Source organism: Sturnus vulgaris, chromosome 4 (genome assembly GCF_052056855.1).
Source record: "Sturnus vulgaris isolate bStuVul1 chromosome 4, bStuVul1.hap1, whole genome shotgun sequence".
Lineage (NCBI taxonomy): Eukaryota > Metazoa > Chordata > Aves > Passeriformes > Sturnidae > Sturnus > Sturnus vulgaris.
This window is the reverse complement of record NC_142246.1, coordinates 12857441-12970516: the sequence shown is the minus strand read 5'-3', so window position 1 is coordinate 12970516 and position 113076 is coordinate 12857441. Positions and strand designations below refer to the sequence as shown.

The window sequence follows — 113076 nt, the reverse complement described above, 5'->3', positions numbered from 1 at the left end:
TCTGACAAACCAGGAGAAATCCAACATACACAAACCAGAGAAGCATGATTTGAATGGAGCCCAAATGGGGACTCAGAATCTGTTGTTTATTTTTTCACATTTTAGGAGTTCATGGCATGCTGTTACAGTTCCAAGTGACACTCTTCTCAAGAGAGGAGTGTCAGAGTGGTCTTTAATGAAGAGTAGACATTTATTCTGGCTTTTACTTCAAATTTGAACAAAAGTCTATTTCTTGATCTGAGGGTCGTATTTCCACCTTTGGCTCTCACTTTGTTTTTTTCTTCACATACTGTATTTTACTTTTTTTTTTTTGAGAGAGAGAAACTCTGATTTTGAGTTTGAACATAAATTTCCTTTTTTATGTACACAAAAGAGACACTTTGAGCTAGAAAGGCAGGAGAGGCCAGTAAATGCTGGTAGCCTTTGAACCTCTGTCCAGTTAGTCTTTATGCAGTATGGCATGATAGTGAATATTAAAATTGTGGACTTTACAATTGCTATGCCTCAGTTTTCTCATCTCTAATCAAGGTTTGTTGATAAGGGTAAAATTATCCATGTACTTAAATTATAGGTAAATCAAGCATCTAATATATGTATAATTTCTCAGCCTGAAGACTTCTTGAATTTAAAAGGTACTTGAAGGTCCTCTCTAGGTTCATTTCTATCAGAGGGAGAAGTCTCTCCTCAATTCTACATCGATATACATAAAATCAAAATATTGCTGCTGGCAAGCTGCTGGCTGAACAGCACAGTGCTGGATGGTAGCTGAGACACCAGGGACCTCAGCTGCTGTGCTGCACAGAGTAGAAATGAGCATTTGCAAATTCCAGAGCAGTTTAGGAATGGCAATAGAAGGCTCTGAACCTCTGAAGGCAAGAAAGCTGCCTGTGGGCAGAGAGGGATGGAAAGGGGAGATGGGTAATTGAGAACCAAGTGAGAAAGATTAAAGAGCTGTGAGAGTCTTCATGAGCAGAGGGCACTGGGCAGCCAAGAGAGCCATCATCTCAGCTTCTTGCTTATCACAGAATGAGATAGGTAGGAAAAGACCCTTAAGACCTTTGGGGGAAAGGACAGCTGGGTAATACTATATTAGAAAGGTCAGGAATTCAGTGGATAGGGCTCTTCCCAAGCATGTGTGATATATTGGTGCCCAGCTCCACAGAAGGATGCAGATGAGGATATAAAAGCAGTATTAAATGTAGCTGGACTAGACAGAGAGAAGACTAAAAACACAAACAGCAGGAAAGAAAAGATAATGATAAATAACTCTCCAATTGAGCAAGGTAGATAATCACAAGAGAGTAAACCATTAATAGGCTAGTATTAGAGTGGAAAAGATCTTTGCTTTCTTTCTGTGAACTGCTCCAGCTTGTCATCTATATAGTCAAAAAACTTCTAATATGAGAAGTTTTAATAATTATCTAACTCCAACATTCAGACTATTTCTAAACCTTTATCACAGGCTACATTTACAGACTGTACCAATAACTGGCTTTATCTACAGTGTAGTGAAGCTGCAAACATTACCTAAGGTCATGGAATGCATGTTGCATTTGAAATTTATCAAAGAGTCGTCAAACACAGTCAAATGTATAGGAACTGGTAACTCTAATCTTCAGTCCCCTTTTGGCCAAACCTAATTGAGCTGAAGTTTGTTGATAGAGAATTATATTTTTGTGGTCTGTCTAATAAATAAATGAACAGACAGTTATGTCTTTTAGATTGCTAAATTATTTGGAAAGTAATTTAAGTATCAACTTGGAATATACATCCTGATCCTTCATCTCCTACATTTTAAAGAGCTTTGTAATTTAAACATATGATTGAATCAATTACTTCTAGAATAATTGTGTGAGTTGCCTGGAACTAACTCCTCAAACTACAGACTCGATGATGGATATGGTGGCTAAAAAAGAGTTCTAAAATTTTCACTTTACCTTGGCAAAGTTCAAGATTAAAAAAATATCACCAGGAGACTATTTGTTTTAGGCATATCATGTATGATAGAAAAAAAAACCACAAGGTATAATAGGCAGAATATGTTTGGAAGAACGAAATCTAGGAATAGAAAACAAATTAACTATTTCTTGCAAATGTGGGAAGTTCCTATAACAGTGAGTTTTACATATGCATTAGCCAAAAATCCAATAGCTCAAAGTCCAGTGGGGAATGGCAGATAGCCTGAAATATTCTGTGGCTGCTAATGTTTTCCTCAAAACTGGATTTGATTTCTACACTTTATCAGAAATAGTTAGGATTTGCACGTGTTATCTTCATGCTGACCATTGACCAGAGATTTGGACTGGAACTACAGGAGGCAGTTGTCAGTGACAACGTCTCCATTGGTTTTATTAGTCTGACTGCTTTTTTGGTCTTTGTAGACAGGAAAAGACTTAAAATAAAGTGAAGAGTGCCAACTAGAGAGCACTTTTGGTAGTATAATTTATTTCCTTAATGGAATTTGGATAATTTATGTTGTCAAAGGCTATGTCTATTAAAATTGTTTTGTCATACAATCATGAAATAATTTAAATTGGAAGGCACCTCTGGGCTTCACCTAGGCCAGATTTCTGGAGTAGCAGTGTGGAAGCAACTTCAGTACTAAAACAGTTTTCTCAGAAGCTTCTCTAGGTACCTCTTTAAATCATCCATCATCTTTCATATATACAACCAGACTTTCCCTTTCTGCTTCAAAGAAGAGTTTGTTCATGTCCTTTCTCACCTCCCCTGACTTCATTATGTGGAAGACAGTAATTAAATTTACTCCTAAGCCTCTGCCTCCGCAGACTGAACTCCTTCAGACTCTGTTCTGCGTTGGATGTTCCAACACCCCGAGCAGCTCCTGAGCTCCCACCCATCTGCACCTCTCTCCCTCGTCCCAGGGGACCCAGAGCCTGGCCGGGTACTGCAGAGGCAGCACTGCCAATGCCAAATCATCCATTATCACATCCCTTTGACTTACTGCTGAGGCTGCCATTAGTCTTTCTCCTGTAATCACTTTTTAAGACCAACACTTGCTCATATAGAAATCTCTTTGAATACTAAAGAATTAAACTAACATATTATTGAAAATATCTCAGAGATATAATTTATCTTCGAGAATCTAGTTTGCGAATTTCTCTAGATTGTGTGAGTTTAAATATCTGTATTTATATCTCAGAGCAGCTAAATCCCTACCCTAGACTAATGTTGAAATATAAGAGGTATTATGAAAGAAACCAGGATTATCTTATCATGTTTCTAAAGAAATCACAAACCATTTCTCACAGGGCTTTTTTGCATATTTTTGCTTTGTTTGGAATCAGAGAACTTTTGAAAATACTGAATACAAGGCAGAATCTTATGCTGGTTTTTCTTCTTTAAATTGAACATAATTCATATGATTTCTTTTTTTCAAGAGCAATATTCATAAGAAAACGCTCAAGGAAATTGTTCCATTTTTCCCAACAACCACAAAAGTGTGACCGTTTCTGTCAGAGTGGGGTTGAGTTCTTCCCCTTCCAGGAAGAATTGAGCAGAGGAATGCAGCTGAACAGCTTTACTTAATTAGTCAGTTTATCTGAATTAAGGATGGTCTAACACTCTCAGAACAAACAATATAAAAGAGGGTTGGCAATGTTGAAAAGGAAAAACTGAAGACTTGTTGGAAAAATGAGTAAGAGAATAAATTTCAGCCTGAATTAAGACCTGAGTAAGTACAACAATATATCTTTAAAAAAACCCTTATTTTTTACCCATATATTTGTGTATTTTACAAACTGGGATGTTAAACTGGGGCATTCTGACTAGTTAAGATAAGAGTGTATGTGTGCCAGGGGGAGGTGGGTGGTCTGTGCCATCTTCATTTTGTGCCCTCTTCACCTGTGTGTAAATATAAAATAAATAAATAAATAAATAAATAGATATATGTTGCATAGATTGTGAGCTGTTTAAAGCTTGTATGACCAGATTCCTTATGAGTTGACTAAATACTGTCTTCTTAAAATCACTTGGATTAATCCATATATATATATATATTTTGTCTCTAATTTTATTGGGTTAATTTATTGGATTTGTACATTTTTTTAACATATCTAGTACAATTATCTTGGCACATTCCACTCCTTTTTCCTATTTGTATGTCCACCTTCATATCTGTTAATCCATTATTCCGTTCAGATAACTCAGGATGTAGCTTCTATGTAAAAAAAAGAAGCATTGTTAAGTGATGGTAAACATTTTTTTTTCTATTTTATTTCTAAAATACCTTAAAACTATGAAAAGTTTATGTTCTTTGACTTGCCTACAGAACTCAGATAACTTCCAGCAAGGATCTTTTCCTTTGGATATCTTTCTAATTACTGTCACTGCTGAATAACTGATATTACAGTGGTTTGAATTAACCATAAGAACCCCAGGACTGCCATCCTTTGAGACAGATAATTAACCACAATTTATTCTTGAATAAAACTTAACATTTGCCATAAAATCCCAGAGGCATATTTGTATTTCACAAAATCGTAGTTCATCACATGATGCACAGTGGAGCATATTTATTAGCATGGTCTACTCCAGTACTGCTACCTCTCACATTAGCGTGTATTTAGTAGGATCAGAGAGGACTTTTAGAAAGGAATTTCTCATGCAAGAATAAACTCTGCTTTAGTGGTAGATATGCTTCCTAAGAAGAAGGAAAAACAACAAACAATGTAAATACTAATAGGAGCAGAAACATCTGTCAAACTGATATTGAGTTACAAAAAAATGAATGTAGCTTGTCCTTTTCATATTTTCAAGTGTTTGTGCATAGTTAATACAGTTGTTGAAATAGAAATCAAGTTAATTTTAAAGGCCAGATCTTCTATTGTTCAAAGTTCAAAGTATAAAGTGAAAATAAGTTTGGGCTTTTACTTATCTTCCAGGGTTTCTAGTTATCTTCTTCTCCTTGGTCTGTGCTCCAGGATTAAGTATGGCTTGTTCTGGTTCAGCCCAAGGTTCAGACATACGTAGAAAAAGATACCCTGTAGAAAATAAGAATATGTGGCTAGACTGAAAATATATTTGACTGAATATTGAAGTCCATGAAATTTCTTCATCAAAGTTTTTTTTCTCTGGATGAAGATCTTGTTCTTTTCCATAGAGAGTTCATTCTGGTACAGAAGTCATCAAGTACATGAGCACGCTGTCTCTCGAGATCAGAGATTAATCACTGGATTAAATACCTGATACTTTTTCAGCTGTGGCTTGTGTCCTTCCAGGATATATCTAAGCTCAGTTTAACTTAATTAATGTGTGTTTAGCAGCCCCTGATCGTTACCCTACTAGCTCATTTTCACCCTATTGTCTTGTCTATAGAAAAACTCCTTAAGACTTATTTCAGTGCAGTCTGTATACAGCCTATTTTTTCTAATCTTCAGCTACTTCTGCAGTGCCTGGAGGAGCACAGGGGTGAGACTCCTGCACCCACACAGTGAGCTGGTACAAACCCCAGCCCAGTGGGACTCAGTGGAGAGGTCTCAGGTCTGGTTCTGTCCCGTGCCCTGCCCCATGTGCAGCTCTGTGGACACGGGGCTGCTGCGCCTAAGGCTGCTTTTTGTCTCTGAGCCAGCTTGGAGACTCTCCACTCTAATCCCCTGTAAATCCGGCTCCAGGATGGAATGATGATCACTTGGTGGCTGCAGATTAACAGGATTATATGGCAGTTTATTTGGCATATTAGGTTAAATTCAACACAGGACTTGGATGGAATTAGAACATTCAAAACTGACTTTATAAAGACAAGACAAATTTTATTTTAAACTCAGCTGTGTGAACTGGATAGCCCTAAACACAGTACACAACTCTGTACTTGCCTGCTGTTTCTGTAGTAGCCATAGTGCTCAGTTTAGGGTGAGGTGATAGAAATAGTACCAAGTAGGAATCTGCTCTGAGCACACTGAAAAGCTCTCTAACCAGGTGCATTTACTGCATGTCTCAATGCAGCAGCTAAGAACAGACCTGACAAAAAGAGGCAGCCATGGACATGAGCTGGAGGAGCAGCTTCAGTAACCTCTTCACTGCAGTGACTTTCAAAGGCTTGCTCACCCCAGGACACAGGCTGTCGGCTGCTCTTGAGTGGCTGAAGGGATTAAGACTGTGTCACTCTGCAAAAGTCACACCAAAAGCAGTCTGTCTTTAACTCTGTGTGCTAAGAGTAGCTCCTCCAAGGCTCTGTACTGCAGTGCCATCAACAGTTATGCCACAGCTCCAAGCTTTCCTTTGGTTATACCTTTTCCCCTAATGAACCTCCGCTGCTGCACACTTGGTACGGTTTTTTCCAGGACAGGTTGTGGCAGTGCCTTTCCAAACCTCCACTAGTCTGAGCCTGATCTATAGGAACTAGAGGAACGGGACTGAATCTCCTTATGCTGAGTTTGAGACTGAAGCAAAGTTTCCCACTTGCTGGTGCTGTTACAGAGGATTACAGTGGCATTGCTAGAAACATTAACGCCCTGATTTTTTAGGGGAAAAACAAACAGGTGTTAGTCTGTTCCCACAAAGAATGGCAGCTGGTATTGTCCTCACAGCAGGTTTCTGAGCTGTAAATCTCAGAAGCTATATGTATGCCCTGATTAGAAGAGACAAGCTCAGCAGCACACTCTGTGACTCACTGTCCATGTTTGTCTTTATAATGTTTGCATGGTCCTGAGATGAAATCTCAGCAAACTCCTCATGGCTGAGCCACAGTCTTGAAAACTAGCACAGCTGTTCAGTACTTTCTGAAATACCTCACTGATGCTTTAGAATGATCCTGTACTATGCTAGTCAGGAAGTTCCAGCAGAATAAGATGGAAGTGTATTACATGACTGACTAACTGGGATTTGCCCTTTCTTCTTTTGTTTGTTTTTTCTCATATTATATTCTTCACCTCAAGTGCAGTGAACTCCCTATGAAGAAGCTCTTTATCTGCTGGATAGTGAAACAGAATGCCAAACCCGGGGTTTGTAGTCACTACTGTGTAAATATTTAATAGCAGTGATAATGGTTCTTTGGGAATAAAGGGTGTATCACCCATAATTGTTACTGGCATTGCTATTATGGTCTCCTGGATCCAAGCCAGGAGGTCTGGCAGATGCAGGAGGGAGCACACTTAGACCCTTAAGTGAGGCACTAATGTAAATACAACAGTGTGTCCTCTGTCAGTGCCTATTCAAGCACTGTGTGGTCCCTTTGACTGGATGGTGCTGAGTCTGAGGAAGTTGCTGTGATTATTGTGAACCCAAGGTTGAATTCTAATAAAGTCCAGGCAGAGAAAGATACTGGTTTGAAAAGAGTTCTGAGTAAAACAACTAGATTCTGGAGACAGCTTTGAATTTACTAAATTTATTAGTATCCATGTACTAAAGCTGAAAAATGCAGAATTTCTTAGATGTGTCAATTCTTTAAATATTCAGCTTGTGTGTTCTTCAGAATGCTCTGTAAGGTAAGATCGAATGAAAAACAGCAAGTACAGAACTGAGTATTTCAATAAATAATAATTCTGTACTAATGTATTAATGCCTTATTTAAAATGCCTGTTCTGTTTTTCTTAGCTCAAGGCCTCTTAAGACTGGTGTTAGTGTCTTTCTAAGGCTTTTGATGCAGTGAAACAGACTGACATGAAAACAAATTAAATTAAGCAAAAAAATGCTTTTCTCTGAGGAATTACCTCACCGATTTTTCTTCTTTCAACTTTATTATACTACAATTAATGGCTTAATATTAAGGCAAGAGATTATCTTATCTGCTGTGCATTTCTTCTCCCACCAGCTGACTTTGTTCCTTACATAATATGCAGTTTATTCCCTCCTGAGGAAGTTAAAGCTAAGTGCAGGGAGGGAATGTGCAGGACATAGCAAGAGCTCTGTTGGGGAGCAGAGAGGTGTGTCTGCTGATGCGTTTGGTTACTGCACACAGGAGGGACAGAGTGAGCCCTGAGCAGTCTCTACCCCATTGGGAGGGCAGTCCCGCCTCCCCCGCCCCCATCAGCCATGCACTGACTGAAATTCCACTTGTGGGCAGAGGGGTTGGCTGTCCAAAGAGCCTTTCTGCTCCCTGGGAGGGAAGGAAGAGGATCTTCTCTTTGTCATCCCTTCTCTTGAGTGCCAGCACAGCAGAGGATGCCCAGCAACCCCCCGTCTCTTTACTGATTCACAAAAGGTTTGTTTTTATGGGGAATCTTCTGACTGAGAGGAGTCTGTGCATGTAATGTCACAGCCTTTATCTTCTGGAGGAACTGTTCTGTAACTATGGCATCCCTTGGAGGCAAAAAAAATTATTTTGTGCTTTCTTTAATTGATGTAAGTATAGATTAATCATATACTAACTTAGCAAGTGGCTTTATTAAAAATAATTTCTGTCTTCAGGCAGTAGAGCTCATTATAAAAAATAGTAAAAAGCTCATTATAAAAAGGAAATAAAAATTCATGGGCAGTTTCAGCTTCATGACACAAAATCTGAGTTGTAAACTTGGGGTCTGACATAAGTATTCTAACCAATATAGAAGGGAACAAACTTGCAACAATAAGATCCAAAGAAAAGGTATGGTGGTTTCTCAGAGTGTGTAGTAATTTATGTGGAAACTCATAGCAGATAGAGGGGGACTCTTATATCCTTGTTTGTTGGTATTTAAGAGGGATGAACAAATTTTTATGTTAATAGGATTTTTTTCATTCAATCTTATGGGATCTACTCTGAGTCAGTTTGAGTTTGAGATAAATACAGTTTGATAACTGTGAAGGATATTTTCCTTGCACCATATCCTTCTTCACAAAATAAATTAAGACATTCCTTACTCAGCCAAGGGTCGTAATTCTGTTTTACATATGTTACTTATGTTGAGGCAAGGATTTACACTCATCTCCTGAAAACACTGAGAAGTACTGCAGGCTTAAGTTGAGGTTATGATCCTGTATCTCTTTTTATCCATTATCTTTTTGAGTCCAAAGGTAGAAGAAAGTCATTCATAGAAAGCACCCTTTGCTTAGGCACACAGTGTGAAAGGCAATCAAAGATCACAGACTGCCTCAAGTCAGTCAGGCATATCAGAGGAACAAACCCATCTCTTTATAATAACCTTCATCATTAACTGATTTGGAATAAATGGAGAAGAATATATATACCAGTACCCAACACCTGTAAAATACTTTCCTCCTGCAAGCACTTTTTGGATCATCTGTCCTCAGAGGTAGGTGACAATAACTGGGAATACCATAGACTTTCTTACCTGCTTGCTTTGAATTTTGTTTCTGTGTTTCTGTTCTTATGGTTCTACTGCTCTATGGTCTAATTGGTTGTCCCCAGTCTTTTGGAATGCAAGATAATGGCTTAATTACCAAAATTCTTTACTTGGAAATTCCATTTCCACTAAGTCATAGAGTTCAAAACTCTAAGGCTGATAAATTCAAGTTAGGCAGGTCAAGAACCTGGTTTGACAGCGGGTACTTCCCTCTTGTGCTGGTAGACTCTCCTAGTGAGTGTATTTCATGCTAATCATAAGAGGATGAATCAAAATGAATGCAAAATGTGTATAAAATCCAAATCCTTTAGTCTCAAATACCTGTGATGGTTGGTCTGACCCACTCAGTCCCACTGTCAGGGAACTGGAGAGCCAGCTGATGACAGGGTCTGCAGCCCTGTTTGCTCCTGAAGCAACCTGATACCTCCCAGGCTCCTAGTCCAGACAAGATTGATTCTCTCCCTATAAACCCCTAGTTCTAGTCTCACTAACCTCATATTTCTCATTCTTCCCTTACTCTGCTCTTCATGTGAGGAAGGGTTTTGTTCCTCTGCCTGAAGGTGAGATTTGCTCTTTGTTGCTCAGTCACAGTGCTGAGGGGGCAGGGGTAGAAGAGGAGGAAGCTAATGGCTGTATGGAGAAAACAAAAATTGGAAAAAATCTGCCTCTCAGTTCTCATAATCTGGAGTATGTATAGTGGTGGTGTAGTGGGTTAATTTTGTTCTGTTTTGTTTTCCAAAACAAAATATTCTAAATAGCACTATGCTAAAAAGTGGAGTGGCCCTCCCTATCCATTGCCACATCCTAAACACCTGCTTATCTCTGTTCTTCAGGGATGTGTTTCCCAGTGAGTCCCATGTTATAGAAACAAAAAGTCAAATTATAGGTACTTTAGTTTTTACATATGTATAGGTACAGCAAATCACTGAAGATTAATTTACAGTCCTTCTTCAAAGTAAAAAAAGGGGCTGATAAGAAATAGAAATTAACTATTTATTTCTGCCGCTAGTCTATAACCCAAACTGCTTAAAGGCAGTTAATCTCTATTTCTGGATTTCCAGTCAGACAAAACTAGTCCATGAATGAGAAGGAAGAAAATGGACAAGTAAGGGAACAAGGGGTTTTCCCTCTTTTCTCCACTGCACTGAAACAGAGGATCCTACCAAGGGATGTGGCTCTCTCATGGCTTTGTTTTAGCAGATAGAAGTTGTTCCTCATTCCTAAACTGTGTGTTACAGTGGAGGGGGAAATTAAGCTTTTGGCTCTTACTAGAATTTTACTGGGAAGAAATTTTATGAACAAACATCACAGACAATGGGTAGAAGGAAAAGTAGTAGAGATTTGTTTAGAAAGGGAGTTGTCAAATCGGCTTTCTCTAATTGCAAAAGGGTTTTGAGGTGTGCCACAAAGTTTGGGGAAGATGTTTGTTACTGTTCCATTACTTTATTACTACTTCTTAGTTTACAAATTGGCAAGAATCTTTTGTGGTCATACAACAATGATACATTCTAATTTAAGTTTAAAAGGAAGTACAAATAAGTAGTATTGGAAGCTACCAGATTTCCAGCCAAAAAAAACCCCTTTAGATTCTGCAATAGGAAGCTGTTCCAGTACAAATCTTGATTGCAAACTTTTTTTAAAAGGATTTTAAAAAAACCTATTTGAGCTCTTGAGCAAGTGAAGTAGATAGAATGCAATCATAACACAGAGCCAGGAAAATTTGAAAGGAGTGTATCAGCTCTTAGATTTGGACAAAGAGCTTGGAGTCATTCTCCACTGCTACAGAAACTGAGTTATTTAATTTCATGCAAAAAAAACCTAGCAGTAACTTTGAAGAAAGAAACTGTAGTTAAAAATGTTTTGTCTGCCAAGCTGTCAGTATTTCAAGGCAGTACCTGCAAACATGAAAGAACATGTAGAGAAGAGGGCAACCTGAAAGTCACAGCCAGATTCCTCCCTCCTTGGATTTTTGAAAAAAAAGTTAAACCACATGTGATCTAAGGCTGTGAGATCTTCTCAGTCTCCACAGTTGCTTGCAGTTGTCATGTTATCATGTAGATATTAATTGCTTTCATATCTACAGGATCCCTCACTTTGTGGGAATTTGGGTAGAAGAATTTGTATCAGTAGTTTAGATCATTTCAGCTTAGAGGCAACAGTGAATTAGGATAGGTTTGGATGGTCAGTGTTCAAATGCAGTTGGTATCTTCTCCATGTTTGCTTTCACCTGAAGCTTACCACAACAAAAGTGTATCCAAGTTATCCAAGGAGTAAGATCCAAGTAACATCTCATGTAATCTGCTGCCTCTAAAATCTGTGGTCAGTCAGAGGCTGACAAACAAGACACAAACAAGTCTTGATTTGGCCAGAGAAGGCTGTGGCTTCCGTGTAACAAAGTGTACAGGCATGAGTCAGAGCAAAGATGTACCTGTAAATGTGGTGCAATCTAACCTCTGATTTGAGAGATTATCTTGTCCTTGACATATCCTACCCACAAAGGATACTAGACCTTCACCAGCTGATGTAGGTCAGGACAGAAGTCACTAAATGAGGCCTGAGTGCCATAGAACCTGATATGGTACACAGTCTTTGGCTCTTTTATCTGTTGTGGATTTTCAGGTAAAGAATCAGCATACAGTAATGTCCCCATAAAGAGATAAGGAACAGCACAGCATGTATTCATTCCAGCAGGAACTAAATTACTTACACACAGAGAAAGGAGTTGAAGAGTTAAAGCTAGGGTTTCAAACAAAATTGAAGCTGCGATAATTGCAGACAGCAGGATATTGGGGCAGTGCTTTGTGCCTGGAGGGAAACAAATATTAATCAAAATGATCAAGAGACAAATCAAGCCACAAGGATAGGGAGGGCATGAGGCAAAACTGAGCCTCAGATAACACCATGTTATGGTGTTGCAGAAATAGGAGGAAAGGCAAGATGGGGAGAGCAGCTGAAGGAGTTTCGTGGATCAATTTCTTGCTTCAGCTAAATCATTTGAGGGGTAGACAGGAAATGATAGTAACAGAAGAAGAGGAGAATGAATGGAGAAGATCACAAAAATTTTCCACATTTCTGTTTCAAGAGAAATGCAAAATCTCTTATATGTGAAGATTACAGCATTTACCATACCTTGCTGCCCTGAGGAGTGTTGAGAGCATATCAAACTACAGCTGACACCAGCATTTAACCATTTCAAGCAGCTAGATATATTCAGGGTGTTCCATGAAAATAACATATATGTTTGTAATGTATGAGCTCACGTGTCCACCCTATGCAGCTTTGATGGCAGGTCTTGTAGAGAGAAACTTTACTGTGGTATGTCATCCTTTTCCTTCCTTTGAGACAGTTAGAATTCATACAGGAGCAAGAGAGACTACATGAAATGTTTGCCTACCTTATTCTGGCACACCAGCTGTGTCTCACAGGCTGCATAGAAGCTGCAAACCTCTTTTGCAACAGCAATTACACAATTCAGTTTTTTAGTGTTGCTGCTTCCCTGGGTTATGTTTTTTGCAGTCTAATGAAACAATCAGGCAAGTTTAGAGCTGTTAATTAACTTCATGTGAATTGATTTTCTGAAGAAGGTGAAATATCAAACAGAGTCTGAGCTAACTAGGGAAACACTGTCATGAGTTTCGGTTTATACAAATTCATGGTGTTTCCCTCTTCCGTGGTGATTCTTCTCTCAACATCTGTTAAAATCTTGAGTACAAAGTTGGAAGAACTGAAATCAGTGACATTATTATCATGTTTGCTTGCAGATTATTAGCTTGCTCTCACACAGCTGATAAAACAGTAATGGTTCTATTTAAATGTCATATCATTTGTTGATAATCAGTTATTAAACTACTGGTGGTTATTTGCTCTCACAACTTCTGCAGAACACCATATGATGCCTATTAAACTGTTTTGTCTGAAGCTTAAATACCACACAGAAGATTCTTTCAGGGACAGGATTAATTATGTTGTCTTCATCTCACTAATTGATACATGACGTATTACGGAACATCAACAAACTGTTTTAGAATTAACCATCTATGGAGCAGACCTCACAATTGCATTTCAGACAGTTTTATGTTCACAGTTTAGCTGTCAGGAGAGTGGGGAAAAGAAGAAGAGAAAATATGCCTAAGACCAGAGGAGGATTTTACTCTGCCTACTGCTAAAAGCTCTCAACAGTTCCTATATGACACTTTCTGGTTTTACTGCTACAGTTACCTGCCTGGCTGACCTCTTGTTTTTGACCAGACCTTTGACTATTCACTAATCGAGAATCCACTCTATTTTATAAAATAAATGAAAGGAAAATGTTAATGAGTTTGCCTATTTCCCTTGTGCCCCTCCATAGTGAGATTTGTGTCATGGTATTGCAGCTGTTTGTGGGGCTCCAGAGCACACTCAACACTCATGACGTGCACAAATCTTTGCTGTGCAATGTCAGTGAACAAAAACTACTCTGAAAGCCTGATGTGCACACTCTCCTCTTGGAGAGGGATTGGGCAGGGGGAAAACGGGAGCAGGCATGCCACACACTGATGGTATATAACACCCTGATGGATTGTATTCCTCAGCCACAAAAGCAGGCAAGTACAAGATTCTCTATATTTTTGCTTATAACAATATTTCTTTTTCCTGGACTTTAGAAATAGACCGTCAGAAACCTGTGCCCCTTTCCTCCAAAAACACTACAAACCTGTTGTATCACAACTGAAGTAAAAAGAGCATAAGGAGTCATCAAATAAGATGGGAGTGAAGGGGAGAGAACTTTAATTAAACCTTTTCTGTAAAGGAAATAAACTGAGCAAGGAATTTTTTTCAGAAATGGTGAGAGGATTAAAAATATGCAGAAAAAAGAAATTAATTAAATATTGTCCCAAAGGCAAACTAATAACTCAGAGTAGTCTGACAGAAGTCCAGTCTTCAAGATGCGATCAACTGCCTCTACTCTTCACTTCTTATTGCCAGCTTCCTGCTCTAAGACAGTATTTACATTGAGGGCTCTAGCAACAATAGACTGCCTCTGAAGGCTGTAGTACTCCATTTTGTTGATACTTCTCCTTTGCAATTTCTGATGCCCTGTTTTGCCCTGTTCTGGAGTATCTGGCTCCAGCTCACATTTGTCTCTGCTCTGAGTGAGCTCTTGTACCAGTTCCTGGCATTACTGCAGCAGCTCAGGGAAAAAAGTGAAGAATTTTACCAAAACAGACATTTCCTGTCAGAAGGAATTCCTTTTTAAAATAAACATGCCACAACACTCCTGGCAGAGGAGAAACCTAAGACTGAGGTTGCCTGTTACAGCATTAGATAAAGGGAGTTTCCTTGGGCACATTGGGAAGATTATGGTGCGACCACAGTTGTGTATTTGTTTGAATTTCAGTAAACCAAGACATGTTCTGGCTTGTAAGGCAGAGTAGTCTTGGAATACATGAACTGGATGTCTTATAAAGTTCAGGAAAATGAGAACTATTTTAGTGACTAATATAGATACAGCCTGTGAGGTATAATTGCTTAATGTAGCAGAATAGGAGTGTGCCCAGGGAACCCAGGTGATAATGTAGGAATACGCAGGTAAAAATGCACAACTTCACTTAGGAAAGGTATGGCTCAAGAATTAAGGAAATTCCAGATGAGTAATCAGAAAAGAAGTTAAAATTGACAACCTGATGTATGAACCCTGTCAAACTCTTTGCCACAGGAAGCTGGAACAAACAATATAAGTAAATTGGGCAAGAGACACAGAAGAATGGAAAGTGGATCCAAATACATAGTCTAATTTAGGAAGTTGTTAAGAAATCTATTACCAGAATCTGGACTCTTAAACTTTCTTGGTTTCTCATTGCTTGGAAAGCTAGTCCTAGCCATTATAAGATTTAAGTACAGGGCTGGTCCAAAGGCAGCACTGGCAAGTTTTATGGAAGTGAAGATTCTTTGTGTAATTGTCTATACCTTGCAGAGGTTCTGCAAGGAAAGGACAACTCGGAGAAAAGGACACATATTCCTTGTAAGTTAACATACCTAGTCCAACATCCATAATTTCTGTCCTTCTCTGCATCTGCTGTGAGAGTAAAGGCCCATTACACAATCTACTGCTGGCCACAGTCTGAAACAGTATCAAACTAAGGACTCATTTATTAAGTTTCATTTTATTGTTTTGCTTGTTTTTTCTGCTTTAGAGAACTCAACTATTAGCTTTCTAAGACTATTCACAATGGTTTCAAGATCTTTAAAAGAAAAAAACTACATGTGAGTCCATTTCTGTGTATTTATTAAGGGTTTTTCTACACTAATATGCACGTAAAACAATTCATTCTATCTGCCACTAAATTCACAAAGTGGCTTTCTACAGCTCTTTCTAATCAGTCTTAGATTTGAGTGTCCCTAGTACACTTTTATGCAAACTTTCTCTTCACATTTGCCCTCCTTTTCAAAATAACTCAATGATAGGTTGAGCAATACAATTCTCAGGTAGCCATGCTATTGTGTGTTGTTCTTTCATTTAATGGAATTAATTTGACACAGAAATCGCTCAATTCAGCAGTAAAACCAAGATCCAGTTTATCATGGTGCTTTAGCACTTGCATAACTTGTTTGTGTGCTTAGCATTTACTTGCATCTATACTGGTCTGGAACAGTGAATGACCTTTCAAGTAACAAGGCCACAGGAAGTACTAAAAACCCTGGTTTTCATTACAACCTTAAACGGGAGGTAAGGTACAGCTACCAGTAATTTCAATAATGGCTTGTGGAATAAGATGACTGCTTTGAATATTCTTCTCAATAGCTTAGTGTGCGCTACCTATAGATTTGTGTTTCTGTTCTCAGGTTAATGTTTTATTAATGGACAACATAGGTTTTAACATGATAGTAATGCCCCTTGAACCAACAGCAAAGTGGAATGTAATAGCATAGTGTTGTTACAGGACTTTTTTGCTATACATGGCATGAGTCATGTACTTGGACATAATTCAGTCACTATCACACCCTGTTCATATAATTGGCAATAAAACTAGGAACAATCTCACTGTTAGTGACTTGCCTTATGTTGGTGTTCTTGCTTTCACATTCTAGTTTACACCATGAAATTGCAGTAGCTTGTTCAATTTTCAAACCTTTAATAACAAAAGTGGGCAGAGGTCAACTCCAACTGTACTTTAAAGCCGGTACTAAGGACTGAAGAGACCAAAAGGTGCTACAACGGGAAATGCTTGAGTACAAGGGAAGCAGAAAAGCTGGAATATAGTAGCTGTCAGTAGCAACTGAAAAACAGGATATTGGACTATATAGGATGTCACATGAATTTATAACTTGGGAATTTCATGTTGCCTAAGAGGCTGTGCATACATCTGTCTGGATACTTGTGCAGTTCCAGAGTAGGCTATTACATAATCACAGAATCATTCAGTTTGGAAAAGACCTAAGAGTGATAAGGTTCCTTCTGAGCTTCCTTTTCTCCAGGCTAAACAGCCCCTCTTCCCACAGCTGCTCCCCATAAGAGGAGCTCCTGCCCCTTCATCAGCTCCTTTGCCCTTCTCTGAACTTGCTCCAGCACCTCAATGTCCTTCCTGAACTGAGGGGCCTGGAACTGAACATAGGATTCCATGTGAAGCCTCACCAGTGCTGAGTACAGGAGGATGATCCCTGCTCTAGCCCTGTTCTTTCTCTCCATAGGAAAGTCTGGAAAATAAATGATGGTTTTCTCTCAGTGTCCTTTTATTTCATAAAATGAGAAAAAGGATATCTTATTCACTCAAAATTACAGTGACAATTTAATTTCTAACATCTTCCTAGGATATGCTGTTCTGCTTACATAATTATTTCTGTGAATGATTTGGCAACCTAAATAATTAGGAGGTTAAAAAGTATTACCATCCTAAGCAAAGCTAGACAATGAATTTTACTGCAGAAAAATTGTTTTACAATTCGACAGCAACTGAAGCGAAGGTGATCTTTTTTGGAGAATTCCTTTTGCTCTCACTAGTGCTCACCAGTTGAGAGAATCCTGCTTTTGATAAATAAAGATACTGCTCTAAACTTCTGCAATATCTTCCACCTGTCTAGACATCACAGTTCAAATGACTGGCTTTTAGAGCAGAAAAACATGGAACAGAAACACCACTCAAAGCATTTTTAATTGTCAAAGAGGAAACACACCTTAGATCTATTAAGAATTTACTGTTAACTGTGAGCCTGTTTCTATAATGGAGATTTTAAGAGTCTTGCTATTAGTCCAGATCTACTTATTACAGAGAAAGAGAGAATAACAGTGCATCAGCAATGTTACCCCACACTGTTCAGATCCTGCTCCTCTCCCTTCCTTTACACTCATCCATCCTCTGCTCCTCCCAAGGATGATGGTTTCACCCTGGTGGGGGGTGGGTTATGACAACTGACCTGCACCTCCAAGTCCCCAGCTTCTGAATTTATGATATAATTGTGTCTTTTATGCAAGTTTGATACTATTTCTTTGACAATTTCTTTCTTTGACTTCCAGTCACCTGGTAGCAGTGATCAGGCTCATCCAGAAGCCCGACCCGTCCTGGTGATGAGGCAGGTCTAGGGTTCAGGTTGAACTCTAAGTCACCAAATCAGGGGCAGACACAGCCCTGTCATCAACAGGCAAGTCCACAGTGGCAAGGCAGGTGTGAGGTAGTCAGCCCATAGTCGGGGTAAAGGTCTGGAGCAGTTTTTCCTGGACTGGGAACAATGGCTGAGAACCACAGTGTGCTCTGCAGAGGGAAGTGCAGGGGAGTCCCCGCTGTGCCAGGAGGCTTTCCTCACGGCTGGCTGCCATCAGCTGCTGAAAATGGTAATAACTAACAGACTTTGATCCCAATATCTTTTGAAATGCAAAGCAGGCACTTCAGCCACCAGCCTTTCCAGTGTTTCATAAGCCTTGGCAATCTAATGGAGTTTCGTATCTTTACGTTCATGTAATTGAAACTTACTGAGGGTGACGAAGCATTTTTTGTACCATTTTTTAATCTGCAACAAAAGACATTTAAATGCCTCTGGAAATCAGAGCTAAATCTTGAGAGAGGAGGGATGACCTACCTTACTACCTTTTTCTTTTATTCCATGGTTCCTCAAAGTGGGAGAAAAACACCTATGTCCAAAACATGCAGAATTTTACCATATTTACATATCAAGATTTAATAACACGAATTAAGGTAGTGATACATTGAAGCCTGTTTTTGTATTACATTACCTACACCTACTTTTAGAGAAGAATACTTGGATAATATCTCTTAACCTTCAAGAGAATAAATGGTGAACCACAGCTTGCCAGGTTTCATGAATCTGAGAAGGGGAGAATAATTTGTTACACAAATATCTCTGATTATTTTTAGTCCCTAGATGAAGAAAAATGAAACTTCAAACCTAAAACTACAGCTAGACAAACAAAAAGGGTTTTGTAGCTTGAAGTAAAGCTGGGATTGGGGTTATTTAAAATAGCTGGACTGGTTGGATAGGGCAAAATTTGGCAAAGTTTATTTTCCTAGCTTGATTTCCAGGACTGACTTCCACAAGAAAGTAACATGAGTATATATTTCTACCCTGGGCTTGCTCTGCATCCTTTTTAGGCACATTCAGCCTTGTGAGGAATGTGTGTACTCCAGGCTCAAGCAGTGCTTGCTGCTCTCAGGGGACTGGAGCCTTGCAACTCGAGATTTGAGCGAGCTAGTGACTGGCTGAGGTTGCAGTGCATGCAAAGGCATTTTGATTCTTCCCTCTCCACAGAGATCAAGAGTGATGTGTAAGGCTAGAAGTCGCTACATTAATGAGGATGATCCTTGAATCAGAACGTAGAGCTTGGACTGTAGCAATTCAAGTGATTTTTCAAAAAGATCACCAGTTCTCTGCAGATTTCAAGAGAAGTAGTAAACAATTCCTGAGTGTAATAACGTTGTCCAAATGTATTGGCCTCAAGAATTTTGAAATATTTGTTGATGTTCAACCAAAACATAGATGCTGAGTACTCTGCCTTCAGCTTTGACTCCAAATTTCCCATCCTAGGAGGGCTTCATTTTGTGGCATCATCCTTATTTATAACACAATTATTCTAAAAATGTTTCCTTTCCCCCTGGAGTGAACCTGTACAAAGCTGCAGCTCTGGTCTTACCTCAGGACATGAACTCACAACATAAAAGCCTCCACTTGTCAATATTTAATTCAACATTTACTAAATGGTACATAGATGCTAGGCTGATTTCACTGGAAATAGCTTTGCAAAGATTTAACTAGCTTTACTTCACATGGAGAGTAATGTTGGAAATAACCCTAACATAATAAAAACATTAAACTCATGGCTCATAAGATTTTTCCTAAATGATGACATACCAGACTTGCATACATAAGAAAAAATGGTTAAGACAACACTAATGGCCAACACAGCAAAGGGTAATTATTAACCACCTTTTCTTGCAAAATAGCTGGAAAATACTCTGCTGTAGCTGATCCAATGAACTGTCATATAAAATCAGCAAAAACTATTTTAAAATATTCAGTACTCCTGTTCCCCCCAGATCTGTTTGATCTCCTTGTACAGAAGTGTAAGTACTCGGAACTTTGAGGGTTTTAAGATGAAAAGACTACTAAATAAAAATGGTCAGTGCCCTGGCTTTTCTCTTAAAACTGTGGTTTTAGCAGTGCAGGAAGCAGTGCATTTTCATCAAGGACATAGCCATAAAAAGCCACCAAATTCCAGTTTTGGTGGTTTGACTCATGTATTTATGTATATGGTTAATTTTCCTGTGGAATTAGCTTAAAACTAAACTGTAGGCTGCTCCTTTGCTAGATCAGAACGTTCTTGTAGACCTAAAATCTGAGCCTGCATTTCCAAAGAGACCTATCTGCATACAAACCAACTACACCTTTATGTGTGAATGAGCATTCACATACATAGTTACACACACTGCACACTCTCTGGTTATCACATTTTGTCTAGCATTTGTGTTTCCAACTTCCTAACAATGAAAAAAGCACTGTAAACATTAAAATTCCACAGTTTGAATAGTCACTTTGTAAGCTTTTAACATAGGCTTGCTTGTAATATTCTAATTTTTCTGTTTTGTTTATGATTTCTTGCTTGTGTGGTATCTAACAAAGAAGTTAGAAGTTCATGTTTTGGTTGTGCTATTTCTTGGTCATGTCTATGTAAGTTACCCTTGAGATGGTTTCTTTGTATTCTTGTTCAAGATGAGACAGGGCAAACATAAACCTGAATCTATAGCTTGGGATATCTTGGATCAAAGAGGTAGTTTGTTTAGTCTGAAAAGATTAGTCTTATAATAGAATGAGCTGCTCTTCAATGATCATTGAATTAATGCTCTCTGAACATGCATGTGTGTCCAAAGCATAGATAACTACATAAAACTTGTTTCATAATGTAGCAGTGCCAGCTTTACAGCCCTTCTTGCCTATTTTCCTGTCCTTACACTGATCATGGGACATGCTGATCCCTGCTGATCCTTTCCAGCAGTGACACATGCTACCAGGAAGTCGAGCATCTTGGTTTTAGTTTTCATAACCTAATCACCTTGGATTAATTTTAAAGCTGTAAAAGTTTCAGTTAAAATGTAGATTATTTGAAATTAAAACTAAACATATACAAGTATGGAAGGGTATCATCTCTCACTTGTAGCTAAGATATAAGATTTGGTTGAAATTCACCTGTCTGCTCCCTCATTCCCTCACTCTTCCCTCATTCTCACTCCAGAGAATGAATCTTCTGTTTTCTTTTAGCCACCATGTTACATAGAGCTAAAGTACAAGACTGTATTTCCTGATAATTGCAAGATATTGGATTCCAATAGACACTTTTACATAAAATATGCTAGGGGATCTTAAGGAGAACTTCTTTCCTGTTGCTCAAAAGTGATGTTTTCATTGATTAGCATTTTGTAACTGGAGAAGGATGCCTATGTTAAGCTGAAGTAAATCTGATGCTAATATCTTTTGAGAACCTCAGCAAGGTTTATGTAAGAGGGTCAGAGGTGATCCGTAGGAGCTGCCAGAACAATCACAACTTGAAATACAAACCAAGTACCACATGCTCAATAATCCCACTTTCCCCAAAAGAACAAGGTTACTTCCAATCCCAGCCAGAGATTAGTTTCAGCCAACTCACCTCTGTACAGCCTCTTCTCTACCTAACATATCTTGGATAACACCTGCAAATTTAGGAATAATCCAACTAAATTACTTATCAAGGTCCTTAGAAAAATGCTGATTAGACTGATTTAACATACCTTGAATTTTCCAAGAGTGCAATACCTGTACCAGCAGGGAAAAGCCAAAGCAGATAGCACCTTTCCCCAATGGAGTGTTCTTATCTCTCTTAGCTTTGGGATGTAAGGAATTTATAAAAAAGTCAGAACTGCTACACCCTTGCCCTGATCCATATTTTGTTCAATTTTTAAACTAACACTGATATGGAGTTCCTCTCTATGGCATAAAGCCAGAAGAGCAGAAAAGGGAAATCTTTTTGTTAACTACTGAGAGGTTAATTACTGTACAGTGTGCTCTGTACAGTACTGTCCCAGCCTTCTATAGTCTTGTAAAGGGGCAACTCCTCCACCATTCACATGCTCAGGTACTGGGCACTGTTAAAAGCTATGAGTATTGGCCCAAAGTCAAAGACACCAATGTTAAAGGCTGTTATAGCACATGGAATGCTGTGGGTGTCCCTCAGTATAGTCACTTGTAATCAGGTAAAATTACAAGAATGCAAGTCCTAGCCTTAGGCACTTGCATTTCAAATGTCTAAAGGTTCAAATTCAGGATGCAAAGCTTTCTCATGGTTTGTGATATCTGAAACAAAGACCTCTTGTAGGGTATCACAGCCATACAAGGCAGTTTGTTTTCTATTGGGCAGAAAAGAGACATTGCATGAATTCCAGATGCAACGTCATACTATTCTTTGTTTTTACTGTTAATTATTGATTACTTCTGAAATGGTATAAAAGAGTTCAATCTGGCTTTACATTTAATTCAATGGCTTAGTTGTCCCTATTTTAGAGAAGAAGGCAACAGCAGCAATTCTGAAGAGGGCTTCTGAACTGTACTGAACTTCACTGGAGGTGAAGAATACTTCAGACAAGTGGTGAGTAGCATCTAGAAGTTGGACTTGACACTTTGCAGCAAATTTGACAATATTCTCAAGGGGCTGACTTGGGGAGGGAAGAATAGATTTATCTTGGTATAAACCAATGTTTTGAACTTTATAAACAAATAATTTCCTGTGCTAGCCAAGTACTCAGCTTCTGTGTAACTAGTCATTAACTCTGAAATCTGTCTTCCTCTCCTATGAAATCCCTTTCCTTCCTTTCTATAGAATTAAAGCTATGGAAAATAGCTTTAATTTTCGCCAGAATTTTTTAGACGAAAATCCACCAAAATCCAGCAACAACCCACAGCAGAACACTTCACCTTGAGATAAAAATTCAATCTTTCCACTTCTCAGTATAAGAGATCAGACTCTGACTTGTATGAAATATTGAAATACAGATATAATAATTCATCACTTTGCAAAGGCACTTTAGGATGGATACCACAGGTACAGGAAAAAAAGACGTGTTTTTTACCACTATGTTAACTAATTACTTATGAGACAGGTATCTCTGGGAGCTGGGATGTCTACAGTATTTGAGAATAACTTTTTCTAAATAGTTCAGTACCATAGGAATGCTCTGTATCCAATTAAAGTCATATCCCATCTGATTCCATCAATGGTATTTTAATATTGGGACTGCTACACATTTTTAATAAACAGTATAGGAAACATTGAATTGCACATTCTCACTAGAATCAGAATAGATCGAGATTAACAAAACTGCTTGAGAAAAAGTAATCCCTTCAGTTATTAATGGAGTTCCATTGTACCTATTTTAACCAGATAGTTATGTCACCTACTGGGATCTAATACATAAAGCAGTAACATGCTTTGACACAGAAGCTCAAAATGTGTTCTTCACACTGGATGCTTTAATTAATCAATTTTTTAATTAATCAATGTTGGATTTCTTTTATGTGAGTGTGTATGTGCGCCGTATAGTACTAGGGATAGGAGCACATTTATTGTAGTACACACCATAAACTAGGGGCAGAGGCATCTGTCTTGAAGCAAGTCCTCAGCTTACATCTCATACTGCAAGAACAGCAAGAACAGCTCCATTTTTGAAAGGCACAAGCACTCAGCCATAGAAAACTTCTGCCATAGCTGAGTAGAAAAAGGATAGCAGCACACAAGCTATGGAATAAAACTGAAAGGCAAAACTTTTCCTCTCCCTGCTCTTTTGCCAGAGTTTTACTGGGCAATTTTGCCTCCCAAAGATAAAAATTATTAGATGTCAGTCTATCACAGAAAATAAGACTTACTGAGTCTCTTTGGGTTATTTTTACACCAGTGTGTTTTCCAAACTTTGCCATTCACACCTTATTGTGGTGTTGTCTCTTCTGGTGCTTCTTTTTCCTGCTTTTAAAAGAAAGCAAACTACTCTGTGCTACAGTTGAGAGAGGTGTGTCTGAGGGGTAAAAAGCCCTTTTCAACCCTGAGAGGTCATACTAGTTTATAACTATAAGTGAATTTTGTCAGCTGGAGGCTGCTCTTCCACATTTCTCCCATCCATAGTAGTGCAATGTTGACATAAACATTATTTTTCTATGAAGATTGTATAATTTGTACTTGGGAAACAGATAGGGAAGTTGTGCATGCCCATCATGAGGAACTTATGACAAGAGAATCTTTTATATCACAGATAAACTGCCTGAAGCTTGTTTGTGTTTTGCTTTGGGTGGAGTGACTGGGGCTTTAGTGTTAGTCCATGCTCATCTGATGAAGATGGCAAATGGGCCTCACTGGCCACTGAGCCTTATGCTCAGACTGGACAGTAATTGATGTAGTCCAGGTTTTATACACTTCTTAGTCTGGCCTGGTTTTGTTAGTTTTTTTTAACATATGTGTTCTTTAACTCAGCTTCTCTGAGGTGGTTGTCTCCCTGGTGATTTCATCATCTGACTTAGCAAATATGGCTGTTTAGAATCTTAGTTCACCTGAACTACTCCCTTTGCATATTTGCTTTTTCTGAACATGACAGCTTTCCAGCAGCTTTTCTTTTTCCTGCCTTGCAGTCAGTAAATGAGTTGAATGTTCAATAGAAGTTCAAAATTAAACCTGGATTACAGGAGGTTTATTCATACCTCTCCCAAGTCAGTTTGCTGTGCCAGTCATAATGTTCCTTTTTGGTGAACTGCTGTTAGCCTTCCTTGCCAAGGCTAACAATTCATAGGACTCAGCTGGATTCCATGTGAACCAGTGAACTCAACCCATACATTGCTAGGCAAACTGCAGCTGAAATGGACAATGCTCCCTGGCCTGACATAAATGAGCCCTTCCTCATCTGTAATTTGCCTCCTAACTGTACAAGCTATGGAGCAGAAAAATCTAATCTGCTGTGACAAAGAAAAAGTAAGGAATTAATATCTTTGGATTGACAACTTTAGAAACTTTACCTGGTACTAGCAATATGAACTTCAGAGGGAAGGAATACTTTTCCACACTATCTATTAAATGTTTTCAGTGAGTTGTAAACAACAGCATCAGAGCAAATATGGGCTTTTCATTCCCCTAAGTGGATCATCCCTTCCTTAGATTTTGTCAAACTGCAATCTAAAGATCAGGTTTCTGCTTGCTGAAATCATGTCTCTCCTCCTTGCATATGAGTCAATAAGATGCAAAAATAACATTTACAAATCCATGCAGGATTTCAGTGACTTCTACTCCATCCCCAGTCCAGATTTCTTATTTTTTTTCATCAGCTAGAATGTCTGTTCTGGATATGGTGACATTCCTTTTGCTACAGTCAAGTTGATAACCTAAAAAAAGTAAAAGAAGGTTACCTGAAATATAAGAAGGATAGCTCAATCTTAACATTCATACTGATGGTGCATTGCTAGCAATTAAACTTTCCAGACACAACAGAAATATCTTTAAATGTTTTAAAGATGTTTTGAAGTAAATTCAGCCACATAAAAATTAGTTCAATGAGGGAAGGCAGACACAAGTTATCCCTGCTAGTGGCTTGGCTATGTGGTTATGTCTCCTTAAATGCTTAGCAGATATTGTTTCTGACTTTGTTGTTTCTGTTTCAGTGCTATGACCCATATACTCTTTATCTGGTCAGCTCTTAAATTCCAGATTGATGATGCTTTGTTTGTGCTCTGTCAGAACCTTCATTAATTTAATTATCTGCATTATCCATATATGAAATCTGTATGGGATGTGGGAACTTCAGTGAACAGTTCATGACATTATTTTTCGTATACTTTTTAAATGTGGCATGGGACAGGAGAACTGTTTGATTAGACTAAGCCTCTCTCCTACAAAGTGAAATACATTTCCATGAAAGCTCTTTTTGAAGAACAATTTAGCAGGAATTGACTAAGGGCCCTTGAAGCAGAGTAAAAGGAGGTTGTTTGCAGGTTGTTAATATTGATTGCACTGGTAAGTAGAGAGGGAAGAAGATAACTTTTCTGGCTTTAGTGCTTCTAGGATGTGTTGTTATATCTCTGGTTTCTCTTACTTAAAAGCTCAGACTGATTGCTTGGAACCATCTGATATAATGGCCCCAGTACTGCCAATGTCTCCTAGAAGTGATTTCATCCTAAAAACCTCTTGTGAGTGTGATGGCTTCAACAATCCAGTGTGCTGCTTCACCAAACTGCCTGTTACTCCCCACGTCTCATAGTTCACTATCTTGTAGACTCCTGTCTGGATGACAGCTTGTATTCAGAACTGGATCTATCACTGCCATAATGGCCACATAGGCAAAAATCTTGAAATGTGCTGTCATCTCAAGATGTTAAAGCAGAATAACACAGTGATCCATGTTCCAAATTAACTGAACAAACTGGCAGACTGCCCAAGATCATACAATGAAGCACCATGTAAACAACAGCATCAGATCCTCTCTGAAACACCAAAAACAAGTTTAGTTTCTTAATACATTAAGATTAAAATGCCCTTTAACGTTATTTAAGTACATATGGTGATGTACAGCCAAGAATTTGCTTGACAGAACAGCAAATAAATGGACTCCTCCTTTGCAAATGCACAGTCACCTAGCTAGTATAAGGTCTAATAATCATTAGAATCACACTAACAGTTAATCCAAATACCCTGGCTGGAACCCAGCCATAGTAATGTAGTTCCACCTGACTGACTAAACTTCTTTTGTAGTTGCTGTGGGTCTGATGTTCTTCCTCTAATAGTGACAGCATGCCTACTAAAGAGCCTGTATCTTTTTTCCCTCCTGAAAAGTAGCACAATTTTTCCTCTTTTCTTCCTCAGCTATTATTTTACAAGGTAACAGAATGGAGAACAAACAGCAAAGCAACGGCATGACAAAAGAAAATAATGCAGTAAAGAAGAAAGTGGTGAGTGAATTCATCTAATCTTCTGTCAAGGCATTTGTTTGCTATTTGGAGACTGGAGGCAGAAAATAATTATGAAATAATTATTTGGAACCTATATGAATAGTTACCTTTCTTTTTTTTGAGTAGCATATGTTTCATTTCTGTAAGTAACCAACAGTGAGTGGAAAGGGTCCAAAATTGTGTGTTAAGGTGAGAAATTATGTATATGTTAATCACATGTAGCCATGGAATTTGTATTTGAGTATGAACTGAACAACTTGCACTGCTATTGAACATGAAACAAAACAAAACACAGGTGTCTGATTCATCTCAAATACATCCTATATATTCCAGGGGCTTGATTCTCCTAACTTGACTCTTTCACTGCTCACAACAATTCAGAGATTATAAATGTTGTCATGATCTTCTATCTACATGTACAATAATTGTGCACATTAATGAGTAGCATCTGCCTTCCTATTCAAACACTGGTCGTCTTGGTCTGAACCAATAACACTCCAAAGCTGCTGCATGATAAGCTGCTTTCCACCCTGCATTGCTCAATGGCATTACTTACTGTCTAAGCTAGTTCTGGGGTATGTAACATATCAGAAGTGAAAACAACTCAGATTTACACCAATATCAGATACAGTCACTTGGATGAATTGAATTCCCAGATGCACTTAATACTCATCATTGCCAAATAGAAGGTGTCATTTAACTCTTAGCAGTTCAAAATTCCATGATTGCAAGTATGTACCTTCAAATATAATAGCTGAAAGCTTTTATCTTCCCCAGGTGGCATGTCTAATCCCCATCCTTAACACAGCAGTAGTGTGGCATGTCAGATCTAAACCTCCTAAGGCTGTGAAACATCCTTAACATCTTGATTGGCTACAAGTCTTGTGGTACCTTCGCTTCCCAGCCTCAGTCTAGCGTCTTGCTCCCAGAAAGGCTGCCCAGGTGTCCAGCCGGGACCGCGGCAGGGCCCCTGCAAGCCGCGGTGCCCCAGCCCCAGTCGGGGCCGGGATGGACACCGAGCCGTGGCATTGCCCTGCCCTACCTGCGCTGCTCGGTAAATCCCCGCTCAGGGCAGCCCCAGCACGGCGGCGGGCGGGCACGCTCTCCTAAGTTATGTGCGAGCACGCACAGACTGAGCTAGTGTTCCCATCGCCCGAGTCCTGCCCGCAGCCCCGGGCACCGGCTCTGTGCCCTCCCGGGAGACAGGGGCAGGGACAGGGGCAGTGATGGGGCAGTGACAGGGGCAGGGGCAGGGGGGGCAGGCACAGGGACAGGGGCAGGGATAGGGGCAGGGGCAGTGACACGGGCAGGGCCAGGGCTAGGGCCGGGGCAGGGACAAGGACAGGGGCAGTGAGAGGGGCAGTGACACAGGCAAGGATGGGGCAGTGACAGGGCCAGGGACAGGGGCAGTGACAGGATCAGGGGCAGGAGCAGTGACAGGGGCAGTGGCAGTGACAGGGGCAGTGACAGGGGCAGGGCCAGTGACAAGGGGCAGAGCCAGGGCCAGTGACAGGGTCAGGGGCAGTGACGGGGGCAGTGACAGGGGCAGGGACAGTGACAAGGGGCAGAGCCAGGGCCAGTGACAGGGTCAGGGGCAGTGACGGGGGCAGTGACAGGGGCAGGGACAGTGACATAGTCAGGGATAGTGACAAAGGGCAGGGACAGTGACAAGGGGCAGAGCCAGGGCAGTGACAGGAGCAGTGACGGGGGCAGTGACAGGGGCAGGGATAGTGACAAAGGGCAGGGACAGTGACAAGGGGCAGGGACAGTGACAAGGTGCAGTGGCAGGGGCAGAGCCAGGGCCAGTGACAGGGCCGCCGCCCCCGCCCGCCCCCGCGGCGCCCCGCGCTGCCCCGGGGATGCGCGGCCGTTGCGCTCGTGCGGCGGCATGGCCGGAGCGGCGGAGCCCGAGGCGCACACGCTGGTGCAGCGGGGAGCGGGCGGCGGCGGCCGCGCCCGCCGGGGCGTAAGTAGCGCGGGACAGCTTTCCTTGCTGCGGGAATGCCGCAGCCCTTACCGCGGAGACGGAGCGAGCCCGGCGGGGCGGGCGGGGAGGCTCGGCCTGCGCTGCCCACGCCTCGGGGAGGATTAACGGGAGAGGGGGCGATTCCGATCCTCTCTGCCGTGCTGGGGAGGGTGGTGCGCGGAGGCTGCGGGAGCCGGGGTAAGAGCCCGAGGGTTCCCCTAAAGCCGGGGGGAGCTCAGGTAGCACAGCCCTTCCCCGCTCTAAACTTGTTGGTACCCGTGCAGGGTAGGCCGTTGGTGGGCAGAGCTGAAAACACCGCACGGCCGAGCCGGGACCCGGAGGATGGGCGGGGGTCAGCGCGGGGCCGGTGCGTGCCCGGCCGGGAGCGCCGCCGCCGCCGCGGGGCAAGCGCTGGCCGGCCAGAGTGGAGCAAGGCGAGGGAGCTGCTGCTGCTTCCTCGCTGCTCCCCAGGACCACCCTATTGGCAAGCTCTCAGGGCAAGGGCAGAGGCAGGGAGAGAGGGACGGAGGTTTCCATTCATCGCCCGCAGCCCCGAGGGCAGAGCTGCCGAAGGGCGCCGGCTCCGCGTGCACCTGCCCGGAGCGCCTGGCCCTGGGGACCTTGGTCTCAGTAAGGTATCCCCAGTATGGTGCTCCAGAGTCCAGCTTTCCTGTGCCGATTAGCAATATCTATTAAAAAAGATTAAACTTCCTTGTGCCTGCATGCAATGTTTACCACTATCAATTGTGTTTAATTTTAGTCTGAGGAGGGGGCTATAACTAACCAATTTATAGGGGGCTTTAACTAACCAAAGTACAATACGCTAAACTGTGTTTTGAAAACTGAAATGCAAGCTGAAATGCAAACAGGCATGCAGTAAATTAAAAAAAAAAAAAAAAAAAAAGACGGACTCATGGTAGCCAGCACAAATATTTCACTGAATACCAAGAACTGGAGTTGAGGAAAGCATCTGCAGACCACAGTGCCCTGAGATCTGTGATTAGATCAAAAATGTGGGCTTTCACTATTAAGCAGCCCTCGAGTGTCTGCAGGTCTTTCTGTGAACTGACATGCAGCTTTCCTGACTGAGCACTTATTGCTGTGGTGACGGTCACACGCTCCTGCCCCCGGGCTGACAGCAGCGACGCATGGGCACACGCATGGCCATGAAACCAAGGGACACCTATGAAGGAGGCGTGGTTACCTTCTTGTTTCCTGGCCATTTTACAGCACACTATGGGTTGTGTTTATGTTTCCTTTCCTTTTACTAAAGTTGCCACAGGGTGAATTTTTTTTGAGCAACAGTTTGATTTTTTTGTTGTTGTTGCATTCTTGCTTCATTTTGCTTTTGTCTTTATCTGGTATTGCTGAAACCTGAGCAAATATTTAAAATACTGAGGGAGGAGACAGGTCATGGAGAAGTTGAAGTTCATTTTCCAAGTTCCAAAACCTCCAAATTGAGTGAGCCTGGGGTTTGCTGCAGCAGCCTGTATACTTATAAATTTCATGGTATTGAATAAGTTTCTAAATCCATATTACAGTATGAGGTTTTCTAAGCACTTCTGTGATTTGCCCTGCATTGTCTTCCACTTAGCCTCACATGCATATAATTTGCCTGTACTGAAAGTTTTATGCATTCATTGATGTTTTTCATGACCATGAGGCTATATGTTCCAAATAATTTTGCTTGCAGGATTTTTCTGATGTGCCTAATATTGTTGCAGCAGAGCCCTTTAGAAATATTGCATCAAGATTACTGCATAATACTTGGGAACTCACACTTATTGTTTGTGAACCCTTTGGGAGCAGCCTGGTAGACCACCAGAAATATTTTCCCCACCATCATTCATTCAGAGTAGTAGCAATTTCTTCTAAGTGCACGAATGCTTGTGCATAGCAGAGAAATAATAAGCACCTAATATGAGGTGTTATCATCAGAAGTTAAATAAATCCTTATGTCAAATTTCTACATTTTGTTAACAAAGTAATGGTGCAAAGTCTCTGTGTGTGTGGCAGGCTCATTTTAAGAAGCTGGCTAATAATAATAAATCGTGTTTGGCTTATGTAATGATCTCAACAGGATATATTTCTTACACAAGGCTTTTCACCCCCTGCACACTTGCTCCTGACTGACCAAAACCAGGCTGGTTAATGAACTGTATAATCTCTTAAAAGGTTCCCACATCATGTGGAAGAAGTTAAAAACACTCAGTCGTCCTACAGGGTGCATTTTGAACACTCAGAGTTGGCAGCTACGAGCGTGGCAGACCCCACATGTGCTGGGTTGTACACGGCTCCCCAGCCTGGCACCTGAGTATCTCATCCCTTCTCCACAGTCACAGAGTCCATGCCAATGTGCCATGTGTCCTGTGGCACAGGAGCTCTGGCACATGCCAACAGCCCCGGTGTGTTCACCTGCCCTGCTGTGCCCACAAGGCTGGTGGGGCTCATTCCAATCCACTGTCACTGCAGCTGTGCCATGAGCCAGCTACACAAACCTCCTTCAGGCTCTTTGCATTTTCCAAGGCCAGCACACAGCTTTGTGCAGTTGACAGATTGCATTCACTCATTAACCTGTTGTGGTGTGGTGAGTGATATAACTGCAGCTGAGTTTCTTAGGCCTGCTCAAGCAGATCTATCTCCTTCTGAAAGGACTGAGGCTTCAGTGAGTGAGCAGGCTGGGCATAAATAGCAGTGAACTGTGCCCAAAATTCTATATTCTTATCATAGCTGTTTTTAAAATTGAAAACACATTAAAAATACATCCATTTTAACACATTCAGAGTTGTCCTTCATTATCTACATAATAGCATTTGCAATTGACCAGCCACCAAAACACCAACTTCAATGTCTCTTGGGAATGGCTGGGAATGGTTTGTTCTGCAGCATTCTGTAATCCTGCAGAAGTGGCAGAAAGTAATACTGGGGAAGTTGGAAAGGAATGCAAATGCAAAATCTCTCAAATCAAAGCAGTTCTACCTTCGAATCAACAGCTGACGTGGAAGCAGAAATTGCAGAGCTGGGCTAAAAAGAATATGAGGAGGATGAGGGGAGGACACCTGAGGAGGGAGAAGTACAGGTGCCCCACTGGAAAAAGGGCACTGGAGTGCATGGCAACAAGTTACTGTTGGAAACTTGAATTTGGATTACAAAACCTAGTTTGTAGGCATAATTTTAATTCTTTTGGTCACAATTTCATTAATCCTTATGGGGGGGGGTCACATTATCTTGTGAATTTTCATGCAAGTCAGACCTACCCACAGACCTGTTGTATCACATATATGCTATACCTTACTTCACTGTGTTACTGCTATACTGTCAACAATTTCCTTTGTTGACATTATGAATCCTCAACATTTTACTTTTTGGTGTGGGAGCTGGTAGAATGCTTGCAGCAGAGCTCTGTGAGGTTGAAAGAAGTTCAAATGTTCACTTATGCCTCCATAGATGTTAAGCGACATGCTGTCACTTCAAATGTAATGTTTCTCAGATTGAGCAAGGGAAAGTGTTTCAGGCTATTATTCTGCAGCAAGGACATCTGCTTGCAGGAGCTATGCAAGATAGCTAAGGAGAGTTTAAAACCTGAGGTACATTAATTTTGAGTGTATTAACAATGGCTGCATATTTTCTTTGTTTTTCAGAATTGGTCTGGAAGTCTTATTGTAGCTTCCCTAACTGGTGCTTTTGGGTCGTCTTTTCTTTATGGTTACAATTTGTCGGTGGTGAACGCTCCCGCAGTGGTAAGAGACTGACTAAAGTGGAATTTAACATCAGCAGAGGGCAGCCTTGTCCAACTATTGTGCTCCTCAGCATCCTGCCTTTACAGTCCTGATTACATAGTAGAAGGGGATTAAATCTTGCATAGTAACGTTCCTTTGCCCAAAACTTTCTTTCTGCTTTCCATGAGGTTTCCACATGAATTCAGTAACTGTCAGAGAGCTAAATGCTGCTGTGGAGGTGAATGGGTGCACACGGTTTGTTTCTCATTCTCCCAGGTCCAGGCTAATCCTGAATCTTCTTGCACACTTTTGTGTGATAAAGTATTTTTAATATCTGACTGGTGAGTATTCAGTAGCAGCATGCACATGTTCAGCAACTTCTGTTCACATCATTCAATTCTAGAGGGTTGCACAACATTTCATTCCCACAGTACTGATATTATAAATAAGGCTTCTGGTTTCCTCTCAAATAATGGGCCTCCTCTTCTGTGCTTTGTTGTGACGCCATGTTTGGTTCTGAATTTTAAACTTCTGGGTTGACCATCTATTGGCTGCAACATGTGGGATAGATTTGATGAATACAGCACTGTGAAATCAGTATAAAAAATGTGTGGGGATTTCATTAAAGTATCAGTTATTACAAATGGAAATCTGAACATTTTGTTTTTACACTGGTTGTCTGGAGACCCTCAATTCAGCCGAGCACAGCAGGAAGCAATTCAGTGGAGTTGCAAGCAACACCAACACTATGTTGAAAAGTAGCTGGTAAATATTGGGAATTAACTGTGGAAATTCCATCTAAAAATAATTCCTTTCCAAAGCTAAGCTCCCTCTCTTATGAAAATCTCCTATTAAAATATGTAACTAGATTTCCATCTACAGTTCTTTTCATGTTAAAGCTGGATGCAATATTTATGCAAATAACAAAATAAGCATTTTTTAAAAATTATGTTTTATATGTGGATTTTATTTGGTAAACTGCTGACTCAAAGGAGTAGAAAGATACTCAGCCTATAGAAATTTTTATTGCTCGCTTCATAAGTTCTGGGAGTTTTCTTCGAGTTCCTGGTGTTTTATATACTGCTAACTCAAGGTCGGATAAACTGGATGTTAGCATGATATATCCAAGCATCATTTCACCTTGCAGCCATCAGAGGATAAACACAGTAATTGTAATTCTGTGAGCAATAGTATTGATGATTGTCCTGATGGAAGAACCCTTCCTGCACTGCCTTGGGACTGTCAACAGAGTAGTGAGAATGAGCCAATTTCTAAACTTTCAAGTACCGTTTTAAAAATGGACTGTCCCGGTAGTCAGAGCTTTCCTGTCACTTTCTGCAGGAGTAAGGGAAAGAAAGGATGATGGGATCAGCTCCTTGGCAGCGCTCAGGAAGTTCTCTTTGAACCATATGATAGATTACAGTGGTATGAATGGGGAGGTTGAAGATACAACCCTCTGATAAATGCTAAATTCCAGGTTTTGTACTTCATAACACTTCCAGGATTGTCTGATTTTGCTTGAAACCTTTAGTGTGGCTTTTGGGCTAAAACTGGGCACTATGCTGATGGCTTTGGTCATACCATTACAGGTATGTATGGAGTATCCCTTGGCTTCAGTGTTTAATTGAGAATTTCGTATCTCTCTTATTCATGTTAAGCCATACATTAGCTAGGGCTAGGAGTAGCCTTACTGTCAAGGAAGTTGTGTAGTTCAAGAATAAAATATCACTCTGACCTCTGGCCTCCCTCTAGCTCCAGAATTAATGTGTGTCATCCATTTGCTATGACAGACCACTTTCCTGTCCCTGTCCCTGGAGATGCTTTGACCAGCAGCAGAAGGGAAGAGCACAGGCTGAGGTCATAGCCGTGGTGGGGAACAGTGAGCCATATCAAAGCTGAAAAGGAAAGAAAAGGAACCTTTGCCCCATCTATTTTCACCTGTGTGTTACTAAATCAGTCTGCCACAAGATGACCCTTTGAGAATACTGATATGAGACGACTGAGAAACACCAAAGCAGAGTATCTTGTAGCTGTGCATAAAAGCAGCCTTGTAAGAGGTTTACTGAGAATGCAGTAATTCCTACAAGTTCCAAGCTGAGTTTCATTTATAAAATTGGTAGGATGAATAACTTCTTGTGGTGTCATGCAGCTTACAGCTGTCAAACTGTCCTTCTCTCTGTAGGATGCTGGGTATCTTCTGCCCCTGTTTGCTTCAGTACAGTTCCTCTTGATGCTGAAGTCCTCCAGCCTTAGAGAAGGACTGTATAATCCTTTGAGAAGTAGGGAAAAAAGTCTTGATAAAGACATTTGACTAAAACACAGAATGTTACTAGGAACCTCGAACTGAGAATGTCAGCAGGATGTCAGCAGGAGCTGATGGAGTGAAGGAAATTAATTTAAGACTGAAGTGTTGAAGAACTATTTGTAAATTCTTGTGTCCATTTACTTTCAGTGCCACAAATTGTGTCTGCTCATCAAACCACAGGGGACTTGTCCTATAGTTCTCACTGGTGGGCTTTACTTCAGGTCATCTCATGAAGCAGAATTAGTCCAACTTCCTGATGGTTGCAAGGGGGAAATAAGCTGCACATACTCTGTTCAGAGTAAAGATTGTTTCCCACTCAGTTCCCTGTGGTTCTGTAGGAAAGATCATGGCCCATCACAGGTATGATTCCCTGAGAAATCCAGAAGTACAAGTTTCCATGGGCTTGTTCAAAGGCTTACCATAATTTATTAAAAACATATGGGAGCATTTGGCAGTAGGAAGACAAAAGATTTAATTGAATACAAGATGAAGCTGCCTTTTTTTCTGAGCTGAATTTCTGCAGTTCATTTCATGGACTGATTGTGGGCAATGCCTGTGGAACAATGATGTGCTTTGTGCTCTGTGCAGGAAGCAAAGTCCCTGTGACTTTCTGCCTTGCAGCCCTTGCCCTCCTCCTGCAGGAGGCTGCAGCTCTGGGTTCCTATGGCACAAACATGCAGCCTGCTGTGACAGCTGCTTCAGTACTTGTCACTGTGTGTGACCTCTGTAACCATGGGTAAGACAAGGAAAACATCTCTCTTGTTTTTAAAATACATCCATTAGATTCATATATATAAAAATTTATATATCCCTTATACTCCTCATCCCAGCACTACTATCATAATAAATTGAGGCAGTTGAGAAAATAAAGTACTGATATCAGCCAGCCACCATTTTTTGTAGGTTTTGTGTAGGGGCTAAAATTTTTGTATACAGGTTTACTCCTTTAGTGTTATTGAGACACGTGTTCAAAATCCCAAAGGAGCTTTTACACAGAATTCAATGGATTCAAATCCAGTGGATTTATCTACCAGGTTTGTTTTGTTTCATGTGCATCTTCTGAAAACCTCTGTGTTTTATTAGCTTCATATTTATTAGCAATGGTAGTCCAGAGAGAGGCGCTAGTATATGTCAGAATGTGCATCTATCTGTTACTAGTGAGTGTTTTAGTTTGTACTTTCTTTTCTTGAATATTTGCTATGCTGATAAAATTAGTCATAGCACAAGGGGAGAGTAATTTGCATACTATTTTTATCCATTATCATTAACAAGAAATGTTAATAGTGTTCTAAAAGTGTTTTCTCTTAGTATTCATTGCTATCAGAAATTAATTTCAAATAGACAAGAAGATGTCTGAATCTAAATATAATCTGAGTATTAGTATTAAAGAACAAAGGTGTTAATACTTCATTTAATGGCAGATTCATTTGGAATCTTACTGTGAGACTTCTAAATGATTCAAGCACCAAATTGAATTTTTATTTTCTTTTTATTTTCTTTTCCTTTTTATTTTTATTTTTTATTTTTATTTTCTTTAAATTATTTTTAAATTTTTTTTTCCTTGTCTGTTTAGAAACATTTAAGATAGGATGGAAGAAACAGCCCTTTTCTCCTTTTAATTCAGGGCACAAGAAGTTTACTAGAAATTTGATAGATGGAAGACAGGAAATTGTATATTTTACCTTCACCTTTCTTAGATATTTTATAGATGGAGAGCTGATGATTCAGTCTAAAAGTCCTCAAAGATAATATTTCATGTTTCCAAGGCCAGACTTTAGGTAAAGTTTGAAGTCCCTCATTTGAACAAGGAAAATGTAGTGGCTTCTTATGCTGAGTTCTGTCCCAAGATAGTTTAAGAGCTGTTACATTCTGAAGAAAATCAGAGAAGAAACTGGGAAGAAGTGCCAAGATTAAACTTTAGATACTGTAGAGCTTGAGAGCTTTTCCCAAGTGTGTTGTGCCCTCCTGCTGTAGTGACTGCAAATTCCTGGTGCTGTATCCTCACCAGAGCATCAGGCACCATGGTGGCATTTCCTTGGTTTTGAAATGGGAGCAGCATAAAAACAAAGAAGCTTGACTAAATAGAAAGTAAATAGGTGATATCTCTGCAGGCAATACAGAGACTATGTTAAAATGCAGACCTGGAGCTATGACATCTTTACCTTTTAAAAAGATGAAGAACTTAGTCTAATTAAACATCAGGGAAGGGAAGTTGTTGGAAGGCATCCTTCAAAAGTCTGTGGTTGTGCTCATGTGAGGAGAGCAGAGGAAGAGTGTAAACTTTGGCATGTTAAAGACTAAAGAGTGATCTCGTTCTGGACATTCTTGTCTACCTGTGGGGTTTTTTTCCCCACCTGTTTTGGTACTGCCTTGTAGCTCTGTGCATATATGCTTGGACTGATTCCATTAATTTGATTGCAGTTGTATCTATAAATGAGGCCCCATTTTTTGGAGGAGAGAGACAGAAGAGCAAGAGTGATTGCTGCAAGAAAGCTACTGGGGATTTTCTGGGTTTTAAATTCTGTTTCTCTCAGTTGTATCCTAAAGTGTGTGGGTTTTTGTTGTTTTGAGTTTTTTTTTCTTTGCACATGTTTTTACTGTGTATTTTCTTTCAGTTTATCAAGAAGTTTTACAATGAAACTTGGGAAAGGAGATATGGCTTCTCAGTGGATGAAGGCACACTGACACTCCTCTGGTCCATAACTGTTTCTATTTTTGCCATCGGTGGCCTTGTGGGTGCCATTATTGTTACCCCAATTGTGAAGTTCTTTGGAAGGTAAGCGTTTTGGAAAATTCGCCTTTTCTAATGTAGTTTCTCAGTCTCTCTAGGCGGCTTTACTTTTATTTAAAAAAAAAAAAAAAAAAAAAAAAAAAAAAAAAAAAAAAAAAACCCAAAAAGATCTTTAAATTCTGAAAACTTACTGTGCATCATTTGAGCCACAGAAGCCATTTGCTCTGAATGGGCAGTGGGCTGAGATTTCAAGGAGTGTGACTTGTCAGGTGTTCTAAAGGAAAATACCATAAAATAGAAATGATTTCACAAAGGACTGGCAGAACCTTGTTTCATGAGTCTACTGAGTATCTTACTGTGAGCAAACAAAGACGTCAACATATCTCATTTGCTTCTTAACAGCATGTGCTGTCATATGGTAATAAAAATTAACTCTTATTTCAAGCCTTGTGTCAACTTAAAATACAGTTTGAAGAACTGGACTAGGATGAAGTTCATGAATGGCTTTCCCCAAGAAGGGGGTATGCCATCCATTCTGTACAATGCAGTATTTGACCAAGTCTTGACCATAGAGAATATGAGTATTTTAGGAATGTTTGTGTTGATGTGTGTTTATATTTTTTGCTGCAGGTACTAACTAGGTATTTCTGTCAAAAAATTTTGTCATGCAGTCTTTTAAATAGAATTTTAAGGGTAATTTATAATTTATCTATATTTAGAAGGGCATGAAAAAATCCCCACCATTGTAGCATTCATTGTAACTACTTATTTGGATTTTTCTTAATTGTAAAGTCAATGTTTTTGATATCTTTTAGTCAGTTAAATCCCAGGAGAACATCGTTATGGAGGCTTAAATATAAACGTAAACCTCCAGTGCTCTTACTTTCCTATTTTACATTTTCACTATTTCTACTAGATTGTACTTTCCTCTATTTTCATTCTCTCACACTCTATTTTTCACTCTCTTAATTTGCCCATATGTCATTTTTCATCTCAAAGAGTGTATTTTGAGGTTCTTCCATTTCACACTTTCAGCAGGTCATTATTCTTAGCTGTTACCCATTCTTCATTAATTTATTTTGTCACTACAACACCTGACTTTCAATTTTTAAATATTTTCCAGTTACTTTTTTTTTTTAGGTTTTCAATTTCTTCTGTCAAATCATACATTTGGCTTTAATATACTTGTTAGAAACATGAATTTTGCCTAACTCAGATTAACTAATTCCCAGAATATTGCTGAGTCTTTATGAAAATAAAGGGAAGTAAAAATGGGTTCACAGAAGGCGAGGATTTTCAGTGAAGAGTAGAGCAGCTTTGTGTGCAGGTTTGTGAAATTGGTGGCTGATCACTGTTGTAGATACACCAGGTAGTGGAGCTGGTCAGGTTTCCAGGGCAGACCTTCACACCTGCAGACTTTTCCCCTGTTTATGATGTTTATCTCCATTAAGCCATGAAAACATCTCAATTTCAGATGCAGTGGGTGAGTGCTGGAGCAGAGATGGGAAGGGGCTGAGTGAATAAAGGCTGCTCAGCAAGGAGAGGTTCTTGAGTTTGCTGCTCACACTGCAGTGTGTTTGTCTGGTCTAGGAGCCCAGACTGACACGTCATTATGGTAATTGAGGAGCACATAGTGAAATGTTGGCAGAACAATAAAATACTTTGCTGTTAAATTGCTCAAGTGTAGGTTGGAGGGTTGTGTGTATGATGAAGCTGAGCTCCATTTACACTGACACAGAATAATGAGCTAAGGGGGATTAAAAGCTCTAGTCAGAAATAATGTATGACTTTACAAGAACACTTTTGAATCATATTGCTGTAAGGTTAAAAACATAAATTGCAAATTACTGGATTCCTGGGCCCTATTTACTTCAAGAGACATGTAATTTTTTGAAAAGGAACCTTCATCCACATGAACATAATTCCCAAGTTCAGGTGTGGCTCTGACACTTCATAATTTAAATTCTCCTCTTCTGATGAAGAGGATCTGCTATTGTTTATTATCCTGAGCACCCAGACCAGTATGCTCAAGGGATTGTTTCAGTCACTCCCAGGGAGACATATTACCTGAGCATCACAACAGGCTCCTGTCCTTCTCCTTGGTACCACAGCCAGTGGTCACACTCAGTGCCTTCAGTGAAAGGACAGTGCAAAGGGTCGGGGTCAGGGTGCAGCAATTCCTCTGTGCCTCTCCCTGCTCCTCACTCCTCCTGTGCTCCAGGAGTGGGTCCCCATGGAGGAGATATCCCTGCTCAGGTCTGGATCACCCCCTCCTCCACTGCCCCTGTCTCACCCTTGCTCCATCTGCCCACAGAAGCCACTCCTGCAGCCCCAAACCTTGCCACAGACACTGCTTTCCATAGTAACACCCTAAATAGAGTGTCTTCTCGTTTTAATTTCCTTTTCAACTTACCAAAATCTTTGTTTTTATCCTGCTTAGTTAGGCTGTGCTTTTCTCTTCGCAGCTGCATAGTATAAGAGTTTGCTGGCCAATTTTCTCAAAAGATGTGTATTTTATAGTTTTTATTTAAATTAAAGGAGAAAAAAGTAATATCTTCAGATGAATGTATAAGACCTGTTTGACCTGAATGAATATTTTCTCTCCACTTTTCTCATTATTTGTATCACTTCAGCCATCTCAGAATGTATATCCATCTGAAAAATCTATTCCAAATATTACAGTCATCACTCTGATGGTTATGTTGTATAGACTTGAAATGAATTGTATCTCATTTTTCAATCTTCAAGACATGTTATTCATTCAGTGCTTAAATCTCACTGGAAAGCAGGAAGAGTAATTAAAAATACAAGTGTTAAAAATATTTCCTTTTAAAAAGGTACACCCAAAAAGTTAGGTGACATTTTCAATGGGTGTGAAATTTCCAGTTGATACTTACATGTTGAAAGAAATTAGAACTGGTGGGAGAGTTGTCACTTGCTCTAGAAAGGAAAGGGGTAGACAGCCTTCCCTTCCTTTTCTTTTTAATTGATCCCTTAAACTTGAGCAGGAAGTTCTGAAAGATGAAAACTAAAAGGAATTAAGCTGTTGGCAAATTAGAAATTTAGATATTTTGAAAATTTTAAAGTATGTTTTTGTGATTTTGTTTATACTTTTAAATAAAGTAATAATTTGCTGTAAAGAGTATTTCTTTATTTAAAAAACCCTAATGTTTTATTTAACTGTTATAGAATGAAATTATTTTAAAAGAGGGGAAGAAATATGTGAACTTCTATTTTGGTTAATTCCAACAATTTTTAGAAAAGAGATGATTTTTATTACTTGAATGAGCTGAAATATTTTTCCTAACTCTACAAGTAGGAAATAATTTTCCTCAATGTATGGTATTAACATTGAGAATTTAAGGATGAATTTTAATGACATAGATGATGTCACAGTTGGGAAGTCCTTGAACTGTCAAAAACCGCATTTAACATTAAAGGGCCTGTAGTTCTATCAGGTTATTGCTATTTGAAGTATATTCTTTGGGTTCTCCATACAGACATCCATGCAGATGTGTGCTTATTTATATTCATGCACAGAGCCTCAGGCCTGGCACTTGGGTTTTTAGGATAAGTTTAGCATAAGCTGGATCCTTCTGTGCTTCTCAAGTACAGCTCTTTAGTTATCTATGATGTGTTTTCTTTTAAACTGTGGTAAAGTTAGGAAACTGTATCCACATGGGTATAGTGCTGTTTTTCAGAACTCTACTAAGAGGCAGTGTTTGTTAGGCACTTTTTATTTATAGGTATTTAAGAATAATAGTTTACTGTGCTTGCAGTATAACTAGATCTAACTGCCTTGATGCTGGTTTCTACCTAAGCCGTCTTTGCCTTTCAGGAAATGCACACTGGTGCTCAATAACGTGTTTGCAGTGTCAGCTGCCCTGTTGATGTCCCTGTCCTTGCTGGCAGGGTCGTTTGAAATGCTCATCCTGGGCCGCATTATCATGGGTGTCGATGCAGGTAAGCTTTGGTCACACTCTACATGCCTGAAATGCTTGTGCCATGCACACACTTCCTCCTCTTCCCCAGACAGAATTTGCTTTACACCAAAGAGGCGTTCCAGGGACTGGCTGTGCCCACACTGATTTCACTGGGACAAAATGGCACACTAAGGGCTGCAGGATCTGATGTTTGGAGGAGACACTGGAATGGATGCTCACCAGTGCTAACAACGCTGGTTGTTTCCCCACCTTTCCCCTTCCAGCTGTGATAGAGTGTATTTATTTCCATGCCATGAAAATCCCTCGACTAAGACAGCATATTCTGTTATCAACACTGCTTCCTGCTGTGTTTAGTTGTTGGATCCCATGCTGGTACCTGCAGGACTAGGGAAGATTTGATACTTCACCAATTGTTCCTAGCAATATGGGCTTCCCAGTTTGAAAGTAAACCCTGGAGGCACTGCACACCAGAATAGTCTTGCAGACAGAAGGAAGGGCTTCTGCTAATTTTGATCTCAGATTACCATCAAGCAACCAAATTCTGGAGCTGTGCAAACATTGCCATTGTACTGACCAGGGTCATGCATTTGCTTGCTCTGTTCCCAGCTTTAAACACCATTCCAACTCTTGTTTTATGCCTATTTTGAAGAGTTCATTGCAGCTACAAACCTGTATTGAGAGAAACATCTGCTAATACTGTTTACAGTAAAAGTACTTCATCTGACAATGTCTGCTCTGTCTGACTGACACACTGGGCTTTTTTCCCCTGACCTGCACTAGTGTTAACATAATTTTGCTTGCTTTGGGATGAGCAAATTTAAAACATAAAATCTGCCCTTCTGGAGATTCTCATCTCTGAGTAACCTTAGGTGCTCCACATCAAAAAGCAGCCTATGCACATCACTGTTGATCTGTAACAGATAATCAATCCCATAGTTATTAAATGGTGTGAGAGTAATTTGACATGCAGGGAAAATAATTCATGTTATGTATGGATAGATATAATTCTGTTCCTTGCATATTTTTATGCCACTTTTGTAAGCAGATTATCATTCAGGCTCCTTTCAATAGGAATTTGTTGCATACCTGGCATAATAAGAATGTTATGACTTAATACATGGGTTTTGCTCTTCCTTTGTAGGCATTTCCTTAAGTGCCCTCCCCATGTATTTGAGTGAAATATCTCCTAAGGAAATCCGTGGTTCACTGGGTCAGGTCACAGCGATTTTCATTTGTATTGGTGTTTTCACTGGTCAAGTTCTGGGGCTGCCAGAAATATTTGGGCAAGTAAGTATTTAACAGACCTTTTCTATCAAAGAACACAAGCATGATCTAAATGTCATATTTTCATATTTTGACTGGATTCTTTACAAAGGTGGAAAATAGAAATATTTCTTTTTTCATTTTGAAGCACTTCGAAAAGTAGTTTCCTTCTTGTCTTCTAAAAGCACATACTAAAAGCATGACTAAGTTTGGTAGATGTGGCCAGCAGTTTCAACAGCTTGAGTGGCTTGTGTGTGTCCGTATGGAGATCTCCTTCTCCCCCTTTCTCCATGTACATCTACTTTTGCTGGTTTCCAGTTTCTTTTGGCACCATGGAAATGCTTAAGAGTTTTTATATTTTTGATCTCTAATTTTTCAATGTGAGATAGAGCTGAAAAAGGCTTGGATAGAGTTATTATGAGAACCTGAATAGGAAGACTCTTGCTTAGTGATTTCAGTGTTCCTTTTAGTGCAATCCTTACTTGTCCTGCTTTTAGAGTAAATGGTAGAAGAGCACAGTTAACACACACCTTTATGGAGAGATTATCTATTCAGATAAGAGGTTATCTTGCTGTCAGAGGCTGAGATTAACTTGGTGGCCACTGGATGTCATCATTACTCTGAATAAATGAGCTCGAGTTTTGTTCAGGCTGGCAACTGGAAATACAAAATCACACAATGGGTAAGGTTGGAAGGAACCACAGTGGACATCTGATCTGACCAGGTGCTTTCCATTCAGAGATGAATCTTCAAGGCAAGTGTGGAAGAAAGGTCTCCAGCAATCCTCTCACATTGAAACTTGAACACAGAATCCCTTCTGACAACCAGAAAAAGTAGTAAGATGTTGGAAAGTGAGAGGAGCTTGTCCTTCTCTGTCCATTCAAAGGCACCTCTTTTGTAAATACGTGATGCCATCCTTCCTGACACTTTTATTTTTGCCTGACCAGCTTTCTTATTCTGACCATTTATTCTTGTTCAGCTCTACTGAAGCCTAATGATTTGATTCAATTTACCCTTTATTGAAGGATAGATTTCTCCCCTGCCCATCCAAAGCAACAGATTTTAGGATAAAACTTAAAATAGCTTTTTTTGTGTGGCTTCTGGCCAGATGTCCCTTCTCTTGCCTTGGAAGCAAGTCTATTACAAATGAGTGTAGGAAATTTCAAGAGACCAATTTGATTGCCTAGAATATGGCAGCCCTTATGTAGCAGGAGTTTTTTTATATTTGGATTTTTGAAACTTGCATACACTTTCAAAGGTTGAGTATTATGCAAATACTTATTCCTTAATTTCAGCTCATTCTTGCTGGTTTTATTTCGCTTCTTGCCTTGCTTTCTTCACCATTGTTGCCACTTCCAAATTATGGAGGTAATGTTTCTGCTTCTACAACCTTCTTTAGTGTGAAGTTGATTAATATCACACCATTAAAGACAGACATTAATTTAAGAAGAAATATGCTTCATCTGTAGAATTAGTTTTTTCAAGATGGGTAACATCAACATGTAAAAGAAGCAAAGTTTTAGCTGATGTGAATTGCAATATTTCCAGCCAATTTATCAGAGGCAGCTTGAATATTCTAGTTGGGTATGTGGGCGGGTTTTTTCTTTTACTTTGTCTTGGTTTCAGTCAAGCCAGGATTTTTTTTTCCCTAGGCTTACGGGATCCCATTGAAACTCCTTCAGTGAGAGGTAGTTTTTTTTTAGCTGCTCTGTAGTTGTTTGTTTCTTATCAGATTTTGTTGTGGATAATAATAGCTGCAAATACTTGAGTTCTGCCATGGTTTCATAAGTTTTCTGCTGAGATCTGTTGTGTGTCTACTACTTGTAAATGGATCAAATATTCAAGGGGTTATTAACCATAGTATCTAAGCAGTGATGGTTTTGAAGAAAGGAGGGACAAAAACAGAGATGAGTGTCTTGCTGGAAGAGAGTCTTTGAAAAAGGGATGGACATGAGAAGAGCTGTCAGCATGGCTGAGGTCCTTTTTGTAAGAGGAGGTAACAGCAGCACTGCTGTGTGGTCAAGTGAACAGTGGGAAGGGAGAGGAAATGACTGCACCTTGTTAACATGAGAAACAAGGAATAGAGTGGCTTAAACTCAAAGACAATGTAAGACAATGTGGCTACAAGAATGATTTTTTTTATAAATATTGTGCGAATAATTGCATGCTGAAATTCATCAGAGTGACATTTGGAACAGACTTCTGGCTGAAGTAGCTTGAGCAGAAAATTTAAATTTCAAATTGGAGCTTGATGCATTTATGTGGATTATATGAGGTTGTTGCCTTCAGTGGTCCTGTGGAAGTCTCTCCACAGAAAAGGCAAGTGTTTATGTCAGTTGTGGGGAATGGTGTTAACAAGCATTTATTAACAACCTAAGTGATGATTTCCTCTGTTATCAAATGCAAAAGCGTCTCTTTAAACGTGTCATTGGATAAAAATAGCTCTAAAGCAATGAGTATTACTTGAGCTAATCCAAAAGCCCTTACTGCTTTTCGTATCAAGTAGGTTAAGCAGCCCTAAATTGATTTTTTATCAATCTTTTGTTTGTCAAGATTGGTCAGGTGCAGCAGGAGGCATGTGGGCAGCCCCAGGTGCAGTGGTCAGCTCTGGCTGCGTTACTGGCTGTTTCAGGGCTGGTTGGCTGCTTTCTATTCCTTCAGTATTCCCAAGCTTACTACTGGAGCTGCTGAGGATTGACAATCTTCTCATTTCCTTCTAATACCTTGTCATGCCAGTTCTGTCAACTTATTCTCATTATTCTTTTGATCAACTGTTATTTATTCCTTAGAACCTTTCTGTTTCTTTTTTTTTTTCACCACCTTCTACAGTGTGCTTGCTCTCTCCTCACTTGTGTTTTAAACTTCACCTCCTCTAGTAACACAAGCTCTTTAATCTCTTTCTCACCCCATAAACTGTTCTCTCAAATAATTCTTGGTTTAAATTTGAACCCAGGAGAACAAGATTATACAGCTAACCCAGATGAAATAATACTTAAAAAAATAGAATTATATTAAATATTTCCTGTTTTCCCTGGAAATGTCTTGTCTGAAGTATTGCAGAAATGCATTTAATTCTTTTCTGTGTCCTGCCATATTGGCATGAACTAGTCAAATATGACAATGACAAATATGACTATGTCCAATTTTTAAATTATAGTATAAAAAAGCAAATGTAACAAAAAATTTGCAATCTAATAAAGATTACCTAAATACAGGCATTTTTAAATTCTGAATATGTAGTAATATATATAAATATATATATATATATTATAAATATATATATAAAATAATATATATTATTTTATTTGTCTCCAAAAGTACTAATTTTAGAATGTGTTTCTTCAGTATGCAATGCTTGCCAAGAGTGAATATTTGAAGGAAAAAGCTGCAGTTGGGACAACAGTTCTCTGCTGAAGTGACTTGATAATCTTACTTGCTTTCCACAGTCCTAATTGCCTGCCATCCAACAAATAACACTAATGCTTTTTATTCAAGATTCTGATTTTTATAGGTCATAACCTAAGAGAAAACCTACCTGCAATGTCTCCACTGAGGTTTGGGGAATTCCACCATGGAAAAGCAGGCTGGTGATCAGAGTACAGAGCACAATGACTTCACGTGCTGGTGACCTGCTTGTCCCAGCAGCCCAGCTGCTGTGTGCTCTTTTCCACGTGCTGGCATCTTGTGTTCTGTAAGCCAGAGTCCTGAATTCTTCAGGAAGCCATGGCATCTGTAGAAAACAGCTTGGTGCAGGCCCACAGGTGTGCAATGATGTTATCTGCTGTAATATGGGCACTAAATTATTGCTACTGGCTACATGGTTATTTAATTCAGGCTATTTTTGGTTGTACAGCATGTGCAGCTTGCATATATCTGACTGAAGGAAAAAAAACAGATAATAAGATAAGGACAAACGATCTTAGACCTGTCACTTCTTCAAGCACTGCCCTTCAGGTATTTCCATTCTCTCTGTTTCTGTGCTTCTGCAATTGAATCACCCAGCCTATTTTTCCTGACAGATTGCTCCTGCAAACCAAAGGCCAGTGCACTGTCAACTTCAGTTTTGAAAGTTCAAATTTACACTTTCTGTCTTGGGGGAATATTGCCTGGCCTGATTCTGACATATTCCATGAAACTTTAGGTATCTCTCTAGCTAACTCATCTAGTTCCTCCTGCATGGAATATCCTGCTCCAGAGGTTTTCCTTAGCATGGTAACATCTAAACATTTTAAACCATCAGACTGGCTATTCTACAGCTTCATTTTGTTTAATGAAGCTGGACTTTAATCTTTCCTTAGATTATAGAGGATTTAGTTTCTGAATACATTTTCAATAGTCACAGTGCTCTTATTTTCAGCATACATTGAGCTTCAGTATCTCTTTTATCTATGTATCAATAGGAGAGAGAAAAAAATGTTTCACAGTGTGTATGTTTATTCAGGACAGGTAAAGCTGAAACAGTTGCCCTTGCCATGCTTTCCTCAGACCTCTGCTTTGAGCCCCTTTTCCTGCACCTGCAGTGCCAGGATAAAGTTGTTTTCCCTGGAATTTCCCCAGCAGCTGGACAGCTCTGGCTGCTTCTCTGACTGAACAGCTGCTTGCCATTGGTACTCCAATGGACAAATAGAATTGTTGTGTTTTGTTTTGTTCACTTCAGCAACCCTACTTTATAAACTTCAAGCACCCAGGAACTTGTCTAACTACATGGTTGCATTGTTTCCTAATGGATAGTGTGTTACCCTAAAAACTTTGCTTTACTTGTATCCTCAGACTCACAGGGGGGACATGAATACTATCGCTGTGTTAGTGTTTCAAGGAAAAAAAAAAAAAAAAAAAGTAGACTAAACAGAAAAAAAGTAAAATTCCTGATGTGTCCATCTCTTTAAAGTTGCTAGTATAGTAGGTCTGGTCATTCTGTTTTAAAAAGTGTGTAATCAAGCAGTACAAGGTACAGGAGTGGGTATCAATGATCGGATTTGGGAAGTGGCTTCTTGAGAAAATGGAGTTAAACTCCTATGGGTAACCCCATGCTGGGGAAACACTCAAAGCATGAGTGCACCAGAAATAAAGTGGGCCAGAGAAGGTTTAGAATTTATTGTGAAATTACATTTTTCTGTAATGCTGCTTTCCTAGACTCTTCTCAATATTTCTTTAAAAGCATTTGGAATTTATGGCAAAAGTCCTGTGTACATGGTTAAAGTTACAAATTTTATTAATTGGATGTTGTCTTTGTCATGGAAGACACACGAATTAGTCTAATCACAGTTTTTTGAGGATTTTTCTAGCTTTAATGCATGTTTGGCTGGAGAATATATGTTTTTAAAAAGGTATTTAGCTGGAAATAGGTTTGTGACACATGATGACACTGGCCAAACTGTCCTCCCCACAAGTCATTATTTACCAAAGAAATTCTGCTACTGATATAAATATCAATATCAGTTTCTGCAGCAAATTGAGCTAAAGCTGGAAAAGGATCAATGAGCTCCACAGACACTGTACTATATGCCTAGTAAGGAAACATCTCTGTGTTGAGTCCCTTTCTCGATTGTTTATTACACAAATGAACCTTGCTGAGGAATAATTATGATAAAACTAAAAACTTCAGTTGATGCTGTGTTAAACTCTAATTTTCTTTATCAGACCACTTAAAAATGATGTATTTGATGTGATAGATAACTGTATTTAGAAAAGTTTATACAGGATTTTCTCTTTTTGCTCTACCAAGGTCTTTTAAAAGTACTCCTTCACTTGCTTGAAAACAGACAGTGATGGAATAGGTTGTACAGCCTGTGCAATTGAAGGCTGTTCTGAAAATAAGCTTTGATTTTACTTGTCAAAGCTTCATTTTCAGCGTGATTTTTCCTTTGTTTTTCTTTCTTTCTTTCTTTCTTTCTTTTTTTTTTTTTTAACTGATCTTTCTTTCTAAGACTCTTGACTCAGATTCAAGGATTCCTTAAAAACTGTCTAAAATAAAAATTACAGATGAGTAGAGAAAGCAATTCCAAATCACTCTAGGGACCTGAACCCTGCAGGTAGACACCAATGGCAAAATGGTCAATTGGAGATGATCTTGAAATGAATCTGACACATTTGCATGGTAACACAAAGTATGAATTTACTAGTTTCTTAGTATTTTTCAGTGAGCTCTTTTGTTCTCTATGTTTATCTTCTCCTTGAGCCATGATAGTGACTATAGTTAAAGATATTCTTTAAAATGAAAGTGAGAATTTCAGAGTATAGAACAGAGAGCTCTTGTGGCAATAAGAGACAGGTGAACTCTTGCAGCTTCATGCAGTGTTGGAAATGAAAGCAGCTTATGCTTTATTCTGTCTACAGAATATAACAAGGTGTTTGTACTTTCTGTTAGAGTAAGACAAATACCTCCACCAGTTTAGCATTTTCCAGGATCACTTGAAATCCTAAAGTATCCTGTTTGTAATTTCAAACACCTGGCTATGTAGAATAAAAAAATCCTGTAACTTCTTCACTCTGCCGAGTTATATTCTAAAAATATAGTGAACTGAAGCAAAGCCGAGTTTGGAAGCCAGTAATTAGTGGTGTAGCCCAGAGTTCCAGTCCTGTTCAGTACCTTCATTAATGACCTGGATGATGGTGGAGCTGTTTGTATTTGTAGAAACATGCAGCTTTGTGGGGTCTATTTTAATATATAAATTACTAGTTCTTAATGAGTTCTTAAGAGCCCAGGTAAGTAGGACTTGAGAAAAATAACACAGGAATTTTTCTCATCAGCTCTGGTTCCCAGTTGTGGGGGTTTTTGGTCAGGATTTGTCTAAGTTTAGAGCAAGAGTTTGAGGAGGTGGTCTCAGTACTCCTGGAAACCATTCTGCTATTGAACCAGGCTTGCAAAAAGTGACTCCAAATTACCTTGGTCCCTGCCAATTCACTGGACTGCTGAGCTTGTACAGAATTCCTTAAAAACACAGACGCAAAACTGTGTCATATTTGTGTAGTAAAATGCAAAATTGAATGGAAAGCTAAAGCCTTCCCTGACGAGTTGTTTAAAACTTCTTCTAAGGATACAGGAGACACATTGGTGCTTATAAGTGCTGCTGAAATCCTTAAGGGGATGATATCACTGAGAATAACTCAGAGAAACACCCTTACAAAGAAAGGATTTTCTCAACGGAAGGGAGGGAGGAGAAGAGAAAGAGAAAGAGAAAGAGAAAGAGAAAGAGAAAGAGAAAGAGAAAGAGAAAGAGAAAGAGAAAGAGAAAGAGAAAGAGAAAGAGAAAGAGAAAGAGAAAGAGAAAGAGAGGGAAGGAAGGAAGGAAGGAAGGAAGGAAGGAAGGAAGGAAGGAAGGAAGGAAGGAAGGAAGGAAGGAAGGAAGGAAGGAAGGAAGGAAGGAAGGAAGGAAGGAAGGAAGGAAGGAAGGAAGGAAGGAAGGAAGGAAGGAAGGAAGGAAGGAAGGAAGGAAGGAAGGAAGGAAGGAAGAAAGAAAGAAAGAAAGAAAGAAAGAAAGAAAGAAAGAAAGAAAGAAAGAAAGAAAGAAAGAAAGAAAGAAAGAAAGAAAGAAAGAAAGAAAGAAAGAAAGAAAGAAAGAAAGAAAGAAAGAAAGAAAGAAAGAAAGAAAGAAAGAAAGAAAGAAAGAAAGAAAGAAAGAAAGAAAGAAAGAAAGAAAGAAAGAAAGAAAGAAAGAAAAGAAAGAAAGGCAGGCCAAAAATGTTTCTGTGCTCATTCAGATAGTCACTAATTTCAGCAGGTGTTTGATGTCTGCCTGCACTTCCTGCAAACTGCTACCAGACACACAATTAAGAACTGCTTGAGGCAGAGATTTGGAAGGTGGCAATCTTTTTTCAGATATTCTCAGTTCTTTCCTTTTCTAGCAATGGAACTTTTCCATTCTCTTTTTACAGTTACACATAAGGAACAAAATCTCTTTCTGCTTGAAGCAATTTCCAAGTATTTATCAAGAGTCAAGGACTTCAATAAAGCTGTGAGCAGGGGCATGAGGGTCAACTCACTCAAGGGTTGGTTGATGCAGTCAAGGGAAGATGCTGTGCAGGCACCAGGCACAGCCTTGGTGGTGCTGGTAAAAGTACAGAAATGGTGCCAGGACCCTCTGGGTTGTTGTATATTCATAGTTCAGTAGGACCCATGGGAAGAGGATTACACCAGCCCTGCTGGGTGAATGTGGTGCACGTTGATATATGTCTAAAGGAGACATTAAGTGAGGTACTTTGTTTTTATTTATTGTGGATCAGCTGAGATAATGTATTTACTGGAGATTTTAAATCAACTTTTTATTGACTCCCCGAGACAGACACAACAGTATTTATTCATCCCTCTTCTGTACAGAGCTCATTAAGTAATGCATGGGAAAACAGCTGTGTGTTTTCATATTTGCAAATGAGTTTCAGTCCATTAAAGTTGTGCTGTGAGGCTTCAATTCCCAAAGTTTTAACAACATATGGCTGATGGGCCATATGTAATATTGAAATATTGCAGTTTTGCATTTGGGAAGGAGAATGTCTTACAGGAGAGGAGTTGTCTGAAAGTGGAAGTGTGGTTATGGAAACAAGAGCACTATGGAGATAGATATATAATTTAGATTCAACAGTGAACAAAAGACTTAATGGCAGAGCATCTAATGTTGGGATTAAAGTTTATCATCTCTGAGGATTTCTACTCACAGAGAGTGAAACAGTGCCCACCTGACATTTGGGAAGATTTCTATGTAGCTGTTCTTTGCTTAATTAGGTCAGTTGGAAAACCAGTGGACAAGCTTTCCTTGAAAGATATCCTTCAACAGATGTGAAGGAAAAACACCAAACACTGTGGAGGCTGATAGCAGTTGCTTATAATTTTCTCCTTATCCACTGAAACATAGTTAACACATGTAACTAAACTTAGAGCATTCGTTTATACTAATATTTAAAATAATACTTTATGCTACTTTATCAGACTTAAAAGGTGAGTTTTTCACTTACTGTAGCTGACCTGATAATAAATAGTGTCTATCTGTAAAACTCATCTTACCCTGTGTAAGTTGGACTCTGCTTCTGATGTGTAGGAGTAAGTGAACATTTCAGATTTGCCTGTTTCCTTACTGCTTGAGTATATGATAATATTTAAAAATCTGTTATTAAGGAATAAATCTAAAACTATTCGACCTGTGACTTCCTTCCAAGTCTGTTTCACACCCTGGGGAGACAACCACCACTTAAACATTTTTGAAGGTTCTTAACCTTCAAGATTAACATTTCAGTTTTACTTTCTATTACACATTGTAAAAACACCCATTATTGCTAATTCATGTCTTAATATGTAAATTTTTCCTTTACAAATTAGGTATTAATGCTATGGTGAGTTGGTCAAGCACTGTAAGATAGCATGAAGTCATCATATTGAGTAGGATGTGTTTTCTACTCTTGAGTGTCATTGCTTTTGAAACTGCTGACAAAAATGAAAAAAATGGGAGGTATATTCTTGATTAGAATTTTGAGAGATATTTTTAAACTTGAAGTAAATGTCAAATTAAAATGAATTGGTTTTTGTTTTCTTAAAATCCAAACCATATTTGTTTTCATTAAAGAAATAAATTAAGAAAGATTAAATATTCAAGCATTTCAATTGCTTTTAAAATAGCAAACATGCTTTGAGTATTTTCATGTTTATTTTTCTCTTAACCTTGATATACCTTAGTCTAACTTTCATAACTTCAGTTTGGCAAAATATAATCACATAAAAAATATTTGCATCTAATGCAATTTCTATGCCCTGGAGCACTTTTCTTCATCTCCCCCTGCATTCCCAGAAGGATGCAGGTCTTGGAGATCTCTATTGCATCTGCCAGTCCCACAGGGACATCTGAGGTACCCAAGGGCATCAGAATGATAGCATACTCTCGTGTGAAAAACTGAGTCTTATCCTCCTCAATTATTTTAATTTCCTATTTTTGTATTTTGTTATTTATGGATGCTAACCTGAGTCTAAATGCATCACTGAAAAGCAGGTCTGTCAGAAAGTTTGCCTAGCTCCAGCATACCTCTCATATTTCTTCCTAAAGAAGCTCGATTATATATGCTGGCTGCTGGTAATAATCCCATGTGAAAGCTTCCCATTTCCCACTGCTTTTCTCTGAAATGGTTACTTCTCTTGGAGATGAATAAAAAATGAAGACAAATTATATGGCATATAAGTCTGCAGTGAAAAGTTAGTTGTTACTCCAATAAAAATTGGACTAAAAACCATCTGGGGGACTTGTAACAGATACTTTAATTCTCTCTCTCAATACGTACATGATCTAACATGCCATTTGGTGAAGAGAAAATCATGGGACTCAGACACCAGACACTTTTAAAGCTGTTTTAAGTTCTCATCCAAAGGCCATTTACTCAGTAACAAAAATGTCCTGCTGATTTCTGTGAATTTTACATCAGACTTGTACAGCCTTGTGTCTGGTGACTTTCTGTATTGATTATTACCCGGTAAGATACTGATACTTGAGTAATCTTCTTGTCAGAGTTATAGCTGTAGTAGTGACCTGTAAAAATGCACATCTGGGTGCAGAACAGAGATGAAATACACATATTATCTGGGTTGCTTCTATTTTAAACAGGAAGGTAAGCAATTTGTAACTCTGTTATTGAAATACATTTTGACAAATTTGGTTACAGAAATGGTCATGCAAAGAGACAATTGTGTCCAGCAGGGATATAAGTGTGAGATTAGCATCCTCTGCAGCCAGAGGAGGTGTAGAGCAGTGTTTGGAGTGGTACAAAGAAGGTAAGAGGAAGACAGTCATTCTGCACCTTACCCGAGTACCTGCTCTAAAGTCTGACATGTAGAAGTTCTTTTTTCTCTGCTGCCTCATGGTCATCACCACTATGCCATACCCTTGACTAAAGGAAGAAAAGATGGCTCTAATTCTAAGAAATTAGTTCCATCTCAGTGCTTTTTCAGTCCCTAGCCCCGGGGACTTTACTTTTAAGAGTGTTTTATGTGGTATGTTAGCAGATTAACAAAGAAATGCTGAACTTGTGCAGTGTTCTGGGCTTTGCATGCCTAAGAAATTTACCCAGTCTGCTCTGAGTAAGGATACAATTTCTGGTTTTTTGAGAAGCAAATGGAATATTTCTGATATGCACTTTTTGTGCCAAGTCTCTACATGAAAGGACAAATTTCAATTGCTTGAATATAAGTACCTAGTATCATCTTCATTCTCTAAGGTACCTTAGATGTTGTTGTGAGACTGGCAGATGTGACACAGAATATCAGAGACCTGCATTCTTCTGGAGCTGCAGCAGGAAGCTGAGGCAAAATGCTTCTGGGCATCTAAAAATTAGACTAGAGAAATTTCTTTCTGTATGTGTGTGTCATTATATTTAACCAAACTAAAATTTTAAAAGTGTTCCTGCTTCTTATAAAACATGAGAAAGAAGACACCACCAAATCACTATTTCCTGGATATTTTCAATATCTTTCATTGGATGGCAGAGGCTTTTGTCTCTTTGTTCCCCACATATAAAATGGGTAAAATATGTCATTTTACATGAGAAAGTTATACAAAAAGGTCATTTCTGTTTATAAATTGTTCAGCACTGCAGTAAACTCATCACACCCCATTCCCAAGGAACTAATTTTAGAATAAATACTTAAAGGGCGACTATTTAATAATGACTGGTAAAAAGACTTGCTAACTGAGACCACAGTTCATCCTGTACACTAAATGCTACAAAGGGGGAAAGAATATTTGTTTTGATACCATCTTCTGCACGTTTCAAGCAGTAGAGGTAGCAAAGCCCTTGGCAAATCTGTGAGGCAGCGTGGTGCTTACCCAGGGATGCAGAGCAGGGCTGGGGAGTGCCCTGTGCTACCCCATGTCCAGCCTGAGCCTAGGAGAAGGTGTTTGGGGTATGGGCGTTTCCCTGTGGCTCTGGAATGGACAGGAGACAGGATGTGGGAAGCTTGCCCAGGAGCAGTTGTGGGGTCAGGATGCTCAATGGGACATGGAGATCTCCACAGCACAGAAACCCAAACTCTGGGCAGAGAACAAACAAGGAGCCTGGCTGTGCAGTAGTGGTTGATACTCAGCTGGAAATGGGGAGTGGGATCTGTGTCCAGATTATGTTTTTAAAATAAATTCATAAATAAAATCTATTTCTTAAATTGAAAGAGAAGTCTTGCATAGATGTTAGGAAGAAATCCTTCACTATGAGAGTGGTGAGACACTGGACAGACTTCCCAGAGAAACTGTGGATGCCCCAGTCCTGGAAGTGTTCAAGACTAGGCTGGATGGGTACTGAGAAACCTGGGATAGTGGAATGTATCCCTGCCCATGGCAGGGTGTTGGAATGAGATGATCTTAGAGGTCCCTTCCATTCTATGCTTCTCTGTTTCTGTGAAATTATTTAGAGAGAAACAGAGAGAGTGAAGACTGTCATAGTTGCATATTTCCTTACTCAGTCTTTTTGATCCTGTTATCCATCTCATACTGGGATATTTAACTGGCCACACTAAATCTTTCAAAAAATCGGTGTCCACATCCAGGGCACTACAGCACTTCTTCCCACCTCTGTTGCATGACCCTGCTAACAATTCTGTTCTCCCTTTAAAATTTATCTATGTGTATATTGTTAACCTGGTCTGTGTTGAGTGTCTTCACATTTTATCAAAATGTTCCTAATGTCTGAGAATATTAAATGTAACTAGTGCTTAAATAGATTATTGAGTTTGATAGGGATAGTTCAGCTGGCCTGTTGACATTTCCTCACGTCAGCTTCTTTTCCACTTTTTGATGGTTACAATAAGTTCCATTTTCTGCATTTTAGCTGATGATTTTCTGACATGGCAACATTTTCTTTTCTGTATTTCAGTGCACCATAATCTTGTCTCATTTGCAGCTGATAAATCCATGCCACATTTTATCTTCCTCCCTTCCACCTAATCTTCTGTCTCTGCAGCTTTGCACTTTAGTACATCAACCTTTGAATGAGTCTGTGGTTGTCAAACTTGCTCTACTGTTTAACTGTCTTTTGTAAATACATCAAAGCCAGGTTTTTTATGCTCCAGCCTAAGCAAATAACCATAATGTGACAGTTTAAAATGAAAATTTTACTATCTTGACATGTTATTTGTAGCAATTTTGTGCGGGAGATGAAATCAAGTCCCCTGTAATTAAAACATTTAATGCTCTTTTAAGTTTTTCCTGAAATAAAATGGGATATAGTTGTTTCCATTTCTCCCAGCAGTGCCTGTGTGCTACTCCTTACTGCTGACAATTGAGGCAAAGTGTTTTAAGGGTTTTCTAAGTCACCTATCCTGTCTTTTGCCCTTAGTTTATTACTGCTTCTGAGCACTGTCCCAGTATATGTCCTGTTCTATCCCTTCTTTAAAAAGTTATGAAACCCTCCTTTTCCCTGTTTCTCTTAGTTCTCTTTATAGGGTCTAGTTCAGCCTGATTTCCAGCAATTTTAATGAACTCTTAAAACTTATATTAGTCCTACTATTTCTTTTCTGTAGCAGGCAGATAAAGCTAAGATTGTATAGTGTAAATTAAGAGAAAAGCAAGTAGAACCCACTCTCCATAACATTGAACAGACATTAAATCTTTTGAAATTGATGGAGAAGTTTCCATTGGCTTAATTGACTTCCTGATCAGTTCATGCTAAAATGGCAAGTGGGAGCATATTTATGAGTATTTATGGGTTTACCTTAAGGCTTTAGAAGTTAGCATGATAAAAAGTCAAACAGAAATCTTTAATAGACAAAATATAAGAAACTCGATGTCTTATATGGCAAAAATCAATTTTGGCAAAGTAAATTTTGATTATAGTAGCAGGGTTTGTTATTTATTGTGGTGGGTAAGTTCTGAGTCTTGCTCATAACTTTTTCAAAATAAAGCTTTCAAGAAGAGTTATTTGAGATAAATGTGACCAACTTATAAACAATACACTATAGGAGACTTTGAAAGGAGTGTAAGCTTATTCCATGGAAGTCTCCATAGGTGGGCAGAATGCTGATAGTAATAGTATATAAAAAATATTTTTTTCCTTTGAGAAGCATCCTTGACATTGTAGAAAAAAACCTACAGAAAATACAATGTGCTGATCAAGAGTATGATTTTTATCTGGAAGTATTGTTAAAAATTCTAGGCAGATATGGAATGAAGGTGACAAGTTATACTGCCTGTTTTCCTTAGCTATTCTTTACAACCACTACCCATTTTGATTATGTGGTTATTGATTGGTTTTAAAGTCTTAACCTTAGTTTTCTAGTTTTTAAAATAAGATCCAGGCTTATTTGTCTATAAACAGTACTAACCACTTTAGATTCACCTACATTACAGAAAGTTTTCCACTTAAGTGAAAAAAAATAAAGAAAAAAGGAATGAAGAAATAGGGTCTTGAAGCCTCCATGGTAATGCAGGCTCTTAGGGAGATCAATTACCTCAAGCTTTAAATTGCTTGAAAAAACACTTTCTCAAGTTATTTTCCCATCCCAGGAGAATTTTTTAAAAAACACCTCTCTCACCTAAAAGAGCAAGTGAAAAGTTAGATTAGGAGGTATTCCACCCATTATTTCTGGGAATTATTTAGTTATCTTGAGCCTCGTTTTAGGTTTGAGGCGTGGATTACATCCCATGCCATGCAGAACGTGGTGCTTTAGGCCTTGCTGAAGTGAAAGAATGTAAAAAAAAACCTGTAAATGGAAAGTAGTTTGGGGGCTTGGCCCTTGATGATCTGAGAGGGAAGCGTTCAAACCACTTACTAAACTCAGGAGGAGCACACCACTCTGGTGGTGGACATGATACTTTGAATGATGAAAATTTGCAACGTTTCCTATCAAAGCTCTTTTTCTTCTAAATGTCACCATGGGAGAGTATTACTGACTCATGTTTGCATCTGTTTGCAGGAATCTCGGTGGCCTTTCCTATTTGGAGCAATCATTGTTCCATCACTGATACAAGTCGTGATTCTGCCTTTTCTTCCCGAAAGTCCTCGGTACCTCCTACTCGAAAAGCACAACAGGAGCAAGGCAGAAAAAGGTAGGATATGTTAGTTTCTTGCAATAGAGGGTGTTTATTATAGGGATTCAGGCTGGAGATACCTGTTTCTGATACCAAATTAAAGCAGAATATCCTCATAAGAAAAATTCTCTTGGCTATAATTTTCTCACATTGTTTGTCTCTGTATGTGTAAATATGGCTGTAGCTTCAAAGTTTTTATAAATTAAATTATCCAGCAAGGTAACTTAGATAACTTTACACATGGTGATACAGAATTAACCAAATCATCCTGCTATTGGGTGCCAGCCACTCTGTGCAGGGTTCATTTGGAAGTGAAAGGTGATTTCAGCCATCATGACTCTCCCTTGTCTACATTCTTTGCACTTTGACTAATATAAACACTGATTCTATTGCTGCCTTTTTTTCCCAGTAGTCACAGTGTTTGGCTCTGTGTTCTGTAACTCAATAACCTCTGTAGATCTAATAAAAACCCCATACATATATTTAACTGAAAAATTCCAGTGATTCCATATTGCTTCAGCTTCACAGACACAGAATATTTTGTCCTTACTTTAAGTGCTAGGTATAAAACAATTCACTTGTGTGATCACAGTTGCTGTATTCTCCACCCCAGTAAATTTATTATGATCCCAGTACAGATGAGAGAATGCTAAAAATTTGGTTTAGCTTATTATAAGGACATATTAAAAACAGGAGTGTACAAAAAAGGCCTCTGATTATAATACCAAACATAACTGCATAACCAAAATACCAAAAATAACTGCTTTACAAATTATTCTTTAAAACTTTGTTTGAATACAACCCTTAACATTTTCAGTCGCGAACTTGTTACTTGCAAAAGTGCTTGAAAAGGTATTAACGCCTGAAATATAAATTTAATAATCTTTTCTCATGAAATTAATGCAACTCTACCCAGTTTCTTCTTTTTTGAAACTAAAAATCAGGGTATATTTGTTCTGAAGAGCCCTCTGAAAAAGAAATAGCACACTGAAGAGACTCTCATTTTGTCTCAATTTGGTGTCGAATGAAGAATTTTATAAGCCTTGGAGCCTCAGACACTTAGAGATACAGTTCAATGCTTTTAAAAAAAAAAAAAAAAGCATAAAAGCAACAAGGCTTTGGGAAGAGTTCTTTGGTTTCATAGAGTCAGCAGAGTTTTGAGGAGGTGAGAAGAGCTTTTCCAAGGACCATGAAGGAAAGGGCTGCCCTGCCAGCTGTGCTCAGAGCACCAGCAGGACTCAGATCAGGTTGGCTGTCAGGTGGAAACTTCTCCATGCACCATGGCTGGGCAGGGAAGAAATGCTTTTGGGTGCCAAGTTTAAACTGGCTCGTTTCTGCCTGATAAAACTGCAGATATATTTCCAGAGCTATGGCTGGCAAAAGGTCTGCATCTGCAATGCTATTGCATAATGTCACACTTGCTATGAGGAACTATTGAAAATTCTGCCTACAGTACCTGGAGACCTCAACACTAACAGTGAGACTGGACCTCTCATAGGTGAAGTTTAAAAATTATAAAACATGACAGTAAAATAACACCACCTGCCCTGAAATTCACACCATTTACTGTTGCTGGTAATGTGCCAACTGCACTTTGGGATGTTTTCAGTATACATGTTCTGGAAATAATTCAAAATCTAATCCAGAGACATTGGGGGTAGGTTTTGGAGTAGAGGGCATCAGGAGAGAAGTTGTCTGGGGAAATGAGCTTTACCACTGGTTTACTGATCACAAGAAGATGGTTTTCATGAGCCACCCTAAGGACTATATATTTAGATACTCTGAGAAAAAAGAGGCAACTGATATAAAAAGCTTTTCAAAGTAACTGTATATGAATATATGTTTTTGGATTTTATTAATTCTACAAGAAAAGACTCAATTCTGAGATATGTTGTAGTACACAATGTAACTGATTTTGTGTGTAGTCTACAGTGGAATTTAAATAATAGGAGAGTGAACCAACAATCACAACAAATTATCTGGATACTGCATTATCAGCAGAAATGGGGGAGGAAATATCGAAGTATTAGGGAGATTGGAGGAGTTGTGATTTATTAAAATGCCCTCCTGCTTATAAGTAATATAATGACAAAGCAGAATTCTTCATTTTAACGATGATTATAATAATGCTTTTAAATTATTTGCCTCTTAGCTTAAATCTGCATATTACTATTGGAAATTTGCAACTCTTTCTACTGACTAAATCCCTTTTCCTTCCCGTAATGGATCAAGGCTATTCGTGCAAATATATATTTCACTGTGGATTATACCTTGTCAGAGAGATAAAAAACTATTATTTGCAAAAGGTCTGCTGTGTTTAAAGCAGATGACTATGTTAGTCTTTATGAAATACTCTAAAGCATGCATGTATGTCAAAGCTCCTAAAATGGAGCTGATGACATTAATCTTCCTAATTGTTTTAGAGCAATAATATCCAGTGAGATAATGTAGGTCATTGAGTTTCCACAAAGTTTTGCCCTTGCTTTCATCCTCTCCTTTTCTTCTCTGTCTCAGGAGATAACCAGTCTATAACTACCAAAATACAAACAGTGTCAACCTCTTTTCTGGCAGTTGTCTTTAAGGGGCAAATAAGAGACTGGGAGAAGGGGAAGGACCAAAACGTGTTGTGTAAACAATGAAAAAATGAAGGAATGAGTGTAGAGGGTTAGAGTAGAGAGGCATCATGTGCAAGCCTAAACCACACCACCATGAGAGAAGCAATTCTTTGGGGCACAGGGGCAGAGATGCCCCAGATGAGTGAGGTCAGGAGAGCCCCATTAGCAGGGTTTTACCCAGTGCCCTGCTCTCCCCTTTCCAGCAGTGCACACTGTGGGTGCTGAGCCAATGTTTGTCTGATCAGACATACAGACACCATGTCTGAATTGCTGCTGTCTGCTGCCAAAAGCAGCACTGACAGATGAGCTTGGCTCATCTTCCTGGAGGTCACCAACCTGTATCCTACCCCCTGAGACCCAAAGGAACTATCTCTTATATTCCTGTCTCACTGTTGATCCATGTGTTTTGGGGAGAGAACAGTCCACTGGATCAACAGCACAATCTGTAAACCTGCTTTTCCCAAGAAATTTTCTGGTAATGAAGCAAGGGCAGAACCATCCCAGCTCCTCTCCCAGGTCCCATAACTAATGTCTTTCTCATTTGATAAGAACAAAAGGGAAGAAATTGCCCAGCATTTAACTGGTGTGATCCTTCTTCTTAATCAAGACCAGACAGTAGAGGACAAATGGATATTTAAGAGGTTGAAGAAAAGGACTTTGGAAGGAGATTGTGGAAATGAAGAGTGACAGGGATAGAAACAGGAAGAAAAAGAAAAACCTGCTGCTATAATTACATCAGTTTACCATCCCAGTTCTAGGACAGTTAGACAGGGATTTCACACTAGCTGTCTATTAGTTGCATGCCAAGTGCACCCCTGATCTGTGAGTATCACAGTGATGTAATATAAATAAAATCAGTAGTAGCAATAATTTGTTACGACTAACAGCATTGGTTATAAACACTTGCAGTTGGAGAGTTGAGGTGTCTTTTTTGAAGTGCATTGTTACAAGGAGGAACCTTGTATTTTCTATGCAGCTGCAGTAGCAGGTCATGTAAATCAATAATGGAATTCAGCTGGTAACCCAGCTTGCCAGAGAACAAGAATATTTTTATGTCTTAAGGGTCAAACAACTTGGATAAAATGTCACAGCAACATCTGTTGGTGACATACAAAATCTGTTTATCTAGTATTTTCAGTCATACATTAAGAGTTCCATGGTTATGAAAGAAGCATTTAAATAGGTATAATAAGAAGCATACATTTAAATCTTTAGAAAAATGGATTAGGGTTGATATTTTTTCATGTGCCAAAAGAGCAAGGCCAATCCTGATGTAAAAAAGCAGGTAGCCAATTTTTTACAAAGCCCTTCAGGGAGCCCAAATAGACTGGAGAGGTTTTAAACTCTAAGTTACAGCAGGAAAAATTACTGCAGATTTAGTGATTAAAGTAAGTTGTTATGACTGACAACAAGCACACATATGATTTATTTTTGTTTCTCTGTGGGTTTTGTATGTCTGTAGGGATTATAAACTATTCTTTCTGGAAAGGGAGAGATAGCCATGATTACTACACTTGCTGGCTTATGGTAAAGGCTTCATCTCAGATGTTTGCCTGACAAAAGTTGGATTGTGGTGTGCCTTATTTGTTTTTAAACTTTTCTTAAATCTCCTGTCTTTTAAAAGGGATATTAGGTCATTGAATCTTTAATACAACTCTGTTTACCAATTCTTGTATTATTTTAGGGTGGCATGGGTATGTTTTGCTTTACCTGTACATCTTGGCTAGTTTCAGGTGAATCTGAACAGGCCTATTGATTTGTGTAAAACCAGGCAAACAAACAGGTAAAGATGTAATCCTTAACTGGATAATAACTCAAAAAAAGATCTGTGTGTTCTTTACTTAGAAGAAGAGGGAAGTGACATGTGAGAAAAGCCTAAAGTCATTTCCCTGCAGTTATATTTCCTGAGATTTTTTCTTAAATTTTGCTATGCTGCATGCTAGTAGATAATCAATATATTTCTAGATTTAAATAGCATTATTATACTTACATCTCTTCTAGGAAGATACACCTGAATTATTCTTCTGGATATTCAGTACTCTGATAAAATAAGTTTATATGAAAATAACTATTAGTTCATTTTGTAAATTATTTCTGTGTTGATGTAAAGTTATTACAGGGAAATTTCCACTGTCTAAAACAGTGGCCAAAGATGCAGTTTAAGCAGAACTAAGACAGAGATGTGTGAGAGACTGTGACACTGGATTTAATATAATTAATCATCAGGGAAGTGAATGTGTCCATGGGAAACAGATGACAATAATACTCCCTTATTTTAATTTTGTAATTATTTTAATTATTTGTCTGTTATTTTAATTTTTGTCTGTTTCTTTTCAAAAGATAAGCCCAAACAAATTTTGACCACTTCTCTCTTTTCTGCCCCTCTTGCCTGGCTCTGGCTTTATACTGTAAACCACTCAATAGAATTTTCATCTTTTAAAATTTCTTCTCAAAGTTCACATGCTAATTCTGTTGATAACAACTGCTTTCTTTGCACAGTCCTGGAAGTACTGTAGTGGAAAAACAATTAGTAATTCCCCATGTAGCTGAGATGTTGAGTGTCCATCTTCAGTTAATTTAAAGGCCTGATAGGTTTTAAAGGTGATACCGACTGACTTTTTTTTTCAGATCTTTGAACCTCTTTCAGGTGCTACACCTTCACTGAGGTGAGATGAATAAAAACTGGTGGTGTGAATGAAGGGTTTCTTGACTTCTTTCCCCTTGACTGGCACCATCCAGTTCTTTTCCTATTTATGAAGGCAGTATTCCAACTTTTGAAGGCAGTATTCCAACTTTTGAAGGCTGAGCGTCTATAACCTTCTGATCCAAAGGAATTAAATAGGAATCTGGAAAGTTTCAAAAGTTTCTAGTACTGCAGCTCCTTAGGTGGTTTTAAGTGTTGCATGAAGATAAGGCTTCCCTATAGAGAGGAGCAGCCAGTCACAGAGGGAAATGAGTCATTGCAGCAAGGAGAGGAACGACTGCTGTGCTTCCCAGTGCCAGGGTTTGGAATGTAAAACTAATAAACTGAACATCACACATTGAAAGACTTTTGAATTTCCCTATCTCCCTGCTAATGCAGAATTTATTTCCACATTATTTATATATAAAATTGTGATTTTTACTGTACTGAAAATCTGGTAATGGAAGAAAATTAAAGACGTTGAGTAGCAGGAAAATGTTTTTCCAAGAAGGTTGGGTGATGTCTATTCAAAACTATGCATGTATAGCACAGTAATTTCTTAGCATTTCTTGACTAGTTGGTAGTTTTAAGTATGCATCAAAGTTACCTAGTGGCATTTACATCTCTTTACTTAATCCCATGAAGGAAAGAAAAGAAATGGGGTGTCTATGTTTTTCCTGCCTTGTACTTGACAATTTTGGTAATTGCAGTTTTTTAGTTCCTGCAATTTAGGTCCTGGTCCCTCTAGAAATAGACAGATTGCTGTCTTTTTCCTTGACTGCACCTAGATTTTTGACTGCACCTAGATTTTTGATTTGAGTGCCCTAAAGTCATCCTGAGGATTCTAAGGACAGGAAAAATAAAGAAAATTGTGCACTGACCTAATTCACACTGATAAACCAGATGCTTAAAAATCTGAGAGAATCCTTCCATGGAGGACTATGGTGATACATGTCTGGTTCTCCTCATTTTGCCTGAATTTTTCTTGATTGACATTCTAGTAGTACTTAGGAAAGTATAATTTCAGCATGAGACATTAATCTAAACATACTGTAGGCACACACTGTTCTAATTTTACATTTCTTATCAGTGTCTTTAAATACATCACACTCATTAAAATGAGTGTTCAGCATGTTATTTATTAAAAAATGGGCAACAACAAAGGACAAAACTGACCAGCTTAAAGTTTTAGTTCTGAGGTCTCAATTTTTTAATTCGTTTCTGATTGTACAGCCTGTGTGAAAAGATAAACCTTGTGCTTTTACTGAGAGATTTAAAAATCCTGACCTCTCCTCCCACAAGAGAGAAAGTGGTTATCAGAATATATGAATGCTATGAATTGACTCAGCATCCAGAGGTGGTTCATGCCTTTAAAAAAATCATCCATCTTGTTAAGCAGAATTATGTGGGGCCCTTCAGAATGCATTACAAGTGCTAAGTGCCTCAGAAAAATTTGGATCCCTGCTCCACGAGACCAGGAGCCAGGCAGAATGTGCAGCCTTGTGCATTCCCCAAAGTGTCAGAGGGATGCTCTGGGGAGGCCACCAGTTCGTTTGTGTGACCCATCCCTCACAACAATGAAATGCCACTAATTGGCCTTTTCACCTACTGGGTAAAGATAACGTTTTTAATCTTCAAAATCTAAATAGAGTCTGGATGTATTAACCACGACTAATCAGTATCTCTAGTTTTCTTGACCATCGAAGTGCTTTTTAAGTTGTGTAAAAGTACTGAAATATGTGGTCATTTGTTTATAGGCAGTGTTATGAAAGCTGTGGATAAGAAAAAATGATTTGGCTTTTAGGTGAACTAAATGAACTTATTCATTTAATAAAAATAACAATTTTGAGTGACCTGCTGTGTAAAGGATTGTTTTGAGTGTTAGCATCCTACTGGGTCATGAAGCCTTGTTGCAGGGGTGTGTGTAATGTCGTTGTTTCTCTGCAGTCACTCTGAAATGATGAACATTTTAAACAGCTTTTAAAATGCCAACCCCTGGGGTTTTTTCATTAGATTGGGACAAAAGTATCACCTGCATAGGCAGTATCTGTCAAACAAGGTTGTGGAGACACATCATGTCCAGTCAGAGGTATCTCGGAGGAGGTGTGAGGTGGCAAGCCTGTATTAATCACAATGGAAGGATATTTCAGTGAGCTGTCAGTGTGCAATGTTAAATGGTGTCTTTCTGAGGAGATGAGGTTGGTTGGTTGCTTACATTGACCATGTAAATTTGTTCCCATTGACAAATATAAAGTCTTGAACTGCTCTGGGTAATTATTTCTAATATTAATCACTTTGACAAAGTGAATTCTTGCCTATACACTAGTAAAAACAAGAGGTAATATGAAGAGTAGTGGCTACTCCTTTCCAATGTCTGCCTTTTCTTGGTTTACCAGACTTATATGCGTTTTTACATCTTATTACTTCTTTTTCCAATCTATCTCCAGCAATGAAGCCAGCTATTCTGTTAGGCTGCAAAAGTAGCCAAGTCAAATAATGTTCAGAGATGCTTTATAATAAACATTTTCAAGTCACACAAGGTTTACACACTTCACTAGAGGTTGTATTATATATGAAATAACATTAGAAAGACCTTGTAGGGAGACAAATAATTTATGGTTTTGTTTCAGTTTCTGACCCCAATAACAGGGACGAACCAGGTCACATCCAGAGCGATATGATATTGTTGGTAGAAGAATAATTACATTGCAGCCCACGTATGCCTCCTGTTTGTGCCAAACATTTCCATTTTGAAGAAGCAAGACAGTTATAAATGCACACAGCGCCAAGTGCCTGGCCTAAAGCACATGTCCTCTCTTTGCAGCGTTTCAGAGGTTCCTTGGGAAAGATGACGTGTCTCAGGAAATAGAAGAAGTTCTGGCAGAGTCTCGGGTGCAGAGGAACACCAAGCTGGTGTCGGTGGTCGAGCTGCTGCGGACCCGCGCGGTGCGGTGGCAGATCGCCACCGTCATCGTCACCATGGGCTGCTACCAGCTCTGCGGGCTGAACGCTGTGAGTGCCCTCCTCTCACCTCCTGGGCAGCTCCTTTCCTTTACAGCAAAGTTTGGGTTATGCCATTTACCAGCCTCCGTGAGCTCCCTGTTTTGGCTGTTTCTTATTAGCAGTGGTTCTGTGAGAGCAGCGTGCGGGAAGATCCACAGGGATCTGTATTGTTTGGGGGCTTTTAAAACAAAAATGTTTGTAACACAGTGTTGTGTTAACTTTGAAGGAATACATGGAAAGGTAGAAGATATCAGCAAAGAAAGAGCATGCAGCTTTCACTTCTGATACTCAGATTCTCTGTTTCTGGATATGTCCCTTGCTTATTCAGGGTTTTTTCAGTAGACATTTCATCTTGGATTTGTTCAGTTCAGTACTTACAGAAGTCAGCAAAAGTTCCTATAAGTGATTTTAAAAGGTCACACTGTATATTTGATTTTTTGGTTGCTTCAATATTCCTGTCTTAGAAAGCGAAGCAAAAGAGGGAAAAGACATAAAACAACGAATCCTATTGCCCATTAATATGCCTGAGGCCAATGGATATCAGAAGTCTCCTTCACTATCTATCTGAGCCTATATGAGAAGGACAGTTTAGGTTGGAAGATCCCTCCATCTGGTCCAAGCCCTTACTTAGAGCAGGAATGACTTCAGGGTTGTCTCAGGCTACTGAGGGCCTTGTGCACTTGAGTTTTAAACATATTCAAGGGTGAAGAGTCCACAATCCTCCTAGGCAACCTCTGCCAGGTCTTTATACCATTTACACTGTGAAAAGTGTTTTCTTTATATCCAGCCAGAACTATCCTTGCTGCAGCTTGTGACATCTGGCTTAGATGCTTTGTGCTGCAAAAAACCAATATTCTCATGAAGCACCTCAAAGGAAAAGGGTTTTTTGTCATAGTTCAAAGGCATTACTTGCTCATATATATATGAAAAGCAATAGTCTCACTGCTGCAAGGAATTGTCACTGAGCTCTGCAGCATACTCCAGCTAGATTTTCCCCCCAGGACTAATAAGTCTATGTGCTTTTGTATCTATGAACATTAGCTCAGGCTTATCTCAGGTTCTCTATAGCTTTAAGACTCCAAATCAAAGTAATTTGTCCAAGACCATTTAAAAGATTAAAGCAATTGGAGCTCTGGTATCTAAAAGTTGTTTGTAAAATACTGGGAGGTAATTATAAGAGTTTTTTCATCCTGTGGGGTAAAGTGTAATAATGCTTGAATAGGTGGTGTTCTCTTCTAATGGTAGGATTTCAGTGCTAATGGCAGGTTATTTTATTCCTCATTGTGGATACATTTTTGAGGAAAAAAACCCCAGAATTATCTTGTCATCCAGTCTTTTTAAGGTTTATCAACACATAAAGGTAAAAAAAGACACTTATATCAATAAACAGACTGTTCAAATAATGGAGCACATTGCCTAAAAAAAAATCACAGCTAAATTTTCAAGGGAAATGGAAGAGTTTTGACTTGGAGGATACTTAATAGTTGATAAAAATTGTCCAGTATTTTGTAACAGAGAAAAAGCCACAGTCTCATGGCTTAAGTGAGGGTATGGTAGGATAGTCAGACATGTCCAGTCCAAAATGGATGCCAGAGTTATTCAAAAATGTCATTGGATGGCCACTTTCTGAAAATATGCCTCAGAAAAAGTAGTTTTCAGGAAACCTGTGTTTTGAGTTGGTTATTTCAAGCCTTCCTTTTTTATTATTACTTTGTTTCTCCTCTCATGCAATGTCACCAAACATGAAAAAAAAGTATTCACACAAAAATTGTGTTCTGAAATGGATTATTTAAACAGTTCTCAGTAACAGTTAATAGTAAAACCAAGAAAATTTAAAAAGAGGTCAAGAGAAATAGCTGGAGCATTTGATTAAGAGACAAGGCTTCAAAAACTTGTCTCTTTTTTCTTGGCTTTCCTGGCTGATGCTGTTCAAGTCTCCTGAAGCTCCAAGATGAGAGGACAGGTCCAGGTGTGGCAGACACAGGTGAACCCCTCTGGGTTTGCCTGAGTGCATCTGAACCAGCCTGCTGGGTGTGAGCCAGCACCAGCCAGGTTTTGCTGGCAGGGAAGGCTCCTTCTAATTCATTTACTTTGTCTGTAGTGCCCTGTTAGTCAGTCTGGTCTTTTCCACAGCTACCATCTGGGCAGGGCATATGGGAAATTTGGGATTCCTTCAGGCGAGAATCTCAGGTCGTTCTCCAGGGAAATTGGCAACGGGCAGATTTCTGTAATCATCCTGCTGGTACCTGAGAATACTTGCTTCTTTTTAAGGATTTTACTTCAAATAAAAACGTGCTTTGCTTAAAACAGTACATTTGTTTATTACCACATGGAACAGAAATCATGGTGACACTCCAATCATGCTAATATTTTCAATTATAACAAAATACCAGACAGCTTGACATAAACTGACATAAATAAATGATTTCTTATTAGTCCTTTTTACTCTGTTAACGTTTATCTGATACATATAAGCCATAATAAATTTATTTATCCCCAACACTTTATCTCAGCTCTAAAGAAGTCACAAAACTATGCTGAAATTTTCACTGGTGAAGGTTACACTTTCTCATATCAGGGAATACACTGCATGACATACTGCTCTAAGGGAGTCATTCCCAAAGTTAGATTCCTAGGCTTCTGTAAGGTCTGTTCTTAAGGCTGTATTTTGGGTGCAGAGAAATTATTCTGGGATGGATCTGTGGAACAATGCATGTTTTCAATATGCAAAATATCTGTCATGGTGTGCTGGTGTGGAGAGCATCAGGCAGTGTAGGAAGGGGTGAGTATGCAGTGTGCCACAGCCTGGGTCTCTGCTGTTGCCCATTTAGTTTTTGAGCCTTCTGCACCATTTTCCACAGCTCTTTCATTTAAAAATGTTTAGCCTAACCACTAGCTAATTTTCTTAGCTGATGAAATCATTAGCTAACAAAAACCATGTTAGAAAAATAACTTCAATGAAATTAGAAAAGTGGTCATTAGCCTAGTAAGTATGCCAACAAATTTGCCTATGTTTTTTCTCTCCTTAATGGTACACAGGCTGAAAATAATTTGACTTTTGTCTTGAAAACTGTGTTAATTTTTATCCTAATTTTTTTTGTACTGCTACAGAGAGTAATAAGCCTGTGAATCTCATCTTGGTTTTGCTCTGCCAGTTTTTTAATCTTACTATCAGTGGTCAGTCATGGCCTTCGATGAAACCACCTGCAATATGTCTTATGTTCTTGTTGTTGCATTCTGGCAAATTTCATTCACGAGTTAACTGCTTTAGTGGCTCTTTGGCCTCCTTATTCTCTTTTGAATTGTGCATACCTGCAATATTTCTGTCATTTTAGAAGACCCAGCTGCTATACAAAACTGATACTGAGGATGAAATGCCTGAATTAGGTTTTCTAACTTTACTGCATTAAATCAATCTACTTTGTGCTACTTTGTTCTGCTTATATACTATATATGAGAAGTGAGTACATTGTCAGAGTACTGGGTCCCCCCAAAGTTGTGAGTGGGAATAAACATCTCAGAGAGAACTGGGAACTGATCCTTGGTTTTGTTTGTCTGTGCTCTGTGTCAGCAGGGCAGTGCACCATTAACTCCAGCATGTGCTACACAAAGGCAGATTACTTCATGTAGAAAAGTTTGTTGCTATCATTTCTTGTCACTGTATTTGTTCTGGTGAAAGCTGATGTGCCAGCAATAGGCATAAGTCTTCAGTCAGTTTCTTTTTATCTGTAAGGTGATATGGTGACTTTTTACTCCTTGGTGTGTTTTTTTTACTTGGAGTTTATGTAATAGGACTTGGATTTTCTTCTTTGCCCTGGAACAAGCAGCTTTTCTGAAGGGCTAGTTGGGAATTTAGAATTACGTTTTTTTTTTTTTTTTTTTTTTTTTACAAAACTGCTGAGTTAGTTTCTTGACAAACAGATGTAGCAAGTGCATAATATGCTGGCAGGTAGCAGGGTTTTCCTCATGCAATCATAACACTTCCATCCATCAGACAAGCCTTGTATTTAGCAGTGTTTGCCCTGTTAGGGCTTGTACCATTGAGACCATATGGGAAAAAATATTGCTGCTACTTTAACGTTTAGTGCCATCCTTATCTAGGGCTTTGAGTTTTGTTGACACAGATAAATTACCTGTGGTTTAGAACTTTATCTTCTTTTTATAATCAGTTATTTCAACCATTTTTCATTTCATTCTACCAACTCAATTATCTTTTTGTCTCCTCTTCTTGCATGTTTTTGGCAGCCAATATCTCTGGCTAGTTCTTTCCTGTCACCTTGAGTCAAACATAAATATATGGTTTTTGAACATAGTGATGTGAATGGGACTCTGATGCTTACCAGACTTGCTAGTTTAGAATGCTGCCACTATATATTCTCTGCCTGGATATTGTCACTGTTAGATATGGTTTTATTGACTAAGCATGATTGACTTCCTCTAAGTCATACAACCTGTATTTCTGTCCATTAGTGACAGCTACTTCAAGCCTATGATTAATTTCATCCTAAAAACAGCATGTTACTTTTTCCCAGGCAACTCTAATATTAAAAGTATCTTTTCTTTTTTGTGGACAATAAAGAGAGACTGGCTTGGCTGCAGATGTCCACGCTCCAGTAAGGTTAAAGCAGAAATAACACCTCACACCTTCTGTCCAAAAATGAGCAGCTTCTTCAGTGCCTCACAACATCTTTTTCCTGTTCTCTCCTCTGTTGTTACATGTTATTGAAGTATTCCATAGAGCTACACAAACCTGCTTGGTAAGCCACACGAAACCTATTTGTATCCTGTTGTTCAAGCTTAAAGTGAGTTTCTTTGATTTACTCCTAAAGTGAATTAAGCTAAATTGAGTTGAAGCTGTTTGTAATTCTGCCTGGGTCTTCAAGTGGAACTACAGCAGCATTGTGCCTAATCCACCTGGAATTTTCGCTTTCCCTACATCTGTTGTCCTGTTTGGCCCTCGGTGATTTGGGAGTGCTCAGAGTTTTAACAAGTCTCACCTCAAGCAGATTATATGGTTGAACCGAGTACTGATATATTATAGTTCAACCTATAATGATCAATAACTCATTTTATTCTCTCTAATACAGATCTGGTACTACACAAACAACATCTTTAGTGAATCTGGGATCGATCGTGAAACAATCCCTTATGTTACACTAAGTACTGGTGCTGTTGAGACTCTGGCTGCCGTTTTTTCTGTAAGTATGGTTATAAAAATCCATTAGCATGCTTTATATTTAAATATTATTAGATTTTATTTTCTTATACAGCTTAAAATAGAAAAAGAATAGTATATTGATTAAGTGTAATGGAATTCAAAATATTATTTCTAATTTTAATCTTAAACCAAATTATTTTCTTGGAATATTTTTTAAGATGCTCTTTAATTTTAGACCCATAAAAGGAACAGAGAAAGTTGGTATGTCCTGCAGTTCTTTGTGTGTATGAAGAGGAAGAAGGCAGAGACAGCAAGGGCAAAAGTAACTCATAAATTATTTCACCTGATAGAACAACCTCACCTGGTAGCAGTTTATCCACGTCTCAGAGCCTTCCCTTGTGCCTGCTGGGCAGCAGCAGCATTGTTTGGACAAGGCTCAAGCACAGCTAGAGGTGTTCAGTGTGGCTGGCAGGAGCAGCCGCCCAGGGAGCTGGAGCAGTAAAGGCAGCCTGCTAGAACAAGGGAGTCCCAGGTGGTGTTCAGTTCTGCTGCCTTGCTCAGGACAAACAGGATTCCTTTCCTAACACAGGAGCTCCAGAGCAGGCCTTTGTTCTGCTCTGAATGTAGAGGCAGATGTTAATAGAAAAGCTCATCCATGCACATTTTTTTCTTTCCTATTTCAAAATGGAAAAGTTGACCGAGGGAAAAAATACACTAAACGAGTAAACTAAAACTCCAAGTTTTAGTAGGTGATTACACAATTAATTGCCAAGGGAAATACATTTATGTTTGCACTGCAATAGATAAGAAGCAGTGGGAGAAGTCTGTGGAATGGAAAGTTGCAAACAAGGAAGTAGTCCTTTCTTTGTTAGAATTTTTTCTTCCCATATTCTGTACCTACTGTATTTGAACAATACTGAACATAGCAGATTTTAAATTTAAAGATTTTTAAATGTCAAAAGAATCGTTTTGGAAAGAGTCCTCTTCAGTGGCAGAGTAACTGCTTGTGACCTACAAAATGTTAAACTAAATACAGCTATCAGAAATGTTTTCTAATAGTCTAGGATATAAGGACTCTACAGGGTCACAAATATCTTCTTCTGATAATTCTTTGTGAATTTCCACATATCTGTTTTTGGCTACTTTTTTTTTTTTTTTTTTTTAATTAAAGAGAGTGATTTTATGATTCATTTTAATAGGTAGAAATAGAAAATTATGAGAGTGCCTACCTCTTATAGTTTCTCCTTTGTGATACTGCACACATGCTCCTTTGTTTAAGATATATGGAAAAATAACAATGATAATTCTACCACAGATTTAAGTGAAGAATACACCTCTTTTATGTGAAAACAGATGATAATTACATCAAGATGATTCCATGATATTAAAGCCATTCTATAAATAGGGTCTGTTATCTTTTCAATTCCTTCTGTGCTGTCAGTTTGTGGGGCTTATTCAGAGCACACTCTTCATACATATGGAGGTGGATGGGTGTGCTTTGGCTCCTGATATGTGTGGTAACTTTTTGTACTCGAGAGGAGGGTTTTTTTAATACTTTTTCTGTTAATGCTACCTGCTGTGCCTCTGGAAATGCTGATGTACCAATATCTGTTCCCTTCCAATTTTTCAGTTCAAGACACACTGCTTTTTAGCCTGAATTTTATTTCCTTAATCTTCTTAAATGTTTCGCTGCTGTTTTTTAAAGGAACAACAACATTAATTTAGTTTTTCAGTTTAAGGTTTTGCAGCTTATCTATTTGAGTAATTTCCCATCAAGTTTTCATGCCTAGCATTGAGGACAGGGGATTCCTCCCACTCCCAACCTCTCCCAATGTCTCTTTTCGACATTTTTAAAAAATCTTCTACAGCCTTAAATGTTAAGCCAGGTACATGCCTTTTGTACTACTCAGGGAAGAAACAGAAGAAAGCAAGATAAGAATTTAATTTCCCTGGTATTTTTTATACATTGTGTTTGAAAGCAGAAACCAGATTTTACTGACAATAAACTCCAGGATTTTAGTAGAGGTAATCAGTTAGAGAGGTATAGTTTCTGTACTTTTAAATGAAATAGAATTGGAAATGTCCACTAGAAATCATGTACCATCTGTGGTCATTATGTATAAATTAGGTGGTCATGAGATTGAGCCTCAGTAAGAATATTTGGGTAATGATGACCTCCATTGACGAGACCCCTACAAATGCCAAAGGAAAACAGTAAAATAGAGATATATTTCACAGAGAAACAAACTAATGTTTAGGAGATAAAATACTGAAACTATGAAAAATTTTGAAAGTCTCTCTTCAATGTGTTTCTTGGGAGCAGCTGCACAATAGTAATAATGTTGATATAGTCCATGAGGAAAGACAATTAATTTTCCATCCTTTTCTTAGCTCTGCCTTAGATCCCTTGATATACCCACTTGTAGCATACTTTGCCTACCCTCCATCTCTCTTCCTCTCCAGCAAAAGCCATATTAACAAGACATTGAAAGATGAAACATGCACCATAATTTTTCTTTGATTAACTTAATTTGGCTGCAACTTCTGCTTCCACCAGCACATCTTAATTTACTTCATGAAATATGTGTGCTGTAGTATGCACACCTGATGCCCTGGCTTCTCTCTAGGGAGACAATATAAACTTTCTGTATATTTTTTTGTTAATGATAGAGAATTCCACCTATTGTACTTTACACAGATTTTATATAGAGGACTGGCTAGACAATTACTTTTTAGCGGGGTGCCCATTAATTTGAGTTTGTTTCTGAAGTTTTGTATCCTCTGGAATAAAATACTGAATAGAATTACTACTCATAGACATGTTACAGCAGTAATTTACCTAACCTGGTGCAATTCTTTGAAGCAGGATGGAATATACCTAAATAATTCCCTATTTATTAGAAGTCTGTTCTACAACTTCTAAAGTAAGGGCATACCACAAAATTAGTTATTCTTCAGTAAGATTAATTACTGTTGCCATTTTCTAATTTTTAGTAATTCAGGTTAATTTAATTGTTGTCTTACTCTTAGTGGACAAAGAGAACAATTTTCCAGTGCCTTTCATTAGCAGGGAAAGGGGGAGACAGAAGTAAACGTCTGAAAAGATTCCTTCCCTCTTCCATGAAGCCAGAATAGAATAAAAGGGAATGTTATTCAAATTAAGCATCCCACATCCAATTTTGCCATCTGTGGCACCACATTTGGTTTTCTTATAGTGTTCACAGGAAGAGTCTAGATGTGACTATATTGAGAAGACTGTACCCTAAGTATTTCCCATAGGATGATGCATGAAGGTGTTACTAAAAGCCTGTGACAGAGACAAGCTGTCTGAAGCATGGAATAAGTTAAAATAATTGCAGTACTAGACCATAAAAGAATGTGGGAAATCCTTTGCAGTATCACACAGAAGTCAGGGAAGACAGCCTTCTTTAGCAAGATAATTTTAATATGCTTTAGGATATCATGAGAAGGGGCTCTTAGACTCATTCTTTGGGTTTTTTACTGTTAATAGAGCTCAATATAGAAGGAAATATTCCCTGCTCAGGGCATGGCACATCTTATTAAAGGGTATTCCAGACACTTCCATAGGTATTCTCATCTCCAACACATTTCCTTCATGTTTTCCACAGGATGATGCAAGATATCTCCTCTGAAACTCTGGGTCCACTGTGGTCAGAAGAGAAAGAAAGATGTTCTAGTAACAGCCAGTCTTAGCAAGTGAAAAAATGAAGTGACAAATATTAGAATCTAGAGCGTTCCTAGGAAGTTATGTTAGAATCTGACTTTTAGTAAGACTTTTAATGCAGTCCCCTGTGACACTGTTCACACTAAGTCAGAGTCAGCCTTCACATAAATTCCCAGCAGGATATAAGTAGAGAGGGCAAGAATGGAGCAAACATGGCATTTCCCCCTCTTTCTCCCCTTACCCTGACAAGTTGTTGCTCAAGGATTACCAGAATTTGAAGGTAGTATCTTGGTCTGTAGCTGCCCAGATAGAGACAGGAGCAGAAAAGAGATTGAGCAAGCAGCATCTCAGATCCTGGTGCTTGTCAAAGACCAGAGGCATTTGGGCAGACTCTCTGCAGGGTGGACTGCAAAGAGAGGCTGTGTTAATGCACACTTCCTTAGCCCATAGGTGATCAGCAGGACTGCTTTTAGGTGAAGACATTATTGCTTTTTAATTGTTTTAGTACACGTGGACTTTTAAATAGATGAGGCCTGCATTTGAAGTAACTGTGTAGTGCCTTCCAGAAGAAAAAGTCTCCTCACGAGGGTGTGCCTTTCAACACCACTCCTAAGATCCAAGGTGTACATTGCTAAAGGCTGCATTTATGTAATAAAAATTCTTTTGTAGGATATATTCAGAAACTGAAAGTTTTAAAGATGTATCTCCTGCTGCTGAGGATTGAAAGCATTGGGTTTGAGCAATCCTTTTATCAGTCTATTCAGAATGATCTGCATTGGGGCTATCAAATATCATCATTAGAAAATAAGGCACCAGCCACAGAAGGTGTCAGAGATCAAGGTTGAGGTCTAGTCTGGTTTTTATAGCATAAACATGATAGCTTAATGCTTTTAACAACTAAATCATCACTAGAAGGAGCTTTGCTTCAGAAATATCTTGAGTTTACTGAAGGGACAGAATAGGAATAAGGAAAGGAGTGTTTTTGTGCTGCCCTAGGGGCTATTGCCAAGCACTGCTGAGGCAAAAGGGGCTGGCTAAAGAAGTCCCTGCATGGGCTGCATCTTGGCTATGCTGGTCTTGGCAGGTATTGAGTATGGAAAATATCTTTAGTGAATAGAAAATTTCACTGCCCAGTGAAGCTGATTAAGCATGCCTTACTGCAAAATGCTTCAGGTTGAGCTTAGAAATATAGCAATCAATTCCATGCTTTACTGAGAGTAAACTTAACAGATACCTGCAGAAGTTGTATAAGATCTTGTCCTGTCATGGCTTTAATACATATATAGGAAAATGGATGTAAGAGCCTTGCAAATAGATATTTATTTAAGGCTTGTGCTTATGTGGTCAAAATTGATGCTAGGCCTCTAAATTCCAGTTTAGGTACTTAGATACAATAGCCCCTCTTTTTGTTTTAAAATTAATAATTCATACAGTAGACTAATGGATATACTTCAAAATATGAATCAAAAATACCCAATTTATAATTCTCAGTCTGCTGTTCCTCTCCTTTTCCTGAGTACAAGATATTACACATTGTGTCATAAAGTGATGTAAATGAGGTTATCCATTTTAATCCTGATATTTAAAATGGGAATAACACAGTGTTAACTTGCCATGTTAAGTTTGAATCTAGTCACGGACTCTCGCTCAGACCTTTAACCAAAACACATGAGAAAGAAAGTGTGGCTATTCTTGACATTAACTTACAGAGCAAACCTCTTCACAGAGCTGAGACATCAAGAAAATCTGATAGGGTTTGCTTAGTATAATTTAGGGCCAGGATATAAGTAAGAACAGTATGCAGCAACCTCCTCTTTGGACTTGTTTGCACATTCATTTTATCCAAGGAAGCTTGTCTGTTCTATTTTATCACACTCTGCTTTCATTATGTCAGCCCTAGTATCTGCAGCTGACTCAAGCAAAAAGGTTGACATTTGCTTCTTTAACTTTATTCACAAGTGTTTCCTGACAGACAGAAGTAAGTTGTGTGAACTGTTAATGTAGTTTGTGTATCAGTTGCCTTTTTATCATGGAACATTTATGTTGAGAGAATTTTCGTTGCAATATTTTTTACACGTTTTCAATAATTTCAGCTGTGTTAACCATCATGACTGGGTATAGATTTCTACAAATGCATGTTTATGATCACTCAGAAACAAGTATCAGCCTACACAGCCCAGCACATAACTCAGGTGTTATCACAGAAAACACTTGTAATGTTCTGTTGTCTGTACTTGAGCATACACTGGATTTCTTGTTATTTCATTTATTCTACTGCACAGTATATTTTGACTTGCTAGAGATTTTCAATAGGTAAAAGTTACCAGCGCATAGCAGTGGAGCATTCAGAACTATAAATACTTGGAAAGTGGTGAATCATCTTCCACCTCTTATGAGTCATAAGCATCTTAGTGGGTTTTGCAAGCGAAAAAGTTTGGGATTTGTATAATCATAGCTAAAAAATTAAGGTTGTCTGTTTACAACCTTAAAACCAGCATTGCTTTCACCAGGGAAACTTGTTATGGAAGACCAAGTCCAACCTTTCCTTCCTTACTGGAATTTGTTTTGCTTTGAATTTTACAGGTGAAAACTATATAACACATTTTCCCCATGTTTTGTATGTGAGGCATCTATGAACTTTTTCCCTCTAAGACAAGCATCATCCCTGACTCTGTTTTAATACAAAACCCTCCAGCTGTGTAACATCGATTGCTTGATCATGACCATCAATCCAGCAATGAAAACAATGAGAGAAATTGCGCAGTATGTCACATTACATGCACAGCATTTATTATTGAACATATTATCCAAATTACATGTGAAACATCTGTTGCAGAAGTTTTACAATATCAAATAAGTTTTTAGCCCTCAAAGCCATTAAAGTTGTCTCTTGGTTCAGTATTTGTGTAGTCACGTGTGTTTGCAAGATGGATTCATTAATCATAATGGGAAATAGCTGCATCTTGTAAAGATTTTGACAGTGAAGCAGTTGCGGTCTTGAAACATTTGGACCTCATAAGACTTTATTAATACCAGTGCAGGTCTTTTTACAATTCCACAATTCTGTTATGAAAGCTGTGGAAATTGTCCAAATTGGTATGTTTCACCGTTTAAAGAAATAAAGAATGCAAAATCTTGTCACAGAGCTACTTTCAGTGATCTGCAGCATCACAGAGATACCTCTGGTGGAGAAGTTCAGCTCAGGGTACAACATCAGCATGTGTTTAGGATAGACAAGCCTGTCCTAAAATCTACTGGTGAGCCCCAGACTGAGAAGCACTTGCCTCTCAAGGCATTTCATCCATGGGTGTCTCTGTACTTTGCTTTAACACATTTCTTCTAGATGCTCCCAGTGATGTATGTTGTTTCCTAGAATTAAAGGTATTACTCCAGATTTCATTTTAGTTGCCCATTTTATTTTTTCCTCAAAAGATGTGCAGAGGATGGCATTCAGTCTCCAGTAAATAATGATATGGCAAACAATTTTGTGATTATCACTTTAACTTATTTGAAGTGGTACATTTTAATCTTCATAAAACCTTTTATTTTTCTCATAAGAAAGCTGAGTGCATAGTAGCTACCAAGATGAAAAGTACATCAGCTGTTATGACAAAGTACATATTAGCTTATTTTAATGAGTAAGACTAAAAGAGTTTCAAGTTATAGCTTTTTAAGAAATTCTTCATTGTGTTTTTCTCTAGCAGATAAATATTCAGATTTTGTGACTTATATTCAGATGTTAAATATAAATTCACAATGGGTGTAAACTGCATAAGTATCAGTGTCTGAGCAAAGTTTTCTGCTGCATGCATATTTTGCTTAGATATTCTAATTACACTGATTATCCAAAATAACAACTAAACGCTTATTCTATATATGAGGAAAAAATAAATTTAAAATAAATTTTGGCTTAATAAATTTAAGTAACTTATGCTAAAAAGATTGAAATCTTAAACTTTAAATGTTTTAAGCTTAAATTCAGAGAGTTGTTGAAATTAGGAAACAGTCAAAATGCAAAAGCAAGAGATTGTAATTCGCTTCAACATACTGACATTTTAAAACTATGTATTGTAAGAACATTGTCATAGAAATTTAGTGCAAATTTGTAAGCATTCAAACAATGAACATTTTTTTTCAGTGGTCTCAGATTAGGATACCATGCTGACTTGTTTTTTCAAACATGTTAAATTTTGTAAATAGAATTGTGAGCACAATCATGAACGGCATGGCTTATGAGCAGTGGAAAATCGATCCTCATGGTTTTAGTTTAGATCTTCGAATTTACTAGGAGAACATATTTCATGGTCCAAGTTCTCCAGTGTTTTCTCAAGAAAGCCAAATGCCACCTTTTGTTTTGCAGGGCTTGGTTATTGAGCGGCTTGGACGCAGACCCCTCCTCATTGGGGGTTTTGGGTTGATGACCGTCTTCTTTGCAGTTCTCACTGTCTCCCTGACTTTACAGGTAACACTATATATTTTTACAGGTCACTATATATTTTTATTCTCTCCTTTACCTATTTTAAACATGCTTGATACTGGTTTGTCTCGACATTCCTGCATAAGCCAATGCTTTTAATCAGTTTGGCTGATGAGGAGTGAAGGGTCACTGACACTAATTTATGAATCTGTTTGCTTCAAAGATTTTGCATTTAAAACCTATAGGGACTTTCTCACATTCTCACATTCAGACTCCTTAGTTCAAAGCTGTATGCATATCATGATATTTATGCATATCATGAAGACAATATTTCCCATAGCTGAATAAATAGTTTATCCATATTCTATGGGTGTTTCTTTGCTTGTAATTCACTCTCTCTGAGATTTCTTTCATGTTTTATACGTCATTCCAATTCTAGGTTAGGAATTTTTTTAGTGAAAATTTTCCACGTTTGATGTTTCTGTCAAGCTACTTTTCTGGTATTTATATAGGCAATATAAAGACTTAGTCTTTGGAGAACATGTGGCCCCAGAAGAAAGATGGGAATAGACTTTTTAGCAGGGCCTGTTGTCATAGGACAACAGGTAACAATTTTAAACTAAACGAGGGTCAATTTAGATTAGATATAAGGAAAAAATGTTTTGCAATGAGGGTGGTGAAGTGTTGAACAGGCTGTCCAGAGAAATGGTTGATGCCCCGTCTCTGGAAACATTCAAGACTATCTTGGACAGGGCCCGAAACAAACTGATTTAGTTGAAGATATTCTACTCATTGCAGGGGGATTGGAACTAGATGAGCTTTACAGGTGTCTTTCAATCAATATGTTTCTGTGATGATATGGTTCTAAGTTATCAGATGTTATTAGCACTCAATTCCACAAGAATTATTAGAGGAGGATTTATGAAACCAGTTTAAACTCTGGCTCTGAGTAATTTTCATTGTTTGGCTTCCATCTATGTAATAATGTGGTTTGTTTATGTTCCTAAGGACTTTAGAGAAATGAAACTGTCATTTACAATGTCATGGGTTTGGGTGGTGTTTGATCAAGGTGTTCTCCTGCTGGTTTTGATTCATTAATCTGACTTCCAAATCTTGTTTCTTGTTTGAAGGGAGTCAGTAAGTCAGGTTGACTGGCAGATCTTTGCCACACCATTGCAGTTTTATTTGATTTACCTGTATATACATCCCAATAAAGCTTTACTTCACACACCTGCCAGGACAGTTGTAAGACAGCTCTCCTGCTGAAGAGAGATGTTATTGCATATTTTGTATGACGAGTGGAAAATTCTCCTCCAGATCTTCTAAAGCCAAGTTGGGTGTGTGAGGACCTTCAGCTATTTTAAATCCCTGAAGTCTGAATGCCTTTCAGTTTTACCTCCTTTCAAGAGGATCTCAATGTATTAAGTATTAGAGTTGCTTTGAGCAAAGGATCACGATACAAATAGGCTTAATCTCAGCAAAATTTATATATACTCCATATTTGCACCTTCTCTTTCCCAGAGACCCTGGATTTACTTCCAGACAAGAATCCTAGATTGTGTAATTTTGATAGATCTACAACCCTTTTGGTTAATGTTAATGTCCAGGGCACCATGGTTTCCACGTAACTAGGGAAATAAACCAGACTAGAACAGAAAAAGCATCAGAAAATGGGGGCTTTTCCATAACACTGAAAAAAATAATTACTTTCTTTAGAACGGTATTTTTACACTGCCACTCAAAGTAGTGATAGTATACTTACATGTATCTTAGCAAACTTTTTGAAAATAGCAAAATTCTAATTAAAATATCACACTTTGCTGTGGGAAAACCCTGCCTGCTGGAGAGAGAAAGAAATGGGCAGCCATGGTTTTTTCTCAACTATTAGTATTAGAATCAAGCATTCACATATGTGATTAAGAAACAGTAGCCTGCAAACTCCACAGGAATTGCTCTTTATATTTCAAGTTCCTGAGATTTAGAGGTCTCAGTAGAGAAAAATCAACTTAGAAGTAGAGGAAAGATAGCATATATGGCCTTCCTTGTCTGCAAAATCAGATTACAGCTGAAAAGTCCTGGACTGTGGCTTTCCCATGCTTTAGCAAGGTTCAGATACGTGGTTCTCCTACCAAATGTCAGCCTGTCATGTACAGTCTTCAGCCAAGCCTTTGTCTGGTGAACTTTGAAACTCTGTGGGCCATCCTAGATGCTCTTTTTAAACATGACTGAAATACCTGAGGTGGGTGGAGGTGCTGAATGTGTTCAGTGTTCCAGGCTAGCTAGAACTTGAGCACAAGAAGTTGTGATTTTTTAAAGTTTTGACTCTGTGGTACATAGCTCGTCTAGTGTTTCTCTACGGGGATTTCACAGAGACCAAGGCCTTTAAATACAAATCATCTAATAAGGCCCTACAGAAATGCTGTGATTTTCTAAAGTAACCCAGACTAAATTCTGAAATAGATCAAGAATCATGGAAAACATTATCTATTATCTGCGGGTTTTTAAAAATATTTGTGATATGTACAATATGTCTTAAATGATTGTCTTTTATCTATCCAGAACACTGTGCATTGGCTTCCTTACCTCAGTATATTTTGTATCCTTGCAATCATTGCATCATTCTGCATTGGACCAGGTATGTCTATATTTATTTTTCCGTGTTTCTTTCTACATCTAAGGACAGGTACTTTTGCACTGGCATTATGTTAGCAAGTCACTTGTACAGAACTTCATTTCAGCAGTAAACCACAAAGGAAGACTTTTGTTCCCTTGAGCTTTTTGGTTTTTATGCACTATTTATTGCCTCTCTTACTTTGTAAGGAGTTTGACATTAAACATTAATCAGCTGTTTACACATCTTTACCACTGAAGTGGTCTAATTGATTGATTGTGGTTTATTTGGGGAAAAGTTGATGATGTTTGATGTGACTCTAATGAAATACTGCTGTAATTCTGTGGATCCTCTTTTGAAAAGCTGAGAAAAAAAACATGATGCTTTAGAGAAAAATGGGGAGAAGACCAAGATATTTCTTTTACCTTTGTGTCTGGGAAAATAGTTTGAACTTTATTTGCAGAATACTGTGAAAATACTGAAAAGAAATAGCAATTCCTCTGTCCTTCTTTAAGGACAAATCTAAGGTTCAGCTAAGTCCACTGTACTGCTGACCTACGTTGCTTAGACTGCATGGGGGGGTGGGTGTTAAAGAATTCTGTGGAATAGAACTTTCCTTGAATTTTTAAATAGGAATGTCAAATATTGACTTGAAACTTCTTTAAAACTTCCTTTCTGTTGTTTTATGTGGCTCAGAGGGTTTAAGTGCAGCTACTTGCAACATCTACCATTGGGAATTTTTAAAATCTCTGTTGAAACAAACTGAAGTTTTTTCCCTATAACAGATCTGTTCCACCAATTTTTAGAACTTGCAGATCAATATAGTCTTACATGTTATACTTCCAGCATATGAAGATTAACCCTCTGCTTTTCTTCTTCCCCCCTCATCATTCTTCTAGTATTCAAGTATTCTCCATTTAGATTCTTTCTCTTTACTGATGTGATTCAGGATTTGTCTTGTACTTCACAATCTCTTTGGAACAAAGTTTCTACAGCTACATCCAGGACAATCAGCAATTGTTAGAAATTATTTGCTTGCTTTCTACAGAAATGCATTAAAATTAAAGCTTCTGTTGTTTTTCACTCTGCTCAGTGCTGTTAAAGCCAAAGAACATTAATAGTGTACCACCAGCTACATAGTTGGCTTCTCTACCTTTCCTCTGTGTGTTCAAACATTTGTCATATCTGACAACAGTGGGAATATCTGGGTAGCACTTAATATTGAATTGCTTTTAATGAAAATCTTGGTAATTGACTCTTCAGCTGTTGAGAAGAAGCTATGAAGAATCATATTCTGATATCTCTGCAAACCAATAGCAATATTTTAGCTGACTTTGATGGGGGCCAATTTATCTTCAATGAAACTTCTTTGTTCTCTTTAGAGGAGCTTAGGAGATCTGAACTATTCTACTATCTTTCAGCTGGGCAACTTACATTATTAGCAATGTTTTAAGATGATTGAATAAGAAGAGAGCATACATATTTTTTTTCCTGAACAAAGAAATCATTACCAAGACGTCCACTTTGCATCCATTGCTTTTTGTATCACAAGACACAACTCAATAATTGTGTCGAGTTTTGTCCCCTTTCCTTGTACAGGAAAGACTTCAATAACCTGTGAAAAGTCCATTGGAGAGGCACAATGTCAGTGTCTGGAGACCTGTGAGAAGGGACTGGGTGATCTGGACTTGTCCAGCCTGAGAAGAGAGAGCCTTGGGGACCTAAGAGCAGTGCCACTTTATGAGAGGGTGTGGCAATGGCAGAGCAGCTCCTGCTGCTGCGTGGTGAGGTGCCTGAGAGGTGGAATGCAGGTGTTAAAAAAGAAAGACGCAGAGAGTCTGTAAGGAAAAGCTTTTTGCTTCTAGGCAGTCAAGCAGGATACAAAGGATACTGAGTCATTAATTACTACACAAAGATCAAAACTGAACAGTTTGTACTCCTGTTTTTCTCCATTGCAGTGGTTGTGCCCAGAGCAAAATAGAAACAGAGCAAGTAGGTGAGGCATTTTTAGAGAACCAGTGCACATTTTTTTTCCAGATTAGGGTCTTTCTAAGGCATAGCTTCTAACACTTTCATAGTCTCCCGTCGATTTATTAAATCTCTGTCTGAAACAGCAGAATTTTAGTATTCTTTGGCAAAAAAACCTACATGTCTATGACCTTTCATGAACACATCCTTTGTTTGCCTTTGTGTGATACCCTCTAGGTCTTGCAGAAACAAAGCAACTGATCCTCTTCCTCCTTTTCAACTTCCTTGTGATCTTGTAAACTTTTACCTTATCAACACAGATTTTTCAGGAATAAACAGCTATTTCTTATTGCCACCTTCTCAGTGATATTTTATGATACACCTTTAGCAGGAAAATTTCTCACTTTGGCGTTCTTTTGTAGCACTCTGATAGTTTAGTGAGGTAAGAATGACGTTCAGGAATAACTTTCCCACATTTCTGGTGATAAAAGGGGTTTTCCCCAAGAAAATTAAGATATATTCTTTATTGTAAAGCTGCATATTTTTTATACTTTTAGCCTTTTGTGGAAGTTTTGCTATTCATTTGTATTAGTTAAACAGGGACTAGTGTCAACTAATCCTCAGTATGTTAATTGCTCCTGTATTTACACTACAAAACCAATTTGTAATAATTCAATAGGTACAAATCTTAAGCTAGAACGAATTTAATTGAGCTATTGGTACTTGGAAAAATTATCCCATCTAAAGACAACAAATAACATGAGGAATTGAGTTTATAAAAATACTGCTTTAACTTTCTAGAGCACAAAATTGCCTTTAAAAGTACAGTATTTTCTCTCTTGTTAGAACATCCAATATCTTTGTGATAGCTTAGATGTTGTGGAAACCATTTTCTGATACTACTTGCATGAGTCCCATCTGCTTCTTTACAGTGAGGATCAGCTGTTACTATAAACTCTGGAGGGTGTTTATTTGTTTCATTTTTCTGAGCTCGGCTTTTCAGCTTGCAGATATTTTTGAAACAGTGATGGTAGCAACAGGTATGTTCAGGCATATGTGTGGTTTGGTACTTCATCGTTTTTGTTAGAAGACAAACAGCAGAAAGCTTTCACTTTCTAAAAATTAAAGGGTCCCTTACTCTTGATACAGTCAATCTGTGATCTGAAAGAAAATTGTTTATTGTTCTATAGATTAGGGAGCCATGCTGGTCCAGGCAGTTACTTCATTGTGCATATTTAGTTAATTTTACACAAGTTAAGATATTCACTGGACCTGAAATAAATATAGGATGCATTTCAAATGAAGGGTTGTCATCCAGCAAACAGTAAACAGAAAAAAACTGAGGGGATTGGTTCTGACTCCTAAGGAGACAAAAAGCAAAAAGCTGGAAGTCAGCTGAGAAAACTAATCAAAGAAAAAAAGTAAAAGAACATTTTCAGGATCTGCAGAGAGCATTTGTGCTGTTCAGGTTATGCATCATGAGCAAATGCAGTGATTTGTAATGACTTTACAGAATGGGTACATAATGTGCAGCTTCTTGGAAATTTGTACCGTGATAGACAGGCTTAGGTACATGTGAAATGTCTTCCTTCTTTAACTTTGCCTCAGTTAAAATTTAAGAAAAAAGGAAAACCAAGATTTATTCCCACTTTCTTAGTTAAACCTGTGTGGCTACTTCTTCTTGAACTGAACACTCATGTTCAAGTGTGCCTGCAGAATCAATCTCTTCAAGGAAAGATGGTCTAAAATCTGACTTTTACAGAATAAAGAGAAGGTTTTGCTTATTTTTAGCTATTTCCTTGAATTCCCCATTCACCTATTGTACCTCTACAACAGTTGCTGTGCCAGCAAGTGATTTTTGATTTTTCTGGGAGAATTGGAAAATGTGCACTGCAGTTTCAGAAAACCTGCTGTAGATTGTCCCCATTTACCCAGCAGCCAAATATTTTAAAAAACATCTGAACACCCAAAAACTGACACAGAATATGTTCTATTCAGTTTCCTGATTTGTCTGCAAGGACGTTGACCACACTTGTCAGTGAGTCTATCATGCATTTTTGGATGAGGGACTTGCAGGTTTTGGTTTTGAAATTTTTCCAACTCACATAAAACAACTATATGTTCATCCTCTGGACCAGAGAATGGCTTTTCTGCCGCCTGTCAAGATGTGCCAGATAGTGGAACACGGAGAAAAAAAATCGATCAACTGATTAATTGGAGATTACAGAAAGATTGGCATGAACTGTAGGATAATCTTCCTAGTGAAAATAGGTGCAACAAAAAGATAGTCAAGACCTTGAGAACCTGGAAACCTGGCATAAATCATTTCCATGCATTATCCTTGTATGCAGTGATTTATTGCTGCAGCCTTTTCTGTTTAAGCGTAACACCTTTCTATCCAGTTTTGATAAGTTGAGAAGGCACTGCTGCAGAGAAGGGACAGGAAACCATGGTGGATGAAGTTTGGTATGATGCCTGTTTTTAACTAAATGGAAGGATGGGAAGAGGTAGGAGGAAGCAGAGTGTTTTGATAAAATACCTGGCTTTGAAACAATCTTCTTTTACCACCTTCTTTCAAAGAAATTTGATGCTTTCAAATCTCTACAAATTTTCTGGCTCTGGAAACATGTTGCACTGAAGCACTGGATTCTTTTTTACCAGTGGAAATAAGTAGAAATAACCCCAGCCCCCAATTGTGGCAGTAAGATCTGTAAAAAGTGTTTATGTAGCACAAGTGTGCTGCCCACCCTTTGACCACTGTATCTGGGAGGGAGATCAGCTACATGTGTGCACAGGAAGGCAAGTGTTAATGCTCCTTCTTCCAAAGAGTTCCTCAGAGTCCTTTGGAAAGAAAAGAAAAATTACCTTTTACTCCAACAAACAGTAATGCTCATAGAAATTCCAGGAGGAGTTGATTTTATATCCATTGCCTGATCATGATAACTCAAGCCATCTTTGTGCTGGAAATTTGTGTTATTTGGTGGCACTTCAAGTTTGAGATAAATTATTTTTATTGTAATTTTTTGCATTTTGCCCATTTCTAAGAATGGGACATATATGCTTGCATGACCTGGAGAGAAAAAGAGACTTAGAACAGGGTGAGGATTTAAGGATGTCTGAAAAATGTCAGTTAGCTAAGGAAAAAGATAATATTATCTCTAAGTATCACATGAAAGACTTACACATAGCCGATTATATTTTATCTAAGTAATTTGATAAGTTGTTTTATATGAACACTCTGTATGCACATTCTTTTACATGTTTTCTTAAAGACCTAATACATCATATTGTCATGCATTGTCTCATTGTATTGTAAAGTGAAAAAAGCTCATTTTGTTTCATTTTTGAGATGACTTAGAGCTGAATGTTGGAGCACAAAACTGCTCAGGCAGCAAAGAAGGGCTACCATGAAGGTGAAGAAAATGGACTTATATATGAAAAGATCCAGAATAACTTCATAATGTCTCACAAAAAAAGGCTGAGAATTAAGTACTGACTGAAAAAACTGAGAATTGTATTTGAACCAGATGGTCCAATATGATCCTGGATTCCTTTCTCTTCTAATCTTGTGTTCTTTATTTATCTCTAAGAGTGATGCTCGATCCTCTGTATAAAGTCTTACCTTGTTTCTACCTGTCTAAAGCCCTCGGTGTCTGCAAAGATGCACATGTGGCCAGAAGGATTTTCTAGCTGGTCACTGCAATAAAATGCAGCCCCTGACTTCATTTCTGTCAATAGCTGCTATTTTTAAATCAGTGGCACTAGAGAGAAGAAAGCAGGAGTCTCTGGCTAAGTCATACACAGTGGCTTCAGGCATTTTGACTTTATAGTCTTATGTAATGTCTTAGAAGTAGTTATTCTGGTCTTTAATCCCGTGTATTTCTGTGGATAGGTAGCATTTCCCCACAGAAGTCCTGCTCAGTTCAGTGTAGCACAGATAAAGCTGAATTTACTGTGGTCAAACATGAGTCTGTGTGATTTTACTTAAATTCCTACTTTTAAGATAGGTTTCTATTTAGTATGCATAAGGATGACAAATCAGATCAGTGGTATGTTTCCAGTCACACTCTGATTACAGGAAAGAGAAATCAGTAAAATTCAAACTCAGATGAATTTGAAAAGAATAGTAATTTTATGGTAGCAAGATCTTAATTTTTCAATTGTTACTTTTTATAGCAATTGCATTTTCAGATGCAGCTGAGGAATATCAACAAACCAGGCCATTCTAGAAAAATGTTTCACTTATGCTTGTCTCTTTTTTGAGAGTTTTATAATATTTGTCATGGCTTATGGAATGTGAGTGAAGTTTTCCCTAGCACAGCTGAATACAATGAATACAATTGAATACAATTTGAAATTGACATTATAAGGTAAACAAAAGAAAACTCAGAGAAAATCATTGCTGTGCCCTGAGGTGCATCAAAGATATTTTGGTATTTAAAGTTTAAATCAGTGCATGCTCTTACTCTGAATGCCATTGTGCAGCTGTACTGACAGCAGAGCTGTTGTCATAAAAGGGTCACTTCGAAAGTCACGAGGTTTGTTCAGCCTGAAATGTCATGAGTGAAGAAAATAAAAATCATCTCTTGGATGTGAAACAGCCAAAGGTGTGATAGCACATATGTAGACATAAAAGCACTGCAAAGAAAGGCAGCATCGGTATTATTGCCTGAAACAGGCATTTACAGAAGCTTTGTGTGATATTTTAGCTTCTCCACTTAGAGTGGGATGTAAGAACTTTTGACACTCATGGCCTCCCACAGAGGCATTATGCCAGTCCACTTTGAGAAAGAGTTTGAGCTTGCTTGAGTGCAAAAAAAATCCCAAACACTCTCTGTACCACAAAGGTGTATGCACTTAAAAAGAAACAAATAAATCCATGTTGTCCTATATTTTGTTAAAAAGTTGTAGATTTGAAAGGTTAGGTTAATTTAATTTTTTTTTATTCTATAAACTGGAATCCTTTACAGTCTTTACAACAGATAGGGATTCTTCGATAATGCCAAGTAGTTTCTGCATTGAATATGGAGGGTATTTGTGAAGAAATAACCTTTAATTTTCACAGATATTTAGGAAAATACTTGTTTTATTGATAGCTGTAAGGCTTTTATGGGCACAACAGCAGAATTAATATATGCTGCATAAATATCAGTTAAATACTCCAAATGTGAGTTATGGTTCAGTTCAGAAACTCGTAATAACCTGGAGACAGTCTCAGCTGGAGATTTTCGGAGACCCCTGGCCCCGTCCCTGCCCTGTTGTGACCCTCCCTTGCTGTGGGCTGCCATCCATCCAAGGCAAATATCCCAGGACTGGTGTCCTGCCCTCCCAGCTGCAGCCAGCACAGCCTGTCCTGGCAGTGCCACTGCTGTCACTGCTGCAGGAGAGCTCTTCTTTCCTTTTCTGCCTTTCTCCAGCAACGGGAAAAGCTCCTGCCTACCAAGGGGCAGGAGTGTTTTCAACTACTTCTACCAGGTCAAGTAGTTGAGAATTTATCTTTTGATTGCTTTTGAGTGAACAAACTGATTTTTTAGGCTATTATGAAATAAGACTAGAACTGCTTTCAATATTCATTGATTTTTTTTGGGGGGGGGAGGATAACATGCCCCTTGAATACATTCAATACCATGTCATTCAACATATATTTTGGGATTAATACCTGTTTTGCGTTTTGTTTGAATTATTCTCTCTTAAAGAACAGCATAGAGAAAATGTGTAGCTTTTAACAGTTCTGTAGCAAAAGTGATTTCAATTCAATAATTAATGGCAGTTCTAAAGAAAAATGAACCCCTAGTATTTGAAAGGTAATTGTATCTGTTGAATAAAGGAATTGCTGGAGGTGACACCTGAAGTTCTCAGCAGCAGGAAAACTGATGAACTTTGTCCTGCTAACAATAGATTTTAAAAATTAGCTTAATTGAAGCTTTCAAAATGTGAATGCTTTGACACTTGACAGCACTCCTCCTACCTGAACTAGCTTTTCCTGAATGATCATTAATTAGTTGCTGATGGCTCCCAACTCCAACCCTGAAGAAATTTACTGCTGCAAAAATACACCCATGTGTTTTAGAGGTTCATGTAATCATGAAAAAAACTATTTATTGAAAAGCTGTGTAAGTGACCTAGGTACATTATTCAGATTAATAGGGATTGGATATGGAATGCCTAGTAAAAAATACTGTTTTTTCTGTGAATTTGTATAAAATAGTTATACTTGCAAAAGTGCAAACTAATAAATATATAGAACAGTAGATGTAGAATTAATGAATGTAAGGCAATAAAAATATTTTATTTCCCTTATGCCTAGGCACAATGCACAGCAAAGAAAAGTTTTCTATTCATCTCATCTATTTCTGACTAATCTCCATGGCTAAGATCTAAATGCAAATTCGATGTTGCAATGAACACTGCTCTAGAGTCCAGACAGTGTTTCTTGCTAGCCAACATACTGCATAGAAAGATGAACAAACACCAGTAATAGACTTTCAGAGGAAAAAAATATGTCAGAAGGAGAACTGCATGAACAAGGGTAGTCAGTGTCAGGTTGACTAAACAAACAGTTAAAGCAGTTGTTTCCTTTAAATCTCCAGGTGTTATCTGTCCTACTCCAGAAATTTCTCTTTTTTAGAATCACTGACTTATGGCTTATGTGACCTCTTTCTGAGTTTCATCAGAAAGAATGCTTGTATTGTTCATCACAGCAAGACTCTTACTGTCCTAGCTGGTGCTTCTAGTCAAAGTGCATCTTCTGAGCCCTCCTTCCTTTTGCTTTCTGTTTGTTAGCAAGCAAACACTGCTGTTATATTTGTTTTGGTTATTGGCCACAGTAAGGAAAATAATTTTTGTTGCTGTCTTACATTCATTAGTTCTATCATTATTGCTCCTCATACCTTGTCCACCATCCTATAGCAGCAGTTAAAATATACTGACTTTTCAGGATTTCTTTAGTTTGCAGGTTCCCAACCAGCAGCATTTTGTGCTAATGGTCTGTCAACTTGAATTCCTGACAGGAAATCATGTCTAATGGATTTATATTTGTTTCAGAATATTATCATAGGACTAATAAGCCGAGAATAGATAGGGGTTGGGGTTTTTTCTTCTTTCCAGTCCTCATACAGTGATATAATTGTATGAATATTTCTCTTACCTAGGACTGAACACAGTTGTGAGTCTTTAATTTGGATATTTCCACACTACTTCCATCTATATAGTGGATGAATATACAAGGGACACTTCTGTGCTTTTGTTAAAGTAAAAACTCTGTCATTGTTCTCATCGAGATAAATTATTTTAATAGTTTAATATGAATAGAAGTGCTTAATCATCACTGTTACTGAGAATAACTATAAATTTAATTCTATTATATAGACTCATAGTCATAGCTCAGTAAAAAAAAAAATTCTTCACATTCAAATAGAACAGAAAGTTGGGCTATAATTAGGGTTGTGATGTTATAAGGTGGAGCTGAATATATAGCAGAAATGTTTAAAAGACTATTAACTACGATTAACTATTTATATAGTTATAAGTTGAGTGTAATTTTTTAAATTGCACTTTATGTTTTGGTAGCTTTGCAGCATTATAATTGTGAAGCAAAAAGAAATGTTGCCAAGAACCAGAGAGAAGTTTAATATTGATGTTCAGTTTCTACAAACAAAAGCTGAGACAAAAAAAAATCAAACAGTAAGAATAAAAAAAAAAAAAAAAACAGAACAAAACAAAAAACCCCTCACTAAGTATCCCAGTAGACCAAAATTTTTACCAAATAGTAAAAATCCAATTCATTTTGTTTAGAATTTGTCAGAATGGCCTACATATTGCTAGTTTGCCTTACAATAAGAGGCAAAAATTTAAAATATTTAATTAAATTAATAAATTAAAATAAATTCGAAATTAAATATATTCATCATGTTTACAGCCCACAGCTGTGTTTCACAAGGAATTGTAATAACTCATCTAAGGAAAATTATCTTAAAAGTACTGAACTTATTTGGATTCATTCAGTTATATGATAAGTATTTTGTTGAACAAATTTTCAGAGAAGAATTATTCATTCAGCAAAGGATTGCTCATAAAATTCTGCTTGAGTGCACTGACTTATGGAAGTAAAAACTGTAGGAAAATATACTAATTAATATTCAAGAGGGGGAGAATTTCACTGAAGAGGAAATTATCAGATGGTTCAGATAAGGGTATTGTGTCTTTTTTGCATGGAATATCTGCTGGATATAAACAGACCTAGAAAGAATTTTGTGTGATTTATTATATTTTATGTAATAGGCTTCTTGTTGTATGTCAACCATTTTAGTGTAAATTACCTGAGAACCAGGAAATAACATTTTAACTACTAAGAACAGAGTGAATCAATATTTTAATTGTGCACCATTGCTTAGTTGATTTTTTTAATTTACCCTGAATAATATGGGTTGCCTTACACCAACAAAGTACAGAATACCTCCAGAACTGGCTTTCTAAATGCTGTTGGAATTGCAGGTTTTATATAGATGCTAAACCAAAGGCCAATTAATTAATGCAAAAATTCTTTCACACAATACTGCATTAAAAACTAGTCCCTTAATAATTGTAAATACTATTTATTATAAGAGTTTGTAAGGTTTTGTATTATTTGTATTATTTGCTTTAATTTGGTCTTATAGTTTACACTTTTTGTTTGCCATAGACTGACTGCTTTAAATTTTTTTACTCAAGTGGCCTTTAATCTTAGGCAGAAAAGATTCTAATGGCACAAATTAATGTGGTTAATGAATTATACCATTTTCTACAAACAAAGTGTCTGTTTTACTTAATTATCCTGTGGAGAAGAGGTGCAGACAGCTAGAAAAGTCTGCAGCATGAAGCTGTGACTCAGTACACCCCTGTCACACCTTCTGTTCCCAGCTCTCTCAGCAGGATTAGCTGGGAGTACAGCTGTCATATCTGACTGTAATGTCATATTTGGTGGGGTATTATTCAATCAAATACAAAGTGCAAGTTAAAATAATCTAACAGGTGACAGAACACCTTTATAAAGATTGAGCTATCTTTTGGCAAAATTCTTATTCTATCTCTAGACCTACAGAAACGGAAGAAACTCAGTAGCTGCATTTCATCTCTCCCTAGCAGGATTCCTGAAATGTATTTTCCCATGGGCTTTGTTGCACATTTTTGGCGGTTTTGTTCACTGATTAGGTGGGGGTTTGTTTGTTTGTGGTTTTTTAATAGCTAAAGTCTGAGTAGAAACTAACAGCCTTCTGCTCTCTGGCTGAAGAACATCGGGTTGTTTTCCCAGCAGTTATCTTCCAGGAGTTTTGTCTCACTTCCACTGCTTCCCTCCCAGAGCTGCTCTCTCAAGGATTGAATTGCAAATAGCAATACCTTTCTTTGAGATAGGACTCTGTCCCCCAGCCCTATTAGGATATATCAGTCTTCCCTACATGCCTTGCCTTGCAGACAAAGCCATTTTTATGGACCATGTCTGGAGCTCCACAGACATCTTTTCCCCCCCAAAACAGAGCATTGTTGCAAGGTAGTTGTCTGCTTTCTCAAAACACCTCCCTTTGAAGTCTCCTTGTCTCAAAGCACGGAGTTGGAAAGTCTGGGAGCTCTTGCCCTAATCAGCTTTGCAGGATTCCCAGACTCCCCCTCATATGGGCAGATTTTGGAAAGCTGAGACTGCAGGGGTCACTGGGCTGGTGGCCATGGTGTGTCCTTCTGGTGGGGCAGGAAACCCTCTGGCTACCCTGGGGCCACTGCCTGAACACACAAGGGTTTGGCTTGGGTGGGTATTGAAAGATGAACTGCTAGCTCAGGGAGAGTTCCTTTCTCTTTAGTGCTTCTTAGGGCACAACATTTCACCTTTAGAAGCTATTTACCACTGTAATAAATCTCCTTGATTTGTATTAGGAATATATTCTTGTAACAGTCTCATTTCATAAATCATATATATAGCCATAACATAAATTCCCAGTTAGGTGCTGGATAAAAACAGGATGAGGAGTTCAGCATTTTCCTTCCTTTCTCATATTTTCTGTATTCAGGTTTTTGCACTGACTCATGTAACTTCTGCTAAGCAATATTTATGCAAACTGCTCACTGGACAAAACAGCAAATATGTGCACCTAATTTCTCCTAAGAAAACACGTTGATACTTGTATAAATTTAAATACGTATTTGAAAATACATACCTGAAAGTCCATCCATGCTATAGCATGGAAACCAAGAATATTTTTTTCTATTCTAATAATTCCAATTTCATGCATAAAAGAGTACTGAATTGAGAGTCTGGATTTTTACCAGCACATGACATTGATTCTATATGTAACTGGACTAATTACAGAGGTAAATTAATAAAGAACACAGAAACAGAAGTATTTATGCATGTCTAATTGTGTCATGTGGGTTTAATCTAGTTTTTATTAAACTACAAGTTCTGCAGTAAGACATTTGTAGTTTCCAGTAGAAGTAGAATCCTAGCAGATATAACAATCATTCGCTACTAGCTCTCAGTATGGTAAGAGTTTTTCTATTATGTTCACTGCAATGCTGAAAATAACAAGGTATTAGAAATTAATCACTGTAATTATGTGGTCAATGCATTACCTGTTTAAATTCATGTTTGGAAGCTACCTTGTTGAAAAACTCCTACGGGAAATCCTAATATACACTTTTTTGTTTTATGATCAGTGCTAAAATAAAGCTGTTTCACTGAAAATTGTATGGAAAGCCTTCCAGGGGAAAAGACAATGCCAGGTTCATTCTCCATGAGAAAGCTCATCAGGTAGCTTCTTGGTGAATTATTTCACCCACATTCAAATATATGTTAAAGTTTCAAAACTCATGACAAAGCATTTAAAGACTCTTCCAAAGATAGAGTGGTTTGGTAGGATTGCTTTTGGCAGTGGTTTCCAAGCTTCCATGTTTGAACACAGGCTAGTACAGACTCATCTGGCCTAATGATTATGTAGGGTACCTTGCAGAGACTCACTGAGAAGTGGTTGGTAAGATGCCACAGTATTGTGATCTCTGCTCAGATCCCACTTACATAGTCAAAGCATAATAGAGCTTCCCTCAGCCCCAGGCACTCAGTTTTGTATCTCAAAGAAGAGTGAGCTCCAGGAGAAAGGGAGTCCTTGAGCACATCTCTGACACCTTGAAATGACTGAGAATGGAATCCTGGGCCTACAGGTTCAGCTGATCTCAGATGCCTTCACTGGCTGTGACTTTAAGGCTTTACAGTTTTCCTTCAGCTCTCCCAAATTTCTTTTTCACTTCACTGAGTTGAAGACTGTGTTTCTCACAGAGGTGTGGCCTTGGAAGGCATTCACATGCCCTCCTCTTCATCCTCATAAGGCCAAGTCCATGCTCTTCCAGGCACACAGCAATAGACAGCAGTGACCTGGCTTCATTCCATTTCTTGTGTTCTCAGACCTGACCCGACTTTCCTGTAACTCACGTACCACTTTTCACTTTTCAGGTTCCTTGGTTCCTCCTTGTGACTCCTTTAAGTCATCCTTCTACAGAAGGTGACTTTCTCTATTTTGTGATGCTGTGGATATACTTCTCTAGACCATGAGAAAGCTGGGAGATCTGTCTGTGCCACCCTTCCCATTCCTCCATAGAATTTTTGAGTTAGTGATAATTGATATGTCCTTAGAAATTAAATTGGAATTTCAAGGAATCTGTTCCAAGATAGTGCCCATGCATTTTTATTTCCATTACACTTATGCTTTCTGATAGGTTTCTGTCCTTTTGTACTTTTTTTTTTGTGCCTCTGGCTTTTTTCTCCCTTGTACAATATGTATTTTTCCAAATGCTGCTTTTCCAAGTGCTGTTTCCAACAGTATATTTTATTATACTGACAAGAACACCAACACCTCTGTAGATTGTCCTACAGCAAAGGCATGACAGAATAAATGATCATAAATAAGTCATCTTACATGATTTCTGTTTCCAGTCCTTCAGTTCAGTTCCTCCCTCCAAGGGGCAAGTGTCCTGGAAAACTGCTGCCTCAAATGGCATTTAAGACCCAAACCAGATGCTGACAGAACAGATGTGATTGCTGCCATTTGAACCCAAATCCCAAGGGTATGATAGAATGGTCATTTTGAAGTAATCAAAGATTGATAGACCCCATGTTACTTGAATTTTATTAAGTTATGGGGGTTCTTATTTTACATGTTCTAACTGCTGCTGAGCGAGGTTACTTTTTTTAAGTCACAGAATTCTGATATTGCATATGTCTTGCAGAAAGATACAAAGCTGCAGTTTGGATGGCTTAAACTCTCCATATCTCACTTTCCTCTGTGTAAAGTAGGATTAAATAACTTTTTTGGTGTCATTTACACTGACATCTTTGGCACAGAAAGTTCAGTTGAAGGCTTTGCTACCGCTTTAGCTATGTTCTCACAAAAAGTCACACTAGCTCGTGATGGAGAGTTTGCTGCATCACATTGCCTTTCTTTTATGCACATATTCATGGCTTCTGCAGCTGGAAGAATGTCTGACAACACGTGTCATCTGCATGTCATGTTACGTGTTTGCAAGTCCCTATCTCACACTGCTCACAGGAGCTTCTGGTGCGTGTGCTTCAGCTCAGGGCCATGGGGCACAGGGGGATACATAAGGATGCACCCCTGTGATGCACCTAGAGATGCATTCACAAATGTCCAAGGGTAAAGGCAGTGCAAAAGATTAGCACACAGACCAAGGATAGGTGTGAAAGGAGATCTGTCCACCCAGTGGATGGGTAAGTCTGCAGTGGTGTTTTCTTATTAATTTATAAATCTTTTGGAGATCAGCATTGCTATAGAGGTTTTTGAAAGTAAATGTATCTATAAATATGGTTTTGGTTGTTTACACTATCTTGTTAAAATGCTTAAAACGGAGGGAGGATGTGCATAGTCTTCCATGGTGTATATGGGTCTTGCCTACAAAGCTGAATGGTGAGACAGGTGATACTGGTACACTTCAGGACTTAGAGGCAGAAACTGGTAGGAGCAGAATACTGATGTTACTAGTTGGACAGTTCTTCAAACTGCAATGAAATAATTCTGCAAATAGATATATGTCTGATGTGTAACATTAACTGAATTATGTAGCTGATCAGCAAATAAAATCCAGGTTTTCTCTAAAAATAGAAATACTTATATTGAAATATCCAATGGGAATGAAGGAAGTCAAAGATCATAAATTGAGACTTTCTGCTACTAGACAGCTACTCCCTGGGGGTTAGGCGAGCAATATGCCAATGCTGTACAAAATAGTCCACTGCCTAAGTGGAAGGAAACATGAGTCATAAATGTGGTATTCAACTGCAATTGTTATTATGAAGGTCAGAGTCCTTGACTGATGGGAAAAATAGACCTTGCCAGAAGTTCCAGCAGTGTCTGGTAAGGAATATATTAAATAAGCATCAATGACAAGTATATTCACAGGGAAGCAAAAGTTTTGTCCTTTGTATTGCTGAAATAAAGTGGGTAATAATAGAAAAAATATGAGTTAGTCTCTTTGAGGCCATCTTTCCAGCTGTTAAGATTTAAAAGTATTTTGGAGTATCTCTGAATTTTCAGAATTTCAAGCATTTTAGTAGAAACAATCGTTTTTATTTATAATAAACAGCTCGTCACATGATGCTCTGGAAGCTGTTGTGTGGATTTGCTGCTCTGTTACCTGCTTGTCACTCCTGAAAAGAATGTAAAACAGGAGATGTGATGGAAAGAAAGAAAGAAGTGTCATTTCTCTAAAATATAATTTTGACAAATCTGTTTCAGAAGGCCCTGCAGAGAGCTGCAGAGCAGTGCTAGTCATGGAGGTGTGCATCACGAGGCTTGTTCATCTCTGCTGGTGGGTGGGGGACTTTACTAAAACCTCTGTCTTTTTGGACCCTGTCACAGGTGGGATTCCCTTTGTCCTCACTGGAGAGTTTTTCCAGCAGTCACAGAGGCCAGCTGCATTCATGATAGCTGGGACAGTCAACTGGCTCTCCAACTTCGTAGTGGGACTGCTCTTCCCCTTCATCCAGGTACTCAACATCCTTGGTAACTCATGCTGTGATATTGCTGGTACAGTGGGACATACGATGTTTGAGATTTCAGGGAATAATAAATGTCCTATTATTGAAGTGGATGACATTCCCACCATGTTTGTGATACAGATCAGTTGTGATACCCACATGTCTCCTTGCTGGAATGTGTTGGAAAAAAGTTGTCCTGCAGTGGAAAAAATATTGTAACCATGGACAGCCCTCTATGGCAAATTCCCCACGGGAGTGTTTAAGCTAAGCAATCTGATGATTTTGTCTGGGTTCACAGACAATGATGGTGATTGTCACTGCCTTCTTCTTCAGCTTTTAGAATAGCCATCATCTGGTTTACCCTAAGCTTTGAGAATCCATGTTAGTCTCATGGGAAAATAGATGCTCTCTGCACCTCCCTCCATAGGTTTGGTTTCATGGCTCTATTTTTTCCACTTCGGTCAGGCTTTTATCTTCTTTAGCTGGTTCCTTCTTGCTGCAGCTTAATTGCTGCATGGATCAATCTGTTCCTGTCCCAACTTTCCCAGACTCTCATAAGCTTTGTTTTTAGTGGATTGCTTGGTTGAATTAGTCACATGGAGGACACTTACATCAAAAGCTGCCTGAGAACTGGGGTTATACTTTAACAAGGTAAGTTTACTAAAAAAAAAATGCAAAAAGAAAATTAAAAGTTCAACAGAGAACAACATTCTCCTGCTCTGATTCCTAAGAGCACTTTAACACTATTGATGTGTCATTGTATGGCAAAAAGGCTTCAAGCAGCTTCTAATTAGAAAACAAGCTGAGGTTCTTTTCTTGCTCATCAACCTCTGTCAGGGATTGTCTGCACTTTCTGGAGCTCACACTGAAGCTGGTGCTTTATCTCAGGAGTTGAAATACAGCTGGTCACAGCCTAACTGGCCATATCCAAACTCTTAAAGGAGGCATCCTGCTCCATTGATAACAGTTTAAGAGTGAAGCTCACTACTAGAGGTCAAAATAAAAGTCTAGGTTTTGGGGTTTTTAAACACAAGAAAATAATAGGGGCAGAGGAAAGGTGCAGAGAGAGAAAACCCTGCAGGATACTTGCACCTCACACCCAGGAGAGAGATTCTGGAATGGTCTTCAAATCATTGCCAAGAGATTTGAGTAATGAGAGTTGCTGCTGTGTGTGCTTTCTTCCAACTGAAAATTATTTGATTCTGCAATACCACATGCCTGACTATTTGCAGATACAGTAAAATGATCATTCTCTAAAACTTTATATATTTCTTTTTCATTTGACAAGTAGAACTGCTGTTACTATGTGGTACTGTTTTAAATTATCTGTATGAGTAGTTTATGGGAGAACTTGAAAGCCTTATAAAGTCTGACCCATGATCTAAGTTTGACACTTAATTTAAAATTTCTTCTAATAAGAGCAAGTCTCTTGTAGTTTTGATTACCTGGATCACCTTCAAAATTCAACATGACTATAAAATCTGTGATCTTTCCAAACTCTATACATTTGCTAACATTACCTGCAGTTACACTGCTGTGTCTTAAGAACTTCTTTTCATGCTTATTGAAATTGATGAGTAGGTAGGACATAATTCCTATGATAGGACATCAAAAGGAGATAGAGACATAATTTCTTTTCCACTGAGGTCGTTAGAACATCTACCAAAGGATGGAAGGAATTAGACAATTCTCTAGAGGTTTTGAAAACCTGGCCTAGTCCATGGGGCAGCCCCAAGTCATCCAGCAAATGGATGCTTCTGTGTGGTTTAATAGCTTTTTCTTCCAGAAGATGAGGAGTGTTTTGCTAGCATTGGACCTTCCCTTCCAGCCCAGCTGGCCAAGCAGTTCTGGTTCCAACACCTGCCTTCATGGCAGGGACAGAGAACAAGGTCTCAAATCCAGGGGCATTTAATCAGAATACTTTTATTTGGCTTGCTTTTTTGGGTTTGGGTTTGTTTGTTTGGGTTTTTTTGGCGGGGGGGGGGGGGGGGGGGGCGGAATTTGGTTTTGGTTTTAAGGTTTTTTTGTAATTATTCAGAGACATTTAGAGAATAATCACATTTCTCCTAAATTGCAATTTCTCCTTCCTGCACAAAATTGGGGATTACCCTGAGCTCTGCTTAGCTGTCAGATTTGAATTCATGCAATTCAGGACACTCCCTACTTGTTCTGCTAATGCTACCTGACAGATCGCCTGGTGAAAACTGTTTAAAAAGATCCTCAGTAAATTCAAATTAAAAAGCAAACTACATTCTCTAGTTTTCCATGTGCATATTAAAGTTTATATCCAGTTGTGTGATTACAAAATTATCCAGTTTAGTTTTAATGAAGAGAAATTATATTTCTAGCTTGAAAGGTTTTAGGGATTTTTTCTTCTTTTAAAGAAAAGAGAAATAAAAAAGAAAAAAATGCTTAAAGTTTGCACCTAAAGATGAAAGCAGTGTTACTCCGACTTTGATTTTTAAAGCTTTTTCACAAGATCAAACTAGAACATCTCCCCTTTCCCAAGCTTTTACTTTTTTCCTATTTCAGTCAATCTTATTCTCAAAATTCAGTTTATGAGTCACCACTTCCTTCACATAAAGGCAAAATCTTCTTAGCTCATTTTATAAACCTAAACCAGGAAAAAAATCTTTAAGATACCTTCACAGGATGAATTCATAATATTGTCTGTGTAATTAAATACTAACCTCATTGCTAGAGAAACAGCAGCCACTTTTCTTGATCCTTGGTGTGCTTCTACAAAATTATCCCAAACATTTGGGAAACAAATCTGGTAAGTTTACAGTTACTAAAAAAAAATCAAACAGTAGTTAGTTTTCCAAATGTCACCAATTAACTAATTTGAATGACTAAATTTTTTGCCCTTCAACCATCTGTAGATAAATACAATCAAAGAGTGGCTTGAGTTCATACATTAAAATATATGGAGGAGATTGAAAAGCTAGTATACAAATCCATTTTTGACAAATTAAAAAAAAAATTTAATATGGCTTATCTTCCAGGCCTCATCACTATCTATTTGAGGTGCTGAAATGTGAACAGGGACACAGTAAATCAGAAATTAAAATGTATATATATATATATGTGGAAATGTATGCAATGAGCTGAAGCAGGCACAGGGAACAACAAACAGGCAGAAAAGTAAAATCTAACAGGCTGGAAAACTTCTGGTGCCATAGAATAGGCTTTATGTGTTAAAGGAATACCCTTCATTAGTTTGCAGGGACAGACTTCAGTAACCCAATGGTGTAGCAGGACCTTAAATTACATGTTATCTAGAAAAAGTTTCTGTTTACTTTATGTAATGTGTTGCATAAATACAAAGAATTACTAAACATCAATAATTAACAAATAATTTCCCAACATGCTATTTTCATTACATGCTAGTGCACTTGTATTTCATATTTCACATTGTGATATTAGATTGTTATGAGGCACTTAAAGACCACATGATAAATTAGTAATATACCATAGGAAAACATAGCAGAATTCTCCAGAAGGTTTCTGTCATAATAATTTCTCTTTCTGGAAGACTGTGCAGAGTCTTTTTTTTATGTCAAAGTCACATTGTATATTCAGTATATATTAAATAAATATTTAAATTGCTTTGTATTTTATATTTCTAATTTTCAAGAACATTTTCCTCCAAATACAAAAGTTTCCAATAACTGGGGAATGCAGAGGAATATCTCATTATGATTAGAGATCGGCTATATGGAAATTTGATTTTACTCTTAACTGGGGTTTGACCAAAATAATCTCCCTGGATCTGTGATCCAAAATGAGCTCAGTATCATATGGGATAAAGGGGCTACAAGCCTTGAAGCCTGAGTTCAGACTGTTTACTAGTACAATGCCATGAGCTGCAAGTGTGTTTATTTTCCTCCTTTTAGAAATGAATTAATTTGTGCCTGTGAAGTAGTACTTCTGAGACATTATACTGGTTTCTGGAGGTTCTCTTTTAATTCTACTTTATTTCTTCCTTAGTTTTACACTAGAGGTCTTCATTCTCATGCCTCAAGATTCATCTACTCTGCAAGATTGTCTTTTGGTTTTCCTTATTATTTCTTTATTGTGTATCTGTTGACTTTTTCTATTACTCAGCACAAGGATTTCAATAACAGGTGTGCACATAAAGTTATGCAGTTTCCCTCAACCAAGGTATTTTAAGCTTCTTCAAATATATTGGTTGTTTCATATAATGACAGCATCCCTGTATTAAGGATAATGGTTAAAGTTCCCCTCAAAGATGAGAAAATGAAATGTGGGCTATCAGGGGGCTAGATGTGCTTATCTTAATTAGAAGCAACCCACTTCAGGGATACAATATAGGGATCTGTTACATTTTTATTAGGAGATAGTGTGTGTGAGGGTCATGGTTGAAATTGCAGTTCATTTCTAAAAATGTCTCTATTTTTTACTTAGAAATTATGTTTCATACATTATACTTTACTAGTCCGTCCTTCTTCATTGTCCTGCATTTTCAGCAGAACCTTAAATTATGTCTGGAACAGAAGAAGGACAAAGGGTAAAGGACACAAGCCCTTATACATGTTTCACTGCATTATATCAATTTGAAGCAAAGTGAAGTCAAATGTCTACATGAATAACAGTTTTTCTGCTGATCAATTTTGTAAGACATCGAACCATTATCACTTGACCTCATCACTTCAAAAGCCAGTTTGACCCACATCTCATGACACTAATCTTCATGGCAACTTCCAAATTCAAGGACCCATTGCTGGTGCCAAGGGCTGCGACTTTGCAAATTGGGAATTCAGAGTGGCATTTGGCATTTCCTGGAAAGAGCCAGAAGCTTTGTTTTAAAAAATATTAATGTGTTTGTTAAATTGATTCAGAATTTGTTCATTTGCTCATTCGTTTTGCTGTATCTGCCCTAGAATATCTATTTTCCTCTTTTCAGTATCACAGTCCTGCTTAAATTTAACCTTTGCTACAGTGTGTTAAACAACCATTGTTAAATAGCACCTAATGATCCTCTCAACTACTTTTAGATTCCTCCAGAGTATGGTGTTCACAGCATGCAAGCTATTAACAGGAAGACTGTTCTCAGCTAGATTACTTCAAAAGTAGCAAATTGTGCAGGTTTCTTAATTAAAACAAGAATCCTGATCATTTCAATTTTAGGTTCTTTATTTGTTTCAGTTTAATTTTTAGCTTTAAAAAAATGAGCTCGTTTACTTATTCATTTTGTGCACTTGAAGTCAGTTCATAATGCTAAAAATTAAGTATTCCTTACTATTGTATTTAAAGGGAGATAGGGGAAATGCCTGTACATTTTCTCTAATGTGTAAAGCAGCCCCTCACAAGCTGGGGGTATATTTGTTCACCTCTTTGCTTAAGAAAATGTGGCAAAAGCTGCACCTACTTATTCATACGCCTCACTTATGCAGCTCTATCTCATCCTCAAAGTCAGGCCTGATTGCTTGCCATGCCTGGGATGTGATTTGGGGGAATTGCCTGAGTACTTCAACTTTGATTCTTTTTTTGTAGTAATTGCATGCGTGTCTTAGGTAAATCACTTCTTGGTTTTCCTTTTTTTTCCCCCACAAACACAAAGCCTTGATCATCTGCAGAAAAGAGAAGACAAAAAAATCAGTAATTCAAGATTCAGCTGGCCAGAATTTGCAGAAATGCTGTTTTTCAAATGGCCTCCTTAGAAAGCTGGTATTAAAATAGAAGGTGATGCATTTAAGTTTATTTTTAACTAATAGATATCCTGTATAGCAATAGCTCTCACCAGACTCAAAAAATCTAATGTAAATCCTGCTTTGAAGAGGTTTTATTAGTTTGCTGAATTAGTAGGTGCTTCCCTCAGGAGATTGCATCAATCAATAAGTGTGTCTGCTGCTCTTTTGCCCCCTCCTGCACACCTGATAGGGCAGGTGACCCTCAGTAACCCCATAAGCCTGGCCCCTTCAAGGACCCTCACCTGTGTGTCTGCCCCAGCTCTGAACGGGTATCTCTATCAGGGGACAGATATTGACACAGGCTGTTGCTATTTAGGAAAAGCCCTGAAACTCTGCTCACCTTTAAACCTGGGTGTTCCTGCAGGAGGTTATGCTTAAGGAAATGCTAAGGGAAAGCAGCTGCCAAACACAGACTGTTGTAGGGCTTTGTTCTGACTTCCTTCTGACCTTTGGGTTTCTAACTGTGCACATAAAAGCCTGGCTTCAGGTATCGTTAAGGAAACGTGTTCCTCGCTTTGGCAAGGCTGCCTGGCTGGGGCAGGAGAAGCAGCCTTGTGAAGGTGGCAGAGTGCTCTGAACTGTGCAGGCAGTGGGAGAGAGCAGCATGAGTGGATGTGTCTGTGGGATGTGGATGGGGCTGCCTTGGTGATTCCTGCATGACCAGGGCTGCTCCTGCTGCTGCTTGGAGCAGAGTGTGGGGCAGTAACCCCTCCTTACGTGAGGAAATGCAGAGCTACAGAAATCATACACTTGCCTTGAATTTTTTTTCTCTATTTGCTTATAACTTCCATTCAGAATGGATTTGCTTTTACTTCTTCCTCTGATGTTCCCTTCCTCTTTTAACTGCCCCTTTTAGCTCTTCAGTGGTGGTGTATTTTGTTAAAAAGTCAAGTTACTCTTCTGGTGGATACAAGTATTCAATGTTTTGAACACTGGGACTTCTACTCCATGTATTAGGTGAAATACTGTCACAAAGCATAGAAAAAGAAGTTACCTTTTCAATTTTATCATAGATGTTGTCATTATTCTTGTATCAGTGAAGAATCTTGAGGCCATCCATGTCTGTAGACCCGAATACCCAGAGTTGCAGAGAAATCCATGCTTTAACTGAAGTTCCTCCCCAGCTTTTTACTCCCACCCAGCCCAGGATAAGGCACATTCTGTGGTTTTACTTCTACAGTAGCAGCAGGCTCATCTCTAGCACACTGGAAGGAGTAAAACAGCAGAGAAACTATGAAATAGTTTGGAGACTGTGGTGGTTCCAGAGAGTAAGTGAGGCATACAAGTTTCATGGACATAATATAAATAATATCCAATATAAACAAAAGGAAGTACAATAATCTCATGGAACAAAGATCCTGTTTCCTGTCAGATCTGTCTATCAGTACCTGTTCTGTAGTAGCCATTGTCCAATAGCTCGGCATTTATTGTTTTTCACCACATTATCTCACCTTCTAGATTCCCTGATGGGCATGTCAGATATGTTTGGGCCAATCTATTGCTTGTTCCACCCCTCAGATCTTCCCTCCAGCACCAGGAATTCAAAATACATCAGAAACAGAAAAAAATGAATTAAGCATCTAGGCTGAACTGTATCTCACCTATGTCCCACTAAAGGTTTATACTGAGTTGGGATTTGTGATTTAACATTTTCCTCTTCCTTTAGCCCACATTTCTGTCCTACAAACTTTATCAGTGTGCAGTGCATATAGAAGGTTTCATGCTTATAATGAGTAATTTGATTAGCATGTGACGTTCTGTACAAAATGCAGGTTTGGGTGATATAAATTGAATTCTGGATGAGTTATAAACGGTTTATGACTGAGGGGTTTTTTTCACTGTGAGCGTAAAATAATAACCAGCTTTAAGGAAATATTATAACTGAAGAATGGCTGGTGACAAAAGGGCTTTTTGTGGCTACTTTGCAATATTCCTGTCTGGGAATTATGGGCCTGCAGAAGGCAAGTGCAGCCTTGTATAAACCCTACAAAATCCACTTGCAGGATTTATAACAAAATTTAATTTTTAACTTATTCTCTGTGAAACTTCAGTTGGAAGTCCTTGTGGGTTACTTCTTAAGGGATTGCAGAAATTAAGAAGAGTATGACTATTACAAATAAATATAAATACATTAGGTAAAATAATTGTAAATAAAACATGCACTCATGAGTGTTTAGTCCAATTAGAAGAGGTTTACAGAGATATGAATCAAAGATAATAAGCACTAATGCATTTAACTCATGGACAGCAAAGAAATAAAGAAGAATTAGAAAGGTGGGACAAAGTTGTGGCTACCACTAAGAGACACAAGTAACTTATTACATTTAGTTGCCATGTTTATTCATGCAAGGTATTAATGGTTCATGTTCATCATGGAGAATATTTAATTCAGTGAAATTTTTAAAAGTGAAAAACATGATTCTGGGTTCTCTATCATTCAGCTGAACAACAATTACAAATTCAGATGATCCAGATGCAAAATTTAAATTCTTAACTTGACAGGATGATTTATGAGGCACTGCAAAATTATTTTCTCCTGTCTACTATATCCTTTTGCTTCGGTCTCTGTATAAGCCTAAAAGTTCTATTTGTTACATGCCAGAATATTTCCCCCTGTGTTACCCGTGCTGTTTGGCTTGTGATTGTCAGCTTGCTCAGGACTTCATGCTTCGAGGATTTAAAGAAAAAGCATTGATGATCTCTGGAGTCCATAGACAATATCAGAATGCACTAGCTAGCTTTTCCTATTACAGGCACGATTTGAAGCACTGAACTAGGTAATGAATTATCCACAAAACATAGAGAACATTGTGACTAGGCAGGCTGGAAATCAGCCATAATATTAAAAAGCAGTTGCAGGAAAAGGTTTTTTGTATTTTTTCTTTCTTGTTCCACACAGGAATTCATATTCTTCTTGCACACCACACATGATGTATAATGAGCAAGTGAAACATAAAAATAGTGCTAAGAATTGCATACACCTTGGGCATCCAAAGCAGGGAGTCAGAGCAGCCTGCAATGTAGGACTGGTGTGACTAATGATGATGAGAGTATATCACAAAAATGTGCAAAATGAAGGTTGCCTGGCTCTTGTTTCAGCTGCATACCTTTAATGGCAGCTATAAATATGTACATTTGGGAAGATAGGTCTGCTTCCCCTATGCTGAGTGGCTTTCCCTGGGGTGACCTCAGCCTTGCAGCACCTGAGGTGATGTGCAAGGAGTCTGGCTCTCCTTGGGTTTGCTGCTCATGGCTTCATGCAAGGCACCACAGGAAGGTCGCTGTGGTTTTGGAGTTGGAGATATCCTTTCAGGTTTAATTCAGCTTGTTAATAAAAGAAATTAGAAAAAATATGGGTATATTGGATGTTTGAGAGCGTAAATCAATAGAGGAGGATGGGTGGTTTCCTCAGATGTTGCAAGTGGCTTCCCTGGAGCCATAATATCAAACCTTTTCCAAGTTCAACAAAGCTCAGATAGCAATATGATAATTATCAAATGTTTTTTCACAACTGTACTGTTGAAAGGTAACTGGTAGCTGCTAAATTATCTGATAAGCACCAGGCAAGAAATATTTACTTTTCAGTGAACTACAACTTCTCCTGGCTGGTTGGAGCCTTTGTAATCAATTTATAAATTAGTTTCTTTACATCTACTCTCTTTGTTCTTGCAGTGAAGTAAAATCCATAATATTCAAATATGGTCTGTACTTTACATTCCCTTAACTGTTACACTTTCTAGCATGAAAAGAAATGCATTTTATGGATTTCTTTTCCTGCTGTGAACTCCTGTAAGCATAAGAATGATAACAAATGTGTGCTGTTTGGGGTTTTTCCTCAGTTATTTTGCAAATCTCAAAGCCTGTAACTGCTGTGATGAAGATGCTCCTGGCTATGGCAGCTTTTCCATGGGTTTTGTAGAGGTCACAGCCCTGCTGAAGCATGCCTCAGGTTCTGTGCCTGGGAGCTGGGAGGTGGTGTGCAGAACAAGCCAGTGAAACATCTGCCTCATTTCCAGAACCCCCGGGGCAGTGCCAGGCTCAGCCGAGCACAGTGCAGGATTCCTGCTGCCACCTGCTCTCCCCTGCTCTCCCTGCAGTGCCTCAGCTCAGTCTGGTGTCTCCCAGCCCTGCCCAGGCTGCAGCTCTGGGTGCCTTTGCCAGGAACCTGCTTTGCTGTCAACAGGCCACAGGCAGTGTTGGAAGAACCAAAATTTCACGCATTTTTATGAACCTCTCAGCACTCCATCTAGCAATGAGTGCCAGCATGTACAGTACTTGGTTAAAAATTGCTTCGTACACCCCACTTTTTCTTTTAAACCATTATTACCTTTCTCCTGATTTTTTTCTCTTTTGTAACATCTCCTTTGTCTTCTATTCACAGGCTGGTTTACAGACCTACTGCTTCCTAGTGTTTGCTGGCATCTGCTTTGCAGGAGCGACCTACCTGTTTTTTGTCCTGCCTGAAACAAAAAATAAGACATTTCATGAGATCAGCCAAGCATTTGCCAAAAGGAATAAAGTAGATTTGGAAATGCAAGAGATGAACCACTACCCAGGGGAGAGGAAATCAAGCGAAGAACAAGAATCAAACTTCACATCTTCAGTGGACAATGGGGAAACCAAAAAAGGGATTGTGTAAACCCAGGATGCTCTTTTAGGGGATGGGGGAAAGTGTGCTCTTTTCATTTATAGCAGTGCACAACTTGTATATTTTATGACCTCATGAACTGCTTCCCCCTTGCAAATATTCTAAGTGAGTATGGGTGAATTCATTAGCAGCTGGGGCAATGGTGGAGACAACGAGGGGTGAGAGGAGAGGCAACTGACAAAATAAATGAGATGGAGTCTCCTTGGCACCTGTGAAGCAAGTGCTGGGGTGAGTGGGGTGGGGAATACAGACTTGGAGACGTGAAGAGGCAGTGGGGACCAGGGTTCTGAGCACCCCAATGTGCTCACAGGGAGGTGTGCATGCTCTCCCCAAGAGGAGCAGGAGGAGGCAGGGACAAGGGAGGAGATCCCAGTGGGGGCCTGCTGAGAAGCCAACCTGAAATGGCACCAGAAGGTTTTTCTCCACTTTCCCAAGATGTCATTCAAGCTACCCATGAGAACTGACATGACACTTCCCTGACCTCCCATTCCTTTTCTAGCTATTTTGACTTCCAGTTGCATTGCTTGCAACATCTCCCACCTTCCTGCAAATAGGCAGCTCTGGGTCCTGATGAGTTTACTTGTCTCACTTGCAAATCCCGATTCACTAGTAATAGAATTGTCTCTAGTTTCTGGGTTTGCTGGCACTGCATTTCTCTGAAGATATGTATTTACATAATTTTATTTTTTAAGAATAAACTTAGAAGATTTAATATGAAAAGAAAACTAAACCTTATGGTGAAGTGAGAGGACTCTGATGGTATGTGTAGGACACAGTATTGAAACAAAAATTCAAACATTAAATGTTCCAAGTGCTGGGGTTTTTTAATTGTTTTGTTTATTGCTTTTATTTTCAAATTCCTTTTAAAACAAGTCTTAGGAGTCCAAATTTCTCTGAGACCTGATAACTTAGCTCTTAACAGTCAGATCTCTGCATAGGAATTTGGGTCCCTATTTCTTACTTAAACACTAATTTTTATTTGGGCATTAGATTCTGAAGCACCAGGCCTAGTTCACATTTATAAGTTTCTGAGCTGTCCAAAGCTTTTTAAAACTGCTTGATTTCATGAGAGAAAGACTCAGCAGGCTCTCAGTGGTTCAGCAAACAATTAATGGGATTTTTTTCATAATGAACATCATCTTTACAGTTTGTAATTTTGATAACAGTTTCTCTTGATCCCTTTAGGTGCCTAGATGTTGAGTAGTAATAAGAATTTTAAAATTAAATAGCTGTTTTATATGAAAAGTCAGTAAGTCTTTGAGCTGCTCTCAGTTAGGAGTAAGACACAAGAAGAAACTGCAGCATGTAGGTAAAGTCAACTGTTTCCACAAGTTACATTTAGTGATCTAGAAATTCATGCATTTGGAGCATTTTTTGTGAGAAAATTTCCATACATATTCATATATGTATGCATATATGAATATATATACATTTCAAGTATAGATATATATTAATATTCAATTAATATTAGTGGCTTCAAGATGGAAGAGGGTAGATAGAAATTGGATATTAGGAAGAAATTCTTTACTGTGGGGGTGATGAGGCACTGGAAGAGGTCGCCCAGAGAAGCTGTGGCTGCTCTATCCCTGCAATTGTTTAATTTCAGATTGGAAGGGGATTTGAGCAACCTGGTCTAGTGGAAGGTGTCCTTGCCCACGGTGGGGGACTGGACCAAGATGATCTTTAAGGTGCCTTCCAACCCAGGCTATTCTATGATTCCGTGATTTATATTCATATTATATATACACATACAATGGATAATTATTTTCCAGTATCTGGGGGGTGGGGGTTGTTTGTATTTCTCCAAGTGATAAGCTGGTTTTAGTTTTGTTCTACACTGTAAATTACACTGTAAATTAAAATCAGAGATCCTAATGTTCAGCTGTTACTACTAATTTATGTATATAATTTTATACTGTGATATATTTGTGTGGTGTATTTACCACAGACATTGTAAGCTGACCTAATAGGGCAATTTCATTACTAGATAATTGACAAAAAATTGATGGGTGCTTTTGTGTCAGACTTTGTTTTTTTCTACTGGCATAGAGGTACAGCAGCAAGAAAATGAAATATATATATGAGAAAGAGAATTAAGAATGAAAAATTAAAAATGTATGGGTTTGATGCTACTATTGAGAAAGAGAGTGAAGTAAGATTCTACCAACTGACAGTCATAAATGGAAGCTAACCAAATACTGTGGAGAAAACTGAAGAAAAATTTTATTTTAATAACCACTTGTAAAATTATATATACAGTAAATGAAAATGTTACCTTTCAGTGCCTTTAGTTCCTTATTCCAAGAGTTATATGAGGCTTGCTAAGCGAATGGCTATGTAAACATTGAGTGTGAATGCCAGCCCTTCAGAAAATTATCTGAATATTTTCTTCTTTTTTTGCCTGCAGGGCAAGACTGGCAAATCCAGACTATTTCCTTCAGACTGGGAATTACCTTACTTTGTAGTTAGGGCTACTAACATGGTATGACGAGATTGGAAACCAATATTATTAGAATGAGAAGAATTTAACACTTAGTGCTGTTCATTAATGTCCATTACAGACACTGTTGAAAATGTTACCATTGGATAACTTAAATTAAATATCATGTTGACCTAATACAGCAGTTGTATCAGAAATCAGGACTTCTGCAACAAAATGAAATCATCTTACATTTGCCTACAGTTGCATTTGGAGCCCAGCTTCGAGTGGATAGGTAGAGATGTCTTGATAGAATTTCCTATAACAGCTTGGGGGCCTTGTAGAGCATTAACAGCAAGGGGTCATGTTTTCATTTCTGCAGTCCCATTTGTCCTCCTCTTGTCCTCCCTGAGAAGGGCACACACTTTGTGTGTGGCTGCAAAGAGCTGCTACAGACTGGGTACGGTGTGGGACGAGGGTTCCACATCTCACCAGATTTTTGCTGCCATCCATGTTCAAAGCAATTCCAGGCCAAGCTAGTGCTTTGTTCACTGGCCAGGGAAGTGTCCTCTGCCTTGGGCTGTGGAAGTTTGAGATATGCCAGTATTTCATTAATTTTCTCATCTCTGACCCTAATGAGAGTTTTGTGTTCCTCTTGTTCCATAAAGATTTTTCTATGGTTAAGCTGCTATGATTTCTCCAGCAATGAGAGGAGAACATGGAAAATATCAGCAATTTATAGTTTATTTTTTCTTGTTGAATGTATCAAATTGTCTATAGCCTGTGTGTTTGTCAGCAAGTGTTGTGTGGTGCCACATTCCCTTTTCCTATCTGACATGGTGGTGAGGTACTGTGAGCTGGTGTTTGTATGGGTACCACAAGTCTGTGTCATCAACTATGTCCATGCACAGTGACTGCAAAATAAACCTTTGGAATAAAATTTAAATTATGTGGATTTTGTTCTGGGTAAATCTGAACCTCCACACGTGCACATGTTTCAAATCCCCCAGGATTTTTATATCCCAGTACAAGACTGCTCAGTCCTGCGTCTGGATGACCCAAGCCATTGTGAGCTCTGCAGTTGGGTGGTTTGGAGTTATGGGAAGAAAATGGTCCCCTGTATACTTTTTGAAGCATTATTTATATTTTAATTCTCAAATCAGATTTCACACTTCGTTCTTTTGTATGTTAATATTGGGCTTTAGAAATAAAAATGCAGAAAACAGTGTGAAGAAAATTATTGAAACTGGCTAGTAGTAGTAATAACTGTATATAAGAATTGTTGAAACTGGTGAGACCTTTTGCAGAAAGTTATCATTTGCAATGTATGAGTTGCTACAGCTCTACTTTCTGATGAGAAATTCAGTCAAGTGACTATTTCTGCTATAAGGATATGCAAAAACTGAAATCTGAAATATGTATAAAAAATTGAATTTCATATTTCAAGTTTTGAAGCCAATTTTTATTCCACAAGGATCTTCTTTCTAGTGGGGGAAGATGTGAGTAATAATCCATATGTGATAATTTCCATCTTCAGAGTAAAATTAAAAATTTAAAAAGAAAAAAACAATTAAAAAAAAAAGCGCTCCAAAACCAACTCTTTGAAATTTGCTTTCTTTCATTTGACTATTTTTATGTGCTTTTCCTTACAGACATCACCATATAAACCATTGGAGCTCAGATCACCTCACACAGCAGGAAAAACAAATCCAAGTAAAGTATTCTTAGGAAATGCCTGTGGACTTTTCCTTCCAGTCTAACCCTAGTAAACAGAGTTCAGATAAAATCTAAAAACCTGAAATGCATAGGCCCAAACTGAAGCAGGTTTGTTAAGGTAAACACTTAACACATTTGTGCAGTTAAAACATTAAGATTTGAGTCCATACTTAATTCTCTCTACAAGTGATTTTATTTGAAAATGAGCTCCATGGAAAGGTGAATTTCGTGGCGAGTGCTTGGTACTTGGACTCCTAATCAAGTTATCACAGCTCAGTAAGCAATCATGCACAACCTGAGTCACTGGAGCCCTCTTCCTTGCAGGCTAAGCTGCATTAACCTTGCTTTTGCCATGACCTAAGAGAAACATGGGCCATGGATAATTGAGCTGGTTTTTGAGATGTTCCCGCTAAAGCTTCACCGCAGTTAAACTCTTTTAAACCTGGATTCCGAATTTTTTTTAAAAAGTACATAAGGAAAACTTTCAGGAGACATTTACACAGTGTATAGTGATGGCAACAGGAATCTTCTCAAGTGGTTTCAACTACACACGTGTACCCAAGAAAGACATGGTATACGTACAGGAATTCTAAGCTTGGGGAAACCCAGAAAATTTTTATCTCCTTTAGACAGTAAACCAGTGGCTTGTTTTCTCAGTCTAGGAAAATACCAGCAAAATTCAGAGACTGCAAAAGCACTGATGTGAGGCATTTATTCTGAGTTTGAGAGCAGGGGATGGGTTGGTTGGTTGAAGATTTGTTGGGGGTTTTTTTTAAGAGAACACTTTTAGTCTGGCTCATACACCAAAGTAGGGTACCAAGAATGAGACTGCTGAAGTTGT

At 38.4% G+C, this 113076-nt stretch overlaps 1 protein-coding gene and 1 long non-coding RNA gene across 4 annotated transcripts; one reads left to right on the top strand and one right to left on the bottom strand.

Annotated features, from left to right (window-relative positions):
• Nucleotides 1-26605: 26605 nt before the first annotated feature.
• Nucleotides 26606-111465, top strand: SLC2A9 (solute carrier family 2 member 9). 2 transcript variants are annotated; one of them, XM_014883189.2, is made up of 12 exons: nucleotides 26606-26669; nucleotides 32277-32375; nucleotides 37275-37435; nucleotides 41229-41353; nucleotides 42476-42621; nucleotides 57473-57605; nucleotides 65710-65897; nucleotides 70976-71086; nucleotides 79092-79193; nucleotides 81708-81783; nucleotides 97620-97747; nucleotides 107834-111465. In XM_014883189.2, the coding sequence occupies exons 1-12, from the start codon at nucleotides 26607-26609 to the stop codon at nucleotides 108089-108091; spliced, it is 1590 nt and encodes a 529-aa protein (XP_014738675.2). In that variant the 5' UTR covers nucleotide 26606; the 3' UTR covers nucleotides 108092-111465. The 2 variants fall into 2 exon arrangements, with proteins under 2 accessions (XP_014738675.2, XP_014738674.2); XM_014883188.2 differs by lacking the exon at nucleotides 26606-26669 and adding an exon at nucleotides 28292-28635.
• Nucleotides 97742-107914, bottom strand: LOC148223881 (uncharacterized). 2 transcript variants are annotated; one of them, XR_015803022.1, is made up of 3 exons: nucleotides 107780-107914; nucleotides 100429-104657; nucleotides 97742-98398 (listed from the first exon to the last, which is right to left on the bottom strand). It is a non-coding gene; the product is annotated as an uncharacterized LOC148223881 (long non-coding RNA). The 2 variants fall into 2 exon arrangements; XR_015803021.1 differs by having other exon boundaries at nucleotides 100429-103332; nucleotides 104447-107837.
• Nucleotides 111466-113076: the final 1611 nt, after the last annotated feature.

Coding starts and splice junctions, on each gene's coding strand:
- SLC2A9 (XM_014883188.2), top strand. CDS start 28,558: ATGGCCGGAGCGGCGGAGCCCGAGGCGCACACGCTGGTGCAGCGGGGA. Junction 28,636..32,276: donor GCGGCCGCGCCCGCCGGGGC/GTAAGTAGCGCG, acceptor TTTGTTTTTCAG/AATTGGTCTGGAAGTCTTAT. Junction 79,194..81,707: donor CTGTCTCCCTGACTTTACAG/GTAACACTATAT, acceptor TTATCTATCCAG/AACACTGTGCATTGGCTTCC.